Below are 144,179 nucleotides of genomic sequence, written 5' to 3'. Positions count from 1 at the left end.
AAATTTCATGAAAATCGGCTGAACGGTCCAGGCACTATGCGCGTCACAGAGATCCAAACATCCTCCAGACATCCAGACATCCTCCTGACATCCAGACAGAGAGTTTTCAGCTTTATTATTAGTAAAGATGAAGGTATCTTCAAAGATATGTTCATTTTTAAATGAAAATTGACACTATTTTTTAGCATAACTATTAACATTATTAACATAATATTATCTTACTGATAAACATTGTCACAAAACATAATTTCATAAAATGTTAGCGTAAGAATGCAGATAAGTAAAATATGGCTTTACTAGCGCATAATGGCAAATACGGTTCTTCTTGTATTTTAAGGATATTAATTTTTAAAACGAAACTAATAAATACACGGTTTAATTTTTCACAGTTATTGCATACTCCAAATTCATATGAATAACTAAGTTTCGTCAATACTTTTTTAGGAGAATAGAAGTTGCATTTTGTTTTCCACTTTAAATCCAGAAGTTAATGACGTCATTTGTACAGCATCATGATTTTTGTTTGGCTTAGCTACTAACTGAGAGACTCAGTGTACGCTATTTTTACTGGTCAGAGTTTTACACAAAACTAAACCGTTATTTGCCTTTTTTTCTCTAAATTACAAAATTCACTCAGAAAAATTTAACTTTTTTTTTAATAGAAATTCATTCCATTTATGTTTATTAAGTTTTTAGAAGTTGTACAATCTGTTCAAACGGTCAGGATGTTTAAGCATAAATATATTTTATATATTGATTATTTAAAAAATAATCATTATACAGGGTGTTCCGTTTTAACTTGCAAAACCTTTATTTTTGCAACCGTTAGTCCTAGATGTATACTTCCAGTTGCAAAAATGTTCAAAATCAGATGCAGGGTTAAGATATTAAAAGTTTGAAGCAAAAATAAAAATGAGTAAAAAAATACGAACTTTAACTTTTTATACGGGCCCAAGGTCCCTTAATTAATGTTTAGAGAAATAATCTCCATTGAAAACTATTACTAACACAAAAAACTTGACATTTGTGCGGCCAAAACTCAAGGAGATATTCCAGTTCAATGTTTTAAGGGACCTTACAGAAGATGAGATTGGAACTTATCGCTCTTTCAGAAGAATGACAGGTCGTCAAAGTAAGGAAAATAAGGTGTTTATGTTTCTCATTGCTATTCAAAAATAAATACGAATGCTGTACCGTGATACACAAATTTTAAACACTTGTTAACCACTATATTTTCCCCCAAAAATTGTTATTGACGGCCAGTGAAAAGTGGTGTAAATCACAAAACGCTGCGTTTTGTATCTCGGTGAATATTGGTCGTACTAATCCCTTATCACGAGCTTTCTCGTAGCATCTACAGGGTGTTCCGTTTTAACATGTAAGGGCTTTATTTTTACAACCGTTTTCCCTAGATATATACTTTCAATTGCAAAAATGTTCAAAATCAGATACTGAATTAAGATATTGAAATTTTGAAGCAAAAATTAAAACGAATCAAAAAATACAAAATTTAACTTTTTATACAGGCCCTAGGTTTCTTAACGTATAGTTAGAGAAATAATCGCAATTGAAAATTATTTTTAACACAAAAAATTTAACATTTGTGCGACCAAAACTCACGGAGATATTCCATTTTAAAGTTTTAAGGGACCATACAAAAGATGAGATTAGAACTTATCACTCTTTTAGAAGAACAACAGGTCGTCAAAGCAAGAAAAACAAGGTATTTATATTTTTCATTGCTATTCAAAAACAAATGCAAATGATATGCCGTGATACGCAAAAACACACTACAAAACCTCGAGAAATTTGAAAAACCACTCTCCATGCACACATGTCATTTTAAACACTTGTTAAACCACTATATTTTGCCACAAAGGTGTTATTGACGGCGAGTGAAAAGTGGTGTAAATCACAAAACGCAGCGTTTTATATCTCGGTGAATATTGGTCGTACTAATTTCAAACTTTTTGTGTTGGAATTGTTTTTCAATGGAGATTATTTTCCTAAGTATAAGTTAGGAGACCTGGGGCCCGTATAAAAATTTAAATGATGTATTTTTTGACTCATTTTTATTTTCATTTCAAACTTTCAATATCTTAACTCTGCATCTGATTTTGAACGTTTTTGCAACTGGAAGTATACATCTAGGACTAACGGTTGCGAAAATAAATGTCTTCCAGGTTAAAACGGAACACCTGTATAAAAACATGTTATGTAGTTATATTGCTTCTGAAGCAAACTTTTTTGGTTTTCTAAAGTTACACTTTATCATTCCGCAGCGATGATTACAGTTATCATACTGCAAGCAATTTAGTAGAGGGTGGCCTAAAGCGGGTAGGTTAACGAAGAACGATCGAAAATTGTAGTTTTTGGTTTTTTATCGAAAAAAAATTGGTTTTATTTCCTAGCAGGGATCGTAAACTTTGAAATAAAAAGTGATTTTTGCATTATTTCGAACCCAATAATTATTTATTTTCAGATATTACAAATACTTGAAAACCCGCTTTGCCCTACCAGGGGGCCTAAAGCGGGTAAGCCGTTCGGTTAACGCGAGTTAAGCTTAACTAGTTGTGATTTGGTACATTTGACAGTCAAATATAAAGTAATAAATGATTAAATCATCAGAATACCTAACTGCCATTATAAAAATTTTAGTAAAAAAGTTAGATTTTCAATTTAAATTGGATAAGAAGATGTCAGCAAATTTTTTAAAAATATATAAAGAAATAATTCATTAATTTAATAGACTAACTAATTGACATCATAAAAATAACATTTTAAAGTTATACTTATCCTTTTTAAATAGAAAATCTATGTCAGTATATTTTCCAAAAAATATAACAGAAGCGGGTATACCCGCTTTACCCGAAGGCATGTTTTTTATTTCAATAATTAGAATCTTAAATTAAAAATAAAACAAAACAAAAATAAAACAAACAGATTGGCCATCGTAGTTTATAGGTGGATAATGTAAGAAAAATGTAATATTATTCAAAATTAAAAAAAAAAAAAAAAACTTTTCTTCGCTGGGATAGATTGAAACTTGAGGGTATTCGGATGAACACGACATACGTATGCATCGCCGCTTTCTCATCATGCGGCGGCATAGAAATACCTACCCGCTTTGGGCGATTTGCCTGCTTTGGGCCACCCTCCCATACATATATGAATAGGAAATCCATTTCAAACCGTGCAGTCAAATACGTTTTTTCTGAGTTATGTTATTTGACAGCGCATCCTAGGTTTTAATAAGACCCACAAAGAATTATGGTTCTGATGTGGTTCTTAACTGTGATAATTTCATAACAAATTATTTTAGTGCCTTACCGGCTGTTTGGTATAAGTCCGAGATTCGGCTTACTCAACTAATTCGCTGATCGCTTGGTATTTGGCCAGATTCTAATTACGTCTTCAAACAACACGTAAACGGTTTCAAAAATTAAGTATTAACGTGTCAAGGAATGAAATACTTTAAAATCATTAAACATATGTTCAAACGATGATTAATACATAACGAATAGTATTTTTGATCCAACGTTTTTTAAAATTCAGGAACAAAATCAAAAGTGTTGTTAAAAATGTGTTTGATTCATTTCAAAGTGCAACTCCACAATTTCCGATTGAGTGCAAAAAATACAGAATTTAATACATTTGCAATGAATAACTGTTGGGTTCATAAAAAGTGCATAACTCAAACAAGCTGATGTCTAAGATATAGTGTTCCACGTGAGTGCTTTTAAATATTTAGCAACGAAAGTTTAGATTTTGCCTGATAGAGACTAGTACCAAGTGGAAATGTTTCTCTGGGGACCAGTTGAAACTTCTTTTATGGGAAAAAGGAATCATGCTCCCAGCATCAAAAAGAATCTGCGCAAGAGCAATTTCCTTTTTATAGTCCATAAGAGAAGAAGAAATACTTTCGTATGATGATAACGAAGAAAAATGAATTTCAAAGTTTTATATTCTAATGCACGTAAGCTGGAAAAAATTCCTTTGACGGGAAGTTGGGACCCCCAACCGCCTTTTTAATCATTTAAAATATGGTAGAACGGTTCTCTTGTTAGGGGGTTCTTTTCGGATTAGAACGTTTATTTGAAAGACTGCTAGAAAAATGCATTTATTAACAGTAATCTCATAAATAACGATATCTGAAGATTATTTCTCTCCCTATATATATATATATATATATATATATATATATATATATATATATATATATATATATATATGTGTGTGTGTGTGTGTGTGTGTGTGTGTGTGTGTGAGAGAGAGAGAGAGAGAGAGAAACACCGTAAAACATTTTTTGTCGCAATCTTGAAGATATTAAGTTCTAAAAAACTGTACTGAAAAGCAATTAATTATTTGTTTGGATTAAAAATGGACATGTTGGAGCAACACTGTAAAAAATTTTTGTGACCACCTTGAAAATATTAAGTGTCCAAAACTATACTAAAAAGTAACTAAATACTTGTGTGGATTAAAAAAGGACATATTGTCAGTAGATGGCATGGGATGTAGTTAAAAGTTAGAAACAACTCTGGAAACACCAAATGCTAAAATCATCTCTTTTAATGGTTATAAATAACGATGATGCTGGTGTGACAAACGATCATTAGCTTTGAACTAATGTATAATTTGCATTTTGAAAGTGTTAGGTTAATTTAAGAGCTGACGTGAAATATCGTTTTTATGATCATTTAAAATTACTCTACTGGAAAACTAACTGTTATATTAATTTTAAGTATAATGTTCTGAACCTTTAATTTGTATATGACTGAGCCTGCGTTTTGTTTTCATAACATACTGAATTAAATTATAATGGTAAAATTAAAATAGAGGAAATGCGTCAACCTCGGTGCATTTTATTATTGAGCAATCACGATTGCTTATTGTTCTCATTTGACTGTTTTTGGCGTCTTTTGATTTTTCCCACCGCCACCCTCCGCACCATCACCGTCGATGGGCTCCTCACAATGCTGCTCCTATAGCGACAGCCGTCTCCAGGTTGCATCCATGTCCTACACGCACGCGCATACATACACAACTACACACACGCGCGCGCACACACACACACACACATACACACACGCATACATACAGACACCCACACATACACACACAAAAACATACACACACATACACACAACTACCCACACATTCATGCCTGCACACAGACACAAACACATATACCTACACACACAACTACCCACACACTTATGCCAGCACACAGACACAAACACACATGCCTACACACATGTACACATAACCCCTACACACAAACACATACCCCCACTCACAAACACATACCCCCACACACAAACACACACGCCAACATACACACTCGTGATTGCGAAACACATAATTTGAATTCAAGATGTCAAAAATCAAATTAATTTTTTTTATTTTTTTGCTCGCTTTTCATACTCTTAATTTGCTCGCCTACTGTATGCGTTGTGTGTAAGTAAATAGCTTAAACAAACTGAACATTAAATTTTTAACTGTTTTCCTTTAGAACCATTTTCAATATGTAATGTATCTTCGTTCGTATTTTACTTATCTACCAGATTTCTGCGAAAAAAGAAAAAAAAAAAAAAAAAGGAAAAGCAATAAGACAATTGAAGCAGTGAGAAGCAAAGGGATGTAAGTGGACATTGTCAAGTTTTGAGTAAAACGTGTTTAAAGAGGCGGTCCTAGGTAAGCTTTCATTGAAAACAGTTTTCTACGTCATGCTGTATAGCAGCATCAACATAGGCTACAAGTACTATCTTCTGTCCCCAAGACAAAGGAGAAGTACACTTGCCATTTGTACTGGCTATCTCCAAATTTTCATTTTTGGAACTTAAATCTATTTGCTTCTCACTGCTTCAATTGTTTTCTTTGATAATCCGCTTTAAATAATCTTCTTTCATTAATTATCTTTTAAAATCATGATAACAACTCTTGCGTGCGGTTATAGTAGGTTACGAATACGATTATCTTGGATTTCCCATCTACTGAGTATTAAAATAATTTATACATTTTTACTTTCTTCTATATCCAATGTATAGAAGAAAGAATTGGATTCGTGCAAATTTTCGAATTTCGAATTTTGACGGATTCGAACGTTTTGAGGTGTGCTGAGTCCATTTCGACCATTTTTGGAAAATGTATGTCTGTCTCTGTGTGTGTGTGTCCGTGTATGTGTGTGTTTCCGTCTCCGTGTGTGTATGTCCGTGTCCGTGTGTGTGTGAGACAAGTTTTTTGTGGCCGCTCTACAGCAAAAACTACCGCATGAAACCGAACGAAATTCGGTAAATTTGGCCCCTATGTGAACTTGTGCCCATTGGTTTTTGGCACGAGTTCCTCCAAGGGGGGTGGAGCAATGGGACGTTTTTTTGGGTGTTGCGTGACTGCTATTCTCCAGGAAGTAACTAGCAGAATCAAGCAAAATTTGTTGCCCCTAACAGGTACAGGTGTTGATTCAATTTTGGTGTCAATAGCTCAAATGGGGGGTGAGCTATAGAACGTTTTTTGTCGTCAATTGTGACTGCTGTATCTCAAGAAATAATGAACGTAATCAAACAAAAATTTATCGAGAAGTAGTCCTTAGAGGGTATATGAAATGATTCTATTTTGGCGTCAGCAACTCAAAAGGGGGTGGCGCAATCGAACGTTCTTTTTTTCCCATTGTGAGTGCCATATCTGAAAAAGTAATGCTAAGTTCAGGAGGGATCAGAATTATGAGAAAGACATAGAAGAAAGTTTTGTGATGGCCACAACATACTAGGTAATTGCGTTTCTAAATTTTACCAAAAATTGTGCCCTAGTAATGCATCTGATAGTGAATTTTTGTAATGCAATTCATTGTCAATTTTTCTTGACACTTAAATGCCATTCATTAATTATTTTGGACATTTTGACTCCCCTCCCCATCCCCCATGTAAGGGTACGTAAGATTTTTCAAACCCCTCCACCCTATTCTTACGTAAGATTCCATTTCGTCTTCAAAATAATAAAATAGGTAGGAGGACTTATTCTCTGCTTTAGGGTAAGAGATTTAGGGTACTAACTGCCCTGGTAGGTGCTGTTACATAGCATGATTTAGAAAACATAGATCAATGAATGCCTACCTAGGATCTGAACTGTAAAATCGTTAAAACGTTCACTTACATCATTTTTATTTGAATAAAAAAACGTGACTGATGTTACGCAAAAGAGACATTGAGAAAAGTGACTTATATATAATTTGAAATTCTCTTCAAACTATTAACGTAAAATCTAAACAGATCCCCCCCCCTTAAAATAGGGATTTTAGACTTTATGAAAACACTTTGTTTTATTAAAAAAACTTAAAAACTGAAAATATAAAAATTATTTAACACCCGTGGCTGATAATGCAAAGATTTTGTGACTGATGTTACATTTACAATAAATTGCTGCGATTATAAATTATTTCTGCTTAAAAATAAATTTAGCATATGTTTTGTATAAAACTGTAAAATTTTATTTAAATTAAAAGCAAAGTACATTTATAAAGTTTTAAAAGTTATATTTTTGGTGTATTTCATAAAATAAAATGGTCGCTTGCATTTACTACACATCTAGTGCGTTTAATATTTAATTCCTTTCTCATGTGAATAATAAATTTCATCCGCATTGACAGGCTATTTCCAATGTTTTACTGCTTGAATCTTAACAGTTACTAAATACTCCTAGTTTTCAATTTCAATGCATCTAACTTCTCGCGATACAATTGTTTTGTCATATTCTTCAAGAACCCCAGTTGCAGTCAACAATCTTGGAACATGTTCTGCCGGAAGTGATACCCTCCTTTACTGTAAAAAATGAGTTGTGGCTAAACACCTGCTACAACTTCTGAATTATATAAAAAAAGTTTTACTCAAATATAACTCTTTATAACATGACTGTGTGTGTGTGTGTGTGCAAGTCGGATGGTGATAGCTCTGAATTTTGCATGAAGCTGTGATATTTAGAAATATTTCTGTATCGATGATGTAGCACTTTTATTCAAAAGTAATACATGAAGAAATAAGAGTACCTGTTTGTCAAATTTCATATTGTAAAATTTTTTACAGCTGAAGTGTTCCTTTGTGAAGATATAACAAAGAGCGCCCTTTGAAGGACTAACAAATTTTACCAAGGTTTCATTATTTTAAAGAGGAGTAATGCACCTAAAAATTTAAACTTGGGACTTCAGTACTTTAAATTCGTTCTCCTCTTGTTTTACTTCTTCACCTAATTTCTCTTCTTAGTTAAATTCTGAACTAACTTTGGTAATTATGCTAGGATTTTTAAAATTATTTAATTTATTTTTTATCATCCGCTGTTTTATCTTCTACTTTGTTTTACTTTTTGAAATTTTCATGTTTTCTTTTATTTCTTAATTTATCTTGACTCCTTTTTTGCCTTTCTGCAGCAGTCAATGCCTTTTATGCAATTTGTTTGAGGTTTATTAACGAAAAGAGAAATTTGACAGATGTTACTGTGACTGATGTTATATATTTAAAATAAGTTTTAAATAATTAAATTGAACTATTTCTAAATATTTAAGGGTTAAAAATTAATATTAAAGTTATCATCATAAATGAAGAGGATAGGACTTTTTATAAGCTTTGGTTTGTTTTGTTTAAGCAGTGCAAACTTTTATACAAATTTGTGACTGATGTTACATTAGAGAGAGTATGAGGCCTAGTTTAAAAACAATTGTTACAAGACAATTATAACAGTTTAAAGTTTCTTTGTTAGTCTAATTTCTTCCCAAGTAAACTAAATTTCAATAAAAAATAAGATTGTAGACATAACAATTAATTTCCTAAGTGCAAAAAAAAAAAAAAAAACTTTTAGAACCGCTTATAAAACGACACATGGGCACTGAGTAGGGTTGTCAAAATTTGCCTATAAAACTTACAAAAGTGTTTACAACTTTTTTCGCATAGTTTTGTAAAAATAGTAGTCTTTTTTGTCTCATATGAAAGAAAAAAAAATATTGATGCAGTGAAGTTTTTTTTTACTGTGATGTCCCTAGTTTCATGGACATACGTTTTTTTTTTTTTTTTTTTGGCGAAAAAAAAAAAAAACTTTTCCATTCACTTGTGTGCAAGCATCTACTTGCAAAGTTACATCTATTTTTTTTAATCCTTTTATTTCCGTCGTAGGGTATGTTAATCTTGATGCCAATACAACAAAGTAATAATGAACAATATTTGTTTAGGCAAGTATTTGACTTAATAACAACAGAAATATACCGAAAAGATTCGTGAATTGGGTTTATAAGATAAAAAGACTTAGGGCCCTCAGTGTGCTCTGACGCTGAAAATTGATTGTGTTTCACATAATAAACTTTATCTTCACTAATAATAAAGCTGAAAGTCTGTAAGTCTGGATCTCTGTCTGTTACGCGCATAGTGCCTAGACAATTCGGCCGATTTTCATGAAATTGGGCATAAATTGAGTTCGTAGCATAGAGGTAAGCACTTCGAAGCGATTTTTTGAAAATTAGATTTTGTTTTCCTTTCTATTCCAATTTTAAGAACATTTTATCGTGCAAATTATCATAACATGAAAGTGCAAGTTACCACAACTTAGACAAGCAAATTACTATAACAGGGGCGAGCAAATGAACGTAGCAAATTGGTGAACATTTCATCATCTATTATTTGTAAATGTACAGTAAACCAAATGACCTTTAAATTTTCTATACTACGGGCAAAGCCGTTTGGGTACCACTATTTTGAAATAATGATGATAATCATTTTACGTTACCGAAAACGGTTGTGATGTAGCATGTTTGTCTTTATGTGTTTTAAACACTTAGAGACAATCAGTCTTAAACAGATAATGTTACGAAAAAGGCCTTTTTTTAAAAAAATAAGCAGCAATTTGACCACGCATTTACCGTGACCGCCCCGTAAAATGCGTGTTTTGTATGTGTTATTGGAAAGAAGCTTCAGGTATCATAAAATTTTCCACCGTAAGACTTGAAGTCGATACATCATGGTAAGAATTAACTGGATTTGCAGAGTGGTTATAAAATAACATGAGGCGTTTAGAGCCCTCTAGTGAATGAAGTACTGGACGAAACATTGCCGAATGTCGTGAGCGCACATAGTAGATAATGGGATTTCGATTTCTGAAATAAAATGAAATAGTTCTAACAATCGCCACCAGTGGATATTTTGGCGCTGCAAGAGTGTATTATTGTGAATATTGAAATATTTAATTTTAAAAAGAGGCTGTATGCATCAATTTTTTCAAGGAAAAAAATCTGTGTGTGAGTGTGTGTGTGTGTGTGTGTGTGAATGTGTGTTTTTTTTTTTTTTTTTTTTGAGCAATCACGATTGCTTATTGTTCTCATTTGACTATTTTTGATGTTCCGTGCCTTTTTCAGCTTGGACCACGGGCCGCTGCAGCACCACCGCCCACCCTCCTCTGCATGTGGCGCGGCGCGGCTGCTCCGGTCCTGAGCTATCCGCTTCTCCTGGTCGGAGGCGTCCATGTCCTACACACACGCACGCTCACACACTCACACACATACACGCCTACGTGCATACACACAAGTCTACGCACACATACAAGCCTACACACACATAACTATGCACACGTAACCGCCCAGGAGGAGAGGCAGTCTTGGGTGGGGGGGGGGGGGACAGGAGCTGTTTCTAGAAACAATAACTCCAGTGAGTAGGGTCCTGCCTCAGTTCGTGATTGCGAAAAACATAATTTGAATTCAAAATTTCAGAATTCAAATTATTATTATTATTATTATTATTATTATTATTATTATTTTTTTTTTTTTTTTTTTTACGAATGAGGTTTCATATGATCATATGATCGACTTAGAATTGGTTTAAGAAAAAACTTCTGAGTGTCACCTCGAAGAAAATTGTGGTGCGGTTTACCGAATACAATGCAATAATTTGCATAAACGCGTTCCATGTAACAATCATCGATAGAAAAATGAGTCATATTTTGTCCCGTTGGCATTTAATCCTTCAATATCCTCAGTAATACACTTTTTCAGCTCTATAATTTACCCTGGTGGCGGTTTTAGGAACTGTTCTATTGTATTTCAGAAATTTTAATCCTATGGTCGACGATGCGCCCATGAAATTTGGCAATGTTTCGTCCGGTACTTCACACGCTATAAGACTCTAAATACGTCAAGTTTTTTTATAACCACCCTGTATATTATTTCGAAGATTCATATAATACTGTCTCGATTTAGTACGAAATACGGTTACGATTCAATACGGTACATATTATCATGATTTATGTTATGTACATAAGGAGTTACTTTTAGAAATAAATAAAATACTTATTGATATGAATAAAAAAAGTCTTGTAGAACATGATTTAGATATAGCACCTGCATTTAGATAATACGTTGAATTTTAAAATTAAAACAAAAACGAAGCCGTATACCAAATAAAAATATAGTAAACAACAAATATATTTTGTTAGTTTCACACCAAATGTTTTTTGGAAAACCAAATGTTTTCCAAAACAAAAAAAAAAAAAAACAAATGTATTTTTAGAAAAACTATATTGGCTAGGCGTTAAATTTTTTTTTTTTTTTGTTTTGTTTTTCTTGTATATTTAAAAAAAAACTGTACTGAAATGCTTTTGATACTAAATGTCTCATTCTATCTTATAATGCAAAAATTTATTTACAGTGGATTGAAGATTTTAAATAAAGGGAGAAAGTTATTTTTCTAAACTTGAGTTAGCTAACAAAGTTTAAGTGATGTGTGAAGTAGAAGAATGAAAATCTTTTCAAATTTTACTACAGTTGTAACAAATGTGGTGCTTCTGAAGAAGTATATTTCAGACGCATGTGTGTCAAAGTGTCTGAATGCTTAAAGAGAAATGAAGAAAGATTGTCACTTCAGCATCTGAATGCGAGCCAAAAGAATTGTCATGAGAACAAAAATTTACGTTTTGTTTTTAAAAGTATGGTTTTTTTGAAACATAAACCTTTATTTTGTGCCTGTTAATACCATGCATTTTTCACACATTTTGATTTTAAATTTGCTTGTCTTCAGTGAATAAGAACAGTTTCGTATTTATGTTAATCATATCTTCTTGCCTTTTCATAGTGAAAATGTATTTGGGTAACGTTGAATTAATTAATACTTAAGTTTTGAAAAATATGCAAATATATATTTTTAAATTTACGAGTATATAACTATTATATTAAACGAGCTGATGTGTGCATCACATGACTTCCTTTTACTCCAATTTAATGTCATTTCCCCATTGCTGGCAATTTTAATGTGATTCAATAGTTTACTCTCTAAATATCGCCAACAGTGGCCAAATTGAAACAGATTTAAGAAAAAGAAAAAAAAAAAAAAAAACGACAAATTTGTCACCAATTTGACGACAAAACTTGGCGATCAAAAGACTGGCAATAGACTGAAAAGCGACCAAAAGCGACCGGCGACCAAAAGACTGGCGGCCAAGTGTACGCCAAATTATACACCAATTGAGTTTACATCGAAATTAACAATGGTTTCCCCCCTTGGGGGGATGGGTCTTTTGCCCCAAAAAGGGGCAAAAGACCCATTTAGAAACCGCTGAATGCAAACAAAAGCAGAGGTGCACAAATAGACTCTATTAGGAGTCTACGTACCGAATTTCAACTTCCTAGGACTTACCGCCGTTCTTGAGTTATGCGACATATATACGCACATACGCACATGTGGTCGAGTCGAAAAAAAAAACTGATTAATCATTCGGGGGTGAGTAAAATTGAAATTAGGGTCGATATTTGATTGAAAATTTTTTCGCGAATACAATACTTCCTGTTTTGTAAAATGAAGTAAAAAACAGAACACTAAAAACTAATAATAAAATCTCGATAATAGTGAAGTAGTTTTGCAAAATTGAGATTTTTGTTTGTCCCAAAATCCATACAGGAACGTTTTACTTTCCTTAAAACTTACATAACAGCATGTACTATTCGACTAAGCAATAGAAAGGTTCATTGATAAATATATCAGAAATTATTGAACTTTTTTTCAAGGCAAAGAGTAAACAAATCGATATCACTCAACCAAATTCTATTTTGTAATCCAAAAAAAGAAAAGTTCACTGTGCATTCAACATCATCATACGTTCATAAGTAGTGGTATGAACAATAACGTTATTTTCTTGTAGTCATCTAAGAATAAAACACTTTTTTGATGTTTTTGAATTTTACTGGAACACTAAGAGTACCAGTGAATAACAAACTACAAGTAGTAACTTTAAGTTAATAGTATTCACTTGCAGTCAACAAATCAATATCAGTACCCCAAATCTTATTTTATAATTGAAAAGAGAAAATTTCACTATACATTCAAAATTATCATACATTCATAAGTAGTGGCATGGATAATAACGTTCTTTTCGTGTAGTCATCTAAGAATGAAATATTTTTTCGATGTTTTCAAATTTTATTGGAATACTAAGAGTACCACTGAATAATAAACTGCAAATTGCTATTTAGGTAAATAATATTCACTTGCAAAGTTTTGTAACTCATTTGTTAAGAGGTGAAACATTAAGATTGAAGTCTGCAGTCCGGCGGAATAATACATTTTGTTCATTTGACTGTCTTGTGAGTCGAGTGAGCGGAACATCTCATTCAGTCCATTGAGTACAGCGCTGAAATTAAGTTTAAACTCAATTTTTGAGTAAATTATGGAGAAATAAAATAATTATGGTAAAATGATGAAGTGTAATTAAGTAATAATCGTCTGTTAAGAAAAGCAGGAACCAAGGAGTTGATTAACAGACCAGATGAACTCTTTTCCAGCCTGTCGCATCTAGTATTGAAGGAAAGTACCAGAAAAATGAGCCCGTAATGAGACATAACCACATATTGACCTTTGAAAGACTCGTTATACTCGGTTGATTAAGAATAGTTCTGTTGGGATGAACTCTGCTGCGCAATAAATTGCGGTATCACGACCATGTGAGATAATCGAATTTAATGCCTTTTCCTCTGGAAAATTCTTTCTTATTGGAGATGCAAAATACGTAAGGAATGGTAGTTAAGGAATTATCCAATTAACGTAGTGGCAAAATGCTTCCAATTATCTGAATGTTTATTAAGGAGGTCTGGGACACATTTTGAAAAAAAAAAAAAAAGTTTAAAGTTTTGAAATTTTTTGCACTGATTCACCATCTTTTCAATAAGCAAAATTATAACATAATTATATAAAAAAATTGTATTTAATGGTTTTTTTTAATAGGGTTGTTTTAAACCGCTAAAACTCAAAATATTCTTGGTCAATTTTCAATTTTTTTTCCAAAAAATTATGTTCAAATATCTAAGCTTTAATTTTTATTCGGCCATTTAATAAATATCAATTCAATAAAAAAATAGACAATATTTGAAGAAAAATTTTGAAAAATTCGGAGATACTTTTTTAAAAAAATCATATATTTTGAAGTAAACGTTTCTTTCAAATTCTCTGAATAAAAATTAAAGTAAACTGAAAAAGATATACGCCAAATTTTAATGCTTTATCTTTATCAGGGGGCCTCGGTGGCCGTGTGGTTTCGCCAACTGCTTTCTAAGCAGAGAGGCGCGGGTTCGATTCCCGCCTGTATCCCTGGATGTTCTTTCATTCCTATCTAATGCACATCTTTCATGTGTATTGTTCTGGAAATAAAACATGGAAAAAGATTGTGGATTATTAGAGGTAAAAGCTTCTCCTCTGAGAATAGCTATGTTCCCCAATGTGTGTGTTATCATAAATCAAATCAAATCTTTATCAGTTCTTGACTTATCAGAGTTTGAATGCAAAAGATCGGGAAAAATTGCATCATGGAGAAAAACGTGTTAAAAGTTTTAAAGTTAAACGTTCGTGAAAATTGCAACACCAAGAAGGAATTATGCAAAGGAACTGAAATTCACAGGAAATGTATAGCAGGGTAAGATATGCAAATGATTAGAATTACACAGACGTCGCGCATGCGTGGACCGAGAAAAGTCCTCTGAACTGCGGCGTAGAGTCTGCATATAAAGGATTGTAAAGGTTTTTAGACATCAGTGTATGATCTTCTGCCGATGGTAGACGTTTCTCTAGTGCTCAATATGCCTCGTCCAAAAGGCAGAGCATTATACAAACGAGTAACGGAGTTTGAATGGAGCTGCATGATCGGCATGCGTGAAGATGAACTTACGCATATAGAAACCCGTGCCGGCACAGGGCGTAATGCCTCAACTGTGATGCGTATTTGTAAAAGATGGACAGAGGACGATGAAATTAGCCGAAGGGCTCGCACCAGCCCACGCAACTGAACGACACCTCATTCGCTTAGCTGTGATGGATTGCATAGCGTCCTCTAGAACGCTATGACAGCGTTGGAGTATGGCTACAAGTGTCACATTTTCTGTATCCGCGGTTCGTCGACGTCTGCTGCGCAAGGGCGTGCATGCCAGGAGTCCCCTATAGAGGATCCCCTTCACCCTCAACCATCGCTGCTTCCGGCTTTAATGGACCCACCACCACTTCCAATGGCTTGTAGACTAGCAACAGGTTGTCTTCTCGGATGAGTCCAGATTTAATCTGCAGTATAACGATGGACGTGTACGCGTCAAAAGTTACACATGAAAACGTGACCTCCCAGAGTGAGTAATCTGACGTTATATCGGCATAACACCAGGCGCCATGGTTTGAAGCGTTATTAAATATCAAGGACAGTCCCATCTACTCCGAGTTACGGGCACCCTCAATAGCGAACGCTACTAGGTACTACCCTTTCTTCAGAGCATTCCTGGTGCAATGTTTCAGCCGGACAATGCACGTCCACATGTCGCACGTAACGTACAAGTGTTCTTCTGTGCTCGGCAGCTTACGCTACTATCTTGGCCTGGCCGTTCTCCGGATATGACGCCCATCAAGCATGTCTCGGATTGCGTTGGTCGGAGACTCGCTCATGTGTCTCTTCCGGCAGTGGGTACGGATGAACTTTGGCTTTAGATGGAAGCCATATGGGATGTTATTTCCAATCGTGACTTTCAGCACCTCTATGTTTCGATGCCAAAACGTGTATAGGCTCTCACACCTGCGCGGGGTAGCTGCATTCGATATTAATTTATGCCTGTTACTTTCAGTCCATTGATCTGTAATTTTGATCGTTTATTCGTAGCACTATGAGCACTGTGTTCAATAAATTTTATTCCTCTCCAATAAGTCCTTCATGTTGCTGCAATTTTCGCAAACATGAAAGTATAATACTATTAAATGCATGCAGCAAAAAAAAAAAAAAAAAAAAAAAATACATATTTTGTTCCAATTAAGATAGAAACAAGATTCAAACATCCTTTTAAGCAGAAAAAAACTTAATTGTTTTTTCATATGATAAACAAATTGCAAAATTTGATGATTTTGTGTCCCTGACCTCCTTAACGTTTCGGAAAAAGTGTTCCATTATTGGTCTACAAATCTGTAAAATTAGTATCACGTTCCATGGTTAATGCGACATTGAGAATGGTTAACTTCGAGAATCTGTAAAGTTTGATCGAACCAATTTCAGAAAGATTGCGTGACACGAATTTTGTCTAAAGTCTAAAAAAAAATATTACAATGAAAAATGTTTTGACGAAACTTCCTACGACCATATAAATTTCCAACTTTTTAGCACATTTTGAAAGTTCTTTTGAAGTGGAGAGATACAAATACTTGAAACAGAAATAGGAAAATTACAATGAAAGTTCATTCGGCAAATCTACCTACAAGTATATACATTTCTAAATTAATTTTAAATTTTAGAAAGTTCTTTATTTTGCATTTTTAAGCAATATAAAATTTTCATCTTTTTTATAACTGTATCTTAAATAAGTTGAAAATTTGTAAAATGAAGTAAATATATGTAGTTATGCAGAGCATTTAAAAAAAATAAGACAAAAGTAAGCCAAACAGCCGCCGTGGGCGGCTGCTTTTATAGAGAGGGTAATGGCACAAAAAGGCGAATCAGCTGATCGCCGCAGACGGCTAGTTTACAATATATGTAATAGTAGTTCTTTAATATTTTGCAAAGTAGTGCATATAATTTCGTTTCAAATATCAGTTAAAATAAATAAAAAAAGTAAAAGAAAATATAAAAACGTTTTACGCACAAAACTTGCAAAGTAATCAGAAATGTGTGATGTAACATTGTTAGATTTTTGTTTTTTCACAAACGTGTTCATTTAGTTCTTCTTAGTTAATACATTCTCATCTTACTAAGATAATTCGGAGTTTATTAGGTTTATCACAATTAATCGGTTTTATTTCTCTATTGTTTTTAATTGTCCTCCTCTGTGTTCTAAATTCTTCTTTCTTTTCTCATTTTTATGCTTAGCAATTTTACGCTGGATATTAATAATTTATAACCTTTTACGGCACAGTAGAAAATGTTTATTTTTTAATTGGAAGGTTTTATTTTATTTTATATACTATCTGATATTTTACAGAGTTGCACATAAAAAAAGTACGACTTAACTCCCGGATTTAAGATACACAAACCAAAAATATTACGCACGTGATTCAAAATCATTTTAATTATGATTGTAACTGCTAAAATCTATATCAATTTTAATAAATAAACTTTTCTGTTTTATAGAAGTTAAATTTCTATCTGTGATCCTACATTAAATTATTGTTTCTTGGAAAATCGAATTCTCATATTAATGACGTGAATGGATAAAGTGAAACAGGTTTTAACTAGAGCACATTTATCAGAAATAAAGGACATTAAAGGAGTTTCTTCCACCTGTGTTTGTGCTTTTTAGCTCAAAATAAAGAATAACACGTTCTCTGAAGACATATTTTACAAGATAATAATTGTACTTGAAGCTTAAAATAAAGTTAAATTCCATATTAAACTCGTACTAAACAAAGTGCAGCTGCGAGTTTTTCAATGGGGTCGTTTCCAAAATTTTAAAAGTATTTTTTTCCGAAAGAGCATGCTTCAAAACATAGGATATGACCATTTTTTAAATAATTTATTTAAGTTTAATATTTAAAAAAAATTACTTAAACCGGTGCGCTTTCATTGTTTACACTTCTGTCGTGTGACATCACAAATGATGAAATGCCATTCAATGTTGCCATTCAGAGAACAAAATATTTGATTCGCATCTTTACTTACGTGTATTGGCAACGATATGGTTGATAGCAAGCGTAGAGCGCAATTGTAATTCGCTGCTTGATTATCATAACGTGGAAACGTAGTAGAAAGATGCGCCAAATTGCATCATTTGTGACGTCATAAAGACCACGCCTTGTTTGAAAAATCGGACATTTAAAAAAATTAATTTAAAAAAAAACTGTTGGGAAAATCAAAGTATTTTCCGGATCCAAGTAATTTTTTTTGCTTATTCTATCCATTTCAATGACTAAAAGTAGTACTTTTGACTGAAGGAAACCACCTCATTATAATGTTCTTTAAGATTGATGTGCTCTTCAAATGCTTCGCTGCGCTTCATTTTTTAAACTGAATAAAATTGATATTATCCTCTCCCACTGTGACACGAAACATGAAACTGTCACTGTGCTATTTTTTAGGATCAACACGGAAATTTTGTGTCTTAAAATTTCCGCAGTTAAATGGAAACAAGTGTAATTAAAGTTTATTAAAATTTAAGATACGAACCAAAACCAAAAGAAAAAGAAAAAGAGAAAATGATTTAAAAATGTAGTCAAAAAGAAAATAAAGAAAACATATACCATAAGAATGATGAATAACTAAATAACGCTGTAAAAATATTACGAAATACGTAAATACCGGAGGAGTGAAAAAATAGGGCATTTTTATTTTCTTTTGGAAATTGGTTACTTTTCTGTCCTTTTGGATATTATCCGAATCTGAGATTTAATTCAAATGGCATTGCTTTTTTTATCAACCTAGATACCACTTTATTTAAAGAAAGCCCAATATCTCAAGGTGTCTAGAATGACAACGTACAGGTATTTGTCACAATAATGGAAACACTCTGTGACAAGTGTGTTGGGAATCGATACTATGTCGTAAATGTTCTGTTGATAAAGGTGCTTTCTGACTAATCACTCGCACTGGAAAATAGGGTGGGCCTAATTTTTATTTATTTATTTTTTTTTTTTTTTGAAATCTATTTTTGGCTAAAGCGCAAAAGTTGCGTAGTGAGCTAGTTAGCACTCACAAAAAATTTCTTGGGTATTAAAAAATATCTAGCCGGCCTTATTTGGCACTGAAAAATAGACAAAAAAAAAAAAAAAAAGAGAAAAATGAATTTTTGTCAAAAAATATTTTTTAAATTAATTTCTAAAAATTTTGCTGGAATGCAACGAAAATGTTATATAATGAGCCAATTCAAGCCCATAAAATGTTTTATTGATTTTAATGAGCACTTAACCGCACCTTTCTGACATCAAAAATTGCAGAAAAATGAAAAAATATGGGATTTTTTAAAAAATTATTTTTCGGAATTAATTCAGAGACTTATTACTTATATAGCAATATTGATCATAGTAATTATTATCACGCAATGGTTATATACATTTTCTGGAATTATGTATAGAAAGAATAAAATTTTGAAAAAAATCTACATATTTGATTGATAATACCTCATGCATAATGAATATTATTTTTTCGAATAATATTGTCTCTTGTTATCAAATGATGGAAGTTCTTTATTAGCTTAAAGTTTGGCACGAGTATATCCATCTCGTGCAGTTTCACCACAAACTTTTATTGAAGCTTCGGTTAGTTTCACACAACGTTCCACAGCCTGCGTGTGACAAGGAAAATTCTCATAAGTTAACTTTGTAGGCTGTTCTTTGCACATTTCTTTTAAGTCTTGGTCTCTTAGATGCACTGTAATAGGTGGATCTGTTACAACACAGTTTGCCCAATAAACTAAATCAACATAATCAACGGCTTCAAAACTGTTTAGGACGCTTAAACACCATCCGAACTTTTCGTCTTCTCATTTCTAGAGTTGAGAATGCGCCTAACTGTTAATTCTCAAATGTATTTTCTAGAGTCAAGCATTGTCAACAGTAGCTGTTCGGGATGAGCGAAATATACATTAATTGAGAAAACTTTGAAAATTATCTGCTTAGCGTTGTTTGGAATCTGCCTTTCAAGAGAAATCATTTTCCAAAAATGTTGGGCACCATACTGGCAGTTCGGTTTCATTTTTATTTCAAACCTCATTGGAGCATAAACGAGCATTACATTCTTTACAAGCAGTGTAAGATTTTCTGATGGACTTGGAGTGTCTATATACAAGCGTAACAAGCGGTTTGCAGTTGTCAGCCATCATGCATGACTGAGTTTGCCTGGACTACTGTCATCCACGTTAGAAGGGCAACTACCATCTTTTACGGCAAGACAGATTCGATACAAATACTGTTTTTCAGTACTTACATTTTTTATATCTTCCACATCCAAAGCTAGAAGATTGCAGTCAATTTTATCAAATTTGACCACTGGATTTTTTTCAATCTCTAAGAAGTTGTCCGATAGCTCCAGAATATGATTGTGGTCCCTTTGTGCAACCGTTCATTTCCAGAATAAGATGCCTCAATGGCAACTCATTAGTATGCAGCAGACATATGTTCCAGTGTTAAGGTCTTTTGAGATACTGTCGAGCCCGCTTATTAGAATATCGGTTAAAAGAATATCCCGCTTAATATAATACATTTTCAATGTACCAAACCAATGTTATGTGTTATTTTGATCCCGGTTAATGGAATATCCCGCGTATTAGAATATTTTTTCGTGGCAAAATGGCTATTTCACTAAGCGGTTTCGACTGTATGTCTAAAAAAAAGAAATTACTCCACCTTTCCATCCCGTATTTGCATTTGTTCCGTCGCATCCAATAACCGACAAGTTGAGCAAGCTCATATTATACTTTTTTACAAAGCCTATAATACCTCGCGAAATTTCTTCTGCACTTTCACCAGCTGTTAGCGATACATGACCGACGTACTTGCTACCTTGTTCTTCTATCAGTGCTACATGTGCTTCAGATGCTAATTTGTGATGGCCAGATGTCCTTTGAGGGGTGTCATCTTACCGGCCGTCAATTGGGTCAGTTTAAAGGACTTCAGAGGATTTGCATTTCTTTAATACTTTAGGACTCTATTTGTCAAACATATCTAAAATAGTAGTAAAATAATCTTAGGAATAATAAAAGTAGTTGGGCGCCGTTTATTAACCGGGAGAAACAAATGGAATCGCAGATTAAAAATTAGCATCTTGTATAACTACTTTTATTTGAGTGTGTGTGTGCATTTTTTTAAATTGGCGGACAAATGTCGCATAAAATTGATTGAATTTTCAATGTATATTCTAAGTAACGCATTACGTAACATTTCAGTATTCGTACTTATTTCGAAACTGCTTTTTAAACGACTGTTGTTATTTTTTTTTTTTCATTTTCTCCATGTTTCATTCTTAAAGAGGCGTAGCTAAATATTCTACTAAATGTATAAAAGTCTTTGAGGTATTCAGCTGATTCACTGACTGATATTTCTACTGTTTTCTTGAACTGGTTCCAAATTTATTCATTTTTTGGAAACTCCTCCCCCCCCCCTTTTTCTGAAAAGAAGTACATTTTTGCCCTTTTTTTTCAATTTTTCAAGGCCAAATAGGGCCGGCTAAATATTTAACAAATTTAGCAAAGTTTTTTGAGGGTGATAATAGACACATATAGCAACTTTTCCACACTATCCAAAAACAGATTTCCAAAAAAGGTTTTTTCGGCCCACCCTACTGGTAAATTCAGATAGTGATTGAGTTTTGTGGTCATTTTTGCTGCTATTGTTCACTTTTTATACGTTGCAATCCGCTTCAATACCCGACGGTTTCCTTCACTGAACTTATCTTTCCGCCCACTATTTTACTTTGATGGAGCTTGTCTTACCGCGCTGTGTGTATACAGTCATGACTTTAGATACTGTACCTCTAGAAAAGCCAAAAAGTTGAGATTATTTCAATTACACTTGCTCCAGCTAGACGCGCTCCAACAATTTGGCCTCTTTTAAAATTTGAGAGATCCAACATTTCACGCGCTTGAAAAAAATCCAAGCCTTCCAGAACTTCAATTAAGCCACCATATGCTACCAGAATGTATACATCTTTATTATTATTACTAATAATAAAGCTCAAAGTCTCTTTGTCTGGCGGATGTCTGTAGGATGTCTGGATCTCTTTGACGCGCATAGAGCCTAGACCGTTCGGCCGATTTTCATGAAATTTGGCACAAAGTTAGTTTGTACCATGGGTGTGTGCACCTTTAAGCGATTTTTCGAAAATTCGATGTGATTCTTTTTTTATTCCAATTTTAAGAACAAAAATATCATAAGATGGACGAGTAAATTACAAAATTATCATAACGTGGAACCGTAACATGGGCACAAGCCAATTGGCGAGATACAAAATTATCATAACGTGGAACTGTAACATGGGTACAAGATAACTGGCGAGAAAATTCACCATACATTATTTGTAAATATACAGGCGAACCAAAAAGACCTTTTAATTTTTCTATTACGGGCAAAGCCGTGCGGGTACCACTAGTTGCTATTTATAAAAAAAAAAAAAAAAAAAAAAACAGATATCTAGTTTTATTCTTTATTACTAGCGAAGCACATTCAAAAATGTCACTTTTATTCACAGGTGTTTCCATTATTTTGATAACTACCTGTAGGTGTTTTTTCACTAACAAGCAAGTATTCACATACTTGCTTGTATAATTAAATACTGTAACCATTTACACCTTAGTACGGAAAACTAATTTAGGATGAAGCTAAAAGAATGCATTCAATCGCCCGAAAAATCTTTTGTAATTGCCTATTCCGGATTCAATTATCTTTTGCTGGTGTTTAGTCCGATAACGTCTGATTCCGGGACATGTTTAATTTACATATGTCACTTCCACACAGAAAGAGAGAACGGTGTAATTATAAAATTACATTTTCCAAGAACTGTTGATCTGAGTGTTAGAAAGCATTGTAGCGGATGTTTCTATTGAAATTGTGAAATGTGGATACATATTAACTGAATGCTCAGTCCAAGAATAAGATTCCTGTTTAATTATGTATGTTGTCTTTAGGGTTGAAAATTTTGTTCCGATTTTTAGTATGTTTATCGAATCAAAACAAACTTAGCGAAGTATTATGATTGCATATTCGCTCTTTCAATTGCTCTGCCAAATTGAAAAATTGAGATCAGCAGTTTAAAGTCAAAAGATTAAAGTGATAGTTTTGTTGTTATGCAAAATTTTTGCCAAGATACTTTTTTTTTTGTAGCCATAAGTTTATTAGCGGAATTTAAATACTGTATATGTTAGCTACGGTTTGGTACTTTGGAGCTATTTTATTGTGCAATTATGATTATGCATTTAAACTGACTTGCTATATATCTGTTGTGGACCAAAATAAAAAGATTTTTCTTCCTTTGATTTAACTGAAATTTGAAATTAAAAATAACTTGGTTTCATTGTTTTCTACTTCATTTTACAAAAAAGACCGAAAAAATTACAATGTCTTTGGTATGGGCACTCTGCTCCCAGTTCCAACCCTTCTAAATCCCCGTTCTTGGCCTCCAGTGGCTCACTAACCAGTCAGCCATGAATAAATATTTTGGAGGCTTTGACATTAGAAACATTGGCAGTCCGAAAGAAATTGTTTTAAACAATCAAATGTACTCTAGCAGATTTCAATAGATTAAGTCGATAATACTGATTCGAAATGCATTCTAAAGATTGATTAAGTGATTAATGTTGGAACTACGATATTTTTGCGTATGATTTTTTTTTTTTTTCCGGCGATATTGTCGCACTATCAACTTTGTGTACGGAGGCACTTTGGACGCAACATTTTACGACTGGTTAACCGGTGGTCAAGTTAAAAGTTTATTTAAGTTTCGTTTTGTGCTTCTGTCTAAGTTTCGTTTTTGTGCAAATCAGGGTTTCTTAACCTTTTTAATCTCGTAGCCTAGGCCCCGGCTCATAAAATAGCAACATAAATGATAATACATTTTGATGTTAAACCAACACAGTAAGGTGGAGCAGAAAACACGAAGTTCAAAGGGCTGGAATGGTTGGGTCCGGAACGGAAATGCTGCTTATCCATGCCACTTTGAAACATTTTGCATTTTGTTGTGTCGGAACATACGAGGGCAAATCAAAAAGTCTTTGTGCCTATTTTTTATTCGCCAAAAGCAGGTACATACAGGTATTTACTAATATACGTAGTATACTACAAACCTTACATTATTTCTCCACACAGTCACTACACCGGTTCAGAAATAAGTCCCATCGCAGCGCTGAATTAGAGATTCCCCGCGGTAGAATTCTTCCGGCTGCCTGTCGAACCATCGTCAGACCGCGTTCTTGGCTTCTTCGTCACATGTGAATTTCCCTCTGTTAGAAACTTCTTCAATGCAGCGAAACACAGTGTTTTGTTTAATACAAGCTAGCTGGACAAAAGTCAAGCTCAGAACTCATCATTTCATCACACAAAATCAAAGTGTTCCTAAATTCACATGATTTAATTGTTTAAGATGGATATAATTTATACAGATAAGTCCTTTTTTCCCTAATTTAATTACTCTATCTGATAATTAAACAATTTAAATTTTTTTGAAGATAAACGAAAGAGTTTTTGCTCATTTAAAACCTTTCAAGTGATGGTAATGATTTTACCCGTTTGTACCCGGGCCAAATTTTCTGTATATGATAGCTGCACTTTTCCCATTATTATTAAGGCGTATTATAGTCAGCACACTCTAGTACAACACATTTTTCCCCTTCTAGAATATTTTCTTTCGAGTAGGGACTTTTTTAAAGAATTATTGAAGCACCCAAATTTTCGGTAAAAAGAAAATATGTTGTACTCGAGTGTGCTGACTATAATACGTCTTATTATTAATGGGAAAGCTGTAGCTACTATTTACAGAAAATTTAGCACGGGTACAAATTGTTACAAGTCATTGCCATCATTTGAAAGTTTTGAAACAGGCAAAAAATTCGTCGTTCATCTTTTATAAATTTTTTGATATTGTTTAACTATCAGATAGATTAATTAAATTAGGGAAAAAAGCACTTACTCGTATAGAAAATATCCATCTTGAACAATAAAATCATATGAAATTAGGAACACTTTAATTTTGTGCCATGAAATGATGACTTCAACTCAACTAATTTATTTAATTACAAACGGATACGTACCTTTGACTCTTATTACTCACGTGACGGAAGGGAGTTAGACATAAACAAATAACTAAGAATCATGTTTTGGTTCATTGTTTGCATTATCCCAATACCAAAGTTTAGAATTTCGAATATGACTTTTGTTCACCTAGCTAGTACTAAGCGAAACACTGTGCGATAACGTGCAAATCACTAGGGCAGGTCTGGACTGTAGGTGCCCATGTGAATTGCTATGAGCTTTTGTCCGTTGTTCCATACAAAACGAATAACACTTCTTTGCTCAGAAGTTGTGGACGTCTGAAGAACAGCCGTCATCTTAAATGACTTATAGCAGCTCCGCTCTTCCGAACAAAAAGCAGATACGGCTGGTACGGTTCAAGGAACTGTCACTGTATATGTGGAATGTATATGTTTGCTTTGAATTCACAGCCATATTTTGGCTAAAGAAAAATAGGTGCAAATACTTTTTAATTTGCCCTCGTATTTATTTTAATTTTCTTTTTGTAAATTATTCAACTTAACAATATTATTTCTTTTGGTTAGGCTCCCGTCCCAATTTTTAAGGATATTACGTCCCTAGGGGCGCTCCCCACATCCCGAAAATCGCTAAAGTAGCGAATCGATTGACCTGAATTTCTCAAAGACACATTGATAAACTTAATAATCGGTTCATAACTTAGAGGAATTCAAAACGTGTTTATCGAAAAAAAAAAATGCTGTAAAAATACCTTTTCAAGAAAACTGTATGTCATGCAATTAAATATTTCAATTTGAAAAAAAAAAGGTAAAATATAACATATTTTGAAGTTCATCAACTGTGAGAGAAAATTTTAAAAATTAGCAAATAAAGCTTTTCGTGTACAAAAAAGATAACAACAAAGGCACATGAACAAATTCTGAAATTCAACTGCAAAAACAAAATTTTCGTTCAAAAATTCAGTAAATATTTAAAACATTTATCTAAAAATATTTTCTTAAAGTCAGAAAACATTCCTGGCGACGTTATTTTTTTTTTTTTTTTTTTTTTTTTTTACAAATGTAAAATTTTAGCAATAAGAATATTTAATACGTAATGGTAAATTATATCATTTGCCTTATTCTATACGCTTTATGTTTTCTAAAAACATATAAAAACTCGAAAAAGTAATGCTTTGACCCAAAGCATAACCGATATTTTTCTGAGCTAAATTAGAAAAAAAATGTGTGTAATGTAAATAAATCTTTCTCTTTAGAGAAACTGTCATGATGAAAAATGTTCGCCGTTCTCTTTCCGTTTTCATTCAAAATTAGGAATTGCGACGTAGAAAAAAGATAATTTGCTTAATAGGCTTTTTTTTAATGTATGCATAATTTACGCTACGCAAGTTAGATTTTTTTCCCCGTCTAACTGTAGGAAAGTTTCATCTGTTTTTCCTCTTTAACAGATGAATATGAAAGCTACACGGAGGATTTATGCAGCAATTTTGCTAAAATATCTTCATTTTGAAAAAGTAATGCCCAGATTACTTGTTAAACCCACGAACATCTTAAATCACATTTTCGCCAAAAAATATGATGCAAGACGTTTGTGGAAGAATTTAATACAACTCATTTTCTGAATCTCGACTTGCGTTTGCCAGTTAAATGTTTAAAATGTTGTGTGTTTATTTTTTTAAAAATCACAGTTTCTGAAAAGCCCTTGACACATTTTAAAAATTAATAGAAAAGCAGCAAATTTTCGCATGAGTATGCGGTTTGTGCTGCTATAATACTTCAAAGGCTCAAGAATTTTTTTATGACGTCCTAAAAATGGGAAGGGAAAAAAGAAAACGAAAAGAGTAAATACAGGCACCCTCGTATAACACGGTTAACTAGTTCCGTGTAGTATCAAAACCGTGTTATAGGGTCTTTCCATAGAAATGTCAACCTCAATCTCAGAAATTTTTTTTACACAAAGCCCTAATTGTGACCTATCTTTTGATTCAGCATACTTTCTAGTACATAAATCCAGTAACAGTTTGCAAAAATTTCATTCGGTGGCTGAACAATTTTTTATGACATCCTAAAAAATGGGAAGGGAAAAAAAGAAAACGAAAAGATTAAATACAGGCGTCTTTCGTATAACACGGTTAACTAGTTCCGTGTAGTATCAAAACCGTGTTATAGGGTCTTTCCATAGAAATGTCAACCTCAACCTCAGAAATTTTTTGTACACAAAGCCCTAATTATGACCTATATTTTCATTCAGCATACTTTCTAGTACATAAATCCAGTAACAGTTTGCACAAATTTAATTCGGTGGCTGAAGAATTTTTTATGACATCCTAAAAAATGGGAAGGGAAAAAAAGAAAACGAAAAGATTAAATACAGGCGTCTTTCTTATAACACGGTTAACTAGTTCCGTGTAGTATCAAAACCGTGTTATAGGGTCATTCCATAGAAATGTCAACCTCAACCTCAGAATTTTTTTTACACAAAGCCCTAATTGTGATCTATATTTTCATTCAGCATACTTTATAGTACATAAATCCAGTAACAGTTTGCAAAAATTTTATTTGGTGGCTGAAGAATTTTTTATGACATCCTAAGAAATGGGAAGGGAAAAAAGAAAACGAAAAGATCAAATACAGGCGTCTTTCATATAACACAGTTAACATAGAAATGTCAACCTCAACCTCAGAATTTTTTTTTTTACACAAAGCCCTAATTGTGACCTGTATTTTCATTCAGCATACTTTCTAGTACATAAATCCAGTAACAGTTTCCAAAAATTTCATTCGGTTTTTTTCTTCTGGCTCTAAGCATGCGAGGTTGTAGAAAAGGCTTAGCATAAGCAAAAAACATGCATCTAAGTTTTCTTGTGTAATGTAAAAAGTTTTGCAACTTTTTAAAGGAACTATGTTTATTCTAAAACATTAAGTGTTGGCCCAATAAAATTGACTGTTCTTTTTGCATACATTGTAAGATAAATATTTTAATTAGTTTGATTATTTCACTGAAAATATTTACTTTGCGTTAGTCAGGCAAATGCACTAATTTTCTGCTTAAAAACTAAACCAGATGCTTGGACCAAACAGCACTTTTTATTTTCTTACATCTGCGTCATATCTACTTAAAAAATGCAAGATATTTATATTGGTATCAGTAGATAAAAAATAATTAGTGTGACTGACGTAACATTTGAGCTGTGACTAACGTAACAGTTTGCATTTGACTAACGTAACATTTTAAAAATGACTGCTAATATTTAAAACTTATTTAATTTAATGTACATTTTCATGAAACATTTTGAATAAGTAGGCATTCTATATTAGTTAAAAATATTTAGGGTGAAAAATACCAGTAATATTACATTGTAGACCTTCTGTCTTCCTAGAAAAATATTTTTTTAAAATATCTTTAAAAAGATACTTCCAATTTAAAGAATTATTATTAAAAAAAAGGTGAATAAAGCAAAATGAGTACTCTTTTGAATGTGCATTTAACGCAGGAATCCAAGATAAAGGATTAAGAAAATAGAAAGACACTCTTAACAAAGGAGAACTTCTCTATTTTTTAGAAAATACATCTCCACCTATTATTAAAAAGGAGTAAAGGCAGCTCGTTGGAAAATATTTGAAGATGTTACATGATACAGTAGTGACAATAAAAGCTGCAGCAGCATATCTCAGAAAATGCATAATCATTTAGAAATTTTAAAACTTGCGGTGATATCTGGAAATAAAATGCATTCTGCAAAAATGTTGGAATATTTTTTTTTCAATATTACATTTTAATTCAGGATGCACAACACTATTCGTTTGAGGAATCAGTAAACCTTAAAAAATAATATGACGTTGAAAAGTACTACGGAGTTTCTTATGACGATAACTAGTATATCGGCAGAATACTAGACTTTGGTATATCTATCAACTTGTATAAAGTTAACTTTTTAAAAGAGAGACATTTAAGATTTAATTAGACAAAAAATGATGTTATTCAGTTATTAAAAGTAGCTTTTTTTTCGCACATTAAAATTGAGTTAATTGAACTTAATCCTTCATTCAAATTCCTACACTAACATAGAAAAAAAATAAAGAAGGAACCATAATGCAACATAAACGAGCAGATGTGTGCATCACATTACTTCCTTTTACTCCAATTTAATGTCATTTAGCCATTATTGGCAATTTTAATGTGATTCAATAGTTTACTCTCTAAATATCACCAACAGTGTCCAAATTGAAACCAAATTTTAAAAAAAATCGCAAAATTTGTCGCCAAGTTGGCGACAAAACTTGGCGACCAAAAGACTGGTGATATATTGCTAAGTGTCTGCAAAATTATAACACCACTTGAGTTTGCATCGAAATAACCAATGATTTCCCTCCAAAAAGGTGCAAAAGACCCCTTTAGAAACACCCGAATGCAACGAAAAAAAAAAAGAGGTGCACAACTAGACTCCACTTGGCGTCTACGTACCAAATTTGAACTTTCTAGGACATACCGTTCTCGAGTTATGCGACATACATATGCACATCCTCACATCCGCACATACATACATACGTACATACAGACGTCACGAACAAACTCGTTGTAATTAACTCGGCAATCTTCAAAATGGATATTTCGCGTGTCTATACGTTCTTAGGCACTTATCCACGTGTGGTCGAGTCGGGGGAAAAAAAAAAAAAAAAAAAAAAAAAAAGCCTCAACATTCATTTGGTGGTGAGCAAAATAAAAATTAAGGTCGATTTTTGAGTGATAATTTTTTCGCGAATACAATACTTCCTTTCTTACTATAAAAGGAAGCAAAAAGGTTGATAAAAGTGTAAAAGTAATATAAGAGCAAGAGATTAATTACAAAGAATTTTTTTATTTGCATTCATTGCTTGTTATTCGATGGTTACGTTAGTCATACACGTTTTTTTTTTTTTTTTTTAAATAGACTTTTTACATCTTACAAATATATTGGCCAATTTTAAATGCCTTCGTAGCTTTCAGAAAAATGTGCCTCGTAACAAAAACATTGTTTCTCAGGGTTGCAAAAATGTTACGTTAGTCACGATGCCTTTTTTGGGGGAAAAAATACCTGCCAGCGCTTATTTTGCTTCAAATTATTGGTAGAAATGAAAAATAGTCACCTTGTACAGTTTAAATCTGCATATTAAACAAAAAAAAATATTTTTGCTCCCGGTGTAAGTAAAAAGAGTAAGAAAATCAGCTGCGAATGTTACGTTAGTCACTATGTAATGACCTTATACGAGACTTTTTTTAAAAATATCTTTTTTAACTTATTTTTTACCCCAATAAATCATGTACATAGTAAAAATCATGTCAATATGTATCGTTTTGTATCGAAACAGTTGTACGAAACTTAAAATGTGAAACAAGAGATGTGTACCCTGTTATATAAAACCAAATTTCATTAAAAAAAGTAAAAACTTATTAGAGTTATTATCAAACATTAACAGAATGTAGTAAACAAAAATGAAATTCTACTTTTTTTTTTTTTGGAACAGAACTCTATCAAAACCACGAAGAAAAAATTCAAGTTTCGTACTGTGTAATATCGAAACTGTGTTGTACATGTATCGTGGTATACGAGGGATACCTGTACAGATAACCACTGTATCGTCATACTGAGACAACAAGTATCATGTGAGGTGTTTTATCATTTTATTAAAGACAAAGCAAACGTTTCATTACCAGAGTTCAATGTTTGCACCGCGTACTGCTCAAACCACATCTAAGCGGTTGCTCAAATCAATCCCATGTCCCCAAACGGTACACACATTGAACTCTAGAAACGAAAGGTATTGTTTTCTGTTTAATAAAATCAGTAAACAACCTTACGTGACGTTTCTTTTTCACACAGGGACGATAGTCCTACTACTAAGGTAGACGAACACCCCAAATATTTTTTTCTTCAATATTCATTGCACCTGTCTAAAACTTTATACGATTATTAAATACTAGTGGTACCCGCACGGCTTTGCCCGTAATAGAAAAATTAAAAGGTCTTTTGGTTAGCCTGTATATTTACAAATAATGTATGTTGAGTTTTCTCGCCAATTTGCTTGTGCTCATGCTACGGTTCCACGTTATGATAATTTGATAATTTACTCGTCCATCTTATGATAATTTTGTTCTTAAAATTGGAATAGAAAAAGAAACACAACGAATTTTCGAAAAATCGCTTTGAGGTGCACACTCCCATGCTACAAACTAACTTTGTACCAAATTTCATGAAAATCGGCCGAGCGGTCTATGCGCTATGCGCGTCACAGAGATCCTACAGACAGCCACACGTCCTCCGGACATCCAGACAGAGACACTTTCTGCTTTATTTATTAGTAAAGATAAAGATGACACAAACAACACATATTTTGACACATTTTGACTACTTATTTGTTGAAAAAAAATCTCTATGGTTTTTTTTCAAATTAAAAAATCCATATTTTTAAACAAAAAACTACTATTTCCTTAACACACACTTCCAAGTGCATTCACTTTTTCATAATTAAAAAAAAAAATTGTGTCGATCTCTTCGTTGGATACCAGAGAGTGATATGATCCTCCAAAATGGATATCAGTAACTAAAAATAGGTTTTATGGGTAAACGTTTGAAAAATTCCTCCGAAAAACGTGCTTTTTGCCCCCTACGTATACTTGATAATTATTTCAAAACCACGTATTGCATGCACTTTATTTTTGCGAGGTTTATATCACAGTAATATGTAAAATTACCAATTTGCAAAGTTTCAAATCTTTAGAGTTTATACTTTTTTCGCAAGAGCTGTTGGCGTAAATAAAAACTTTGAAAACGTGGTTATGAGAAAATCGAGAAAGAAAAACAGTTTCAGTTATAAGCAGTGCATTTGAGTTTAGTCAATTTCTTCTAGTTTTCTGAATAATTCATCGATTTAAAAAACAATTGCGGATTTAGAAAGAAGAACACTGGGGTTTTCTAAGTTTCTCAAAGTCTCAAAATCGATTTTTTTTCGAAAACTAGAGTGTTCGCCTATTACACTTTTTTATTTTTTCTTATTTTCTTTTTCTATTTTCCCTCTTTATTCATTCATTTAGTTTTTACGAAACTGTCATACAAATATTAACACTGTCATTAATAATTCTTGAACCTAAGATGCAGTAGCATGGTGCAAACCGCATATTCATTCGACGAATTTTTGCTTTTCCGTGAATTTTTAAAATGCGTCAAGGATTTTTCGGATACCCTAAAAATGTATAAATGTGTTTTTCAAATGGTTAAATAAAAAAGATCAGACTTTGTTGACAAATCTTTACTAATAATAAAGCTGAAAGTCTCTGTCTGTCAGGATCTCTGTGACGCGCATAGCGCCTATACCGTTCGGCCGATTTTCATGAAATTTGGCACAAAGTTAGTTTGCAGCATGGGGGTGTGCACCTCGAAGCGATTTTTTGAAAATTCGATGTGGCTCTTTTTCTATTCCAATTTCAAGAACAAAATTATCATAAGACGGACGTGTAAGTTACGAAATTATCATAACGTGGATCCGTAACATGGGCACAAGCCAATTGGCGAGATACGAAATTATCATAACGTGGCACCGTAACATGGGCACAAGCCAATTGGCGAGATACGAAATTATCATAACGTGGAACTGTAACACGGGTACAAGCCAACTGGCGAGGAAATTCACCATACACTGTTTGTAAATGTACTGGTGAACCAAAAGACCTTTCAATTTTTCTATTACGGGGGCTGTGCGGGTACCACTAGTTACTAATAATAATGCTGAAAGTCTCTCTGTCTGTCAGGATCTCTGTGACGCGCATAGCGCCTAGACCATTCGGCCAATTTTCATGAAATTTGGCAAAAAGTTAGTATGTAGCATGGGGATGTGCACGTCGAAGCGATTTTTTGAAAATTCGTTGTGGTTCTTTTTCTATTCCAATTTTAAGAACAAAATTATCATGAGATGGACGAGTAAGTTACGAAATTATCATAACGTGGAACCGTAACATGAGCACAAGGCAATTGGCGAGAAAAATTCACCATACATTATTTTTAAATATACAGGAGAACCAAAAGACCTTTTAATTTTTCTATTACGGGCAAAGCCGTGCGAGTACCACTAGTTATATAATATATTCAGTGGCGTAACTACGGGAGGAGTGGAGGGGGCAGTCCGCCCCGGTTGTCACTCGTCTGGGAGCGACAACCCAAGTGCAATTTCAATTTTTTTGCAAAATATGAAGCTGAAATGCATTTTTAAGACTGCAAATTTGAAAAAATTTCTGGGAGAAATCCCCAGATCCCGCTGTATCCCACCCCACATCATAGAGTGAATTATATTCTCAGGATTAGGTTTATACTGTCAATACTTACACCTAGTAGTAACTTCCTCCTTGTACCTAAGCTGAACCCCATTATCCTTCCCAATGTTTAAAATAATTAAGAAGGTCATTTCATACACTCCCTTACTTTTTTGACCTCTCGACGGCATGTACACATGCGTCTAGGGCAAGTTATATAAAAAGAGTTCACAGTTATACTATAGGGGGTTTGCTATATATAGGGTATATGTGGAAATTTTCTCCTCCTGCTTTCTTCTCGAGTGAAAGCGGAGTTTTTACCCAGAATGACCATTACGCGAAACAAGTCTGTCTACCAGCATCTAAGAATGCTGGGTAAAAACCGCTTTCTCTGGTACAATGGGAAACCTCGCATTACATGGAAACGGGGAACTTTTCAATCGTTTTTTTGCGGAGCCAGAGCGGGGATTTACCAGGTCGAAACGTGTGTTGTGAACGCAGCTGATGTGACTCTGGTATGGTCTGGTATGGTGGTCAGCAAAGCCGTCTGCCAATACGAAGGTCCCGTGATTGAACCTGCTGCTCGCATGTTGCGTTTTTTAACTCTTGTTTAATATACCTGAAAATTTTACAGTAAAATAGGATTTTACGGTAAACATTTCTGCACACATGGATGCCAGTAACTCTTACCGTAAAATTTAGAGATTTTTTTTCTTAATAGTGATAAATATGCTTAAAAACAAAATAATAGTAATAGATTTAAAACGTGTCTGCAATAATTGATTGCAGAAGCTTTATTTTGTCAAATTAATTCAAATGTATCAATTATTTTAATTTTTTAAACATGAACTCATAAATCGATTAGTATTTTGATTAAAAATACGTTTAAGTTAAGTAAAATGGAAACAAGATTAGTTTTTTTCATTATTCAAAGATGAGTTAAATGAAAAAAAGTGTTAAGTCCTCACTCTGAGTCCCGTACAACAAAATTTGTCAAAAGTTTTCCACTTTAGCAAAACAAAATCGCATCAACATATATTTATCGTCGAAAATCACTTAATGCTACTAATTTACTTAAAAAGGGTACGTTTTACTTAGAAAATCCTAAAATCCTAAAGAAATCCCAAAGGTCAAGAAATCCTAAAATTATAAAACTGATTGGAAAAACCGTCATCAGTGAAGCTAGACAAGTTATGTAATACATATTTTCCAATTTCTGATGAGTGACTAGGACTTATTGTATCAATTCATTGAAGTGTTTCGTTCAAGAGAGTTTCTAATTGAGAAATAAAAATAGTCTTAACAAAGACTTTACTTTCAGCTAAATTCTAACCGTTCTCGAAAGCAAAGACTAAAAAAAATACGAAATATCGACAAATGAAGCTCAAAAAATTGATGGAATTCCTTGGGAAATGCTACACCAGGTTTTACAGCTTCTGGAACATTCCCAATCAATCTTGATGTTAGTTCAAAACATTTCTTAACTATATCTGACTTAATTAAAGTAGCTACTCCTGACAATCCTCTTGAAAATGCTGCAACTCCAGACAAACATCCACTAGTAAGGAAACCCCTACAAAGATTCATGAGAAATCTTATCCAATCCCAAAACTATCGACAGTAAAGTGAAAACAAGTGGCTATATGCGGAATGTTGGAAAAATTATTATTAAAAAAAAAAAAAAAAAAAAAAAAAAAAAACTGGATTAAATGTTTTTTATGCCAAAAATGGCTGCATGAGTCATGTACAATGAGCTGTAATAATTGTGGCAGGAAAATTATCCACAAAAAGATCAAAAACAAGAAATAATAACATGGATGGCATCTCTCCCACACTATATGGGAGAGATGGCCCGTTGTCAACTTACAATTTTTATTCTTTGTTTATTTTTTTATTTAAGGCTAAAGCTCATTAATGGTTATTTTAATACTTAATAGTAGTGTAACTTTAAAATAAACCATAAAGGGTTGATTTATTTTTTTTTTAATTTTTATTTTTAATGTTTTATCTAATTTCTACACAAAGTATGGCAGCTCTCCTACTTTTACCTTAATAAAAACATCTCATCTAAAGTTTTGCTGCTTCTAGATCCTCTGAATTAGTTAACTATATTTTTATTTACTCAATCTCGAAAAAGGTCCGACCCCCCAGTAATAGACACCGATAAATCTGATGATGAATAAGTAATAGACAAAATTATCTTTTTCTTCTCAAAATGTGCGAAAGTTCCTTAATTTTTAGAACTAAAGCCTTATTAAATTCAAATGAACCTGAAATACCAGCTGACCTTGTGACGGCTGTTTATAACCTTCCACTTTTGCCTTGCAAATACCAACTGGGTCATAAAATTCACTATGATAACACTAGATGTCTGCACCGTACTCATGGGCTACAGTAACATCAGTTTTACCTGCCTTAAAGGCTTATTATTTATTATCCAAACTAATGACTGTCTGTTACTGATAAGATATATTTTTTTGCAAAAAGTTCACTTGGTGATTTAATTTACAGAAATAGTTTACTTGTCTTACGAATTCAATTGGTTCAAAGCAATTCCCCTAAAAGTTATGAATGAAATCAGTTTAAAACAATGGTTTGTATTCAGTAATAGAAGTCCCTTCGAAATAATAATTTAAACGAGCTGATGTGTGTACCACATGACTTCCTTTTACTCCAATTTAATGTCATTTCCCCATTACTGGCAATTTTAATGTGATTCAATAGTTTACTCTCTAAATATCACCAACAGTGGCTAAATTGAACTTGGCGACAAAACTTGACGACCAAAACACTGGCGATATATCGCCAAGTGTCCACCAAATCATAACACCGTTTGAGTTTACATCGAAATACCCCCAAAAAGGGGCAAACGATCCCTTTAGAAACACCCGAATGCAACCAAAAGGGGAGTACACAACTGAGCTATGCGACATATACGCACATACCTACATACGTACATACAGACGTCGAGAGAAAAATCGTTGTAATTAACTCGGGAATCGTCAAAATGGATATTTCGCCTGTCTATACGTTCTTAGGCATTTATCCACGTGTGGTCGAGTCGAAAAAAAAAAAAAAAAAAACTCAATATTCATTCGGGGGTGAGCAAAATGGAAATTAAGGTCGATTTTTGAGTGAAAATTTTTTTGCGAAAAAAATACTTCCCTTTTTGTAAAAGGAAGTGAAAATGACTAACTAAATTAACAAAAAACAGAAAGTAGATGCCTCATGATTAAGATAAAGACCTAATAAAGACGCTATATTTATAACAGCGTAGGATGTTGTGTTTGGCACGCATATTAACATAAACGTGATATACTGATGTAGTTTTTGGTGACATTGTTACCTTTTGTCACGATTTTTGATATATTAATTCGGAAAAAATGTTTTAGGTGAATTCCAGGAAAAAGGCGAACTGACACTTGAATTTTAAAACTTAATATTCTGTCACTTGCAATATACCACTCTCTTCAGAAATAAATGAACTTTTTGAATCTTAACCTGTTTTTCCCAAACAGTTTAATGAGTTCTAGAAAATCAAGGGCGAAATCAAGTTTTTTCTTGGCATTTTTACAGAGCAAAAAATCTTACTGTAATTTCAATAAACTTGTTATCAGCATATAATATTTAGGTTAACTTTTATCTTTTGAATGTCTAGTTAAACCTTTTGGTAAGCAATTTAAAAATTCTTTTTTTTTTCAACCATGAAATGGCTCCATTACTAAGGTGACAATTCGATGTCCTTCCGTTACCAAAATACTACATTTCAGTTAGTTCACCAAGAACCTATTGGATATAGAAACTAAAAATTGTTTAAGCAAAGCAGAATTACACCCCTCGTCAAGGAGGCATAGTTATAATTTTAATGGATATTTAATTTATATGGTTTTTAACGGTAAGGGAAGGACAAAACAATACGGTAACGGAAGGACAATTAACTATAAGCTGATACAGGGTAAAATTTTAGAATGCTAGTATAAAACGAACTATTGTTTAAAGTTAGTAGTCACATTTAAAACATATATAAGTAATATTTGTACACATATTATGTGTCTTTTATTTATAAAATAAACTTTTATTTAATTTAAAAAAATGCTTCGTGATTGTATTTTTTTTTCTTCTATATCTAATACATAGAAGAAAGTATTGGATTCGTGCAAATTTTCGAATTTCGAATTTTGACGGATTCGAACGTTTTGAGGTGTGCTGAGTCCATTTCGACTATTTTTGGAAAATGTCTGTCTGTCTGTGTGTGTGTATGTATGTGTGTGTATGTGTGTGTGTATGTGTGTGTGTGTCACGTCTGTGAGTGACCAGTTTTTTGTGACCGCTCTACAGCAAAAACTACCGCATGAAATCGAACGAAATTTGGTACACATATGTGCCCCTATGTGAACTTGTGCCCATTGGTTTTTGGCGCGAATTCCTCCAAGGGGGGGTGGAGCAATGGGACGTTTTTTGAGTTACGCGTGCTTGCTATTCCTCAGGAAGTAACTGGCGGAATCAGACAAAATTTGGTCCATATGTTGCCATTAACAGGAACAGGTGCTGATTTAATTTTGGTGTCAATAACTCAAACGGCGGTTGAGCTATAGAACGTTTTTTGTCGTCAATTGTGACTGCTGTATCTCAAGAAATAATGAACAGAATGAAAGAAAAATTTATCAGCAAGTAGTCCTTAGTGGGTATAAGAGCTGATTTTATTTTGGTGTCAACAGCTAAAAAGGGGGTAGCGCAATCGCCCGTTCTTTTTTTCCATTGTGAAATCCCTATCTCAAGAAGTAATGCTACGTTCTGGTTGAAATTTGGAATATATGTGAATCCATATGTAAACAGGCTTTGGTTCAATTTTGACGCCAATCGCTCCAAGAGGTGTTGATTTTTTTTTTTTTGAATAAAAATAGCTTTATTAATGCAACAATAAGAAAGATAAATCGTAATAGATTGTCGTCTGCGTATTTCTCGTGATTTTAATTGAATGGAAATGATCGGAAATAATATCTCAATGATTTAAAATTTTTAACTGTTGCCATCTTATGTTTGTTAACAAATAAAATATTTGTAATTAATTCAAGCAAGGCTTTTAAAATAACTTTCAATTTTCGCTCTTTGCTTTGCTTTTGCAATAATTCAGACATTGGGATGGTAGTCAAGTTTTTGAATGTGTAATTTTGTTTTTGTTGGGAATATTGCTTCCTCGTCAAGCATGGGGAGGGATCAGAAAAAAAAAAAATATAGAAGAAAGTTTCGTGATGGCCACAACATACTAGTTTTTATTGTATGCGATGAACACAAACAGCAAAACAAATTAGCTAGCGCAGACTTAACGTTTTCATCTTCTGTCTTAGCATCCATACCAAACCAAGATAATAACAATTTGTGGGCGGAATGTTGCAAAAGTTATTATCTAACGAAAAAGAAAAAAAAAAGTACTTACTGCATTAAATGTTCCTTATGCCAAAAATTGCTGCATGAGTCATGTAAAATGTACGCTCCGCATTGTAATAATTCTGGTCGAAAAATAATCCGCAAAAAGATCAAAAAAAAAAAAAAAAAGGTGGGGCGGGGGGGAATAGTAGCATATGCATGGCATATCTCCCATATTGTATGGCGTCTCTCCCACACGATATGGGAAAGATGGCATGCTGTCAACTTACAATTTTTATTTTATTTTCTAAATTTAAGTCTAAAGCTCGTTAATGGTAATTTTAATAATTAATAATAAAGTTTTTTAAATTAAAAAACACAAAGGGTTGATTCATGTTGTGTTTTTAATTTTTCATCTATTTTCTACAAAAAGTGTGGCGTCTTCCCCACTTTTACCCTACAATGTCTGTTTTCTAAAAAAAAAAAACAACTATTTAATTGTTTAGATTTAAATGTTTGGCAGTTTTTTAAATGTTAGTAATTTCATTGTTTTTCAGTGCATATATTTTTTTTTATAATATATGCTGTGTTAAGATAGAATATAAAGCTTCTTAATTATATTTCATTCCACAATACTAGAATCAGAAGAAGTCCAATGATCGAAAAAAGTTAAAATATATATACAAGCTATATATTTGGATTTATTAATTCTTGTAGGAATTGGTAATAGGCACATATATAGATCAGTTAGATCAGTGATGTCCAACCTTCGGCCAGCGGGGCAAATGTAGCCTGCAAAGCTGATCCCTGTGACCCATTGTTATATGTTAAGTATATAAATCGAAAACTATATGCTAGAAACTTCCGAAACAAACCAATCACCGCATTAAAAACGATTTCTGAAAGTTCAGAACCAAATACTCTGAAATGGGTTTATGAGAAACAGATGTAAGCTTCCTATACAAGCAATAAACATACAGTTATGATCACAACAATTCTAGGTTTGTAATTGTCATTTCTTTTCCGCATGTTTCTCATGTTAGCTAAGCATATTGATGTGATATTGAAATGTATGGCAGGTGTAAAAATAGGTTAGGCACCACTGGGTTATATTAATGAAAATAGATATACAGATTAAGTTGATGGTAATTTGATTGAGGGGACCAAATGAGGTCGTGCCACGTAGGTGAGGGTGTCCCAAAGTGGGTAGATTAACGAAGAATGCTCGAAAGTTGTAATTATTGGATTTTTATCGTTACGATTTCGGTTTTTTTCCCATCAGGATTCTTGAACTTCAAAATAAAAATTGATTTTTTTTGTTATTTCTCAAACTCAATATTTATTTATTATCAAACACTACAAACACTTGAAAAACCCGCTTTGCTTTACCAGGGGTCCTAAAGTGGTACAGAGGAATTAAATTCACCAATGGTGGTAAAAATAAAGTCATAAAAACAGAATAAAATCGAATTTTTGAAAAATTGCTTCGAGGTGCTCTCTCCTATGTTAAGAATTAATTTTGTGCCAAATTTCATGAGATCAAGGTGCTATGCGCGTAACACAGATTAGGGCATTCAAATATCCAGAGACACAGATTTTCAGCTTTATTATTAGTAAAGATAAAGATGACTATCGGCAGATGAACACACCAATTTTGCATAAAGTAAAGTGAGGTTAAAATTGACTTTTGATACTATAAATACAAATTTAAAAATTGTCTTACACCACTTATGCCCTCAAGGGCTCATTTGATGGACACATATATCGAATCTGTAATTATAAATTGAGCACTCAGGGTGTTCCAGAAGATATGGCCAAACTAAATTTGCAGCAAAAAATGGTTAAGTTCAAATTTATATATATATAAAAGGAAAATGTTCATGATTGACAAACAGTAGAGACTGATGACAAATATATAATTTTTAAATAGAAAATTAACGAAGATGAAATTTAAAAAGTAAATAAGTAAAACTGATAATAATTTTGTATCAAAGGTTAGAACTATTTTTAAATAAAAAGTCAGAAGTTCAAGTTTAAAAAAAAATTAAGTGGCAAAGAAATATAGTTATGAACACTAATGCAAAAGTTTTAGTATTATTGAATTGAAGAAGATTGTTAATAGAAATTGGTGCATTAGTTTTTGTTAAAAAGCTAAAAAGATCAATGAATTGGAAGTGCCTATAAAGAGTCGCATGGTCTAGGTTAAAAAAAAAAGAAAAGAAAAAGAAAAAAAAAAGAAAAAAGTGGAAATGGGAAAGATATAGTTATAAAATCGGACCAATGAAAAAATTGTAGTTCTAATGTGTTAAATATGATTGTTAATAAAAAAGATGCATCATTCGAAACATGAAATGGTTGGTAAAAAGTTCAATGAATCGCCCACGCCCACATGCAATAGAAAATCGTAAATTTTAAACAACATCAGGCAAAAAGTGCTTGAAAAGTTAACAAATAGTTATTTATTTTGATCAAAAAGAAGGAAAATCGACGATTAAAAAGAAATGAAAATAGTTTGAACAACGAAACATGATATAAAAGTTCAATTAATCTATGTAAGATCAACTTTTGATAAGCCAGTAAAAAATAAAATATCTTACCGTTTGGAGTCTTCTTTCCGTGCGTATAGCATGAAGAACCACTGCATTCCCAATGAAAGTTAACAGACTTAGCAAACAAAGAACTGCCGCAATTGGTACTCCAATAATTGGATTTTCTATAAGTAAACCATCCAAAGATTCTTCTCTTTCGTCGCTAATGTTATGTTTTTCATCAAAACTTGTGATTACTTCCATATCTGGAGTCATTAATAAGTAGATTTTATTCGTGGGAACAGTTGCCATGCTTTTAATTTGAGTGTTCAATACAAATTTTCCAAAATATGTTCGTTCAGTTCAAAATATTTTTTCTTTTATCATGAAATACGCCGATACTTTCTGCGGTAAAAAAATAAATTATTCACTCTTGAAAAAAAAAAAAAAAACAAAAACACACAAACAAAAGGAATTTCGTTCTATATTTTATGGAATATTAAATCCATTAAGGATGCCTACTTGTTCTTGATTTATACATTTCTTTCACCTAATGAAGTGTATTCAAGCTCAAATGAAACGAAGTGAAATTTCAAATGCTATTTGTAAAAAATTCATATACTTAATACTTTTATAAGTGTATGCAATAAACTTGGTTAAAAATAGGTATCAGATCACACATTTTAAAAAATAACTTGAAGGAATTATTATTTTTGTTCATCAGAAAAAAAGTGTAATGAATCAGATTTTTCTTTAATCGTTGACATGCTGTGATACATTTTGAAACTTTATCATTTTTTGTTGTTCAATGTATTAGTAATTTTGTTGAAGGTTCGTGACTTTTTTCTATGATACCTGAGTCAAAATACTTCAGAGAAAAATTACGCAATGATTCACCAAACTGAAACTTCCACACTCCGAAAAGTTCAATCCACACTCCAGCAAAATCTTTTTACTCGAGTCCTTGCTCCCGGACCTTTTGAGTTCTGGCCTGACTGCCGGAGCGGTGCTTTGACGGCTGAGAGAGAAACCTTGTCCGCAGGGGGGAGCTGTAGTCTCGACTCCCACTCTTCCGTGCCCGCAACAAGCTCTTTCTCTCCAAAGTTTTAATCTGAAGTTTTCCGCCTCATGCTTCAGCGAGAAACTCATCAGCTGAACACGCGAAAAGCTTTGGAATGATACTATTTAAAACTTCTTCAGTTTGGAACGGATGAAATTCTTTTCTCTACAAATCTTTTAAAAGTGAAGCCGAAATCAAGTTTTCACTGATTGGTTTTCTAAATTTTTGAAAGTTAGTATTTCATTTGAAGTAAGCTATGAAGTGTATCTATTAAATTATTCCACTGGTTATAGTCTCCCATTTTATTCGGTTGATAAGAATTCACCTCAAGAGTGATGTTAGACATGATTTTACGAAACTCATTTTTCGCAGACTACTCGAATTTTGCCTGAAAGTCCAACTTTTTATAATGCACGTTTTAGTGGATATGATCCAGAATAAGGCCGTGAAATACTAGATTAGAAGGGTTCTCCTATTAAAATAATCAGGTTTCTTATATCAATTGCATATAATTTGCTATATTTAAGCAACTGATGTTTGCCTCAGCTTTTTTTTTGCCCCAATGGAATTTGGAGCTAAAAATAATGATCTGAAGTTTTCTGCTTCCTGCTTCGAGGGAAAAAATCATCAGTTGATCACGTGAAGAGCTTTGGAATGATTGTATTTAAAACTTCTTCAGTTTGGAACGGATGAAATTCTTTTCAGTACAAACCTTTAAAAATAAACTAGAAATCAAGCCTTCACTGATTAGTTTTCAAAATTTTTAAATGTTTGTTCGATAATGTTTCATTTGAAGATATAAAGTGTTGCCATACAGCGTCGCCACTGTCATTCACTGGATCCATTTGACAAAAATAAGTGCGACGTTGCACGTGATTTTATAAAAAATAAAATAAAATTCTCGCAGACTACACCAATTTTGCATCAAAATCCTATTCTTTATAGAATATTTACTAAATGATAGCATCCCGAATGAGGTCGTGAAACATTTAATTACAAAGGTTTTAATGTTCCGTTTTAACCTGCAGGACCTCTATTTTCGCATCCGTTAGTCCTAGCTTCATACTTACAAGTGTAAAAATGTTCAAAATCAGATGCCGAGTTAAGATATTGAAAGTTTGAAGTGTAAAAAAAAAATCAACAAATACAAAATGCAACTTTTTATTCGAACCTTAGGTCCACTTATAAATGTTAGGGAAATAAATCTCCATTGAAAAATACTTCCGTTACAAAAAAGTTTCACATTAGTACGACCCACTTTCACCGCATTAGCGTTATAGATTACTGTACGATACATAGTGTTACAAATTATGTAAATAGTAATTATTGTAGTAACGTAATCTGTAAATAGTTTCCCGTAATGAATATACAGCCCCTATACATTCGGCTGAAGTATACGATGCCCCTATTTCTTTTTTTTCATTGATAAAATTTGATAACGGTCTACGCATTTCGAGAAGCGTTTCGAATCTTGTGGAATATTTGAGAGCTCTCTTTTCGGTGTGTATAAAAGCCGTTACGCTGGATAAAAAGTTTAGTTTCGATTGAGAATTTGTACTGAGAGTGTATTAGCTCTGTTTATTGCGAGGCATTTCGCTGTGTTTTCGTATTTGAAAGTAAATACGTGTGTAACCGTTGAGTTTACGGTGTTGAGTGATACTTGTTTAATTGCTGATGAATAATTTAGCAGTTGTTGACGATCTTTCCTGTACATAGTGTAAATAAATTCTCTGTGTCTTTAATCAAGAACTGTGTCGTCCTTTCAAGAAAGTTGGAAGTCGCGCCGGATCCGTTACAATAGCGATGATTTTTATAAATCAGTACTCACAATGCAATTGTACAAGGTATTGTCAACTGTCTAGCATAAGGAAAAACAATTTTGCCATCCTTTACACGCTCAAGCAATTTTCGACTCTTTTTTTCTCTCGTAAATTTTAACTCATTTACAACACAGATTATATATTTTAAACTTAACAATTTTTTGCTATCAACTATTTCCCTAAATTATCACCATCCGCTAATAGTATATCTCTTAAGGAAATAACTTTTCATTTTGCAGACGTAGCTTTTTTTTTTTTTTTTTTTGAATAATAACTAAAAGTTTATAATTTAAGTAATACTGGGACCAAATTTATTTAATTGTGTAACAAAAAGAAGCTTTTCTTAAACTTCTTGAACTTGTTTAAAATTACAGGAAAGTTATTAAAACAAATTGTTTTAAAATCCTTAAACTTTTCAAGACTTGATTTTTATTCCCGACACGTTTAAGACTATTTAATATTAAATAACTAAACTTGAGCCAGTGTACTTTAAAAAGAACTCATTTCACAAAATTTAAAAAGAAACTAACAGGAAAATGTCAATTTCAAGTACTGATGTGCAAGTACTCTTTTAACAGTAATACCTAGACATTTTTTTAAAAGGGGAATCCTAAAATTAATGTTTTCCAAAACGCACGACAGCTGTTTTTGTGTGTTACTTACCAAATCCCATGGAAAAAAAAAACACTATTCTTAAGATTATTTTTCTTCCTTTTCAAATCTCACGTCCATAAGTAAAAAAAGAAAATATTTTAGACTTTCGTTTTGGCAGAAGAAATGGAACTTTTCAGACAGGAAGATGAGCTCATAAATTTTTACCGAATGTTTCTCTGAACCTCCCTCAACTGTAATCTTCCTCTTACACAAAACTAAATCTTTGCACTTTTATTTTAAACATTGACTTTTTCTGCGCAACTAAATAACATTTTTAACGCATTTATTTGAAATTTTTTTTAGAAAGTTATATAACTACTTTTTTAGAGAATAGAAATGCTACACCAAAATAATTGATACAGTTTGACCACGGATGATATGGAATTGGAAAACATCCAGTTAAGACGAGTCTATTTGAATGAGGGGGAAATGTAAAAAAAAAATGATGCGCGTGTTCCGCTCATTTGAATGTGATTCTGCTCTTAATTTAGAGCCCAACATACATTTGCAAAAGCTGACGCCCCTGAAAACTAATACTGTCCAACCACGGATTGTATGGAATTTTCCAACGTCCAGATAAGAGGAATCTATGTGAATAAGGGGGGAAAGTAAAAATTTGATGCACGTATTCCGTTCATTTGAATGAGACTCTGCTTCTGCAAAAGCTGACATCAGTAAAAAATTATAGATTCGTCTCTTTCCGGCTGTAAAACGGATGTTTGACTTTCCATACAATCCGTGGTCAGACAGTAGATATGTCCATTTCCGTCTTATAAACCAAGCATTTGCCTCTCTCTCTCTCTCTCTCTCTCTTTTTTTTTTTTTTTTTTTGGCGGACGGGACAAAATGAAGTTTTCCATGCAATAGTAAAAAGGAAGTGATTTGATGTGAAAAAAATGTATCATGTAGGGAGGGGGATGCGAGGCAAAGTAAAATGGCTAAGATAACTTACTTTTTTCAAAATGAACAATTACAAAATTTGTTCTGAAAATTACGGAACATAAAGAAAGAACAATATACTTTACTGTATAACTTGCATTGAAACACTATTTTTTGACAGTAAATTTGTACCTCCAAAAAAAGGTGGAATTTTTTAATTTCTTTCTTCACAGAGCCAAGTAAAAAAATAAAATATTTTTTCGAATGAAATATTTTCTATTCGATTATTAAAGATATGTTTGGCCAAAAGAAGGAGTAAATAAAAGAAAGAATGAGTAGTTGAAAAGGAAATGAAACAATCTATATATATAAAAATGAATGTTTGTCTGTATGTCATCCATGAACTCAAAAACTACCCGGCAGATTTGGCTGAAACTTTCACCGTTTGTTATTTTTGGTACTGGGAATGTTTATAGACCAGTTCGAAAAAAATCCGATCGATAGTTCCTTTTTTATTCCAATTTAAGTCACAATCCATTGGATAAATACGAATAAAATTATAGGCTGCAGAAATTAATTCGCGTGAAAGATCTCATTAATAAGAAGTTAGCTGTTGCCATTTTTCTTGAGTTGGAACAAATAAATTCTTTCTTTATTGTTTTATGGCTTTTCATGCAACGGGGGGATTTAAAACTTTTTCTATTTGATATTTTTAGCGATTGATTGATGTTGCAAACTGAGTGAGTACAAAATTTGAGTATAGTCACGGCTTCACTTGATACCTGGACCGATTATTAGGAAAATTGCTATATATATATATGTATTTTTCCACGGAGAAGGTGCGTAATATGCTCATTGAAGCCACTAGCCACCAGGTGGCATTGCAGAGTAGCAACTTCTGCCCCGTTCAACCGATTGTCATGAAAATCAGTATAATGATGTATTTTTTTGTTGGCGTAGCAACGCGCGTCGGGTACAGCTAGTAATTGATAAAATAGAGTTAATATTAGTAATATTAGTTAATATTAGTGATATTATTAAGTTAATAGATGCAAAACAATAAATGATTTAGTAAAAGAGTGAATGAATAAGAAAATAAGTGAAAAAATAAATGAATAAGAAAATTATTAAATGAAGGAATGTAAATGAAAGAATTAATGAATAAATAAATAAGTGAATTGATAAAATATTGAATACATAAATGAAATGAATTACTTCACTTTGCCCCATCCACTTTAGCAGGCACTTGATTAACTCTACAAAGCATTTATAATACAAATAAGCTTAATATTAAACAAATAAACACTTCACTGCATTAATAGGTCTCAATTATTATTTTAAATTTTAATAACAAGAACTTAATGATTTAATAACAACAAAAATACTTTTTGACTTTCAACAAAATATTACAATACGAGTATCATATTTCAAAAATTGCTTGTATTATTATATTCTTTGATCTTCAGAGGTATTTTTTTGCTAGACTGGAATAGACTACACGTGTTACTACATGGTGAAATTATTACCAGATAGGTGGCGCTAAAAGCAGAGTAAACAGTTCACCATTTTCCTTTTCCCTGCTATTTCACTTTGCCCCACATTCCTCTATATAAGCAAAGCGTATTTTGGATTTGCGATTTTTCAATATAAATGCTGAAACATGACAAATTGTAAATTAAAAGTTAGGTTTCGTTGCACCTTTTTAGCAGATATTTGTTTTTATTTCTGCTTGGCTCATCTTTGGCATATTTTTGTAATCGGCTGTGCTTTGCCAGTTCATTCTCAGAGAAATACGTGTATGATTTTTGTTTATATTACCACATTAAATATTCTACTGGAAATAAACTTATGTTGTACATAAAAATGCCAAAAATGCTAAATGTTTTTAGGGTTACAATGTGCATTATCGTGCAGTTTATTGTTTTTGCTTGCCAATCAATTTGGCGTCTCCATTTAACTTTGCCCCACATTCCCCTACTTGAAGCCAATTTTATAGAGTAATAATATGAAGGACATTTAATGTACAAGATGCTTAAAGGTCAACCTTCCCTGACAATAATATTATATATCCGGTTCTGAAACTCTGCCACACCGCTGTTAAGCGATTACCTCACTTCTGATGGACAATTTCACGTCTTTCAGTGAATCAAAGGGATTGATATAAATTATGATTCCCTGAAGATTCTGATTCTGATAACACCGTGACCTTTTGCAGATGCAGTGGTGAGAAGTAAGGATTTTCCGCACCACAATGCACCAGTTTTTCTAGCGCAAGCAGTTTCAGAACTGGTTTTACAACACTTTAGTCCGGAACGGAAGTTATTTTGAGCACCATTTTTATTGAGTGTCATTCATGTCTCAATCAGATAAAAAAAATTTATATTTCAGTTTCTTGCGTGTTGTCATTTTCCCTAAACTATTGCTTGCTGTTTTTGTACACCCCTATAAATTAATTTAGAATGAATATTTTTGAAAATTAGCTTGATAAGGCATGAGCATTCCTAGCCATACAGAATAAAGTAGCTAGACTTACAGAGTCGTCCAGAAACAGCGTACTTCTCGCTCCCCCCCTCCAGTTGGTCAAATAAATTGACAAAGCTTACACTATTAAGTAAGTCATTAAATAAGAAACGTATGGGTTGAAAGAACAATTTGTCATAAGCAGTAATATTGAGAGTAACTACAATGAAAACTTTGCATTAAAATTTTCTCTATGACAAACAAAGAGTTCATTTAGTTAGAATATACAGTGATGGTAAAAAAAAAATTGCATCACCCGCGCCGCAAAGGAGAGGAATATCATCCCGACTGCATTCAACACACAGTCAAGCATCCCGTATCCCAGATGATTTGGGGATGTATTTCTGATCAAGGAGTCGGTGGGTTTCACTTTGTGCAAAGGAACAGTAAACGCTCAGGTGTATATTGGCATTTTGGAGGAGAAATTACTTTCTACTATCCGGGATCACTTTACTTAGTTCCAAACGTCATTTTTCAGGATGATTCTGCTCTATGACATAGGGCAAAACTGGTAAGTAACAAGTTAAAAATCTTTATGCTGCCATTAGACTTAAATTGACAAAGGGTTAAGTAATTTTTTTTCTCTAAACTCAAACGTATATTCAGAAATGGAAAAAATGAGCATGGCGTCAGCAGTTTGCCTTGGCCAGGAAACAGACCAGATCTACGTAAACAATTATCGGATCCCTGCTGTTAAATGTTTATTTCATAAATTTTGCTGAATTTCCCATACAGTCATTGTTAATCGGTCGACCAAAACTTCTCACATAATCCCATTGTTGTGAAAACGCGAGGGTGATGCAATTTTTTTTAAAACCAGCACTGTACCTTTAACGGTCTTTAAAACAATTATGTAAAATTCTGCCATGCATTTGATCTTGTTTGTTCATTTGTTCATCAGACCATTATACGATCTGTCACATTTCTTTAAATCACTTGTACGCCTTCGATAAAGGTTCTCTACATAAGTTGATGATAAACTGTTGCCTTCAACTGAAAGTTGAAGGCAAACTGCTATTTAAAAAAAAAAAAAAAAAAAAACGCACAAATAAACGATTTGCAAAATTTTAACGCAGTGTCATCATAGCGAGCATTCCATCTTAGTTCTTAAAAACTGAGTGTTGCCGCTCAAGGACAGTTTTAACAAATAAATAATAATATGACCTTATAATGCAGTCGTATTTCTTGCAGCAAACGTGTATAGTGGAAACAACGGAAAATTAAGTGACCTTTTTTGATCGAAATAAATTAATTTAATAAGGCATTTATGTACAGTATTCATATCATTGATAAATACGCAGTATCTTGACAAAGCTGAATTATTTTAATTTATTCAATCATTGTACAACATACTTAGAAACCAATGTAAGATATTAGCTGTTTTATCATCTGTAGAATGAAAGGATTTCCCCCAAAATACTTTGCTTTCGTCTCGTACTGGATCGACTTGTCTTTTTCTTTTCTTTTCCCTTCTCACCAGAGTTTTTCGAACAAAGTCATTAAGTATTGATTGATAGGGGTGAAAATTTTGCCAACTTTGAGCAATCTTTAACTCACTACTCTGACTTTGGTATTGATTTACCTTGACGAAAGATCAATTGCATATGACAGCATGTCAATAAAGCACTAGCATCATTAGTACGATACGTCACGATAAATGCGCTTTAACCAGTCTCATTTTATTTTACCACGTTTAATACTATAAAAGAAATGTGTTAAAATAAAATACTTTGCACAGTGCATCGGACTGTGCAAATTTTCAATTTTATATTACCAACTGATCTCTCTTCAAACATCGGATAATTCTTTAAGTTCAGTCAACCCTTTAATACTATGTACTTAATTAAATCCTCTGAGCATGTAATAGGCTCCCTTTAGCGAAAGAAAAATTTCTCTAGGTATTAAGTCAAGAAAGTGGTATATTAAGTAGAAGTTTTCATGATATAAAGATGCTAATTTAGAAACTTAACTAAAGTTTATTAAACACACATTCTTTAAAATTAATTATTGAATTTTCATATATAAGAAAGCAAAATATGGTTTATTTATGCAATTACTTTGCTGTTTTAAAAATGGTTAGGAACAAACTACCGTGTAAGCATTTAAGATAAAATTGCAAACGATTTTTAAACGTTTTTTTTTTTTTTTGAAAATTATTTACGACAAGAAATATGGCGGAAAAAAACATCCTCTTATATATAATAGCAAATGATCGAGTAACGCTCCTGACGTCATCAACAATGAAACTCGCGCTGCGACATGATAATTTAATTATGTGTTTTGGTAATGTTTAACAAGCAGGGAAAGGCTTTATTGTGACAATGCTTAACTAGATCCGGTAACTTAACTCTTTTACTGGTAAGACTATCATTTCAGGCGAATGAAGAAATTAAAAAGTAGTCAACAATGAATGTTATCTACTGGAGTTTAGGGTTCATCCACTGGAGCTAGGCTTAAATTTTCAACCATCAAAATATCACCAAGCAGGCAATTGCTTCGTTCAAATGTGGAAGCCATTTTCACCCGTCATATCCTGACGGGAGCTTTTCTAACTAGAAAAAGTAACTAAATAAAAATAAATAAATTTAATTCTGAATATGCAAGTATGATTGAGTAGCAGCAATAAAGCAATTTATTTACCTATCTCTAAATTTTTAAATAACATTTTGTTAAAACGTTTTTCCTTTAAATTAATGAATTTTTTTTCACAAAAGAAAAAAAAAACTGCTTAACGCATGCCATACTATTTTTTTTAAATTTAGAGATATTTAGTAACAAACTGAAATGAAAACATTTAAGATAAAATTACAAACAGTTTCAAATTTTTTCTCGCCTATTATTTGCATGAAAAATGTGCGAAAAAAGAGGAAAAATAAAAAAATACAAAATAACGAAATACAATTTCTGGAAGAATTTGCAATTATAATTCAGTAGGAGCAACAAATGTAATTAATTTATTTTTCTGTAATAGGAGGTTAAATAGTTTCTCCTATTAAGCTGTAAAAGATTTTCTTGTAAATTGTAGACTCTTTAATTAAAGAAACTTAATACTTCTTTTCTTCGAAATGATTTATATCTTCAAAAGAAAGGCTGAGAAACGAAGTAAAATCTTTTGTTTTTGTCTGAAATTGTTATTATGAAATAAATGAGAGAAGTTAGAATAAAAAGAAATTGTTTAAGTGTTAATGTTCTAATTTCTTTTTTAGCAGTAGTTGTAGAAATTCTCGTAAAGTAATCACCATTAGCAGTAATTTAATTACATAAAGTGGATTGTAATTCTAAGAAGCCTGGTAATGTTAAAACAAAAACGAAGTCTTGAAGAAAGAACGACGTAAAGTGTCATTGCACTGTTGAAAAAATACCTGAAATTCTACGGTAATAGTTACTGCCATCCAGTAAATTTTACTGTAAAATCATACATGACTGTAAAAGTTTATGGTAGAATAAACGAGACTAAAAAAACTCAAAATGCAAGCATGAGGTTGCGATCTTGAGTCTTTCGAATTGGCAGGTGACTTTTCTGCACGCCAATCAAGTCGGGATACATCGAATGAGAGGAAATATGGTGTTATGTGCTTCACACTGTAAGTCACGTGGTGTATCAGTTGGTGCTGCAATCATTCATTTCTTTCGGTACAATTTGCTGTAATTTTTTTCTGTACTGTAAGCACTTCACTTTACAGTAATATTTACCATAAAAATTTGTTGAACTTTGAACAGTTGTTTGACTTTAAAAATGCAACACCTAAAAGGTATGGTTAGAAATTGATGAACATTTTCGGGTAGAAGCGTGTCACTGAGTTATGCAAACGTTGTGAATACGTACACGTGAAGTCGGATATAAAAGAAAGAACTTGTAGAATGGATAAAATTCGTGTCGTTATTTCTGCACGACGAATCAAGGAAGTCTCGGAGAATACGTGTAATAGGAGAGAATGCCAGGTCGTCGTCAACGGAGGCATTTCTACGAGACAGACGATTTTACGAGGGGTATGGTGATCAGGCTGAGAAGGGCAGGTTGGTCCTTTCGTCAAGTCACAGCTGATGCCAACATGGATGCGTCCATGGTGCATTGGCTGAGGCGAAGGTGGTTGGAGCAAGGAGTTGTGGTAAGTTTAAGGGGTGCAGGTGCAGCCAGAGTGACGTCAGCACGAGTGGATCGACGGATTCACTGACAAGCGGTGGCAACACTGCAAGCCACGTGTACCTCCATTCTTATGCATGTGCAAGACACCCTGGATGTTCCTATATCGACCAGAACCATTTCTCGTCGATTGTTTGTAAGTGGCCTACATTCAAGGCGTCCGTTAAGAAGATTGCCATTGACCACACAGTAAAGACGTCAACGCTTGGAGTGCTGCAGTGCTAGAGTGACTTGGATGACGGAATGGTGGAATGTCGTGTTCTCAGATAAGTCATGCTTCTGTTTTTCCATTGACAGTCGCCGCATACGAGTGTAGCGTCGACGTGGAGACGGGTCTCATCCGGCAGCAATTGCAGAGCGCCCCTCCGCTCGACAACGCGTCATCATGGTTTGAGGCGCCATTGCGTATGATACCGCGTTACCTCTAGTTCGTATTCAGGGCACTATGACGGCCAGATGATACGTGCAGAATGTGCTGCTGCCGCTGGCAATCCCTTAACTTCAGGGATGACGAGGGCATTTTTTTAGCAGGATAACGCCTGATCACAAAGTGCTTGCATCTCCCAAGATCCGTGGTAGCCCGATCGGTAGAGTGTCGGATTCGGGGCCGGAGGGTCCTGAGTTCGAACCTCGATGGTCGAAGATCCACCGTCGTCATTAAAGGGGACTGGGCGACGTTAAATATGCTCGTGGTCTCTATGCCCTCCAAGTGAAACGATACCTCTGGGGGTGCTAGCACCAGGTAGCTATTAGCTCCTGGACTAGTTTTAAATTCGCATTAACTGTTCGATCCGGTGATGGTGCTGCCATCTATCGGTATATAAAATAATGGAGGCAAGGCACTTAGTATGCAGTCCTCGACATAAATACAGTTGTAGTCAGTTGTGACTCTGAATAGATCAATCGAACACGTGTGGGATGTGATTGTAAGTCGTTCACAAATCCTGTCCCTGTCTCATTCATAGGACGAACATCGGTAAATGGTTGACAGGGAACGGAGAGCCGTCCCTCTGGAAACCATTCGCACTCATATTGGCTCTGTACCTAGACGTGTTTCTTCGTCCATCTCAGTTCGCGGTGATCCTACTTCCTACTGAGTCGAGCTGTTCTCATTCTGTAATCTGAATATCGATTCGAAATAAAGATCACTTTTTGTTCCTTGCTGTCTGTCTTTTGGTCAACGTTCATCCTTTCCGAACCTCTGATTCTTGGTGTTGCATTCTCAATGTGGAGCTTTGTATATCAGTTTTGAATTTAGAATGCAGCACTATTCAAGAAAAAAATTTTCGTGAGTGCAGTAAACTTTTATAGCTTTTTTTTTTTTTTATCAAGCTATAGATTTGAAGCCATCTTCGCCACACATATTGGAAAGTGGCAACACATTGATGTACCTAACGAGAAATTGGACTCTCACACGTAAGTGAAACAAAAAAAAAAAAAAAAAAAAGGTTGATTGTCAGCTCATATGATTATATTCAGAATATCCCCAGTCTTGTTTTAATTGGGAAAGTTGAAGTAGTATTTTGTAAGTGAATAAACATAGTTTTAGTGCTGGGAAAATACTACTATTAGAGATAAATATAATTTATTACGATTTAGAATACGAGCACTTGGGCATCGATCATAAATTACGGAAGTACATTTGTAAAAAAAGAAAGAAATGTTCAAAACTATAAAATAATGAAATGCAAAAGAAAAAGAAGCCATTCATTACCAGTAAAGAAAAACGTATAAAACGTTTACTGATAATTTTAACACAATTTTTATACATGAAATACACCGCCAGTTCAGTCATTCTAGCCGAGGACTGCAGTTTTGTGCTTACTACCTGCCCACGCTAGAAGAGCTCAGCTACTTTTTTCTTGTACACATATTTTTTGTGGATTATATGTTGTCCATTTATAAAATTGCTCAATTGTTAACAAAAAATATGGGTACGGTTGTCGTTGTAGTAATGAAAACCAATTGTTTCCAAGTTTGTAGTAACACAATATGTATAAAGTTTTTTTAATAAGAAATGTTTTTAATTTAAAAAAAAGTTCTTTCATCGTTCACTAAACTAGTTCTTGAAAACAAATTTAAAAAACAAAACAAACAAACAAAAAAGAAAGAAAGGTAAAAAAAAAAAAAAAAACGGCGTGTATTTTTATATTTTAGCATGCATTTTTTGTATGCAGTTAAATCAAAAAAAAAAAAAAAACGTCGCATTAGAAAACTTGATACTTTAGGAAACTCAAGTACGTCTATTAGCAGGGTTGGCTTTTTGCCGGCAGAAACTGGTTTTTGCCCTGCCAGTGGCAGAAACTGGTTATAACTGGTAAAAACCGGCAGAAACTGGTAGAAACTGGCAAAAACTAGAAAACGTTTTTAATAGCTCTAGTAATTACTTAATCACAGGCAATTAAGTACAATAAAAAATATAACTCCATTTCGTCATTGCAAAAACTTAATATAATAGTTATTTAATAATTAGTGTAAAAATATGTTAAATAACAAGACTGACTTTTCCAAAGCAAAGTAAAATTTATCATAGTTGAAATTGCTATGTGTTAGAAATTTTAGCCTTGTAATGTTGTAAGTTGCAAATTTTTCAGTTTATTGTTTATAATTATTTTGTTTGCATTTAATATAAAGTGTAATATATATATCAAATATTTAAATAAATACAGATTTGTTTTATTTCATTAAACTCTAAAATTCAAGAACTTGTCATTTTGCACTTAATATAACTGAATAAAGCTATTCTCAAAGAGCTTAATCAAGCAGTTACTGATAATCATTTACTCGCCTATATGCTCCATCCGAAGTATTTGGGAGAAATTTATCATGTAATCAAGAAGAAAGTGCCTGAACTTTACTCACAAATATTAACCCTGATTATGTACCTTATACCATTGCTTTACAAAACAAATCGGCCCCTTTTCCCAAAACTTATTTTTCCAATCACGTTGTAACAACTACTCCAAATACCGCATGGTGGTCCAGTTTGAAAAAATGTGCTACAGATGAAAGTTTTGAGAATCTTGCTTGTTCTTTGAGGATAATGCCAGCTAGTTATGTTGGGATTGAAAGAATCTTCTCAAATTTCTCCTTTGTGCACAACAAATTGGGAAATTGGTTAGGTTTAGAAACAGCATCAAAACTTCTTTTTTTGTTACAGGCTGCTGCAGTGTGAAAACAATGTAAAATTTGATTTTGAATGGTGATAGTGTTGTAAATAAATTGTATTTGGGTTAATATTTAATTACTTTTCTTATACATTTTCTATTGTATGTCAGGAATTGCATTTATGGCATTTTTTGAATTTCTGCCAGTTTCTGCCATAAATGTGGCAGAAAGGGGTTTTTGCCATGCCGGTTTTAACCGGTTTCTACCAGTGGTTTTTACCGCCTCGGCAGAAACCTGCCAACCCTGTCTATTAGACAAAACTGCTGTCGTTTTGCTTGCTTTTTTTGTGTCTTTAGAAGTATACATTTCAATATAGAATTTCAGAAAAAGGTTCCCTTTTCATAAATTCATATGTAGAAGCATGTTTTTTAATACAATGTTTCTGATTCTACCATATGATATAGTTTCAAGTGAGATCACAAATGGTAGTATAACTTTACTTCTTTCTATACAATTTACTTATTTATTTACAATTTTTTGATACATATGAACGGATTCTGCTTCATTTTGAATATTGACTGTAATACTTTCTTCGAAGAGTAACACATTTAAACGTTTTGATCATTTCGCCAGTATGAGCTTTTTTTAGTTTTTGACTTATTTTAAACTCGTTTAAATTTTTGCATGCATTTATTTCCTGTATTTCTTTTCGCATGAATATCTATTTAAAGAAACGTAAATGTTACATTTGAGTAAAACACTAACAAAAATTTTTAATCATTATAATAAAATCAACATGTGTTTGTGTATGTAGGAGAGAGCGGATTATGTAGGAGAATTTTTTTTTTTTTTTTTGGCCTTTTGTTCTATGACTTAATAATTTAAATATATTGGTTCACCCACTTAGCTCATGTAGTAGCTATTAATGTCACCAAAATTTTAAATCTTTTTTAACCATATATAAGAAAATAATAAACGTTACAGTATCTGTCGACGTGCCCCATGACGGAGAATGATTGACACATGCGTGAGATATAAAACACACACACACACACACACACACAGAATCAACTTTCTCAACATTACTTGCACTTAAATAAAATGCAAGGTCATCTCTTTCAAGTTTCGTCTTTATGTAAAAAAACTAAACTTTTGATTTATTACAGATTTTTTTCTCTTTTCTACGCAATTGATTTAAATCCAGTGGATTTGAATCAAAGAACCCAAACTGCGGATATAATTTCAGTACACTATCCTAAGTTAGCAGACATTAGGAAAAGAGCATAATAGCACTGTCTCAACGCGTCTCCTTCCCCTCCCATTCAGAGAATCTATTATTTTAAGCCTAACATAACTACAGAAACATGATTATGTCTTCTATGAAAAATAGCCTGATCTTTCAGAAATATAAGAACATAAGTTCAGTTTAGATTAATATCATATTTTAAATGTAAAGCACTATTTTATGTAAAATTTAATTACCGAGCTTCAAGTTATAAATACCTATTTGCCCCAAAAGATTAAAGACCCAGAGTCCTGAAAAAAGCATGGATAATAGTTTTACTTAAGACACACCAGATGAATGTGGCAGAATTCTTTGCCTTTTATCATATAACTACCAACATGACTGTTTAAACATGACCCGTGTTCTAACATTCCCCGCTCTCCTTTATACCGCATTGATCAAAGATTATTCAGTTACATTAATACTTAGCAAGATTTTGAAGCGGGTGAAAACCGGGAAAAGTGAAATATTTAAGATGACTGAGCTTTTCCAAAATGAACAAATTGGAAATTAATTTCGGAAATTACAGCAGGGGAGAGTTGGGCACAGTGAGAAAAAAAAAATTAAAATCTAGAAATGTGGAAACTTTGATTCTATAGAAAATCTTAATTAATATTTAAAATGCTAATAACAATAACTTTAATCTTTCATAATAACAAAGATAATTTTTTACTTGCAACGAAATATTATAAGCTGAGTATCAATATTTGAAAATTATAACATGCTTAATTTTTTTTTCCACTGACTGGACTAGACTAAATGTGTTACTACATAGTTAAAATGTTACCAGATAGGTGGCGCTAAAAGCAAAGTAAATATTTCACCATTTCACTTTTTTCCCTTTGCCCCACATTCCCCGACGCATCAAATGATTTCTTAAATCCTTATATATTATTTCTGTAGCCTGTTTTTCGTTTCTACGCGAGATTTTCCTCAATTCTTGATCGAGTTCTTTGACTTACACCTCATTTTAAAGCTTATCGTGCACGCTACTGACGAAAAATAGACCCACGGTCAAAAAATTGTTTTTTTCTGTCAAAAAAACATGTTTTAAAGAACCAGAATGAGGTTTTCGATTAAATTTATAACTTTAACTTGCACTGTGACCGACAGAGCTGAATAGCTTGATCGGCAGAGCGTTCGCCTGGAGAATGAGAGTTCGGGCCCATGTCCGGACAATCTGCATCAAAACATTAGAAAAATATCGCGCATTACATGAACAACGAATAGCAAATATGCGAAAATAGAATAGATGAGATGGAAACGCTCCTTGCTGTTATGAAAACTTGATGCAACTTGGAGCTAAATTGATTCTTAATTATAAGGATTTTATTTTTTAAAGCTTTGGCTCCGATAAGAAAATTAAAGCATAGTGTAAGCGAAAATAAGTATCAGGTTTAAGATTTCAGACTACAATGGAATTGTTTTTTGTTCAGAAAAAAATAATAAATTTTATATTGAAATACAGATTCTTCTAATGAGTTTTTGACTCTTAGTACAAATAAAAAAATTACTAACTCAATATGAAAGGTAAAATATATATTTTTTCTTCTTTTTGCAAAAAAACAAATAGCCTGTCACATTTTTACCACATTCGAAAATTTACGCTTAAAAAAGAACTTAGTTCAAATTATTTTGTACTTTAACCGTGCTGTTAAATGATGAACACGTGCTGCTATCTTAGCCATAACTGTTCAAACAGCCAGCAATAACAAAAACCAGAAATAGTAAAAAATTAAAAAAAAAAAAATAAAAACACTTCTTCAATATCTTATCTTATATATTATTTCTGTGGATTATTTTTTTTTTGTCAGTATGCAAGATCTTTCTTATCTCTTGAAGAAATCCCTCCCCCCCCCCCCTTCATTTTAAAACTTATCAGCCAGGCTAATGACGAAAAATAGACTTACGGTCTAAAAATCAAGTTTTCGGAAACGCCCCTTGCTGTTGCAAAACCTTGATGCAGCCTGTAGTTCTTATGCATTTTTTTTTTTTAAAGCAAAGTTCTAATACAATTTCCCAATTTTTTGCGGCGCTTTCGGCAAGAATTTTTTTAAAAATAAAGTTTAAAAGCACTGGACTTAGTTGTTCGGTTAAATTGAAAAGTTTTTTTTCCCCGGCAGAGCGTTCGGCTATAAACTATCTGAATTTCGGACAAGCCCAGGCTGTTCGACATAACAGCAAATTTAGATTACTATTACGCATTACATGTACTCATAACATACAACAGATAACACACGTAATAAAATAACTGCAGTGGGAATGCTACTTGGTGTTTCGACTCCTTTATGCAGGCTACAGTTATCATTCAGATAAGTTGACTGTTAATCGAAGGGTGTTCTTCCCTTTTTTTTTAAGCTTTGAAGCCGTCCAGACAACGAAGTATAATGTAAGCATAAAAAACTTATTAGATTTACCTCAAGGGAATCCTTTTTGTGCAGAAAAACATTTTCATCGTATGCTGAAATGTAGATTTTTCTAATAGCAGTGTTCGACCTTTTGTACAAATGAAAAAATACTACGCCAAATTGAAACTGCGAGTTTCACTCAATAAACCTTTAATTATTTATTCGACAACGATATAACACATTAAAATTACTATCAACTTCATTAGTAAGAAATCATTTTCTACTACTCTGCTTTCGGCTAAAAAATAAAAAAAAAATAAAAAAAAAACATTTTGTCTACGTTCGAAAAATTACATTTAAAAAACGAATTCAGTTCAACTGGTTTTGGTTTTGAATTTTATGTACTCTATTAAAAGAAAAACATGTGCGAGCATTTAAACCGTAACGGTTAAAGCAGCCTGCTTTGGGAAATTGTTCAATATTTAAAAATAAAAACACTTATTTTCAATCGTATTACATCTCTAGAATGTTTTTTTCAATCGCTACGTGAGATCTTACTCAATTCTTTAATCAAATTCTATGTTTTACGAATAATTTTAAATCGTATCATGCTGGCTAATTACAAAATATAGAGGCATGATCTTTTTTTTCCCCCGGCAAAAAGCTTTTTTTGCTGTTTTTTATTACGCATTCCTTCAATGAATAGCATTCGAAAAGTAAGGCGAAATTGCTAGGTTTGTTGGAGTGTCGTGCTGTTAATCAGAATGGCGCCAGTTCGAATTCGTGCCAATAAATATCTCTTTAATGTTTCTTTTTTTTCCGTCAGATGCTCACATGGGCAGGACTGTATTTGCCACAACCTGTTTTTTCACATGCAAAATTACTGCTTTTTCACGAGTATTTTGGCCACACTTTTAATGATATTTATGTTTGCATTGAAAATACGTACAACCAAAAGGTGAGCGATGATCAAATTATCACAGCGTTGTATTTAACGAGGTTTTGTTACTGATGTCTTCAAATTACATGCCTTCTCTAGTGCGTTTACTTTTTTCCGTTTACTTTTTTCGGTTCTTCTTCATAATGTTCTTTCTTTGAAATTTTTAAAGAGCAAAATGCCTTATGAAACGATTCGAAGCCCAGCGCGGAGTTCCGCACGGGTCGTCTAGTGATTCATTATTATACGCTAGATCCGACAAATCCCGGGCAGCAGGACACGCGGACAGTAAAAAAAGAAACCCGGGTGACTAGTTCTTTCAGAGCGAGAGAGAAGAAATCCAACAAGAATTTTAACTTCTAATCAAGCGAAGTTTCACAATTTCTCGTTTCTTAAAAACTCCAAGTATAAAGTGTTCATTTACGGGTAAAATAATAATGATATTTACAAACATTTCGATTTTCACTGGCTAACACTGTCTTCCTTTTTAAAAAAAATCTTAAAAAACGTATTATTAGTGGCGACATAACTGCAAACTGTTGCGAAAAAATCAAATAAAATGGCATTTTGAGTGTTAATTCAAAATTAAAGAATTTAGCTTTTTTTTCCACCATAAGTTTAGAAAATTTTTGATTTAGAAGAAAACAGAAAACATGGTGCCTACATAGTATATGCAGAGAGAATGTAGTTTATCTATATCTTTAAAACATTCCAAACTGAGAAGGAATATTTACTTTGACGTTTTAAAAAATGATAGTACTAATAGTCATAACAATAGTTATAATAACAACTAATATTACTATTTTCAATAATTGCAGTTTTAGAAGAAATGTGTCTTTAAAATCAATGAATGTAAAGACATTTTTTCTGTTTCAGTTTTCGCTTCAAAACAGTTTAAAGTTTCCAAAAAAAAAAAAAAAATATGATACCAATTTTAACTTAGAGATTATATTTTTGAAAAAAATGATCATTTTTTTTCGATTCACATACATACATTTTGTCTGGCTCTTAATTTTCCTGTTGTAAATTATAGCAGAAAATGCTTCAAAACAGTTTAAGGGGGTACATGACACAAAAATCGTCAAATTTCGCATTTATCATTTAAAAAACCTCTTCGTTTTTTTTTCTGCTTAAGAGGGCGTTGAATCTTGTTTATATCTTAATTAGACCACAAGTTGTATTTTTTTTTTTTTTTTGCATGCATTTAGCTAATATTATATTTAACTTTAAAAGTTTAAACGCGTTTTTCTCCATGATGCATTTTTTCCCGATTTTTTGCATTCAAACTCTTATAAGTCAAGAACTGATAAAGATAATAAAATTTGGAGCATATCTTTTTCAAACAGTTAACTTTAATTTTTATTCGGCAAATTCAAAAAGAACATTTTCTGCAAAAAATTATGATTAAAAAAAAAGGTATGTTCGAGTTTCTCGAAGTTTTTCTTCAAATATTTTCTATTTTTTATTAAATTAATATTTTTTAACTCTCCGAATAAAAATTAAAGCTCAGATATTAGTGTATATTTTTTTGAAAAAAAAAAAACAGTTGACGAAGAATATTTTAAATTTTAGGATTTAAAGCAACCCCATTAAAAAAATAAATAAATAAAAAATAAATTTAAATAAAAATAATAACATTTTCGTTATGATTTTGCAAAAAAAATTCACAACTCCATACATTTTAATATTTTTTTTTCAAAATGTGTCCCGGGACCCCTTAAAGTTTTTAACACAAAAAATGAAACCAGTTTTCCCTTACAATTCAAGAATCAACCCAAGAAAATACTCAGGAAGCTTAACTGAACATCTGGCATACCGAGCATTACTCACGGAATGGTAGTTATTACTTCATGGTTACGAAACTAAGCGAATGTTTTGGTGAGCGCATTCCGAGAAACCAAGTAACGATCTCAGAAAGAATTTTCCCCACTCAGCACATTCCTTTTAAGCAAAATTCCGTTCATAATGACCAACTTTAGACACATTCATTTCTGACCGTTTATTAAGACGAAGTAAATTTAAATAGCAGCAGTTTGAAGATACGTGCTTAGCAGAGCAACTTTGCAAATGTGTTTGTAGAACGTTTTTTACTTCCTTTTACATAGTGTTACGAGTCCAACCACTTCAAGAAATTCTTTAATGACGACACAGTTCTTGAGAAAACACAGGAGATTTATTAACACAAAGATGTACAAGAAATATCCTTAGCAGCTGCTAAATTAACCATAGCAATTAGACAAATATCAATTAACACCGTAAACTCAACGGTCCCACGCGAATTCACATCTAAATACGCAAAAACACAGCGCAAAGGCTAATACACACTTCCAGCGGAACGCTGAAAACAAGACTCCACAGTTAGAAAACAAAAAGACTCCCCCATTCACAAGACGCCCGGCGGTTTATACCGAGCGAAGAAATATCTAGAAAATTCTACAAAGTTCTACAAATTTCTCATATTTTCTTTTTATTCCATTACCAAATCTTATCGTTCAGAAATTAGGGGACTGCATACTTCATTCGAATGTAAGGGGGGGGGGTTGTATAATCCTTAGAAGGAACTCTTTACAGGTTAAGTTACTGCAATAATTTTAGACGAAGAATAATGGAATAAACGCCAAATTTAGCCAGATTACAACAAAATAATCATATAAATAATTACTATTTTCAGAATTTGTAACATTGCCCTCTTCCCAAGGACTGCACGTTTCGGGCAGTACAATCCCCAGAAAGAATGCTAAACATTTGTGAATCACAAGTTCAGAAAAGCACACATTAAATAATAACCAATAAGACACAGAACACACAATAATAATAAGAAATATTACTAAACATTAAAAGCAAAAATTATCTACAACTTGTATGTTATCAACCATGGTTGTTTACGTAATACTCATGAATTAGGGCTAACCAATCATAATGTACAACCCTAGGTTTTGCGTTAGGTGATTTTTGGATCCTCACTACGATGTCATTCAGTCGGTTAAGGACTTTGTACGGTCCATCCCAATGCGACTGCAATTTGGGTAAAAAACCTTTCCTATCGGATGGGATTCCATAACCAAACCTTGTCACCTTCATGGAATTCATGTCCAGTGGATCTTGTGTCATATCGGGTTTTCATCTTCTCCGCCGCGATGTTGATTCTCTCTCGTGCGACGTTATGAACGTCTTCCAACCGGGCCTGGAGATCCTGGATGTACTCCTCAGGCGATGAAGGCGCATCCGGAGGACGACCGAAGACGAGATCACAAGGTAGCCCAAGCTCTCGTCCGAAGAGCATCTGAGATGGGGCATATCCGGTAGTCTCGTGGACAGCACTGCGGTAGGCCAGCAGGAACAATGGTAGCTTCTTGTCCCAATCCTGTTGATTTCTGGATACCATAAGCGAGAGATTATTCAGGATTGTGCGGTTAAATCTCTCCACCATGCCGTCCGATTGTGGGTGTAGTGGTGTTGTCCTAGTTTCCTCAATTCCGAAAATTTGACATAGGCCCTTAAACACAGCAGAGATGAAATTCCTCCCTTGATCGGAATGAATCTGCAAAGGTGTTCCATTTCTCGAGATCCAATGTTGGACTAGAGTCTCTGCTACGGTGGTAGCTTCTTGATCTGGAATGGGATACGCTTCGGGCCATTTGGTGAAATAGTCGATGGGAACAAGAACGTATTTGTTCCCATCAGCAGTTCTTGGTAGAGGACCCAGGATGTCGATCCCAATTCGTTCGAAAGGAGCTCCAACGTTGTACAGATGTAGCTTCCCTCTGCTTCTTTTCTTCGGTCCCTTACGAGCAGCACAGGCGTCACAAGAATGGCGCCACTTCTCCACGTAATCCTTCGCCTTGCTCCAGAAGAAGCGCTCTCGAACTTTATTGAGGGTTTTCAAGACACCAAAAGGTCCTCCAGTCGCACTACTATGTATTTCTTTCAGAACATCTGAAATCCTTGATCGGGGAAGTAGTAACTGTCACCTAGATGTTTTGCCGTCGTCAGATTCCCATTTTCGATGTAGCACGCCGTTCCGTAAATGGAGCGAGTTCCATAAAGCCCAGTATCTTTTTGTTGCAGGGCTGAAGATGGAAACGTCCTGCCAGCTAGGTCGCCGACTGTCACGCTCCATGAACTCCAAAATTGGTTTTATGTCGGGGTCTTCAAGTTGATCTTTTCGAACTTGGTCGTCACTCCATGGATCCGGTTCTGATGATGTTGGAGTCACTGTCACCTGATAGGCAGTAGGGCTAGTTGTTCCATACTGTTTCTCGATTCGGGAACAATAATTGCAGTTCTCAGGACAGGGTCTCTTTGATAAAGCGTCTGCATTACCGTGAGACAACCCTTTTCGGTGCTTGATCTCCATGTCATATTCCTGGAGCCGCTGTATCCATCTGGCTATCTGGCCTTCTGGATTCTTGAAGTTCAAAAGCCAAGTTAACGAGGCATGATCTGTCCGAAGCAGAAACTTTCGGCCGTAGAGGTAATGATGGAAGTGTTCTACAACTTTCACTATGGCCAGTAACTCCTTTCTGGTGACGCAGTATTTCGCTCCGACTTTGATAAGCATTTGCTCCAGTTAGCGATGACATGTTCATTGCCGTCAATTTCTTGGGATGAAACAGCTCTGATGCCCTCGTGGCTCGCATCAGTGTCGAGGATGAAGGATTTTCCCGACTGAGGATATGTGAGAATAGGCGTTGATGTTAAAGCCTCCTTCAGCCGTAGAAATGCATCTTCGCATTCTTTGGACTATTCAAACTTTTGCTTGCTCTCCGTCAGCTTATGCAAAGGTCGTGCAATGTTGGAAAAACCCTTCACAAACTTCCTGTAGTACGTGCAGAGCCCCAGGAAACTTCGCAGCTGATGGATGTTTTTGCGACGACTCCAACTCTTGACCGCAGATACCTTTTCTGGATCGGTTTGTACACGCTCAGAAGAGATAATGTGACCAAGGTAGTTAGTTTACTTCGCGGCGGAACAAGTTACATTTGGACGGGCTTAACTTTAGATTGGCTTCCTTAAGCTTTTGCAGCACCTTCCTAAGATTTGCCAGATGTTCTTCGAAACTGCGTCCCACGATGATGATATCGTCTAAGTAGACCAGACAGGATTCGAAGGAAAGTCCTCTTAACACTGTCTCCATAAGACGCTCGAATGTAGCTGGTGCACTGCAGAGGCCGAAGGGCATCACTTTAAACTGCCATAAGCCTTGTCCAGTTGTAAACGCTGTCTTCTCTCGGTCATCAGGGTGTATCTCAACCTGCCAGTAGCCGCTCTTCTAGTCCAGGGTCGAAAACCACTTGTGTCCGGAAAGAGTGTCCAAGGTGTCGTCTATCCGTGGAAGAGGGTAACTGTCTTTCTTGGTGATTTCATTCAGCCGTCGGTAATCGACACAAAATCTGGTGGAGCCATCTTTTTTTCGGACCAAGACGATGGGAGCGGCCTAAGGACTGGATGAGGGTTCGATTACATCATTCTTCTTCATATCTTTCAGGAGGGTCTCAACCTCTTCCTTCTTGGCGAAAGGTAGTCGTCTTGGATGCTGTTTAATAGGGGGGTGTTCTCCAGTGTAAATCCTATGCGCGTTAATTTCGTACGGCCAGCATCCTCCGATGTAGATGAAAACAGATGCTTGAAGTCGTCCACCAATTGTTCCGCAGCAGTTCTTTGATCTTTCGATGATGGTGCACTCCCAATTAACTTCGATGTCAAGGACTCAGAAGACACAGTCTCGGGGGGATTGATTCTTCTAATGATGCAGTTTACTGGAGTACAAGTTGCTAACACTTCACCTTTCCGGATATTCCTTGGCCTTTCACTCACGTTGGCGACTCTCACAGGAATTACGTCCTTAGAAAGGTCCACAAGCGTAGATGCTACCAGCACTCCTTTTAGGTTATTGTTTAGGTTAGGGTATTCAATGAGGCCGAATCTAAAGCTGTTGTTTTCTCCAATGGAGCCAGGTATCAATGATTCCGACCTTGAGGGAATCGATAAATCTGTTTGGGCTATTATTTGATGAACGGACTTTACATCACTTTCTGCGAGGAAAACGGCTATGTCTTCTCTCGTCGAGTGCAGCTCATTAGTCCTGAAGTCGAGGTTGAAGTCATACTTCTTTAAAAAGTCCAATCCGAGAATGAAGGGGTCCGTGATATCAGCCACGAATGCCGTATGATGGTAATTGGCATTTCCAAACACAATTTCTAAGTTTACTTTACCTTCAATCTCGATCTTCTCACCTGTCACAGTTTGGAGGGTAACGCAGGCCGCGTCCATAGAATGTTGAGTCCAAATTGACGAGCCACATCTGTTCTAATGATTGTAACATTGGCTCCAGTGTCAATAATCAGTTCGCAGGGAAACCCGTTTACATATGCGTAAATGAAAAGTCCATTACTGCCGCTACTAGAAGAGGAAATCTGCAGAGCTCTGGTGGTGGTGATTTCCTTCCCTCGCGTAGCTTGGCGAGCCGGACAACTGCTTCGCAGGTGCCCTTCACTACCGCATTTCCAGCACTTCTGCTCTTGTTTCTTTTGAGCTGTTATGCTGTTCAGATGTCTTGCCAAGTCACCGAGTTGTCTCTCAAGTTCAGCGAAGTGGGACGACCTGGAATCAGACTCATCAGCTTCCTGAGTCCGGATTAGATGGCGATCCACACGGGTTGCTTCTTGGGCGGCCTCGTATCTCATCGCATGCACCGAAGCGGATTTCAGGTCGTTTACATTCGCCATCCGGAGGGCTTTCTGGATTTCAGGCATGTTCGTTGCGGTCTGTTTCTTGGGATAAAACAGCTCCGATGCCCTAGTGGCTCGCATCAGTACCGAGGATGAAAAATTTTCCAACCTGAGGATATGAGAGGATAGGCGTTGATGTTAAAGCCTCCTTCAGTCGTAGAAATTCATCTTCGCATCACTTGGACCATTCAAACTTTTGCTTGCTCACCGTCAGCTTATGCAAAGGTCGTGCAATGTTTGAAAAACCCTTCACAAACTTCCTGTAGTACGTGAAGAGCCCCAGGAAACTTCGCAGCTGATGGACGTTTTCGAGACGACTCTAACTCTTGACCGCAGATATCTTTTCTGGATCGGTTTGTACACCCTCAAAAGAGATGATGTCACTTCTCGGTGGAAGAAATTGCATTTGGAGAGGCTTAACTTCAGATTAGCTTCCTTAAGCTTTTGCAGCACCTTCCTAAGGTTATCCAGATATTCCTTGAAACTGCGTCCCACGATGATGATATCGTCTAAGTAGACCAGACAGGAATTATATTTGTATGGATAGAAAAGTTATTAATTTTTTTTGCACGGTAAAAATAAATCCAATTTTGCCGACGGGGCACGTTTACGCATTTTCTTTAAGGCAGGCTTTTTTTGCTCTGTACTGTTTTAAACCTTTAGTATTTTCAGGTTATTTAATTTTGAAAATAGCCATTCATTTTAAATTAAGTAAAAGATTCGTATCTTATAGCTTACAATTATAGAGTAATGTCTTCATGCTTGTTCAGCTTTAACTTAAAACACTATTCAGCCTCTGATACATTGTCTTTATTTTAAAATTGGGTACGGCTAAAATTGGTACATTACGTTTAGGAACCACGAAAGGAAAAAAAGGATGATTCTAACTGATACTCCGATTATAGAAGCCCTCAGACAAGAGCAATTAGAAGCTACAAAGAAAAGAAACAAAATGGGTAGTACAAAACAAAAAGGAGAAATTACTTTAAAATTTACAAGTTTCTATTTAAGCACCGAAACCTGGGACAGGGAAAAGTTGGTACACTCTGTAAAAAAGAAATTAATGAACGATTCTGTTTACGAAGTAGAGAATTGCGCTTGCATCTATTGTTTGAAAGCGCACAACCAATCGAAAAAAGGACAAGACAGGGTAAGATTCTTAGATGTCAAAACGCACTCCCAAGACAAGTATGCGAAAAGAAATACTTTATTTTTGTTAGTAAGATCTAACAGTGATGAAGAAGATGACTAAATAATTTCTGTTTTTAATTAGCAATAAGTCCTATGATTTTAGTTTAGCCTATACAATGATCTTTAATTAATTATTTGTGATTTTCTTATTTTAAAAGGGTTTTAAGATAAATACAATTTTTAAATTTGGTTGAATATCTATTTTATTTACTATTTAATATCATTTTTAATAAGCGTGAACGTACCCGCTCGATGCGTAAACTTGTCCCGTGTTCGGGGCAAGTTTAGTAAATTATTTTAAATGCTGATTACAAATTAATAAATTAATCTATGTTAGTCCATAAGGAAATCAATTTACTCCCCGTTACCTAGTTTTTTCTTCATACAGAAATTTTGATGACACAGCACCTCAGAAAAAAATTGTGTTCCTAGGGGGATTTCTGAGAAAGGATGCTTAATAATGTGTGTGGTATAAAACCACTGAATTTCCAACTCAGCAACACGAAAGATGACCTCGTTAAAAGGGATAATTGCATGTTATGAAAACCAGATATCTTGTTTTGCTATGAAACTACTGCAACTAAAATTTATTACACCGAATCTCTTAATCCAGGCGGAGCATATATATATATATATATATGTATTGTGGTTTCTTATCCAGATTTGTAGTTAAAAGTATGAACCCTCAGAAAGAAGCTTTATAAATTTCAGCAAAGCAGCAAATATTCATGTTGTTAGTCAACGAATCGTTAAGGAAATGAAGAAAAAAATGCGTACTGTAATGTCGAGTTTTTTATTTTATTTTATGTTATTTATTTATTTATTTTTTCGCCTGTGATTTAAAAACCTATGTTGCTATTTAAAATTACAAATTTGTCTAATATTTACCTTTAATTTAGATAAACATATGTTAGGTAAATACAAAAGCATAAAATCACCGAATTATCTATTCTAACCATAAAGTTTCTTCCATTTATGAAATTGAAGACCTATATGTCAAAATGTAAGCGACACCAATTTAAAACTCAGTATTCAATTTTAAATTAAATATTTAACATTAAAATGTTAATTAAAAGAAAAAAATGTATAAAATCCTTTTAACAATTAAGAAGAGAAGAAACTTCTTCAAATGGTGTACTGTTTTCACCTTGACGATACACGTTCTTATCTGACTTAATTAAAAAAACTTGACCATGAATGAAACCATGCTTCTTAAGAACGGAAAATTACTTAGTGAGTTTTCCTAAAATATCAAACCTAACCGATCAATTGACATCGGGTCATTCCATTAAAAATCAACTAATTTTCAGAAGTTTTCGTGCCACACCATTTTTTGGTTTATAAATTTCCTAAGTAATAAGCACCAATATTCTGTACCCCTGTTTTTTTTTAGAAAAATTTTATTCTTGAGATATAGGTTTTTGTTTTTTTTTTTTTTTTTGTTCCGCTGATGAGTGAAATTCGGCAATTTTGGTCCTTTTTCTAAAAGCTCTAGTAAATTTATTTAAATTAGTAGGAAGACCAAAATCAGCTTATTGTAAAGGTAAAAGAAAGAACTTTTATTTGTGCATAAAAAGAGATGATTTAAGTTATTTCGAGCCTAAAAAGCCGATGAGGGACTTACAGCAGAATTTTTTTTTTTCTGTTATAGTTAGTTATGCATACTAGATGCACAGAAAAAAATAGGTTGGTAATAGTTGTCCTTTATGATATAAAAATTGCTTAAACTTAAGAAGATATGAAAAATGAGTTTCCCCCCCCCCCCGAAAAAAACGGGGTGTTTTTTAGGTGATAAAAATGATATGCTCGGGTAAGAAGTCATTACATTGACCTTTAAAACGAAACTCCCCATCACCAAAATTCTCTCTCAAATCAGTCTGTCTTGCATTTAGGGGGTTTTGCTATAATGCCAATGATGTATTAGATACAAGAAATCTGATTTACTCTTACGACAGAGTGCTTTTTTTTTTCAATCAGTCATGTTTGCATTACCTTTAAATTCATTCGTGTGCGTGTGTGGGATCTTGTTCCATAAAAAAAAAAATGTAAAAGCAATTTCTTGTTACTAATATTTGCTACTCTAAGATCAACGGCAAAATGTTTTTAATAAACCACATATTGCTTTAATAAAAATATCAGAGCAGCGTAAATTACAAAATGACAGTGCGAGTTTATATTAATTTATGCTTCAGAGAAAAGTTTGTTATGGACTATAAAATAATTGAAATTTCAATACGATCAGTTAAACATTGTGTTTAACATCACTTACCTCATTAAACAATTTAAATAACTATGTAATTAAAATAAAAAAAAAGCGAAAAAGATTGTTTTAAACCAGCTAAGAAGTTTTATCAAACTTAAAAATGTTTTTTAACGAAAGCCCAAAATCATTTTTGTTTTCTTGCTATAAATGCTTTTTATAATACTACTACCCCATTCTACTACTTTCTAATACTTCTACTCGAGTATAAAATCTTCAGTTTTCTTTTCGAAAAACTCCAGCACTTTAAATAAATGGTTCCTTACTTTTATTCGATTCTTGTTCGTGCAATAAAATATTCTAAGTTCCGCAAAGTAAAGTTGAGTGAAGCAATTGCACAAGATCATTTACATAAGAATGTCTGACATTTTTAGTGTAAATGCAATCGATAACGTAAACCAAAACCGTGTTTGAAAAACTCGTATTACCAACGAATAATATGAAGTTTATGCAACACAAATTCGAAAGAAATGTTGTGAGGGATGAAAGAGCCTTTTGCGTATGTATATATATATATATATATATATATATATATATATATATATATATATATATATATATATATATATATATATATATATATATATATATATATATATATATATATATATATATATATATATATATATATATATATATATATATATATATATATATATTACAATTTATCTATACATATATATTAGGGTGTCCCAAGATATAATGGCGAAAAAAAAAATTGTGAAATCGAATACGCATACCCTCCAAATTTTTTCCATTTCACCTCAGAAACATGAGAAAAAAGTTTTATTGCGATAAAATAACGGGAACCCGTGCCGACTTGAGGTCAAAGTTGGACCTGAAATCCTGTACGGCGACTACAGTAGAAAGATTGCTAACTATATAACTCCTTACTACACGCGACATCAGTTTATTTAAAGCAGATATTTACAACAATATTAGACTACAAGAAACATTACTGTACATATTTTTATTTCAATGTTTGCTTTTTGCAGTCAGGATAGAGCTTCCGGTGCTCTTGAACAGCAACGTAACACAAATTGTTTTTGTTCCTCATCAGCTGTTAGCAAACCATGAAAGTCCTGCATCATTTTTACCGCTCTTTCAGCTACATCGTTTTCTGCTGTAAGCATTGGGACCGTCTTTTTCCCATCAAGGAATGAAATATTATTGACCATACCATAAAAGCTGGATGAATTTTTGTAGAGCCGCTTTTGAGATAATTGGGTCCACATTTTCTTACACTTTTTTCAAAAAGCATAAATCTTTGTTGTGTTCTTTGACTGCCAAAATGCATTGAAACCATGGTTTCACGTATATTGTCACTACAAACATGCAGACATCAAACAATGCTTCATTTTCCTTCGTATCTAATTTTAGTTGTGAACTAAATAGTAATAGTTTTAGGGAGTAAATCGCTCGAGTCATCCATCAAGCTTGGTGCATGGCTCTCGGCGATCTTATTTTAAATTCGTTTTCTGTATCTCCACCTAAAAATATGACAGGCAGTTCTATCAACTCTTGATAGTCATCCCTGACCGTAATATTAGTAAGTTCAGCACGGTAAAAGTCAAGTAAATTTTCCAAGTTAAGGTACAGTTCGGAACAACTCCGCAGCTTCTCCATAGCAGTGTATTTTAATGGGATAGATCAGTTCATATATATGATGGCGGCAAGCAAAGGAAAGCATTTCTCTATCAAATTTTTTCTCAAGAATAGCGCAATAACCACTTTAAGAACCTGTTTTGAAAGATGTAGTATCACAACAGAGAGTTTTGAACTTTGTCATCGAGAATCCAATCTAAAACTGCCTTCCAAACAGCCTTTGTTTGTTCTTTTCCTGTAAAATTATCCAGTTTAGATTTAGAAATGAGTTTTTCGTCACATCCATATGAAATAACTATAGATAAGCGATCTTTTTTTGATTTTTGAGCACTCAAACCATGCAACAGTTTCATATCCCAAGGTAAATTTACTACATACGGTCCCTCGTACTGAAAACCAATTTTTATTCTTTCCTCGTGCTCGTTCCGCTTTTAGGTTCGTATTCTTTGAATTGAAGATTTAGCTATGGGAAATTCATCAATGTTACACCCAAGTGCGTCAAAAGTAGCTTCAAGAATAAACACATAATCTCATATACTTGGTCACCTGTCCCATGCAGCAACTAACTTAGGAGTAATAAAATCGCTCCTCATTACATATTTACTTGTTCCAGGTTCTGATAAACTTGTTCCAGGTACTGATTTATATGGTTCAGGGAAATCTTCTGAATTAATATTTTCACTAGAGCTCGAAAAGGAATCTTCTTGTACAGGTTCATACAATTCCGAGGATGTTGAAGCAGAATCGTATTTCATGCGCCTGTTTTCTTCTTCGACAGCTCAAAGTCGAGTCCTTTCCTCTTTTGACGGCCAGTTTTTTATTCACTCCACCTTAAAGTGACCACGTTGGCCGGGATCTCTTTGGTAGTTGCAAGAAAATCCATCTTCCTCTATTTTAATTAATAGAGGAAGCATGTGCAATATTGAATAAATTGTTTAAATTATTCTCAAATTCTTGTTGACGCTGCCTTAATACTCTTGCAGAGTTTCTTTGCATTTTTCGTTAAGTCTCTACAAATTTGATACAGGTTTTTAAGTTTATTCACACAATTTGGCAACGATTTGGGGGGAATGCGTGCCTTTTCCTAAAAGATGATGCATTCCCGAATAGCGAGATTTGCACTTTCGCTGATAATTGAATTTACTTCTCGAATGTTATAAAAAAAAACAGACAGAACTTGTTCGTTAGAGGGAAGTTTTAAGCCCGTAATTTGGTGTTTTACGACTCCTATTAAAAATATCTCTTTCTTCGAACTATGCGATTCCACTGCAATGTTTCGTTCCCTATAAAAGGACTAGATTGCGCTCGCTGACCGGAATGTATTCGTACTGACACGTTTGACGGTTTGCAAATTGCCACGGATAAGCCGTCCCCTCCCCCGCTAACATATGTTTTTCTGTTTTCATTTGTTTTCTGTGCACTATTTACAGTTTTTTTGAGCTTCGCAAAGTATCGCGTCACCATAGCGTTCGCTTACTTATGAATACACGTGCTATTTACACGTTTAGGCCTTTAGGCGCAAGTCGGCACGGGTTACCTTGCTTCAAATTGCATGAAACTTTTTTTACAACGGTTTTGTTATAAAAGGAAAAAAATAATAGGGTATGCGTTTTGAAAAAACGACTTTCATTTTTTTGGGACACCCTAATATATATGTATAAATTATCAAATTATCTTAATTATATATTTTATGTATCTTATTGTCTCGTAGAATAACTACTTTAATCATTATCTCTATTTCAGAGTGAAAACAAATGCTTCAAGAAAAGTATTAATAAGGAATATGACCAAAACAAGGCAATTTTTACAAAATGATTTCTTATCTAATAATTATTTCGAAAATATGTCTTTAAAAAAAATTTGGCTTTTTAACTTAAGCATTTTCTTTTACATACAGTTAATTTTGTTTCATAAATTTAAATAAAAGGCTATTTCATGCTGTCTTCGCAAACGTTATCGATCTCTTTTCGTGTTTAGAATGAAAATGTTTTAAGTCCGACAAACATAGTGTTAAGTTATTAAAGTACTTGTAAAAACATTCGACAGCACTTTTGGTTTGAGGACTATTTTCGTGTGCTTCTATATAGTGGGCAATATATTTTGGTATTATTTTGCGTAGCTCTTACTCATATTAGGGGATGTATAGAGGAACCTTTATCTATAATAAAATAAATATGCAATTTTTGGACTTATGCCACAATCCTTCTAACTGGTCCACTTACATGAAATATAAGCAGCATTAAGCATAAAGCACTTAGAAGAAGAAAATATGAAACTTATTATTTCGTTTCGAAAATTTAGAAAGAAGAAAAAAAAGAAGAAAAAAAAAAGAAAAGCTTTTCCTCTCTGTTTAACTAAAATGAGAAAGTCCTACAACATTTCACCAACTATGCCATGATATAAATCAAATTAAACGCAGCGTCGTTAAATTAAGTTACGTCGCTCTTGCTGAAATAATGTATTAGAAGTTGAAAGAAAAAAAAATTGGTCCTACTTCAAACTTTTATTATTTCTAAAGAGAAATATCATCATTTAATGGGAGGTTTTATGAAAAGGCAAGGAAAACATATATCGTTTTCTAAACCATTAACCATTTAGTATGCATTTTTGTTTTCTTTTTTAATCAATGCATTACGAAAACTACAGATTTTGAGAAACATTGGCCTAAACATTTTTTAAAGTAAAACCTATGCATTATTTTTAGTAAAGATTGCTAACGTAATGCAAACTAATACATTATCATAAATTGTATTCTCTTTAATAGGTCGAAAAACTAAAAGTGATAAAATTTGGAATTTAAGAATTAATATGTTTTTTTTTTTACTTTTGTTTTTTTTTTCGAGCAATGAATTAAATAAAGCAAATTACATAGGAACATACTGACCATGTAATACAATAAACAAGGTAAATTAAACTTTATATTTCTACATCACTCGCATCCTATTTACTTCTCAGACGTTTTGAATTTCAATTTAACGTGTCAAAAGGAAAACTGCTCCCCTCCATTAAAAAAAAATAAAAATAAAAAATAAAATTAAAAAAAAAGAAAAAACTTTGGGGCTATGTTCGAAACTCAAAATAATTTATTTACATAAAAATGAATGTTTTTTGAATGCTTGAATTTGTTTATAGCTGTTAAGTTTTTTCTCCTTGTATTTACAAGGTATTGTTTTAAGTACTAAATGTTTAAGGAAAATATTTAAATACACTAAACTATCGTAAGAATTTGATATTGAGCGCGTCCTTATCTTGGGTAGATTGAAAACGGGTGGAAAGTTTTGTGACGATAATTTCTTAGCTGCGTTTTCAATACTTCAGCAAACATAGCTAGACTAATCGCCTATAATGAATAATCCTTTCGGTTTTGAATAAGTTTTCTCAAGAATAAGTGAACATTGATAAAATCAGACTTGATCTTATTGCATGCATACAATAGATTCAGAGATTGTTAAAAATGTGCTTATTTTTGCGTGAATACACAAGTCACCATTTGGCCGGAGATAAGTCAAAACAGCAAGCGAATAACAAGCACTTCGTTTCGCTATCCAAATATAGTAGGTTCATCCCTGTCTGGAATCATAAGCCTTTAACAGTAAAAATCTCTCTCAAAAACGCTGAGATTAACGTCCCACTGGTATTACTTGCATATAAGTCTTCCTTACCTACGGCTATGTACTACTGAATCTTGTACGTACTTGATAGCACATAATGAGCTAGATTCGTACGAAGTCTGCGAACTTCTTCTTATTGAGCTAAATTTTAGTCTTATCAACAGTAAGGGTCTGTGCTGTTTCGAGGTCAGTTTGACTATTACAAATTAATGATCATAAGCAAGGATAAAACTGTAATCTTTGAAAGCCGCAACGAGGTATTTGGTACTTGGTTAGAGAAATTTTGACTTTATGCAAAAAAAAAAAAAAAAATCCTCAGTTAAAGTTTTAGTCACATTCAGTTGAACTCGGTTGATACGAAATGCCATAAAGCCACAGATTTGTTCGTATTAGCCGTTATTCGTAGCAACCGTGATCAAATGATACTGTGGAAGAATAAAGCAATCTTTTCTTATATGCAAAAGTAATCAATCATTCGTATTATTGTTGATACCATTGTAACCTAACCATTTGAGCATTCAGAAAAATTTAACCTATTTCTTCAAATTGAATGTTTTTGGAGAAAATTGAAAAAGGAGATGACAGTCAACAATTGCGAGACAGGTTTTATTTCACAATGGAAATTTTATTTCGTACTTTTATCTCGAAACAAATTGAAATGTCTACGGGTAAAGAAGCGTATGGGATTTATTCTCTATGTAAAAGATGGGCCTTCTACAACCTCATAAAGGGTAAATAATTGCTAAAAAATATAATTACAATATTCATTACGAACATTTTCAGGGAAGAGGTCAAAAGCTTTCATTCGTCATAGCCAAAACTTCCAATTCAATGCAAGTATTATGAGTGAAGTTAAAATTTAATTAAATAGCAAATCAAACTTGGCGAACAAAATGTTCCTTTTAGCCGTGGTTATGTATTAAACGTATTAAAATTAAGAGAATAGGGTGGTTTCCTTCAGTCAAAAAAACTACTTTTAGTCATTGAAATGAATAGAATGAGCAAAAAAAAAAAAAAAAAAGGACCCAGAAAATACTTTCATTTTCTCAACAGTTTTTTTTAAATTAATTTTTTTTAAATGTCCGATTTTTCAAACAAGGCGTGTCTTTATGACGTCACAAAAGATGCACTTTGCCGCATCTGTCTACTACGTTTCCACGTTATGAAAATCAAGTCGCGAATTCAAATTGCGCTCTACGCTTGCTACCAACCATATTGTTGCCAATGCAAGTGAGTAAAGATGCGAATTAAATATTTTGGACAGCAAATGGCAACACAGAATGGCATTTCATCATTTGTGATGTCATCGGTAGAAGCGTTAAACGATGAAAGAGCACCGATTTAAGTAATTTTTTAAAATATTAAACTTAAAGAAATTATTGAAAAAATGGTCAGATTCTATGTTTTTAAGCATGCTATTTCCGAAAAAAAAAATACTTTTAAAATTTTGGAAACGACCCCATTCAACAACATTTGTTTTAATGCTGGATAACTTAGTTTTAAGAATAGGGCTTCTAAAAGGAAAAAAGTAAAGAGTTCAATGATCAAGCAAATTGTAATAAAAACCTATATGGATACAAAATATAGGATAGTGCATTTTGTACACGAAAATATGTCAAGACCGAAAATGCATTTTTATTTCAAAATGCGATTACTAATTGTTCTGTATATTTTTGCATCACTTTATGGCATAATCTTCTCATTTTGCTTGGAATTGTAACCGAACTTAGTAAAATAAAGTTGCCGTGAAAAGTTCCTTAAGCGCACAAAAAGATTCTTAATCCTTACTATTACCAACTTTTTTTCCTGCTCTTTCTTTTTCTTTACAATGTAACACCAATGGAAAAACCGTGAAAAAATGCTCTTAAGATAAACAACTTTTGGAGTAAAGCAAGAGGAAAATAAGGCGATGGAGGAAAATATTTCTGTTTTGAAATAGCTATCCCCAGGCGTTTTGCAAGTTGGATAACATCAAAATGGAAAACTTAGGTATTTTACAAGTGTACTAAGAAATTCAGAGATAGTATTATCAAAGAAAGAAACGTTAAGGGAAAAAGTTTTTTTTCATAACCCAGAAAATTGATTCACTTTTAACATGTTGCTCATATATTTCAGCTAATAAAAAATAATATACTTCCCATAAAACAATAAAAATTATATAAAAATATGTATGTTTATGAATGTAAATATGTATGTTTGTGTTTTATGTTAATAGGAATACGTACACACACACACACACACACAATGTAGGGTAGGGTGGCCCAAAGCGGGTAGGCACTCGTATGCCACCGTATGGTGTGCAAGCTGCGATGTATGAGTGCTTTGTGTTTACCCCAGACCCACGAGTTTCAGTCAGTCACAGAGAAGCAGCAGTGAAGCGGAATGGCGTAACTAGGCTAAAAAAATGATACATCGCTAAAAAAAAAACTTGTTTTTTGTTTTGTAACAAGTTTTGTAACTTGTTGTCAGTCGAAGACCAGTTAATTTTTTTAAATATCAATATTATTACGTTATTCTGACACCATCCACCTAAAAACTACGATGGCCATTTCGTTTTTTTCCCCCTTTTTTAAATTTAAGGTTATAATTATTGAAATAAAAACGTGTCTTCGGGCAAAGCGGGTATAAGATTCAATCATACATTTGTTTATAATTTCTTGACACATGTGCTGACTTAGATTTCTATTTCAATAGGAAAAGTATAACTTAAAAAAGTTATTTTTCAAAGTCAGTTTTTTTTTAAAAGTCAGAACCTATTGACCAAAGACATTTCCACTACTGCTGATCTTAATAAATGGTGCGGAAAAACAAAAAGATATGAGGCAAAAGAGTGTAAGATGTCGAAAAATTGAGATACTTCCAATTGTCGTACCGGTTGCAGTTGTAGAAAACTAGTTAGATCTGGAGATTGATAACAGAAATGAAGAACCCATGCAAACCTATTCTCAATCTGAAAAAGAATTGTCAAAAATGAAGTTTTCTTGAATACCGACTAGTCGACAACCGCACGAATGTGAAACACAAGATTAACACTGGTGATCACATGCTTATTAAACGGAGAGCTTACCGTATATCACAGACCGAACGAAGCATCATTTGTGAAGAAATTCACAAAATGCTTTATAAAAGCATCGTTTAGGCCTTTTAAAAGTTCATGGTCGTCATCTGTGGTACTTGTAAAAAAAAAAAAAAAAGCATATTCAAGCTGGTTCTTTTGTGTAGATTTTCGTAAGTTGAGTAACTTCACTAAGAAAGACGTCTATCCGCTGCCTCGTATAGATGATAGGACTCGACCGATGGCAGTTTTTGGCCGATGGGCCGATGCCGATTGTTGGCCGATAGTTCAAAGACGGTCGATGGCTGATGGCAGATTATTTTCTGTTTCAAATGGCCGATGGCCGATGCCGATGGCAGATGGAAAACCTAACTGAAGAAGACCAAAATATAGGTTTCAAACATTTTTTAAGGAACGAACAGTACGTTGTAGAAACCGATCGCAAATAATATTAAAAAAAAATGAATGGATAAATTAATTTGATAGCTAAGGCCTCTGACAAATCACAGCAAAGTAGAGAAAAATACATGGGCCGCAGAAATATTTTTATAACAGAAGAAAAATTAAAGAGAAAGAGAGAGATTTAAAGGATTGTAATGAAAAGTCACACCATTACACTAGAAGTAAGAAATAACGACGTCAAAAAGGTCGTTATAAAGATATTTATTTATCTCATTACACTAGTAGTTTAAAGCTCAAAGGTAAAAACGGAAGTAAAACGAAACTTTAACTAGGGAGGTGTTGTATTTCAATAAATAAAGATATACGGATGGAAATCTAGAATATTACTATGGAAACATATAACTTTCAAATGTTTTTGGAAAAGAAAACTTTAGGAAGTTTTCCCTCAAAATTTTTATTGAAAACAAATAAAAATAGGGCCGCAGCCAAGGAGGCGCTTTGAACTCAATCCTTACCTTAGTGGCCCCAATCAAGGCCTGAATTAAAATTTTTGGGACTTCAGTTTTGAAAAATTGCAGTGGTTGAATACTTAAGCCCCACTCCTTCCTCTGAAGTTACCATCGATGACCTGCAATCGCGTTTTCAAGACTACAACTTAGGAAAAATCCCCATATAGCCCTCTCTACGTAACACTTCCAAAAATCGTCTAAAATTGCCTTTTTGGAACTTCAATTTCTAAAAACTGGCATAGTAGAGTCTCTGAACTCCTTTTCGCCTAACGCCAACCAAAAGATGGCCTACAATCAAGTTTACGCCTTCAGTTTAAAAAAAAATCGAGGAGTGTCCCCAAATTCACCTTTCAACCTCATCAAAGTTCTTCTAAAATTATTTAGGGGTTCATAACATCGCTGGATACCGTCTAAAATTGGGCTTTGAAGCTTCTATTTCGAAAGATTTGCTACGCGAGAGTCATATTGAACAGAATCCCTTCCTTTAACGTTACCAAAAAAGCTTATAATCGCCTTTTTAAAACTTCTTTTTTGAAAAACTTCCTGCGGAGGGAGAGCTCTACTGATATCATCAATGATCTTCTAAAACCGCATTTTTAGAACTTCAATTTCCGAAAATTGCTCCGCAAGAGTCCCAGAACCCCATTGTTTTGCTTTTGCTTCCAAACCTGGGGCCTACAAACATATTTTTAAGACTTCAATTTTGGAGGGTTTTCGGGGAAGGGCTTATTTCTTAACCTCTCCCACCACCGAAGGTCTTCTTAACCTTCTTTTAAGGACTTCATTTTTTTTTAAATTTCTGATGAAGGCTCCCTTAGCTCCCTCCTCCCTAACATCATCAAATATTGCCTAAAATTGTAAATTTCGAATTTTCTTATCGAAAAATTTCCGCAGCAAAGTGCCTAAATCTCCCTTCTCCTAACACTTCCAAAGATAGTTTGCAATCGTGTTTTAAAGACAAACTGGGTATTAAATTATAATAATAGTAATTAATAAAAGGTTCAAATAAACTTTCACTGATAAATATCTCTATAACATTCATTACTGCACAAAAAACAATTCTAAAACACACTATAACACAACAGCTGTAAAAACAAGTGCAGAGCTTTTTTAGCAGTACACTGAACGTGAATTATACTTACTGAGTATGCTTAAAGCTGTTAAACATCATTAATAGCGGATAATTGTTTTTTGGTTTAATGAGTAAGAGTTATCTAAGAGATACAACGGGCTTGAAATAATAAAAGCGTTTATGTAAATGTTTTCACATTTTACGTATTAAGATTCCCTAATCAAATTTCTTGATTTCACCTTCTTTAGTCGCTGACTTTTATATTTGTGGAGAAATGATTTTCTTCATTAGCTCATGGCGATATAATCGGGGGGGGGGGGGGCGGAGTTAAATGTAAGGGTTGAGAAAATTTACTTTTTTTTTTCATTTTTCATTCCTAAAAAAATTTAAGAAAAACAAAATATGGGGAGAGTAAAATTACAGCGTGCAACCATTTTTCTAAGGTGAAAAGCTTATAGAATTATAAATAAGGATTTCACTGAAAAAACTAGTCTTTTGAAGCCTTAGACGCGATAAATAAAAATAATTACTTTTTAAGGAAAATTTCCACCCTATTCTTATGATTGAGCTTTTGCTGCAGTTTAATCTTCAAGCAAGGGCCACATTATGCGCTAGAATCTGCGAGTATTTATTTGTTTAGTGTTGAGTTAAAAGAGGTAAGCTAAAATGACGAAAATATATAATTTTTAAGTTTTTTGTTCGGTAAAAAAAATTTCGGAAATTTTCTCCCGCGACATTGGTTAATCCCCCAAATTTGAGCCTTATATTTTGCTCTAAATTGTTCAAGTAACATGCTAACACATACTGTAATTATTTTAATTTAAGAGCAGAAAATTCTTAAACTATCATCAAAGTGAGTGTTTGATAAGTGTTTGCAATGGTTTGAAAATTTCGGAAGTGATCCAAAACTCGGCCCATTTCTGAAACTCAAAACTGGTGTTGGTTCCGTTGCTGTTCGATTTCGGGCCTTATTCTGTACGTACTTTTAATTATGTAGTAAAAAATAGATAAATAAAGGTTAGATTAAAATAAAATAATTTGCATTTTTGACCTCTTGAATTCAACTTATGTTTTTCGCAATCACGAATGTGTGTGTGTGTATGTAGGCATGTGTGTTTATGTGTGTGTGGGGGTATATGTGTTTTTGTGTAGGGGGTATGTGTATGTGTGTGTAGGCATGTGTGTTTGTCTGTGTGCAGGTATGAGTGTGTGAGTAGTTGTGTGTATGAGTGTTTGTGTGTGGTGGGGAATATGTACGTGTGTGTAGGCATATGTGTTTGTGTCTGTGTGCAGGCATGAGTGTGATGAGTGTGTGGGTAGTTGTGTGTAGGTGTGTGTGTAAGTGTAGGTGTCTGTATGTATGTGTAGGTGTCTGTACGTATGTGTAGGTGTCTGTATGTGTGCGTGTGTGTGTATGTATATGTTTGAGTGTGTGTATGTGTTTCTGTGTATGTGTGTAGGTGTATGTATTTGTGTATGCGCGTGTGTGTAGCATATGGATGAAACCTGGAGACGGTTTTCGCTATAGGAGCAGCATCGTGAAGAGCCGGTCGACGGTGATGCTGCAGAGGGTGCTGGCGGGAAAATAAAATGATAGCACATCAAAACAGTCAAGTGAGAACAATAAGCAATCGTGATTGCTCAAAAAAATTCCGAAAAACATCGGCCATACATCGGCATTTAAATGTTTTTCAAGGCCGATGGGGCGATGTTTTCTCCTAGTAAGCATCAGTCACCGATGCAGATGGCTAAATTTTTGAACCATCGGTGCCAATTCATCGGCCTGGCCGATGCATTGGTCGAGTGCTTATAGATGATACACTGAACTGCCTGAAGGGTGTGAGGTTTTTCACGTCCATGAAGCAGATCGTAAAGAGATGGCCTTCATTGCATTTGTTGCCATTATTTTTATCATATCTATTTCAATTTTCAATGTAAGCGAATTAGTTCAAATGTAAAACCTGCATTTTAATGCATTTAATTGAAATATGATGTTCTCAAACTGGGTGCCGTATAAATCAACGAGGGATGCCGCGAAGTTTCCATGTTATCAATATATATTTAAGGTGGGTATTCAAAATAAGGTCACATACACCAAAAAAGTCATCCCCTCATTGATGTAGCATAGTAAACATTTGCTAGATCGTGACTTCATCGTCATCAGAAATATTAACTGATGATAAGGTGTTACCAACAAGCAGTTTGTAATTACCAGGTAACAGAAACAAACAGAAACCAGGTAGCAAAAGTTATTGCAGAAGATTGATGTTAAAATTACCTGCCCTTATTTCAAGTGTAAGTTTTGTTTCTACTTGGATCACTGTAGGTTACTAGTATGAAAAAAGTTATTTATTGTTCTTGAAGCAAAATTTACGTTCCTCAAAAGGGTAAACCGTCTTTCTTTGTTAATACTGCAGAAAAGTATAATTAACAGGCTGATTTGTGCATCACATGACTTTCTTTTACTTCAATTTAACGTCATTTCCCCATTATTGGAAATTTTAATGTGATTAAATTGTTTACTCTCTTAATATCACCAACAATGGCCAAATTGAAACCAAATTTTTATTTAAAAAAAAGAAAAAAAATCGCCAAATTTGTTGCCAAGTTGGCGACAAAACTTGGGGACAAAAAGACTGGCAATACATCGCCAAGTGTCCGACAAATCATAACACAACTGGAGTTCACTTCGAAATTAACAATGATTTCCCCCTAAAAAGGGGCACAAGACCCCATTAGGAACATCCGAATGCAAACAAAAGGGAAGGTGCACAACTAGACCTCACTAGGAGCCTACGTACTAAATTTCAACTTTCTAGGACACGCCGTTTTTGAGTTATGGAAGATACATACACACATATACACATACGCACATACATACGAGTAGGGTACTAATGGGGGTTCTGCGCCAAGAGGCGGTGGCGGTGGTAACACCGCCTCCCACTCCCCCTCTGACCTTGGGGTTGCGCCTCCTCCGCCTCCCACTCCCCCTCCGACCTTGGGGATGACCTTGGGCTGCCCCTCCACCCCCTGCCGACCCCCCTCCACCTCATCCCGACCTTGGGGTTGACCTTGGGGTTGCGCCTCGAACTTGAAGAAGATGACGGGGTTTTCCCGAGATTTCGCTCTTCCTCGCTTTTGCTCTTCCTCGCTTCCGCTCGGATACGTTTTCGCACCATGAAAGGTTACGAAGGTTTTTCGCGCGTTTTTTTAGTTTCGGTTTTCGGTTGGCAACACTTGTTGTCATGACAACCAGAGTTTTTAGTTTTCGGTTGGCAACACTTGTTGCTATGCTTTAACTTATGCGGTGTTTAACGTTCATGGCGCCATCTATTGAGAGGTTGATTTTTATTTTTTTTATTTCTACGAATTTAATTATTTTTACAGAGTGTCGCGGCCGAGAATCGAACACGCGCTCACCAAAAAGCATTGACGCCTTAATTGACGCGCGCATGCCAATAAAGCCACCAATGCGTTCAATCTAGTAGAAGTTAAAATGAAACTCAATATAATTTTCACGTGAGGTAAATGTACATGGCACCATCTGTTGAGACTTTGAGTATTTTTTTCTGGACTTTGAATAATTTCGACGAATGGTTGTCAAGACAACCAAAGTTTCGCGAATTTAATTATTTTTTGAATATTTTTCGCGAATTTGATTATTTCAATGCTTTATGAACTTGGATTATTTTTCATGAATTTGATTATTCATTTTAGAGTTCGAATATTTTTTACATTCAGGTCTTAGACTAATTCGACGTCTTTCGTTCTTTTGATTATTTTCGAGCGTTTTCAAACTTTAAATAGTTTTCACAAAACTTTTTTTTTTTCATAGTACCAATCAGCTTTAATATTCAATAAGATTTATACATTTTCATGAGTTATGTTTTAATCGCGTTATTAATCGTTTACACTGTCATTTTATTATTTTCATGCATTTATTATACTTGTAAAAATAAATCCCAACTCTGTTATATTTATCATTCTTTCGGTGATTCTTTTTTTTTTTTCGGACTTTGAATAATTTCGACGAATGGTTGTCAAGACAACCAAAGTTTCGCGAATTTAATTATTTTTATTTTTACAGAGTGAAATAGGATCTTTAAGATTGAAAATAAACTTTTGTTTTAAGTTGATGGTCCCACCAACCAGCCCGGTGTATCAAATACACCCCATCAACTTTTTTTTTTTTTTTTCATCAGCCGATGCATACCAATGCAGCTAATTTGGAATATGTCAAATCATTTCCTGAAATAAAATTTTTCTTAAATAAAATTTCCTGAAATAAAATTTTCTCAAAAAAAAAAAAAAAAAAAATCAAAGAAGGGCTCTAGAAGTGCTAAAAATCACAAGTCCCTTTAAAATGTGCTGAAATGAAATGCAACTTTTTACGATTCCCCTTCCGAAAATAAACATTGATTGTTCCCCTCCTTTTGAAACGTTAGTCTTTCTCCGTATGCTATGCGTCAACGAATTCACGCATCAGTGAACACGCGAAAACCACAAATGGTCAAAGGGGAGGAAGATAAGAACTTCTCTCTCTCTCTCTTTCACACATACACACAATGGAAGGAAAACATTTCTCAAATGATTTCATTCTAGCGTTTCTTCTAAGTCTTTAAATAGTTTTATTCATATAATATTTTTTCTCAAACTATTATTTAAAAAAAAAAAAAAATGTATAAAATAAATTGTCATAGTTGAAAATACATACAAATAAAAACAGAGAAATTGAACCAAATACATTAATTTTAACATACACATTACTAATAATAATGAAAGTACTTACAGATAGGTGTTTAGACTTTTAAAATATTTAAAATCAATTTCTTGTATCATACTATCATATATCCAAACCGATTGTGAAATTTTACTTGCAAGTTCATTTAAATTAACAGTTAGAAAAATATAATTTTCGCTGCATAGATATTTCGAATGAAAGTTTTGCGACATACACTCATGTTTCCCCGATTGCGATTGATACAATATTTTACATCTCGCACAGCGATAGTTTTCGTTCAGACAATCATGCATACTGCTCAACATACGCTTATGAATTTTACTATGTTCGTTAATCACTTTTTTCGGTTTAAATTCATCACGATAAACACGAATCATATCTTGTAAAATCGTTGAAAACATTATTTCGAGTAATTTTTCCATAATCATGCAAAAACTATTCACTAAGCACTTCGCAGATTCACTATGAAGTACGAATTTTTCATTGTTGAATATAACATTCGATTCAGAGATATCAACATGATACATTGTACATTGTCCTGCTACATTAAATACAATTATTTCATTGTATGCAACAAAACTGCAGTCTTTATACACAAGATTAAAACTGCACATTTTTCCCATGAAGTCGACGAAAGCGTGAGGTGAGAAATTAATTTTTTTTCCATTACTGCAATCTTCAATCATCATTACTATACTTCCATTTGGTTTAACCACAACATATAGAAAGGTTCCCAATTGTAAATCATAAGCTTTTATCTTTCTCTCAGCAAATCGTGGAAGGGTACCTTTTAGATTTGCATCAACCCAGTCATCGGAAGGAAGAATGGGAGTCAACCCCATGGGAGGTCTTTCGTTCATATTGAGAATCTGATGGGGTTCGTTTTCTTCGATCAAGCTTGTTGATGGTGCGGGGGGTTTCTCCAACGTTGGAAGTTCAATTTGTTCGGTAGGAGTACACTTCTCGTCCACAGCATTCACAATGTTTAATTCACAACTTTCAAAAACAGATTGAGATGCGGTGTATCGACTCGGAACTTTTTTTCGTAGAGGAGAGCTGTCCGATGCAATTACCGGTTCAGGATGATTGAAGAGAGGGAAATCATCCACATCTCGAATCGCAAAACGTTTTGAAATTGGACTTGTCATGATATTAGCCTCACTCAATGCGAACATCAAAATCGTCAATGTTCAATCCTAAGCGATTTAAACCTCTTTGCATGGCAACTTACAACGTGCAAATGAGGCAATTCTAATCAGGTCGACTCATACGAAAGGTTGAAGATCACATGATCGAATATAGATTAATCATCACACGCGTTGATAATGATTACCCTTCGGTCAGTGATGATTAAGCACCGGACGGACACAGTCTGAAAACACAGGATGGTGAATCAGCTGATTAAGCATTGATAAGATGTCATTGCTATGTCCCTTCCTCTGGGCACGTGAGGTCGATGATTAACTATCTTGTGATTATCAATCAGAGCGATTACAGCGCCACGACTGGAAGTGAGGTTGTTATCTTGATAAAATTTTCATTCTCGCTCAGATTTTTATGTGTGGTGTTCAGTTGCTCGGTGCTCTCTCCCTCTCTTCAAGAATGGATTACTTACTAAGTGCGAATGGTTTGAATGTTCTAGTTAAAGAACAATTCTACACTCGTGAAGTCGCCAACAACATATTCGATGAACTATTGAAATTGCCGTTCCAGACTATCAATGTGATCGTCCATGGGAGACACTATACCCCAAAACGCAAAAGTTATGCGTTTGGAAATGATGGATTGGATTACCAATACTCTGGCACCTCAAATCCTGCACACGAATGGACTCCGGTGATGTTACGAATAAAAGAAGATGTGGAAGCTGCGACTGGACAATCGTACAACTACGCGTTATTGAACTATTTTCCCGATGGGACCGCGACATTGGGCTCGCATAAAGACGGTCCCTCCAACGGTGTTGCTTGTGTGAGTCTGGGTGCATCCAGAACGCTATCCTTTGAAAGACGTGGATTTCTACCTCAAGAATTAGTGTGTCACCATGGGAGTATGTACGTGATGTTACCGCCTACTAATGAACTATTTACACACGGAATCAAGCCCGACAGAAGTGTGACTTTACCGAGAATTAGCATTACATTTCGAAACATAGTGACTGACGCAAACCCGCCTACAGCGAAACGAATGAGAATGGATGATGATGCCTCCCTCTTCAGTCAACCGGAAATTTCGACAAGCGCGTTACTTCAAGAAAGCGATGCGACAATGAACTTTGCTTCGCCTCATGCCTCAGTGGATCCCTCCCCCGTCGTTTCACCGTTTAGCGAAGAAAGTTCTACGTTCCCCCAGAACGATTGGCTGGAAAAGTTCCTTTTGAGCTCCCTTCAGCGTTTTGAAGAGAAAAAGATTAACATTAGAAGCTTGCCGACTGATTTGAACATTAGTGTGTGCCTACGACAAAATGGAAAAATCGTGATCCAGTTGGAAAATACTGTTTCAGGTGCTGAAGTGAATTTTCAACCACAGAGTTGGTTATATTTTTTAACAAAAATGTGGGACTTTAATTCCCACTACGCGACTAGTAACTTTATCGTTAGTACACAAGCTATTGTTATTACTCGTGAAAAGCAGTGCGAAGTGCATCAGTTAGAAGAAGTCGACGGTAAAATGTGTATACAAAAACCTCCCGTTTTATTACGAGACGATGTAAGAAAAATTTTGAAAGAAGAAGATGACGGTATTCTAGGAGAGATCCTCCGTGTAATGTTCACTATATTTCGCGAAATGCTTTGTACTGAACAAAAAAAGATTCAAGCTCCAATGATTGATGAAGTTGAAGCGAAAGAACTTGTACACGATTACTTCATTGAAGAAATGCGGCGAACTGTATTAAAAAACTTTGAATGTGCCGGCTGTAAAATGGATCATCCCTCACAAAGAAGACATGAATGTATGTCGTTAACATCCAAGGACAAATACACTCTATTATGTGAAAATGAAAATATTTTCACTACTATGAACTTTGTCGAACTTTGCGATAGCATTTCCGAAAAAATATGTTTAAGTGAGACTCAAATTGCAATGTTTACAGTGGATTATTTGAAGGAGCGAACGGCTGATCTGTAAGTAGTTTTTGTATATACTATTTTTATTTGTTCAATAAATGTATTATTCCATTTAACTGCTTTTATTGTTTTCATTTGCATGCATCGAAAATAATAACGAGACAGAATTAATGAACTAAAATATTTTATTGATACATAGTATCCCATACAAAATCGGGCTGTCTTTTCGCCCTTTTCTTTCTAGGTGTATCGAGAGACATATTGACAGCTTTAGGTACAAAAGTTGGAGTCACATCTGTTAAATACTTATTTTTCACAAAATGTTTGGGTACATTGATTTCATTCAATATGTGTAAAAATTCATCTTTCCATGGTACATGAATATTTTTTCGATTGCTGAAAATTAAATTCATCAGGTCAGCAATATTACTATTCGGAATGTTTTGTTTTTTATAAATAATTTGTCCTTTTTCATTCCATGATAAAAGATCGGAATGTTTCTTCAGGAGATCCAACAGATTTCTTGCTTGATGCAGGTAATTCTTTGCAACACTTTTCAGTATCGTAGGTTCATAATTTTCAGTTTTTGTTATTTTTCTTTCTTCTTCTTCTTTTTCAATAACTTTATTTTCTTGAGGTTGGGTCCATCTTGGGTTGAATTCTGTCATGTTCAACTTCCTTTGTAGCAATTCTGTATATTTCAATAACTTTTCATGATCCGCTAACTTGCTCTGTAAAATCTTTAACATTTCACGATCCAATTCACTCAACTGATTGGAAGTGACTGTATGTTTCAGAAATATTTCTTCTGGAACTAGGGAATATTTCTTAGCGTGCTCCATTTCCAAGAATAGTTGATAGTACGCTTACAGCTGCAGGAATGAGGAAATTCAAAAATCCACCTTTTTGAACAACCAGCTTCCGCTTTTTTGACAATGCTAATTTGCGATTTGCTAATTTGCGCAAAGTTGTCTTGTGCTTTGACAAGTTCTTCTTTTGATGTTTCGATAGAGGAATATTTCCTTTCAGTGTATTGAGACAGCACTCGCAAATTGTTTTGATACAATTCAAATGAATTTTTTGCAATAGCACTTTTTGAAGTTTTGCTGGACAGATTTGCAGAAGGTGCAGCTCGTTCAGTTGTTGCTTGGTAATTGTCATGATGACAAATGAATGTTATTATTTATATCCTTTCACTTTATACTATTTTTCTCTGATATATGTACTGTGTTTGATTGGGTAAAATATTTGTGCGCAGGCGCATTTCCTCTGATGTATCATTTTTCAAATCGATTAACAGATATGAAAATTTCTCCTTCGTCGCATCCTCATACACTTCTTGAAAAAATTTTAAATGTCTTGGAAAAATTTGTTTTCCTAAATGAGTCACTTGACTCAAATCTCTCCTATTTTTGAAAAGAAGAATATAATGTGCGTTTAAAGTAATTTCACGCATTTCTTTTCCTTTGTGGAAAAAGTTTTGTGTGATGAAAATTACAGATATATTCATATGATGACTTCCACGCGTGAACAATTTAGTCATGACTTCATTTTTACCGCAAGAATGTATTAAATCATCAATTATGTAAACCGTATAATTCCCTAAATACTCTCGGTAATTTGAAGGAAATCCTTCCACAAACGTCACATCTGGGATCGTATCATATAATTCTTGATAGATTCCATAGAACCATACAATTTTGTCGGGGACAATTGAAAACATCTCACGTTTATGTTTGATGAGATCGGCAACGAAAAATGATTTTCCCGAAGAAGTTGGTCCGGCTGCGACCATCGTAAAAGGAACCTCCAACTTTGGAAACTCCATGGCGAATGAGAGACAGACAAAGAAAATATTCGTTTAAAAATATTTATTGATTAAAATTTGGAAATACATGAAAACGTTTCGCAATAAAATTGTATACAATCTTATCATTACAAACATGTGAATCTATAAAAGAAGACAATATATTTTTCAAGGAATGTCCACGACATTTTGAATACAAATAATAAATACAATATTGACCACATACTGCCATGACATTACTTTGCAATGTCATGGGATTAAAGTTTACATTTGAAAATTGTGATACAAAATCATCCATGTGTCCTTTGAAAAAAGAAGGCGGATTTCCATAAGAATCGAAAAATTCCAATTGTTTTCCGTCGACATAAAAAGCCACCCAATGGCTTCCGGCTTCCGTCGAAGTATCCACGTTTGCAATAAAACAGGTGGGGGTTGTATCGATGACAATGTCCTCCAGATGATCACTAGGAAACACACCCAGAAAATATTTTTTGGTAATTGAGTCACTTTGTAGAATATTCTGTATTTGATTCGAATCCATTTTTTTTTTTTTTAATTTGCAAAATCACACAGCACGTGACGAGCTTTTGTAATTTCAATCACGTTTTGAAATTCGGCGTAGATCAATAACGAGAGCGTTTCTTCAATTGCAGTGCTAAATTTAATTTCAACTCTCAAATTTCCTTGATGTTGTAAATTTAAATGAGGACCGTTGCATAAGTCTGCTGAGAGATCAAAATTGTAAAGTGTCGTACCTCGTGCGAATTGTTCACGAGACAAATAGATGCCTTTATCACTATTAAACCCATCAAACAAACTGTGATAAGCACGAATGTAATTATTATTTTTTAAATCCAATTCCATAGGTTTACTTGGTACGGGCTGACCGTCAACGTAAATAGAGATGAAATTCACATCATGATGTGAAAATAGGAAAGGATTTTTTGAATAATGCCCGTTCATAGCGGCATTTTCGACGCAGGCAATCACGACTCTTTTCGGCATCACGCCTAAAAATACATTATCTTGCATGAAGGAAAAACTTCCTTTTGAAATAGAATAAGTTTTACATAAAACTCTGTCGATGGGATACTTGGCAGAACTTTTTTCCAAAGCTTTTGCATGACCGAGTGAAACTCCAGGACTCACTTGGACTTTTCGTATAAATAATGACGCATGTTCTAATACCACTTTGTATGCAGCATCCACTTTTGACGATAGAAGACAAAACGCTGCATTGCTTCGAGTCATTTTAATTTTAATATCGACCAAATTCAGTAAAAGACGGTTCTGATTAAACAAGTCGCAATGTAATTGTCCGATCATATCAAATGTTTTACTGTGTTTACTGAGCTCATATCTTGATTTCAATCCGGATCCAGCGTTCGCAGTCGTGGGGTCGATTTCTTCAGGTTGTTCATCTTTGTAAAACAGCTCACAGGTAAGTTGACTTTTCTTAGCATCTTCTCCATAATTTAGCAGAGTTTCAATGTATGCACGATACGGGTAAGTGTTGCTTGCAGATGAAATATTTCGTTCATTCAAACTGATGTCGATTTGTGAGAACAGAGAATGGAGAAATAAGTTGGTTGGCACTACAACTTCTTCGACTTCCGATCCATCGGGCTTGGAGGTTTTCGGTGATATGGGGGATCCATCCGCTTTGACGATTTTCGCTTTCACGTAAATGTAGGATGCGTTGAGATCTGTATATTCCACACCGCTTCCAGATATTGAAAATTCGAGAGGCGATCCGTCTCGAATGCTTGCGATGGGATGATATTCGACAAATTGTCCTTTTTCAATAGCAGCTTGAGTGGGAGGCAGTGTGAATAAGTCCAGTTCTGATTTCACACACACAGGTGAATCACGATGAATGAGAGAAGACATTTTTTTTTAAGAGAAAATATCGTGATGTGCTTTCACTCTCTTGGTTTTGCGAACACTGACTTGTTTCTTGCAAAGTTTGCGCTTTTTATTCCTTCTGCCGGAGCCGATCATGGTCTTTAATTTAACTGCAGCTTTATCCGTCAAGTTTTTGCCGGCTTCCTTCAAACGTCGTTTAGCAGCCACTTTCAGATTTTCACCACGTGACACGTCGTTGAATACATCAACACCGCTGTTCAAAATTTGTTTACCGACCGCTTTTGCACCCGACTTGAAAAGTGGGACTGCAGCCCTGAAGAAAGATTTAAAGAGACCGCCGAAACCATAGCCTCTTTGATAGGGTGCACCTTGATAATAATTAAGTCCATTTCCAGATTGATGAGTGTAGTAATCCTCGAAGGATTTTTGACAGCATTGATATGGAATATACATCATGAGAGGAATTTCTGACGAAAGTGAAGTTTCACGTACGACCTTCCACGCTCGAATGGCACTAACATTCCTGTGTTGGTTCTTATAACGATTTCGATAGTGTCAATAATTTTTCGACTCACGGGCAAATAGTGAGGTCTTTCATATTCCACGCTGACCATTTCTCCGTCGGAACCGCTGACTTTAATTGTTCGCAGGAGCGGAGCATACACATCGCCTATGATTTGAGGTTCGATTATATCCGTATAAACCATTAGCACTCTGAAATGTGCATTAGGATCTGCAATCTGTGGACTGAACACTGTCTGTTCCACATTTTTATCGCTATCACCCCCTATAACCATTGGGGGAAATCCTAACATCTGCGATAATCCTTCATGAAAGACAACGCGTGCATTGTTTTTCACTTTAACTCGCACACGTTTCGTCACATGATTGTAATTGAAGGAAATCTTATTATCATGATCGGGTATGTTGATTGCCTTCAAAATGTCAGATACATTTTCGTAACATCCGGGTGGAATATTTCTTCCTAATTCTTTTCCATCACCTAAATCAAATCCAATTAAATTATTCTCTCGATTCACATTATACCAAGTATGTGGATAGATAACTTCTACCTGTGCACAATCCCAATTTCCAGTCAATTCGATTGGGGTCGGTAAGCGTGTAATAAAATGAGATATTTTATTATCCGGGAAATAGTTTAATGAGCTGTCGCTGGGCAAAGTCACATAGAACGAGCCCATCTTGCAGAGTGACCAAATGATATCGTGTCACAAGTATTTATAGGTTGGATAAATGAGAGGCCGGAATCCATCGATTAAATTTTTCAGGATACCCGCGAAATTTCACAAAATATTCAACTTGATTTTCCTTTTTTCTCTTTCGTAATATTTTTTCGACAGTATAATCTTCTTTCAGTTTGACTTTTTGTAATTCTTGAGGATAAAAAGTTCCTTGGATGGGTTCACCCATTAAATCTTTCACGCGGTACACGGGAATAGCTCTTTTGACACATTCGGTGACGATAAATAATTCCTCCGTCCAATTCGTCTCGTATCCTTTTTCAAAAGTGAGCTTTTGTTTAGAAATACGAACGACATCACCCACGTTGTAAACACATGGTTTCCTTTCCGCATCTTGATTATCTCCGTAGATCGCGAAATACACTTGTCCTTCATTATTCGCATTCACTTCCACAGGTGCTCTCTTGATGGTGGAATGGTAAGTAGTATTATAACTCTTTATCAAATCGTCTAATACGTCAATATAGTTGTAAGTATTTCGACTTGTGAAATATTTCCACATTTTCGTCTTCAAAGTACGATTGAATCTTTCCACTACCGAAGCCTTCGTTGCATTAAAAGTTGTGAAGAACTTGACTTGATTGTCTCGTAGAAACTTTTGAAATAGTGCATTTTTAAATTCACCACCTTGATCCGTTTGGAGTAACTTGGGTTTTCTCTCTGTAAAAATAGATTGGAAAGCGTCGACAATCTCTCGGCCCTGCTTCGTTTTTAAAGGCTTTGCCCATGCATATTTTGAAAAAATATCGATACATGTTAATATATACCGATAACCACGATTATGTTTCTGTAAACTTCCTAAATCGGCGAGGTCTGCTTGCCATTGGAAATCTTTATGATGAACGAATACGCGATTCGTCGGGAATTTCTTTCTCACAGGTTTGTGCAGAGTGTACGCATCGACTCCCGCTAGATAATTCTGAATGTCTTTCTTGCTTTCTTCTCCTTCCAAAGCACGAAATAATGCATTGACACCGCCAAAACTTGCTTCTTGAGCCGGTTCCAGGTAAGCCTTCTTCATTGCAGCAGGAAAAATGATTATTCGACACGTTGAAATGAATCATCCTCGGAATGTAATGAGTGAATTAGAGGTATCATTTGGTTTAAGTAGAAAATCAACAGCAAAATCCGATTTCCCTGTCAGAATATAAATGATGCCCATGACGCAACATAAACTCAGATAAAGGACCGTAATCCATACAACCTCTTCAATAGGATGCATGTTTAAGAATAAAATAGAAATACATGAGCTATCATCAATTATAATGGCGGGTGCATCTAAAAACGACATAGTCCAATATGTTTGTAAAAACACTGGAAATAGCTCTGTACAACTTTATGGAGATGGTATGACAAAAAGTATCACACATTCTTATGACAACAATTGTGACGTTTTGCCATACCCTAAACAGGTTGCCACTCGAAAACCATCATATAAGGTTACAAAGAAAAAAAATAACAAAGTCCAAAAACGCGGGAAAAATCTTCAAAGTCTCAACAGATGGCACCATGTGCATTTACCTCATGTGAAAATTAGATTGGGATGACAATTAGTGTACTCATATGTAGGTCTTCGTAGCCGAGTGGTTAGCGCGTGTGCTCAATATCCCTCGACTACGAAGACCTTTTGGTGGACGCGTGTTCGATTCCCAACTTCAACACTCTGTAAAAATAAAAATAATTAAATTCGTAGAAATAAAAAAAAAAATAAAAATCAGCCTCTCAATAGATGGCGCCACGAACGTTCTTAAAAGTTGCCATCCAAAAACTTACCTTCTACACAGTGTTGCTATTCCCTAAAACAAAGTCCAGCATGTTTGTAAATAAATAAAAAAAACGCGCGAAAATATTCAAAAACGCGGGAAAAACCCCGTAACCTTCTAGGAGTCCTCGCGGCGGCCCTGGGAGGCGGCTATCAGGAGGAAGATCAACCCAAGGTCAGAGGGGGAGTGGGAGGCGGAGGAGGCGCAACCCCAAGGTCAGAGGGGGGAGTGGGAGGCGGTGTTACCACCGCCACCGCCTCTTGGCGCAGAACCCCCATTAGTACCCTACTCATACGTGCATACGGACGTCACGAGAAATTTCGTTGTTATTAACTCGCGGGTCGTCATTATGGATATTTCGTGTGGCTGTACGTTCCTAGGCATATATCCACGTGTGATCGAGTCGAAAAAAAACTTAACATTCATTTGGGGGTGAGAAAAATGGAAATTAAGGCCGATTTTTGAGTGAAATGTTTTTCGCGAATACAATACTTCCTTATTTGAAAAAGGAAGTAAAAATTAAATTCTCACTTGTTTAATTTTTTTCTTAGTTTTTATGAGTCATCTAGTGAGCATGTGCAAATGCTGAATCCAATCAGAAATGAGGGAGATATTAGTTTATCCTGTTTCAGGGGAGTTGAAAAAGTAGGACGTAACAGGGGACGTGAAGTCTCAGAGACCATTCTATTTGCAATTTTTTAAAAAATCGTGTAATTATGATATATTTCTCTAATTTCCCATAAATGTTTTTTTTAACTTTTATTAGCAATGGGAAAAAATATTTTTGAATTTTTAATTGAAATATACCTTTTCCGAGGAAATTTTGCTAGAGTCTTAAGATTTTTCGAGAAAATCATATTAAGTAGTAAATAACTGTACTCGTAATAAAAATGAAACTATTATTTATTAATGATTTTATTTTAGTTCTTTAATATATACAGAACATTTTAGTACCAGAAAATCGGTTATATCACGTTACGGGAAATTTTTGACAGCCCTTTAATTGTTAGTATTTCGCGTTGTATTTTGAGGAACAATTCAGCCTTCATTGTCCCTAGAACATCATTGCGTAACAATTGTGAACCTTTCAAACAATTCTCAACCTCATCTGGAATGTTTTGCATCTCTTCCACATAACGCGGATAAGATTAAATGAACCTATGTCCGCGGTTTCTAACGTTAAGAGCCATGTCTACTACTGCGGAAAATTGTTACACTGAAGGGCAGTTTCGGTCTCACAAACCGCTTCTAAGAATGCAATAAAATTTAAACCAGATGCCCTTGCCTAAAGATACTGATAAGCAAGGGGGGTGTTCAAGGTCACATAACAAATGATCATACAAAAACATAACAAAAAACCATTCAATCGGACTGAAAATGAAATAGGGGTGATCGGATGAACTTTTCAGCGGATTGTGAGACCGAACCTCCCCTGTTAAGAGATGAACTTCAGGGTGGTCCTATTTGGTGAACTTACCTTATATACAATAGAGATGAACTGGTATGTCGTCAGAAAGTTCTCTAATTCTTTAAAGAGTGTGACGAGTCCAAAGAGTTTGAGAACCCCTGAGCTAAGTCTTTGTACTATAACGAAGCACTTACGTTAGCATTAAGATAAAACATATCACATAAATCATTTTATACACTTTAGTTGAGTTTTTACAATTTAAAAACATTTGATTTTCAAAAAAAAAAAAAACAGCCATGTTCATTATTGAAAGGGAAAATTTCTCACTGAGAACTAAAATGGAGGGACTAATAAAAAATAATATCTGTTTTTATTTATTTCCAAGTTTTACCCGCACGGCTTTGTCCGTAATAGGAAAATTAAAAGGTCTTTTGTTACAGTTCCACGTTATGATAATTTCGTATCTCGCCAATTAGCTTGTGACCATGTTACGGTTCCACCTTGTGATAATTTCGTAATTTACTCGTCCATCTTATGATAATTTTGCTCTTAAAATTGGAATAGAAAAAGAACCATATCGAATTTTCAAAAAATCGCTTCGAAGTGCACACCCCCATGCTACAAACTAACGTTTTGCCAAATTTCATGAAAATCGGCCGAACGGTCTAGGCACTATGCGCGTCACAGAGATCCAGACATCCTCCGGACATCCAGACAGAGAGACTTTCAGCTTTATTATTAGTAAAGATTTATTTATTTATTTTTGCAATTATCGCTATCAATTCGGATACATCATAGTTTATTCTAGGTTAAAGTTGAAATTTTTCGCTTTTATTTTGGAAGTTAGCTCATTATTAGAGACAGGGTATGATATATTTGATCATGGAGAGAAATCTTGCTGTTTTACTTGAGAAAAATAATGGCACGAGGGCTTAAATAAAAACTATTTAAACTATTTCATCTACTCAAATCAAGTTAAAAGTGTAATCAAAATATAATCTTTATATTTATCACTGTACACCTTAATATTTCTGGTTTCATGTTACATTAAATCTCAAAGTTCCACATACTGCAGGTAATAGGGTACTATTACGATGAGACGAAAATTGATTATGATAATATGGCGAGAGTAAGCTCATTTTTCAAGTGACAAATCATGCTAATTAAGGTTAACTAGAGGCAGTAGTATAGCAAAATTTAAATAAATCTGAAAGGATGCCATGGAGATAAAATTACGCAGTAAATTTGTTTACAAATATAAGCATCAGAAAGGTTTATGTGACAATTTCGTTTTCTTCTTCTTCTTCATCAGCACAACAGCCTGGTGCAGGCCAAGGCTTTCTCCGTCTGCTTCCTCCAGGCGGTACGACACGTTGCCAGGTTTCTCCACCTGTTCACTCCCAAAATTTTAAGGTCCTTCTCAACACTATCCAGCCACCTTGTTGCTGGTCTTCCCCTTCTCCTTGTTCCCTTAATCTTCGAAAAAGTTAGCTTTTTAATCGGATCCAGATCTGCACGCCTAAATACGTGCCCCAGCCATCTGATTCTATTGGCTTTAATTACTCTTAAGATGTTGGGTTGTCTGTATTTACGGTATACTTCAAAGTTATATAAACTTCTCCAAGCGTCATTTTCTTTTACTGCTTCAAAAATTGCCCGAAGGATCTTTCTTTTAAAAATGAGAAGTCTGTTTTCCTCTGTTTTATTAATTGCCCATGTCTCACTACCGTATAAAATGATCGGTCTTATGAGGGTTTTGTATAGGTTTATTTTTGTATTAATGGAAAGGAGCTTAGATTTTAATTGGCTCTTTAAGCCAAAGTAGCATCTATTTGCCATCAAAATTCGATAAAAGTGTCATCAAAATATAATCTTTATATTTATTACTGTACACACCTTAATATTTCTGGTTTACTGTTTCATTAAAGCTCAGAATTCCACACACTGCAGGTAATAGGGTACTATTACGATGAGACGAAAATTGATTATGATAATATGGCGAGAGTAAGCTCATTCTTCAAGTGACAAATCATGCTAATTAAGGTTAACTAGAAGCAGTAGTATAGCAAAATTTAAATAAATCTGAAAGGATGCCATGGAGATGAAATTACGCAGTAAATTTGTTTAAAAATATAAACATCAGAAAGGTTTATGTGACAATTTCGTTTTAGTTTTTTGAAAAGTTAGGTAATTGCTAGAGGAGAGAGCCTCTTGCCTCCTATTGCTGATAAACACCCTTGAATTGCTACTTTGTATTATTTTTACTGTCTATCTTTATCACAGTCACAGAAAGAATTTATTTATTTTTTTGTACGTAAGCATACATGTTTCCATTCCACTCCCCCCCCCAAAAAAAAAACAATAATTTACAGAAAAGAAAAACACTTTGAAAATCATACCTTAAACGGAGGAAAACATCGAAAACCTAGAATAAAAAATCCAAAAATATACAATTATATGCCTTTCAAGGTTTAGCCTTGTAATTATTTTGTTAATTTAATTAAAAATTGATTTTACTAAAACAGTTATTTATTTTTGTTTTGTATTGAGGAATGAATGAAGAACAGATAATTTATCTAAAGTAGTATTTCTTAAACCAATGTATATAATCAAATTATTTCGGCCTATGATTTGCAAACGATAAGGTGAAATCCGTTTCATACCATTCAGTGAGCTAGATAAGATCTCAGCTCAACTGTTACTAATTATTAGAAAGGTAATCAGGAAAGTTCCAGAATTGTTGAAGTCCCTTCTCTGTGTTTATGACTGATGACTGATTTGCATTTGGAGTATGGTTTAGAAATTAACTATAACGGAGAGAAAGGAATAAATTATATATTATTAGACTATTATACTAAGAGAGATGATTTCTACTAATATTGCGCTTCAGTTTTCAAAGTTGTTGTTGGTTTCGGCCTTTCTCTATTGCTTTGTTTGAATATTGATAATACATTTTTACCTATATAATACCCTTAGTCTTTTCATCTTTTCAAGAATATTTTATAAAAGTTAAATTTAAAACATTACGTTTTAAGCAATGCAAAAGTAAAACACAATAGGATCATGTATTTATGAAATAAGCATGCATGAAAAACTATAAATTTTAAGAGAACATTTGGTAAATATTGCCGAAAGCAATGCACTATTTATCCTTATATATTATTTCTGTAGCCTGTTTTTTGTTCCTACGCGAGATCTTGCTCAATTCCTGATCGATTTCTGTCATTTACCCCTTCATTTTAAAGCTTATCTTGCAGGCTTTAACGTGGTTTTGTTGCTGATGTCTTTAAATTGCATACCTTTTTTTGTGTGTTTATACTTTTTTTCCGTTTACTTTAATCCGTTAACTTTTTTCGATTCTTCTTCATAATGTTCTTTCTTTGAAATTTTTAAAGAGCGAAATGCCACATGAAACGATTCGAAGCACTGTGCGGAGTTCCGCACGGGTCGACTTGTTAGCATCAAAAGTAGAAAAAAAAAAGCAAGTAAACAAAGTTTTCTTTATTAGACAAAGTTGCAAACCCTCACAAAAATGTCTTTCCCAAAAACTATATTTATTGTTAACATAATTTGTTGAATTTCTAGTAAAAATTTGTTAATTTTGTTAAATTTGTTAAAATTCTTTTATTTGTTTACCATTTAAGCAGCAGCACTTATACATACATCTAAATGCCATTATATACACACAAAGTATTTAAGGAAAAAAATGGATGCCATATTGGATCTTTGAAGCAAAGCTAAAGTCAACCATAAACCATAAATATCCACTACGCTAATATCTGTTAATCAATTATCAGGTTTCTTGATTCCAAGTACCAGTTTGTAATACAATTTACAGACTACGGGACGCAGGAGTAGACATTGTGCATTCCTCAGAACAAAAAAGAGAATTCAGGCAATTACGAATATCAAACCTAAAGTTATTTCAGCCATGTGCTGTGTCAAGCCTAAAGGCAGCTACATTTGTTCTTTTTCGGCTGGAAGAATATGTAACATAATGTCTTTACACTAACATTTTGGGTCTCATTTAGAATTAATGTTTCATATTGGATCTCTAGTTTTTTTTCTTTGCAAGTCGTGATATTAAAGTGAGAGGAATTTCTTTATTAGATGTAAGTTTAATCCAACTTCCTTTCAAGGCAACTTCTACAACTGTGTAGAATTAAAGAATTTTAGGGCATTTACGCTTTTTTATGTATACCGAGAAAGATTTTTTAACATTATCTGTCAAACGTATTATGACACATATAATTTAGTTGCTGGTTTTTGTTTTTAAGCAATTATTTCAAAATAAAGCATAAGTGGTATACTCAAAAAAAAAAAAAAAAAAAAAATCGTCAAATATTTTCAAAATCATAACACAAATGCATTAACACATTTTACAAACAGTCAAATTTTAGAACAATACCGAAAACAAAATTTCTTGACGGGAAAAGAATGTTTAAGTTTCTAAATGTTTAAAAACAAAGCGGAAAACACCAAGTTTACACAACACGCAAACCTTAGTATAATAATTCTGTAAGTAGTAATTATTTTTGTGATTAATTTGTCGTAATCTAGCTAAATTTGGCGTTTATTAAATTATCTTTCATCTAAAATTATTGTAGTAACGTAACCTGTAAATAGTTTCTTGTAATGAAAATACAGCCCCCGGACATGCGGCTGAAGTATACGGTCCCCTCATTTCTGAATGATAAAATTTGTGAATGGAAAGAAATAAAATAACGGTCTACGATTTTCTGGAATCTTTTGGAATATTGTGGAAACTTTTCGATGTCTATAAAAGGCCGTTACGCATGATAAAAAGTTAGTCTCGAGTTAGTTTTTGTTTGTGAATCGTTGTAGCGGTACGCTGGAGAGCATTTATTGCTCTGTTTTGTGAAACCTTTTGAGCTGTATTTTTGCGTATTTGAATGTAAATACGTGTGTAACCGTTGAGTTTACGGTGTTGATTGATATTTGCTTAATTGCTGATGATTAATTTAGCAGTTGTTAACGATCTTTCCTGTACATAGTGTAAATAAAGCTCCTGTGTTTTTCTCAAGAACTGTGTCGTCCTTTCAAGAAAGTTGAAGCTGCGCCAGAACCTTTAACAATATTTTAAAATAAGAAATAACAACGCTAAAAAGCCCAATTGCTGATTACTTCAGAGACGCGTTTCGGCGTAACAAGGAACGCATTTTCAAAGCCAAAAGAAATGAGCTTACGGATGAAAAAACATTCTTAAAAGCCAAGAGTCAGATAACAAAGTAGCTTAAAAATTGAAAATAGCGGATTAAACAAACATCAATGAAAAATTATAAACCAATAAAGAACCAACAGGAATGCAAACAAAGAGCCAGAGCGTACTCACACGTACTATGCAAGAGTAAGAAAGAATTCGATTAGACGAAGATTAAGCCACAAAGTTAAAACAAAAAAAGACAATGTCAATAACCGGGAACCGCAAGAAAAGAAAAGAGCGGAATGAAAGGAAAAACATCGGGAAAAAGGAAAATAAAGATAAATAGAAGAAAAGGGGGAAATATCAACCGCATTACAAAAACAAGCAAAGCAAGATAGATACTAATAAATAAAAAAATAAAAGTATGCAAAATAGAAAAAAAATGGATGGGGAAAAGGACAATATTATAGATGCTCAGCTAATAAAACATCTTACTTTGACCTAGATGTTCGGCAAGCTATGACTTCCATTTACAGTATAGAATATAGGTAGTAAATACTGCACGTATGCACAGCACTTGCTAGTGCGCTTAGCGAAAAAAGCTAACTTTCTATTTGATTAACTAAAAGCTTTTTTTCTTTAAAAAGTAGTTGTTTTTCCTCTCATTTTTAACATGCGTGTAGTAATTGATTAAAATAGACTTTTTTTCGAACAAATCTAACTATCCGAATTCTTGATTATTCGAACGGGGTCTAGTCTCAAATTGATTCGGATAATTTGAGTTCTACTGCACTAATACTGATTTTTTTAAAGACCGTTGAATGGCAAAGACTTTCTCTGTCTTTTAACGAAAGGTTTTACCGCTGGAACACATATGAGGCAAAATACAAAGGGATGTAAATGGACATTTTTAAGTTCTGAATTTAAAGTTTCGGTCCTATGAAAGCTTTCACTGATTTTTTTTTTAAATTACGCTGTATAGCAGCACACTGTAAAAACGATTCAGAAACGTTCCTGGAAAATTTTTTGGCAGCTGATGTGCCCAATTTCAATCAGTAACATATCTTACAAAAACCAGGAACGTTTTCCTATAAAAGTCAGTAACCTTTCTGAAATATTGGAAAATCGCCCTTGTAAAAGCCAGTAGTTGTGAACCTTCTAGAAAAGTGAAACAGGTTTTATGTATTTGATTAGAACCTTCCTAATTTCCCAAGAAAGCTCCAGAAGCATTAGAGCAACCATGGCCAAAGCTACGCGAAAATTGCAAGCAAGAACCAAGCAAATTCCTTGCCTGCAATTCCTGCCTCGCAAAGCTGCAGCTATCCAGTGACTTACTTGCCCCCATTGGGAGTTAAGTCAATCTGGACGGGCCGTAATCAAATTGAAGCCGATTCACTTAATAAACACGCTCAGTCAATCTTTAAACTGGTAGCAAAAAATATTTTTCACACCAGTGAAAAGTCTGCATTCGTGCATCTTTTAGCAATTCAGGAAACTTTTTTGCGAAGATACTTGATTTTGCGGGGAAATAAGTGAAAACCTCTAAAATCCCGAAACATTCCACGGAAATAGCCAGTAACGTTTCGGAATTTTTTTACAGTTCACCTATCAGAGCTACTATTACTATCTCTTGCCCCAAAACAGAGGAGTGGTTCATCTACCATTTGTGTACTACTAATCTCTATTTTTTTTTTAAATTTAAACACTTACATCTCTTTGCTTCTCACTCCTTATATGCAACTGATATGAAATCTTATGTTACGTCAACAAACTGATAACGGTTCATCAAAGCAGAAAACATTGAGAATGCATACAAACAAAACAAGATTTTCCCGAGAGGAAACATTTCTTTCTCGCCTCGGTAAGCGAAAACGACTTATTTATTGAAGGGGGACAAATACTTTGCTTTAAACTTTTCTTTTTTTCTAACACAGTGAACAGTTGTGTTTAACCGTGTGGCTACCTGTGATACCTATGGGATCGCAGGTAGTCATGGTTTACCAAGTAGGGATCCATAAGTGACTGAAAGAAACTACACAAATATAAAATATAGGAAAAATATTTTCAGAAACAAAAGGACACTATGTCGAAAATGAAAGAGAATATATATTTCTTTACTATTAAAGCATATATTGTTTTACAAACAAAGATTCATAATATTTTTCAGTTTCTAGATGTAAAACAGTTTCTTATTCAGTATAATTACACTCCTCCTAGAAACACGAAAAACTTTAGTTTATTAGTTGAGTGAGGTAAATGCAAGAGTAAACTCTCTCAAATCACTCACTCGAACTAAAAATGAAAAGAAAAGAAAAAAAAAAAAAAACTTCCAGCTATATAGGGGAGAGTAGCCCAAAGCGGGTAGGCATTCGTATTCCGCCACATGGTGTGCAATCGACAATTCATACGTTTGTCGTATTTACCCGAAAACCCCCGAGTTTCAGTCAGTTCCAGCGAAACAGTGGTAAAGCAGCATGGAGTGACCAGGCTTAAAAGATTTATGTATATATATATATATATATATATATATATATATATATATATATATATATATATTCTATTAATCTATAAATTCTAAAAATAACTGAAGGCATGTAACTCTTGATTAGTCGAAGACCAGCTTTTTTTTTAATTGTGAATAATATTAGATTTTTCTGACCCCATCCACTTATAAGCTATAATGGTCATACTTTTTTTTTAAATTTAAGGTTATAATTACTGAAATAGAGAAAACATGCTTTCGGGCAAAGCGGGTATACTCATTTTTTTATATTTTGATGGCATTTGTACTGACTTAGATTTTCTATTTAAATGGGATAAGTGTAACTCAAAAAACGTATTTTTAGGGATGGCAATGAGCTAGTCTATTGTGTTAATCAGTTATTTCTTTATGTTTTATAAACAAAGGTGCTGAATTATACTTATCCAATTTAAATTTATAATGTAATATAATATTTTTTTTAATGACAGTAAGCTAGTTGATTGATTTAATCATTTATTACTTCGTATTTGACTGACAAATGTACAAAACCACAGTTAGTTAACCTCACCCGCTTTACCCGAGCGGCTCACCCGCTTCAGGATCCCTCTTAGGGCAAAACGGGTTTTTCAAGTGTTTGCAATGTTTGATAATAAATAAATATTGGATTTAAATAATGCAAAAATCGCTTTTTATTTCGAAGTTCAGGACCCTTTCTGGGAAGCAAAACCAAAATTGTTGCGATAAAATCCAAAAACTTCAAGTATCGATTATTCTTCGTTAACCTAACCACTATGGGCTACACTTCCCTATAATTAACAAGAAGTTCTGTCTAGAACTAAACAAGTCTACTTTCCCGTATACCAATATTGACTTTCTAGTATCTGATCAATATTCTGACAATGTGCGGGTAAAGGGCAGAAACTGCAAATTTTTATTTTTCTTTTTTTTTTTTTTTTTTTGCATTTTTCTCATCTGTTGTACGTTATCTTTATTGTACTAGCTCGCTTATTTCGTTTCCGCTGAAAAAAAGGCGCGAAAAGACGTCTAATTCCAACATTTCCATATTGTTAGTATTGAATCCAAAACGCGTTTCTTCAAATATCTCGAAAACTCATTTCTGCTGATACTGCCGTTTACCTGCACACGGCAGTATTCTCAAAATCAGCTAAAATTGCAAATTATTTCAATTATAATTTTATTAATATCTTAAGCTGAATTGTAGGAGTAAAATATGTCTCGCTCATCGAAAGACTTATGTGCGTAAAAAATAAATAAATAAACAAATAAAATAGTAGCACCATTTAAACAAAGCAGCTAATACACTTTTTTCCATTAATAAAAACTTTAACCGCTTTCAAAGAGAGAAAAAAAAAATTAAATTAAAAGTTCATAAAAATAAATACATCATATAAAAAAAAGGAAATAGTTTATTTTTTTACTGCCCCCCCCCCCAAATGAAAATGAATTAATGCACCTTAAGAAATAAAAAAAAACAATAAAATGTCAACATAAGAAATAATTTTCATTGTAAAAAAAAAAAAAAAAAATCGTCTGCGCATATTTTTATGTAAAAACATAAAGGACTCCGAATTTCTCCTCTAAAAATGAATACATAGATTGCAACTTCAGAGTGAAAATAAAAACAAACCATATTAATAAAAAAAATTATTTCACAGTAAAAACCATGCTTGCGGAGTCGAAGTCAGAGTCAATCTGATTTTGGGACATACGAGTTAGATTCGAGAGCCGAAAGTTTTATTCAAATACTCGGAGTTGGAATCGGTCATTTTCCCTAAAAGTCCGCAAGTCTGCCAATGTTTGCGGAGTCGGAGTTGGACTTATTTTTTGATACAGGAGTCGGAGGATTTCCAAGAATCGGAGTCTGTCATTTTTCCTCCGTGTATGAGTTTTTGCCAAAGTTCTGAAGTCAGGGTTGAAGTCGGGGAGTCGGAAGTCCGTCTAATTTTTGGGCACAGGAGTCAGAGTCGGAGTCGTAAGTAGATCGACGAGAGCTTTTTCCAACGAAATTTGTTTGAAGTAAATCTGCCTTTAAGTTTGTGTAATCTATATCGACTTCCAGTTTTCCTTAGGCGCGAATATTAAGAGATTTGAAGTGTTCAGAATTGAACGGAAAGTCGTTCAAATCCAAAAGATATTTTCGATACATGTTCTTCATCAAAAGCTTTTTCCTACAAAGTTTGATTGAAGTCACTTCACGTCTAAGTTCAAGATTTATTTTTGCCTTGAATTTCCCTGTAGGCGCTTATGTTAAGTTTTTTTTAGCAGTTCAAAATTGAACGAAAAATTGATCAAATCAAAAAGTGAAATATGGGAATAAGGTTTCTCCGTCGACATCTTTTGTAAAAAAAAAAAAAAAATGCTTGAATTGGACTATTCACTCAAAAGTTATTAGGGGGCAGACCCTCCTCCTCCTACGCATCCCAGAGTGATTTTGCTACATAAATTGCTAATATTAATACAGTTATTTATATTATAGTAAGTAATGCTAGGATTCCTCCCCACCATTCACAAGGTAAACTCTGCCCAAAGCTAAATATTGCAATTATTTCTTTGCTTCATTGAAGACGAAAACGAATACACTAATTTATTACTATTTCTTTAAAAATTCTCAAAACAAATTTCGCACAAAAACTTAGAGATTGCGATGAGCTATTGAATAGCTTCTATTTTGGGAAAAAATAAGGGGGGGGGGAGGATTTCTCTTTGAAGTAAAAAAAAATCATCGCCAGTAAAACGTGGCACTGATTAAATATTGGCTTAAGCAGAAATACTTTATTTGGACGTTGACCCGGTATGGTTTTTTTTACAAAAATAAATCAAAATCTTTGTCTTACAATACTTTAGCCTAAAGAATGAAATATGGGAATATTCTATGAGGAGAAACTAATGTAACAGTTAATTAAATGTGTTAAAGCTTTTAAGCTTCTTTAAACTCAATTTGTTTTTATAAGCATTTTACTGCAGAGTTTTCTTATCAAGTTCTAAGAAACGGATTTTCAATTTTCTGAGACAAAAATCAAATGCGTAAGAAAGAAAAAACAATTTTCTGCCAAATATTTACAGCATGAGTGTGTTAAACCTTTTTTTTTTCCTTTTTTCTATAACTTGTCGCAGTTTCTCAAAAATTGTTCATTTTCTTCAATGTGTTAAAATAAAAGCTTTTTTTACTGTCTAATGAAGCATATAAAAAGATTTTTTATCGTCATTTTTGGCTAAAATGTAGGTTGTTGAAATTTTGTTCCGGTTTTAAATTCATTCAATGCCTTAATTGGATTAAAAAAAAAACATTTAAAGTGAAGAAAAATTGTTTCACAATCTGTTGTTTAAAGTTTATTAAAGAAATCACTAAAAAATCTTCACCGTCACATTAAAACTGATGACGACATAGATAACCCTTATTCAATCAACCATAACTCAACAATAAGATATATCCGGGAACATTCGAGGACCAACAACTTGTATTAAGTTAAACCAACAGTGATTCTTGAATTTTCCCCAGAGATGACACGGTACGGTCATTCTTGGAATGACTAAAACTGTGAAAGAATCACCCTTCAAATAGTTTGATGACGACATAGATAACCCTTATTCAATCACCATAACTCAACAATAAGATATATCCGGGAACATTCGAGGACCAACAACTTGTATTAAGTTAAACCAACAGTGATTTTTGAACTTCCCCCAGAAATGGCACGGTACGGTCATTCTTGGAATGACTAAAACTGTGAAAAAATCACCCTTCAAATAATTTCCACAAACCTATACTTATGAGTGTTGCTTTCGCAGAAAAGAACCGACAGAAGATAATGCTAAGAAACAACATCCCTGCTGCTAGTTGTTTCGGAAACGACTATACAACTTTGAAACGACATAACAGCGAATTAGTGACACACGAAAGGGTGAAATAACTAGTAAGTTGCTGCTACTGCGTTTTTAAGATTTTCTAGTTTTTTAACGAAGTTAAACGGAACATGTTCATTATACTGTCTTTAAATTCCAAAACATTGATTGTTTTTCCAATAATAAACTCCTTAATAATTAGAATTATCAATATTTTACATTACTATTAATAATGTCCTTTTAAAATGGCAAAGGAAATGTTTGTTCATGCTAATATCCAGCTAGTTCTTTTAATTCGTTTTCTAATGATCTTATACAGAGAAAACTGCAAAGCAAAACAAAATTACCTTTGTTCATACATTCCATTTGATATACGAAAATTTTTGAACAAGATTTTTATAAACATAAAAATACTGGTCAAACCTCAATATTTAAGGGAAAAATGTTCCAAATTACCATGACTAATTTTTTGCAATTTATGATACTGTGAACTGATGAGTTCGAAATCCATCCTTTCCTGGGTTCTACCAAATGAAAGCATTAGTTTTCAGACTGATCTATTAAATTATTACTGGCATTGATTTTATTTTTAACTAGTTCATAATTTAATAAAGATGTAACTAAAATTACGACGGTGCATTGTTTTTTATTTAAATTAATGTCCTTTCAAGATTGCAATAGATATGTCAGCTCATACAAAGATCCAGCTGTTTCTCTTAATTAGTTTTCTTATGATTGTACATAAACAACAGCGACTTTTTCTTTGTTGATACATTCCATTTAACATCCGAATATTTAGAGGTTTTTATGAACATAAAAACACTGCTAACCGTGTTAGGGCGTGACCTCCGAGATGTTTCTCTTTGAGAAAGGGAGGATCCTTCAAAAAAGGATCGCGGAGGCCCCGGTTAGGGTTTAAAATCATATTCAATCTAAATAATGGAAAAAATAATGTGAATAGACGTTAGTCAATGGTGTTTGTTGAAGATCTTAATAAGTAATGTATGTGACAAAAAATGTCACAATACAAATACTACTTCGCAAAAAGGGCGAATGCTGATTTTAAAGAAAAGTCACAATGTTGTTTTAAATCAAAACTCTTCCCATGTCAATATTGCCAAATACTACTACAGATTCTCCAAAGTAATGTTCTGCGTAGAAACTATGCGTGATTGCGTGAGAAGTCAAGCATAAAAACAGTATTTTTCCCTTCACTTCAACCGAAAATGTCAATAATGCTAAGTTCAAAAATATTGCATGTTATCTTTTATTTGACAGCGTATATTTTACGAAAGAAAAATGCATTTATGCATCTGTAAGTGTATGAAATGAACGAATAACTTAAGAGCCATTGTCTGTAAGAATCAGGCAGTTTAAAGCATTTGTGATTGTTGACATTTTTAATTTCTTTTGTTTTCACATATGTTGTTCCTTATCATAAATGTAATGTAAATCCGAAATTTGAGCTTTGTCTGACTCACCATTTTTGAGAAAACAATTTTTTTTGTTTAGGGGGCGTGGCACATTTTTGCCGGTTTTTCAAATTTGCAGATTTTAATGTGCTTGTTGCTTGAAGCGCCCTTATAATGACATGGATTTTTTAATTCCATATTACTATATGGTCTTGTTAGATATTGTTACAGCTGTCAAATCGGTGACACTACGAGGGCGACGCCCACAAACTCCGTTTAAAAATGACCGAAAATGAATTTTTTTCTATATTCAAGGCCAATTTTCTCAAAGCGCCTTCATGATGACACCAACATTTTTAGATCATTTTCTAGCCACACTTACATACATCAAAAATATGTATCAAAATCGGTGTCACTATAAGGGCACCAGCAGATATTGGAACTTTTATTCAATAAATTTCACAAAAACACAAATATTTAGAATCTAATTACAACTGTCGCCCTCATAGCAGATATCTGATACTACATTAGGTTGATAACCAACATGTTTGTCTAACATTTGCACACAAAAAATCGGTGTCATTCCTATTATTTTTGGAAATATAATCGTTCCAAGTTAGTACGTTACGGCGTTTTTTTTTATATTTATTTATTTAATATTTTCACACCCAGATTTTTTTTGTACATATTTATTTTTAATTTAATACAAAGAAGTGTACCTTATAATATAAACAGCTTTGGGCAGCAAGAGAGTCTTTTTCTTGAATAGAAAATGCCCGTTTTGATATAGGTACCAGGTGGATCTATTGTGCATAACATGTCTAGACTATTATACCAATACACGTCTTGTTTTTTCCGGCCAAACAAATTTATTTATTCCAATTGTTCTTGACATGCATTTGACATAAACTTGCAAATGGTCAACTTCTACTCTTTTTCTGGGATACCATGTTTCCCCATGCTTTAGTGCTACAAAATTAGCAGTTTTCAATAAGAGATGACCGTCTTTCTGAAATTGGTTTGATTTGATTCTTAATGCTTTCTTCGTTTTGGTCTACGTTATCCTCAAATTCAGTTTCAGATTCTGAATGTTCGCTTTCTTCAATATTCTCATTTGATGTATTGAGAAGGCATTCGTTTTTTGTTTCTTCCATCGAAAAAAAAGGATAGGATTTGTTTCATAGTACAATACTCTGAAGCAACGAACAGTTTTTTCCCCTTTACGAACTGCATTTCTCATCTAGTGTGCAACTTGACAGGGATGTTGTTTTTTCCCAGTATTTTCACCAATCGTAAATTGTTCTCATAAATACTCCTTCTGCTTTGAAGTGAACTTGAACTGAGCTCGTAAAGATAGGGACCATCCAATTTCATTAAATTGAACTTTTGGCAATGCAGGGGTATTTATTAGTTGAAAATTTGAAGCATTTATATAAGACGTTTGTAAGAGCTTCTCTCTATACATCTTTCGTATAAAATCCATTTGCAAGTTGAGGTCAAATGTATGTCGAGAACAATTGGAATAAATAGATTTATTTGGCCGAAAAAACAAGATGAGTATTGGTATGATAATCTAGACATATTATGCACAATACATCTGCCTGTACCTATATCAAAACGGGCATTTTCTGTTCAAGAAAAAGACGCTCTTACATCCCAAAGCTGTTTATGTTAAAAGATACACATTTTTGTATTAAATTAAAAATAAATATGTTCAAAAAAACTATCTGGGGGTGAAAAGATTAAATAAATAAATATAAAAAAACGCCATAACGTACTAACTTCGAACGATTATATTTCCAAAAATAATAGGAGTGGCACCGATTTTTTTTGTGCAAATGTTAGACAAACATGTTGGTTATCAACCTAATTTAGTATCAGATCTCTGCTATGAGGGCGACAGTTGTAGTTAGATTTTAAATATTTGTGTTTTTGTGAAATTTATCGAATAAAAGTTCCTATATCTTCTGGCGCCCTTATAGTGACACCGATTTTGATACATCTTTTTGATGTATGTAAGTGTGGCTAGAAAATGATCTAAAAATGTTGGTGTCATCATGAAGGCGCTTTGAGAAAATTGGCCTTGAATATAGAAAAAAATTCATTTTCGGTCATTTTTAAACGGAGTTCGTGGCCATCGCCCTCGTAGTGACACCGATTTGACAGCTGTAATAGTATCTAAGAAGACCATATAATAGTATAGAATTTAAAAATCCATGTCATTATTGGGGCGCTTAAAGCAACAAGAACTTTAAAATCTGCAAATTTGAAAAACACGCAAAAATGTGCCACGCCCCCTAAATTAAAAAAATTAATTTCTCAAAAACGGTAAGGCAGACAAAGCTCATATTTTGCACAAACATTACATTCATGATAAGGAACAACATTTGCAAAAATAAAGAAAATTAAAAATGTCAACAATCACAACCTGCCTGATCCTTACAGACAATGGCTCTTAAGATGTGTTTGGGTGAAGGAATTTAACAGTATGTCGTTTTCGTTGCAACAATGTATTACGTTTTGAATTTTTGTGACGTCTTTCGCCAGCAAATAACATTTCTGCACGTCAATAATAGCTAATAAGTATTTTTACTTCCTTTTACAAAAAGGAAGTATTGTATTCGCGAAAAAAATTTCATTAAAAAATTTGCCTTAATTTCCAATTTTCTCACCCCCGAATGAATGCTGAGTTCTTTTTTCAACTCGATCACACGAGAATATATGCCTAGGAACATACAGGCCCCCGAAATATCCATTTTGACGACCCCCGCATTAACTACAACGAATTTTCTCGTGACGTCCGTATGTACGTATGCGCGTATCTGTGTATGTATCTCGCAGAACTCAAAAACGGTATGTCCTAGAAAGTTGAAATTTGGTACGTAGACTCCTAGTTGTGCACCTTCCCTTTTGGTTGCATTCGGATGTTCTTAAAGGGGTCTTTTGTCCCTTTTGGAAGGGGGGGAATCATTGTTAATTTCAATGTAAACTCAAGTGGTGTAATGTCAAGTGGTGATATTTTGTCGGACACTTGGCAATATATCGCCAATTTTTGTCGCCAACTTGGCGACAAACTTGGCAATGATTTTTCTTTTCTTTTTTTTAATTTGGTTTCAATTTGGCCACCGTTGGTGATATTTAGAGAGTAAACAATTGAATCACATCAAAATTGCCAATAATGGGGAAATGACATTAAATTGGAGTAAAAGGAAGTCATGTGATGCACACTTCAGTTCGTTTTTCTGCAACTTTATCGTTCAGTATAATTTTGTTTTTTAAAATGTTTTCACAAAAAAAAATGCAAGTAGTTTGCCTACGGATGATAATGAATTTGCAAACGTCCAATTAAGACGAGTCCATCTGAATGAGGGGGGAAAGTAAAAATTTCATGGACTTGCTTTGTTGATTTCAAGAGGATTCTACTTAATTTACAGGCTAACATACATCTGTATTAGCTGGCATCTATAAAAACTAATAGATGCGACCATTTCTTCCTCCAAACTGGATGTTTGCTTTCCCTTCTCAACGGTGGTCAGACTGTGGTTATTACAAAAGTGGGAGCACTTCTGATGGTTATACTTTTGTCTAAACCACTTTTAAATAAAATATGTAGGATCCCTTAACCACTTCAAAACTAAACATCTTAATTAAATGAAAAGTTACGCATTCTCTGCAAAAGCTGTTAAACTTCATATATTCTTAAAATAAATCTATTCAGAAGTATCTGTTATTATGAAGGAATAATTGTTAAATTTTTACTGATTTGTTTCTTTAAGAATTTTGGAGAAACATAATATACAAAGAAATGAAAACAAAAAAATTCTCCGAGACAAAATTTCAGTATTAAGCAAAGTAAAATACATCAAATAAAGTAAGAACAATTAGTACACCATGCTCAAAAAAAAAAAAAAAAAAAAAAAAAAACTATAATTTTATAACCACATACTATGAAAAATAAAATTATATTTTCCCTTGGAAATATATCTCCGTTTTAACTATTACCAATCGAAAAGAAACAGTTTAAAAGCTGCAGCATTTCATTCCAAAAGAATATTTGCTTTTTTCGTTAATGTTGGCGAGAAAAAATAATGAATGATAACACCGGTCTACAGAATTCTGATCATTAAAAAGCGGTTGTACGGTAAATGGCTGTTTTACTATTAGGTGCGCTGATTTCAAATATGACATCCATTTTTCTAAATCACGTAAGGATTTTTCGCAAAACGGGCTTTAATATGTAAGTCAAAAAAGCATATTTTGCATACTCAGGGAGAAAGAAGGTCTTTTAAAAACATCTGTAACATTATGAATAAAAAACTACTAATTTATGCTTCAGACAATGGGAAATGAGAAACTGAATAGTTATATTAGTTTATGTAGAAATTTGAATAGCTACCATTGTTTAAATATATCTGGGATTAATGTGTATCTTAAATGCTTAGTTTTCCTTTTTTAAACAGAAAAGACTTTGTCAAAAGTCATGAAACAGTCAGTTTTATGGCTTTTGACTAACTTTTTAACCCTCTACTCAAGGATGACACTTCATGTGAACCCCTGTTAACAGAAATGGCGAGACGCTGCAACATTGTAGATTTTTGAGAAATTTCGCAGACGGTTTTTTTTTTTTTGGTTGGAGCAGGGAAAAAACCTAAATATCTTGAAAAAAAGTTTCAGTTAAAAGTTCAGTTTATAATTATTTTATAGTATTTTCTGGGGTAAAACCCACTGGTAGCGTATACTTGTATTAATATCTTATTTCTCAGCCTTTCTCCGGATAGATTTATACACTGAATACTTTATGATGCAAACTATTTTTTTATCTTTTATCTGCTCTCAGATAGCTGAAAAATTTCTGATACAGGGTGTTGAGCCCATGACATCGTGGTCGCCATTTTTTACACCAAATTTACATAATACAATCTCTTCACAAAATAATTTACATTTCTTTTTTAAAGCTTCTTCAGAACGAATTCTCCACAAGTACAGGGCTAGCTTAAAATAATATCTCGGTTTTAAAAATTTCTATTTCATAAACTTTTACACTTAGCACTTTAAATAATACATAAAAATAAAGATAAACTGAAAGTTTTTTTCACTCTTAAATGCTCGATGTGTGTGCCTTTAGTAACGCGCCCCCATCTATAACATACATTTTGAAGTGCTTCACTGTCAATTTTTTGTAGTGATACACATGCGATCTGTACATACTTGCAATTTTGAAGTCAATGGTAGTGTATAAACAGTGTTTGGCGAAACCTCATTAAGAAAATCCCATGGGGTTAGGTTTGAGAACTGTGGGGAACGTGGAGGGGGGAGGGTAAAGTACCCCCCCCCCCACAGAGGCCTTTATTTTAACATTGTTGCCAACCCTAATATAGAAGTAAAACACGTGTAAGGACTGTTGGGACCAAAAACCCTTTCGGAATTAATTTCTGGCTGCGATAGTACGGAACGTGCACGTTTAAGTAGTTATTTACGTTCAAAAACATTTCAGTTTATCTTTATTTTATGTATTATTATAGTGGTAAGTGTTATAGTTTATAAAATGTAAATTTTTAAAACTTATATATTCTGTTATGCTAACCCTAAATAAAAAAAAAGAAGTCGTGTGACCTCACCCAAGACTTTGCTACCATTTAGTTTATTTGAAAGGATAAAACTTTAAATATGAAAACCATGAAATTATGTGCCCTCATTTGCCTCTACTGATATAACATCTTAATTAAAAATATGCTGCTCTGAGCAGAATCATTTCAATCAAAGATCAAAGTGCAACTGAGTTGAGAGCAGAAGGGTAAAATGGCGGGTGGGAACAGAAAAATCAGTGAGTCGTCATTTCCAGTCATTCTTGACTCTAATGAAAGTTCTCTTCTGATAACTACTGAAATTTAATGAGGATTTTTAATGTTTATATGCCCAGTTTCGCCGACATTTAAAATTCCTTCCCCGATTACATGTGCCAAAATATAATAAAACTGAAAAACAGGGGGGGGGGGACTTACGGGTCGGCAAAACGGGGGGACACACCATTTTTTACATATTCGCTCAACAACCTAGAGCGATATTTAAGATTAGCGCGCGCGGCACCCACACGGCTTTTCCTGTAGTAGAAAATTAAAACGTCATTTGGTTCGACTGTATGTTTACAAATAACCTGAACTCAAAATCAAAAGAAATGAATTTTGTTTCTCTTGTGGTTTAAATATTGTTCTATTTTCTTTATATAAATATTGTAGCTTAAATATTGTTCTATTTTCTTTAGATAAAACTTGTATATTTCGTTTTTAAAAGGTTCAATGTTTGTATTTCATGTCATGCTGATATTCTAGACTTTCAGTAACCCAATTGCTTGTTTTGTGAGATGTCGAGGACTAGTGCTGCTTTTTTAGGTAAATTTTGCCAGCAGCACTCACGAAACATCTCATGGTTTTTCCCTACCCTTGGGAGTAACCCCTGATGAGGTCCCAGGGTATTTTGGGATTTTTTCATTTTTTCCTTCTTTTAAAAGAATTTTTCGTTCTTGTTCAATCATATATATATATATATATATATATAGTGGACATTTGATTGGTGTATTTATTTGTAGGAAATACTTGCATTTCTTTAAAAAAGAACTTGGTGCCCAGTAGCAAAAGAGTGGTCAGCAAAGACGAAAGATGATTAGCCTATGAGATGTCTTTTCCTGATTCGAAGGAGATAAGTCAAACATAAATCCCCTCTGTTCGAAAAATCCATTAAACCATTCCTATAAAAGTATTTATTAAAAAGGAAAATCCGAATCATTTTGTCTTCCAGTGCAAATATCCTTAATGTCAAATTATTGTTTTTTATTTTTTTTATTTTAAGAAGTAATGACAAATCTTGGCATGTGCTTCTTTAGTGAAATAACTATAATTAGTACCTGTTCTTAGGAGATTAAAACAATTTATTGCTGATTTTTAAGCATTCTTTTTATCGTTTTTAATGTACTCTCAATTTATCGTTTTTTACTTTACTGTCGTTAGACAACAATCTCCAGGTAAATCAATTTTAATTTAATCCCCATATGTATCTGTTATCTTCATAGTCTAGTCATCCTTCAAAAGAGAAGCTTCAAGTTGATTTTAAAGATGAAATCTCTCTTTTTTTTTCATATTTCATACCCTCTTAAATATTATTTTATACGTTAATGAATATGTTTACATGCACAAACGCATACGTATTATCAGTATCATGCATGTCTTACTCTCTACATATTTTGTAATCGGTTTTCAGAGCTTTTTCGTGAAACTTTCCGTTAAAAAAATATCTGCACAGAATTTCTCTGATATGTTTACAATATTCAACGCAACCCTTGTTTTAAAATCTATACGCATCAAGCTAGAAAAACTATTTAATTTCATTTTATCATGCAAACTATGTTCAAAATAATAATGATTCAGTACCTTAATTCTTCAATAGGTTTGTTTCTCAATAGATAAATAGTTTAATCTATTTACTCTTTGAAAGTTTATTTGTTTCAAGAAATACTGAATACAAATTATAATTATTACAAACAATGTGTTTCATTTTTATCCTTCCTCTTTTTAATTTTTAACAATTAATAAATTAACACAATTAATAATTACAAAAAGTAATTGAAAACATCGAAAAATTAACTTCGCCATAATTTGTAGCACATATTTTTAATTAGTGATAATAAAGTTTTGGAACGCATTAAAGTTGATTATAAAATTTTTAAAACTTTTAATTTAATATTAAAATACTAGGCTTACAAAAAACCCAAATGAAATACAAAAGTTCGAAGAACAAAATTCATTTAGCCTTTTTTTTAAAAATAAAGAGGTTTTTTTTTATACGTTTTAAAACTTCAGAATTCAAGAAAAAATGTCCCTTTGGTATCAGTTTGGAATTGCGAACAATTCTTCATTTTGTATCTTTGATCGCATAGCAGTTGGAAATGTTAGACATTCTTATGCAAATGAACGTGTTCTTTTACTTTTTCAGAACTAGAGTTTCGGAGTTCTTATTGAATGCAATATAATCAAGTGAAAGTAAGCTACCGTTTCTTCGAAGAAATCTTATTCTCCCCAGTAGCAGTATCGATTTTATTTTTCATCGAAAAACTTAGAAACATTTTAACGACATTTAGTGAACAAAGAAGCGTAGTTTTTCTCGAAGAAATGTGGAAATTACCTTCTACATCGAGTCCGTTAAAGTGCCTAAATACGCGATGATGGTTACTGATGACGATTTTTTTTTAATGACACTTTTGATGTGCTATCATTTTATTTTCCCGCCAGCAACCTCTGCAGCATCACCGTCGACCGGCCGCCTCACGATGCTGCTCCTATAGCGAAAGCCGTCTCCAGGTTGCGTCCATGTCCTACACACACGCGCATACATTTGACATTTGACACCCTCAGAGACCACCCGCACCTACCAATTACTTGGTTTATCGGTTTTAAATGCTCAGATAAATCTGAGCAAGTGGGTCTCTGAGGAACTTTATTTAATTACATAAAAATACAGGAAAAATACATTGTTATCTGTTACAATTTTGATTTGCTTTTGACAAAAATTTTGGTAATTTAACATTATTATATGTAATAAAGTAGACAAAACCAATGCATAAAAGCTTACAATGATAAATTAAACATAAACCACATTAGAGAGTTGTTGCGTTACAGATGATAACGTGTTAAAGTGTAGAAAAAACTCTGAATTTAAACGGTATTAACTATTGAAGAAAGAAAAAATATGTGTATTAATCAACGCCTTGAAACATGAAGCCTTCATTTGACAATAGACTGAAAATTGAGTTAAGTTTGATGCGGGTATGATGTTGTGAACAGGCAATTAATATGTTTTTATTGAGTGAAAGACTATGATTACGTCTGATATGCAAATGCGATGTTAGTGGACAGAAAAAAATGTAATGTTCCGGAGAACCTAATTCGCCGCAAGAGCAATTAGCAGAATCAGAAAGGTTAAATCTGTGAAGATATTGTGGGAATGGTCCATGGCCAGAAAAGAAAATTGTCTCAAACCTACTTTTAATGCGGGGAGAAAAACGAACGGTGGGGAAGAATTCGAAGACTCTTCGTCCAGTATCCGCTTCATTCCACCTAAATTGCCAGTCATCTAATGTTTGTTTTTTAATGTATGAAATTAGTGAAGATTTTGGAAGAGGAATAGATGAAGAAGGAAACTGCGGGTCGTCAACTGCAGTTCTTGCTAAGCGATCAGCCAGATCGTTGCCGACGTCCCCAGAATGCCCTTTTACCCAATGAATTGAGACAGAAGAATTACCTAATAATGACTGTTGAATATCAGATACTGATTTATTCCGTTGAAGAGGATTTTTAATTGCTAAGAGAGAAGACTGACTATCCGAAAAAATTTGAATGGAATCAGCGTTAAGTGAATCCGAGAACTTTAATGCTTGATGAATAGCAAATAATTCAGCTTGAAAAATACTATTATCGGGATGAAGTCGGATACTCCAAGACGATGAAAGAGTTTCGCCCTCAAAATAAGCATATGCTGATGCTGTACCGGTGGAAGTGCGAGAGCCATCTGTGTATAAGCGATGAAAGGAAAGATTTGTAGAATTGGAATTTATTGAGATTGGATATTCTTTAATTTGTAAATGTGAATTGGAAAACCATTTAGGTGCAGGAGTTTCAAAATCTGAAGGTGAATAAGTAGTTCCATCTAGAATAATCTCTGCTGATTCTATTCCTATTTTCCAAATCCATACTTTTTCCCTTACTGTTAGTTCTATTGGAGGAATACCAGTCAAGGTTTGCAAAGCGGTGTGCGAGCAAGTTCTGTATGCTCCGGTTATAGTGAGAAGTGCCCTGCGTTGAAGAGTTAGTAATTGCTTTTCTAATTTAACTGGTAAACATCTACCCCACAATCCTGCTGCATAAAGTATTGTACTTTCAAAAATTTGAGTGTAAATCAGTCTTCTTTCTGCCATTCGAATCCCCCAGTTTCTACCTGCTAGGCGTTGCAGACAGCTTTGCTTATAGAAAGTTTTGTGCTTAATCCAATCTATGTGGGCATTCCACGTTAGATATTGATTAAAATGTAGGCCAAGATACTTTAAAACTTTTGTTCGTTTAATAAACTTGTCACCCAGACGTAAAATGGGGGGACGAACCAGATTGCGAGGAACTTTAAAAGGAAGAGCCATAGTTTTGCTTTCGGAAGCTTTGAGATTATGTTCTAAGAGCCAATTATGGAAGATTTTGAGAGAAAAATTGGCATTAGCTTGAAGAAGTTCCCTAGTGCGTCCGTAGACTAAAAGGAGAAAGTCATCAGCGAAGGCTTGCACCTTAGTGTGTTCCGGCCATGGAGCTGATAACAGCGAGGCTGCCACTAAATTCCAAAGCTCGGGACCGCTACAAGAACCCTGTGGACAACCTTTTGTTTGTGGAATTTTAAGAAAACCATTTGTGGAATTTATGAAAATGAACCTATTTGAGAGAAAGCTAGAAAAAAGATTATAAATTGATGATTCACAGTTAGTTTGAAGCAGATAGAATAAAATTTTGGTCCAGGGCAGGTTGTCGAATGCTGATACAATATCAACTGATATTGCAACCATTAATTCCCCGGAACGAATACCATTTTGAATGTTAGAGTAAAAATTAGCTAAAGCATGTTCAGTGGATCTTCTTGGTACAAAACCATACTGATCTGGATGATGATATCCGTTAAGGGTTAAATAACTTTGGAGCCGAAAAAGCATGACTTTCTCCAAGATTTTCGAGATAGTGGGTAATAGTATAATAGGGCGAAAAGAAGAGAATTCTCTTGGGTCTTTTCCATCTTTAAGGAATAAAATGAGTACGCCTTCTTTGAATAAAGTTGGAAAATGACCTAGAGTATAACAGGTGTTGAATAAATTGCTAATAAAATATGGAAAAGTCTCATGAAAGGTAGTCCAAATAATTCCGTCAAGTCCATCTTTACCCGGCGCTTTCTTTTTGGGAATAATTTTAAATGCATAATCAATTTCTTGTATTGTGAAGGGAGTTGATAATCCATGTGAAATATTTCTGTGATTATTTATTGGGATAGCTGAAGAATCTTGAGAGGCTGGATAAAAATGATTTAAAAGATCTTGAAGAAAAGAGTTTTCTGTCTCATATTGAGGGAATCTTTCTTGCATCTGAACAGGAGTAAAATATTTGCCGAAAGCTATTTTGTATGGTTTCCCAAAAGATTTATTGCTGTTTGTGCAGAAATTTTGCCAAGATTTTCTTTTGGAAAGACGGATTTCTTTTTTATATTTTGCTAATATTTTTTTATAAATATTTTTATAGTAAATGAGCATATTTGGGTCATTGCAGTGTTGAAATCTTCTTCTTGCTGCTCTAGTTTGATTTTTTAGTTGAGAAAGGCCTTCGTGCCACCATGTTGCTGGACTTGCGATTGTAAAATATTTCTTTTTAAAAGAGTCATTTGCACATTCTTGTATTATTTGTACTAAAGTAGATACGTAACTATCAAGTTCAGTGGTATTCTGAATTGTTGGTAAGATTGGAATTATTGGTGGTATTTTTTGTTTTAAGCATCTTCTAAATTTAGCTGTGTTGTATGAAGTTTTATACCTAATGAAGCGAGATTTTGAAAAAGCAGCTTGGATTTCAACTATTATATATTTATGATCACTTAGAAAAATTTCTTGACTTATTGACCATAAGATAGGGAGGCGAAAGTTTCTTCCGAACGTTAAATCAGGCCAACCTTTTCCATGTGGAGTCTCAAAAGTCGGAGGAAAATTTCTATTGTTGAATATGTCCAAGTTATGGGTTGCTATGAAATCTAATAATAATTCACCTCTTGATTCGTTATGTGGATACCCCCAAGATCTTGATCTAGCATTAAAGTCACCTGAAAGAATTAAAGGTGTTGGAGAAGATGAAGTTAAGAAATCATCAAGTTCAATCAGAAGTTCTTCAAGAGGTTCCGAAGGAGAGCAATAAGCGGAAATTAAAATTATAGTAGAGTTATTTAGTTAAATTTTTGCTGAAACAAAATCGTAAGAAACAAATGTTACATACGGAGTAATTTGATTAGTTGCAAAGACAATCGCTGCCCTGCCACTATTGGAAAGAATACTTCCCCAAGATAATGGGATACCCGAAATTTTTGAATTGTGCAAATATGGCTCTTGGACCAGAAAAATATCAATTTTTTCTTCATTTGCGAACATAGTTAAATTGGAAGTAGGTGCATATGCTCTTTGTAAATTGATTTGAACCAATTTAATTGATGTTTGAGTTGTAGTGTTAAGAAGCGTTGAAGGAGCATGAGAAAATGATGAAAAATCTCTAAAAGTCAAAGGGTTAGAGGAACAATTTGATATCTCACTAGACATAGCAAATATTTTTACGATAGAGAACAACAGCCCTTTGGTAACAAGGGCAATCAGTGGAAGAAGGTGGGTGTTCAATATTGTTATTAGTTTTGTTCCTCTTATTATAAATATGGCAGTTAATACAGCTAGCGTTGTGTGAATCACAATCGTTTACATTATGGGATTCTGAGCAAAAACCACAGTATATGCCCTCTAAAAAGCATTTTGAGGCAATATGGCCATAACCTTGGCACTTGTAACAACGTTTTATTCCAATAAATTCTTTTAAAGAATGAACTCTCGACGAAATGTTGATTTTTGGAGATGACATTATAATATTAAATGCTTGAGGAGTGACTTCTAAGACCCAATTCTCCCTATTTCTTTTTCCACTAAGTTTAAATGAGAATTGAAAATCATCTTCCGTTTCTAGACCATAAGTACGCGAAAAGGCTAAGGCAATTTCCTCCCATTCAGAATCTTTGGACAAATCATAAATGATTATTTTAGGTTTGCGTTTTGATGGAATACGTACTGTAATTTCTTGAGAAAGTTTTGGATGTTCCACGATTTTTTGCTTTAGAAAATTCAAATCACGAATCGACGGAACATCAATGGCAAGTCCTCCTTTACCAATAAACCTGACTCGATTGATAGAAATTCCATCTTTTGAGGGGTTGTAGCTAGATTCTAAAGTATTTCTCAAATCAGTAGATCGTGGGTTTTGTTTCGTACTCGCAGGATATAATAGCAGTGTGTGTTCTTCTACGTGAGTTACTTGTGCGTAGCTTGGCTTTTGCATCGGGACTGTAATATCGTGATTCAGATTAGAATGCACATTAGTGTGTTCAAGTATAGGGAAATCAGTTTTAGAACGTGGGAATGATCTTGGATCTTGATTCCCTTCTGGTTCTGTTTGCACTGAAACTGGAGAGTTCAACAGAGGTTCGATATTATCATTCATTCCTACTCGAGACTTTTCTTGTTCATGAAGCCTTTTTTCTATTAATTCAACAACTAAGAGGGATGTTTTCTGTAGCTCTTGGCTCATAAAAAACCTATTTCTCCGGTCTTTTCCAGTTATTAATTCTCTTAGAAACTGGATTAAATCGTCGTTAGGACTATCGGACGACAGATAATTCTCAGTAGGACGGCAATCTTTGTGAAAGTATTCTGAAAATGGACCAATCAAATCGTTAGCATTCTGTGATTCCAGGACCTCTATCACTTGGTCTGATGAAGTAATTGACGAAAAGCTAGTATTTCTAAGATTATACCTCTTTGTTGGAGTATTCATAATTTTAGCTTTGCCATTCACTTTTCCCAAAGATTGTGGTACTGATTCAATATCTGAAATAACTTGCCCTGGATCAAGAGGAGTTTTGACGCGATTATTTTCATCCATTATTAGCACTAGTTATTATAAATCGAGTATAAATTGTGCTATTTACTTTTTAAGCCTAATATCAAATAACAGTTATTTATTATTATTGTTTTTTGAAATATTGTTGTAAAATAAAATGGCAGCGAAAATTAGTCATAACACTTAGCACTGGTCACGTGGTATTAAAAGTAATAACTATGCCAAGTAAAATATTTTAACAATGTAACTGGTTCAGAAATTGGCGTTTGAAATACCGAGAGCTAAATCACTCTAGACTTATTATAAAGCAACAGTATCGCCAACAATATGGCGTTCTAAAGATATTTAAATTGAAGTTCAAAACCAAATGCTGAGTTTTTAACGGAGAAACAAGTTCAATAAATGAATATATATATATTTTTACTCCTTTACTCCGTGAGGGTCCAAGAGCATTGAAGGCGATGATCGGGAATCACTGAAAGGAGAAATGCATCTTGAGATGAAATCAGTGATGGCGCAATCGTTTACCAAAGTTGACAACATTTCTTTTTGATGTAAGATGTTTCCCGATTTCCCTTGGTTTGTCCAGTAATTCTTCGTATCTTCAAAAAGCTACAGTTCAGGCTCCCTTTAATGCAATTCGTTTGATGATTTGCTGAAAAGAGACGATTATATGGCTTCTTTGATGCTCCAATGCTTATGAAGCGACACTGCTATGTCCTTTCCGTATTGATAAATTAGCAAAAATCTAGAACTTGAATTGGTTAATTGAGCTAGGCATATGAACACTCAAATTAAAGCTCTAATTAAGCACTTTAAGAGGAAAAAAGAACCAGCTCTCTAGTTGGATTATTTCCGGCTTTGTGGCAAAATGAAGTCGGAGCAATACATTGAGCGTCCAACACATACGGATTCAAAATGGCGTCCCACACGCGCATACATACACGCACGTACAAACAAACACATACACACACATACATATACCTACACACATTCACAAACACATACACACACGCATACGTACAGACACCTGCACATACACACACACCTACACACATGTACCCACACACTCATGCCTGCACACAGACACAAACACATATGCCTACACACACGTACGAATTCCCCACTCCCCACACACAAACACTCATACACACAACTACCTACACACTCATTCCTGCACACAGAAATAAACACACATGCCTACACACGCATACACATACCCCGTACACACAAACACACATACCCCCACACACACATAAACACACACGCATACATACACACACACACTCGTGATTGCGAAAAACATAGTTTGAATTCCAGACGACAAAATTCAAATTAATTTTTAATTTTTTTTAAAATTATTTTTTATTTTAAGAAAGTAGAAATATTAATGATATTTCAAATTTTGCCATGATAGAAACATACAATATTCAAAATTGTTTCAATAAGTTACAAAAAATCAACATAGTACAGTGGTCGCCACTGATATGAATAACGTTTGTTCTGAACAGTGTGACTCCATAAAGCGGCTGATTCAATAAAGCGGCTAGTTCAATAAAACTGGATTTTATTCTGTTTTTAACAATTTGATTTATTAAAGCGATTGATTCAATTGACCACTGATTTAAGTTACCGGCGTCCACTGTGAAACCTCTACAGACCATCTCACTTTTTTGACATCCTCCCAAAATTGGTCGAAATTTCTTACATAGAACGTTCATAATACTTTTCCAACAGATATTAACCACTCTTCATTGACAGCCTCTATACGATGTATGTTGACAACTGAAAAACGTGTGGACTGTTGTTGACTACAATAATTTATTTTGTGTAACTTGGCCATTTTCTCCCGGCATTTTTTTAGTACACATTGGAATCACGTTTGGAATAGTATAATTCTGAAAAAAATGCTCCAGTTGCCGGAATGAGAGCTTAAATGTGTTCTGAATAAGCTTATTAAAATGGAAGTGTACTGAAATGTTTTCCGAATCTGCTCCGAATGTGTCCCGGTCAGAATATTTGCTATATTTTGGCCTTAGAACACATTTCAGAATAAAGTGTGAACCAATTGTACACACTTGTGAAATCATCACTTTCTTTCGCACAGGTACAATTTGAAAAGCCTCCATTATTGACCAGTATATAGAATCTCTCAATATGATAGTATTAGAAATTTCGTGCATGGTAGCTGTAGGCTGGTGTCACATATGCTGCCTCTGTATGTTGAACAGTTAATGAGAATCCGTTAAGCAGTCAACTGACGGAGTTCAATGTCTATTGCTGTTTAATTGCCTGAATATGTGTAGAGTTTTTCAAGATATACTAAAACAAATCCCCCCCCCATATTTGTAAAATACTTTTAAAATAATTGAAACAATACAAAAAAAGCGCTTTAAGTTATGAGAATATTTTTAACGATGTAAATTCGAGGCAGTGAGAAGCAAAGCGATGTAAGCGACAAAATTTAAAGTTTGGTACAAATGTAGGTGAACATCCCCTCCTCTGTCTTGGGGCAAAATACATAACCCTGGTAGGCTCTGTTATTTATTTATTTATTTATTTATTTATTAAAAGCATTGCACACTACAGAAAGAATCCAGTTACAGTGGCAACAATATAAAAAAATATATTAAAACAAACTATACATTTAAAATATTAAAACATGAAGACTTAAAATTGTAAAATGACAAGTTAAAAATATCTAAATCATGACAATAAATGTTAAAAAGTTTGTAAAATTTAAAAAGTCAAAAATTATCAACATAGTTCCGTCTGGTCCAAGTAGGACTCCTAAGAGTCCTACTTGGGACAGCAAGTTGCATCGAATCGACGATATCTGAGCAGTCAATTAAATTATGTAGAACCTTGTAGAAAAAAAGAAGACACAAAAGGATATGAAGAATATGTAGTAAGGTTATACAGCATGATTTAGAAAAATATTTTGAATGAAGGCCTACCGAGCTCCGCAACTTTAAACGCGTTTTACTCATAACGAAAATGCTGAACCTGTTAAAAATTCATGAAACTTTTACGGTAAATATAACTGTAAAATGGAGTGTTTGCAGACGAAAAAGAAAATTACAGTTAATTGTACCGAAAAATACAAACAATTGCAGATCCAATTATACACCTCGTGATCAACAGTGCGAAGCACATAACACCATATTTCTCCTTAATCGGTGCGTCCCATTTTGTATGGTGGTCAGCACAGTCGCCTGCCAATACGAAGGTCCCGATTTCGATCCTGCTGCACGTGTTTTGCATTTTATAACTCTCGTTTATTCTATTGTGACATTTCAGAGTAAAATAGGATTTTACGGTAAAAGTTAGTGGCAACATGGATGCCAGTTAACTTTTACCTTAAAATTTCAGGATTTTTTTTTAATAGTGCACTTACGTACCTTTGCTTCTCACTGCTTCAATTAATTAAATGTCTTCGATTAATTTTCCAGAGAAACATTATAAAGGACATCTCTTGACGTTCTTTCAATATTTTACTCTCAGAAATTTACAAAACATACTGTCTCAGAAATATAGGGATAAACATTTATGAGAAATAAATAAATATAAACGAACAAAAATTGCTTAGAGACCTCTATCTTAAATGTGAATGGACAAGGAAATGGAAAGGACTGATGTTAATCATTCATGGGAAATACGTATCGGACATAATGTATTTACCATGGAGCATTAGATGAACAAAGATCATTTTCCTTCAAAGGATGCTTGGATATCCCAGATTCAGGCTCCTATAACAAAAACACTTTCGATGTGCTCCATTATGTCTTGAAATCAATGTTTCGAAGCTGTCACTCATGCGTCGCGCTTGATGATAGGCTTCAAATATCTGTTGTGACGGTATGATAGTTATTACGTCAGTACGTCAAATTATAAGTCCATATCGATTTTAAACTCCTGTTTGTGAAAATTGCAACACCACGAAGGACTTACGGGAGAGAGCTGAAAATTGCCTGAAATGTAAAGTAGGGCGCGATATGCAAATGATTAGAATTGCAGACTGGTAGCGCATGCGTAGGCTGAGTAACCATCCAAAACTTACAATACACACGCATGATCATAAATAACACTCGTCAGAGTTGAATGGTATGAAACAGCGGTTGCAAAAGTGTGCAAAAATATAGGTTAGTCTGGGGTATGGTTAACTCCAATAGACATATAGGCCTTGCAGTGTAATGGTCGATGGGAGGGCAAGTAGCAAGTACCGGTTAATCTTAACCGACAGTTATTGTCCTATGTTCATATGGATAGAAGCAAGAACCCGCCACCTGCCCTGCAATATGCTCGAAATCGACCATTATGGCGTTGGTGCGGACGGTCTGAGTCGGCATTAGGGCTCGACCGATGGCATTTTTTGGCCGATGGGCCGATGCCGATTGTTGGCCGATTGTTCAAAGATGGCCGATGGCCGATTGTTTTCCACCAAATGGCCGATTGCCGATGGCCGATGGCCGATGCCGTCGGCCGATGGCAAAAAAAAAAAAAAAAAAAAAAAAATCAAACAGAAATAAATTGATAAGATTGTCAGGGATTTAAAGTAGAGACGTACCGAGTAGCACTTTTGCCGAGTACCGAGTACTCGGCCTTTCACTACTCGGCCGAGTACCGAGTTACCGAGTACTCGGCCTTTCACTACTCGGCCAAGTTACCAAGTACCAATTATGTTTTAAGAAGAACCACCGACACACATGTGATGAATTTTGAACTTATTGTAATAGTAGTACTTCTTGTCCATATAATATTTTTTAAAACTTAATTCCTGCTGAAATTTAATTACGCATTATATAAACAATTTTGTTTGTGTCAAAAATTTTACAAAAAAATTATTTTTAAAATTAAAAATAAATAAATAAAAGGTATGATTAATCAAGTTGGAATTGAAACAATATACCAATCAATTACCTATAGTTCTAGTCCGCCAAACATAATATAATTTTTAAAAGAAGATGAAACAAATGTGCAGGAACACTGCAGACACGTGTTTCTGCCCCCCCCCCCCCCGTTACAAGGATCGCCTTTTTCAGTGCATAACATGTGAGCTAAAGAATGTAAAGACATTTGACAAAAAAATCCGACTTTTGTCAGATGCCTTTAAACACAAATACAAATACAAAAGTGACGACCAGCAACAGGCTCTGGGCCCAGCTAGACTGGTTCCTAGTCAATTTACAATCCCCAGTGAAGATCAATGGCCCTCTTAAAACTATCTACTCCCTTGCTCATTACCACCTCTTCCGGTAAACTGTTCCAAGGTTCCACTACCCTGCTATAATAATAATTTTTCCTAACATCCATGTTAGCCTGAGATTTTAATAGCTTAAAACAATGACCCCTTGTCCTGTTTTCAGTGCTTAACTTCAGCCCCGTAACATCTTTCATTTTAATAAATTTAAACAACTGAATCATGTCCCCTCGGTCTCTTCTTTGCTCAAGACTGTACATTTTTAACCTTCTAAGCCTGGAATCATAGTCTAAGTGAGAAAGTCCATTTATTAGCCTTGTAGCTCGCCTTTGAACCCTTTCCAATACATTAATGTCTTTCTTAAGATAAGGAGACCAAAACTGAACAGCATACCAAATGAGGTCTTACCAAACTTCTATATAAGGGCAGAAGAACTTCTTTAGATTTGTTTGAAATAGATCTATTGATAAACCCAAGCATCTTATTGGCCTTGTTACTAGCAATGCTGCACTGTTGGCTAAACTTAAAATCCTGACTTATTAAGACCCCCAGATCAGTAACTTTGTCTGCCTGACTAATGACTGAGCCTTGCAAATAATAACTTGTACACTTATTTCCATGTCCTAAATGTAGCACTTGACATTTCCCAACATTAACAGCCATTGTGCATTGAAAAAGGAATTCCTTGTAACGCCAAAACACGTGTCTGCAGTGTTCCTGCACTGTGCTTATAACGTTGTTTTATTTCCTTTAATTTTTTAAGCAAAGGTATTTTTATATTTTTTATAACTAATTTTTCTTTGTAGCAAAAATCCATTTTTAATGTTAATATTTCATATTTTCTATACTTACCATTTTTGCATAATTTTTAAAAAATAAGTTTTATTAACTTTGGGGACATTAAAATAAAGATTTATTCCATTGAAGCATTACAAACTTCATTATTCTCAAAATTTAAATTTGACTTATAATTTTTAATTGTAAATGATTGCAGAATATAATGCTTTCTCTTTTTTTTAATGAATTTTAGTATCTGTCTTGGACAATATTCAATTTTTTGCAACTACTCGGTATTGGCCGAGTACCTGATCAGAATTTGGCCGAGTACCGAGTACTCGGCAAATTGGCCGAGTAGGCCGAGTACCGAGTAGTTACCGAGTACTCGGTACGTCTCTAATTTAAAGGATCATTGATTCATTTCACTTTACTTCCTTTCTACGAATAAAGATTTGTAATCACAAAAAAAAAATCAGATTTTGACCTAAACTTCTATTTTACTATCACCAAATTTATAATTCACAAGTTTTTTCGGCACATCTGTACATACATATGCACCTAAGAACATATAGCTAACCAAATATCCATTTTGAACGCCTCCTCAGTTAATTATCGCAAATTCTCTTGTGATGTCTTCATGCGCGTAAACTTGCGTCACTCAAAAACGTTATGAAATAGTAAATTGAAAACTCATACGTACGTAGTATGATCTAAAAGTTCGAGGTCAAGTTGTATAAAACCTTACCCTGAATAGTTCACATTACCGAAGCATATATCTATCTACAAAATAGTCATCTTGAACGATTATGCACTTCTGCCAACGTTCGTATAGCTTTTAGAAGCACTCCTGGAAGACATTTTTCGCAAATTCCTGTAAGGCCTCTTGCGCTGCTGCTTTAACTTCATCGTGGGGAAGAAGGCGACTTTCATGTTGAGGATACACGGTTCGATTGGTCAATACTCTGGTATGACAAACAAATAACATAACGTTTCGTCGGACTTAGCTGCGCGTGACTTTTACCTGTTCACAGCAAAAAAACATTTGCATAGACGCCACTTTTTCCCGCCAGGAGAAGATGAAGCTGCATCATAGAAGGTAGCGAAAAATGGCTTCCAGGAGTGTTTCCAAAAGTTATATGAACACTGGCAGAAGTACATAGTCCCTCAAGGCAACCTTTTGAAGGTGGATATGCTTCGGTAATGTGAACTATTCTGGGTAAGATTTTATACAGCTTGTCCCCGAACTTTTGCATCGTACTACGTACAATCTGTATAGGGTGTAGTTATGCTTTTCTTGTTTTGACTGCTGTATGATGAAAGAGAAAGAACAATAGCCAAAAAAAGAAGGAAGAAAAACAAAGAGACTGTTTAATAACCAATTGATTTGTTTTATTGGTTTTTTTTTAAATTGAGCATATAACTAAGATTTCAGTAAAGTTGTAATAATGTATGGATTTAGGTACACTAAACATAGTTAAAAAAATTAAATTACGTTGTTTAATCATTCAAAAAAAATTAAGAATAGAACTATGAAACCGTCAACAAATTACGCAATTAAAGTGGAGAGATTGCACGTAGACATTTTTTAGCCATCAAACTAAATAAAAAAAGGTAACAGATCAATTACAATATTAAATCAAAATAGGAATATTTTTATGCTTATTTAAAATTTATGAATAGAAAAGTTTGCATTTTTCATAAAAGCTATAACAGTGACATGCATTTTGCTGAAAAAAAAATAGCCATGAAAAGAGCAAGGTTCTTAAAACGCAGGTACAATAAACAAACTCAATATTTACACCAAGTTAATAACTGAATACATATACTACTTGATCTGATGTTTGCACACATAGTATTGAACAATTTGATTGTTTAATCTTTTATGAAGCTTTACAAACAAGTTCAAATTAAATTTTTCAATTTAACAATAATTTTCTGAAATTTGAAAAATTGCATAATAGAAAATCCTTGAAACTTTTCTATAAAAAACGAAAATAACTTATTTATTGATTTTATATAAATACATAAAAATAGTTACTTACAACAGAAAAAATCAATCGCTGTTAATGATGTAAAAAAGATGGCAATTTACGAAATATAGGTGAAACAAGTATGAGAAATACGCAAAATGACATTTCTTGACCAAAATAAATAATCGCTAAATATTTAAGAAATGCTTGAAACGACGAGGTAGGGTTAGGGGGGTCACCCTCTGATTTTGGAGTAAATCACACTTCGGCCCCAACCTACCCTCATTTTTTTAGTACAGAACAGCTACCACCAACGCCTCGGAAGAGTTTCTGAATCTGCTTCAGCACTTCCGAAAAAAAAAAAAAAGTTCAAAGGTCCCTTTGATTTCCGAATTATGTCACCATTCAAAACGTCTTAAATCAATTTCTTACATTGATGCCCTAAATTTTTTCTAAGCAATAGATAAAGTTTGAAAAAAAAACATCTCCAATTTTATGAATGGTGTTAGTTTTAAACAACTCAGAAATACCACTAAAGTTTAATTTCAGAAATTGAGGGAGTGGGAGGAGGGGCACGCAAGTGTTCTCGGAAATTCAAAAAATAGTCTTAAAAATAGAGTTCAAAATAATCATAAACATTGAGCAGAAAACCCTTTCTAAACTTGCACCCGAGTTTGTTTTGACGTGCAATGGCGGATTTAAAATATAGAAAATGTTGCAATTGCACGAGAGGCCCCATAACCATAGGCAGGGCTGTGGAGTCGGAGTCGTTAGAAAACATGCCGACTCCGACTCTGGGCTTTTTTTTTCCTTTTCACCGACTCTCCTTGCATTTTTTAAAAACTGACTACCAATTGGTTCGATTGCATGTATAAAAAGATACTAATGAGAAAATAAGTGCTATTATGGCAATCAGCTAGTTGACAAAGGCAAAGTGCTTACCGAACTTTCTGTAGCAGTGCCCTATTTTCGTTGAAATTTTATTGATGAAATATAATTTAAAATACATTCAAGAAAATTTTCAGAATTAAAATATTTATATTTTTTAAAAACTCTGAAATATAACTTTGGGTGTCATCTACCAGTTGGGTTTCACCCGGGGCAAACCACCCCCTCTCAAGAACTTGGATTTAGAAAAAAAGCTTTTTTCTTCTCAAGTTACGACTTTCAAAAATTGAAAGCACACGATTTGATCAATATATATTTGTTAAACATTAAAGGGAGACAAATTACAGATTACAATTACAGATAATCCTTTTCAAATTTTTTACATGGGATTTTTAAATCATCTCATTTTATAACTCGTAACTATTGGAAAATTTGATTTTTAAATTAAATTTACAACGCTGTATGCGTCTTGTGTTTGCAATAAAAAACAAAATGCGAAATTTTCATAAAAAGGAATTAATATTTCAATCTCTGTTTAGAGGTTCCCCCCCCCCCTGAAGGGAGAGACGGAATTGGAAAAATACAATTCAAAAAAAATAAAAAAAATCCGGAGTCGGAGTTAGAGTCGGAGTCGGGCATTTCAAAATCCAGGAGTCGGAGTCATTTTCCTTCCGACTCCGCAGCCCTGACCATAGGGCCACCGAAGGAGTTACAAAAATGCGAATGATAAATGTTTTACAACTTCTGTGATCCCCAAAATGTATTTCGACGGGCCCCAAACTTGTAACTCCGCCGAAGCGATACAAAAAAGACTGCATTACTGTGATTCATATTACAAATATCGAAAAATTAAAAATTAGCGTCGGTTCAACGGGAATCTAATAAAATGACACAAAAATCGGTTTCGCCATCTCATATTTCTTTCCATGCAGTGGCGTAGCTACCGTGTTTACCGCCCGGGGCGGTTCCTCAATTTGCCGCCCTTTCGTTGTGAAATAGGTAATACACAAAACTGTCAAACGTGTTTAAATTAAAACTAGAAATTTAATTGAAGAAAAAATAAGACCTTATTATTCTCTAAATACTTTCCAAAGAAAAAAAAAGAGGGGGGGGGATAAGGGCCCACACTTGGAGAAAATTGCTTAATTTAAGTCAAAAACTGAAATTTTAGTAAAATTATTAGAAAGAGCGCGTTGGATTTGCTCCCGATTTTTTTCAGAATTAGTCTCTTTTAGTGTTTCTTTGTTGACGTTAAGAGATCGATGGGCAACGAAAGGAAATTTTACGAAATTTTAAAATGCAGCTTCGGGAATGGTCGGATATTCAATGCGAAAATTTTAAGCTCTGAAATATGCAATTTTTAGGCTATCTTCGGAAACGCAATTGCATGCGTATTCTTACACAGTTGTAGACGTTAGAGGTGAGAGCAGCCCTGAGGTTTTTTACTGAAATGTTCTTTAAATTGAAATCAATTTTAAGGGTATATTTGGTGGTTTGGTTGAAAGAGGAAGGCTCGGGTTCTTTCTTTGGAAATTTTTCGGCACCGAAGTCTCAAAAACAGAATTCTAGGCTGTCTTTGGTGACGTTGAGAAGTTCCCTAATGGCTTAAAAAATGTTGCGAAGCCAAGCAGTTTTCTCCTGAAAAATGTCCGTAATTGACGACCGATTTTGGGCTTTGTTTTATAATGTTAGGAGGAAGAGGGGATAGAGAGGTTTGGCTCTGAAAATCATTCTTAAAGCTGAATATTATTTTAGACTATCTGTCAGAAGGAAGGGTTAGCGAGCTCTCCTACTCACGCAAATTTCTAAGAAAAAAATTTTGGGGCTACCTTTGGGACGTAAGGAAAAGGGGTAAAGTGTTCGTCCATCGGAAATTTTTCAAAATTGAAGTTTTAAAAACACAGTTTAAATCTTTGGAGACGTTAGGTGAGAGGGGGAGGGCGACTAAGATATCTGTTTTGGAAAAATTCCAAAATTGAAGTCCTAAAAACATATTATAGGCTATATTTGATCACTTTAGGAGATCAAGGACAGTCAGGATTCAAATGTTGTTTTTACAAATTGATATTGAAGTATCGAAGCTTTAGAAATGTAATTTTAAGCTAGATGTCGAGACTTTAGAAGAGAGGGTGGGAGTTTTCTCCTGGAAAGTTTTCAGAATTAAAGGCCTAAATATATACTTTTTGGCTGTGTTTGCTACGTTAGAGGAAACGGTAGGGTTTGGCACTCTGCCTAGAAATTTTTTAACATTGAGGTCTAAAAACGTATTTCTAAACTACCTCGGTGATATCAAGAAAAGGGATAAGATATTGAAGCTCTCCCCTGCCTAGAAACATTTTCGCACTGTTCCACAACAGATTGGGAGTGGGAGATGTTCTCAACCGGAATTATTTGAAACTGAATCTTTAAAACGTATTTTAGACTATGTTTGGATAAGTTGAGGGTCCAGCCCAAATGTTGAAAAATGAAATTCACTTGCCTTCCATTAGGAACAGATTAACATGTGATCCAAAATTGTATGATAGATTGTCTACTCTCAAAAGCGAGAAAACGGAAATCCCTTAAACTTCGTTTGAAAAGAGAACTCTTGTAAAGAGTGCTAAATCAAAGCAAATTCTGAAACATATAAAGTGTGATGAACAATAAATTGCTTCGCGTAACATTTTACACCTCCTCCACTTCTCTTACTCTTGTTACTATTTTCCTGAAGGAAAAAAAAGGAAATATTTGTTTCACGAGCAGGCTTTCAAGAAACTCTAAGCTCTAATCCTGTATTAGCTTTTTCTTAAAACAAAAATTGGAAAAGTTCATTGTTTTTGTCTTCCGGAAGTTAACCTCTACAGTCTAAATAACAGATTTTAAAAGAAAAATACACTGTAAAAACGATTCAGAAACGTTCCTTGAAAATAATAGGCAGCTGATGTGCCCAATTTCAACCAGTAACATTTCTTACAAAAACCAGGAACGTTTTCCGATACATGAGAGTAACCTTTCTGAAATGCTGGGAAATATCCCCTGTTAAAGCCAGTCGTGAACCTTCTAAAAAAATTAAATAGGTTTAATGTATTTGATTAGAACCTTCCTGGTTTACCAAGAAAGGTCCAGAAGCATTACCGCGACCATGGCCAAAGCTGCGCGAATAATTGCAAGCAGGAACCAACCATATTTCTCGCCTGCAATTCCTGCCTCGCAAGGCTGCAGCTATCCAGTGACTTATTTGCTCCCATTGGGAGTTCAGTCAATCTGGACGGGCCGTGATCAAATTGAAGCCGATACACCTTATAAACATGCTCAGTCATTCTTTAAACTGGTAGCAAAAATTATCTTTCACACCAGTGAAATGTCTGCATTCGTGCATCTTTTAGCAATTCAGGAAACTTTTTTGCGAAGATACTTGATTTTGCGGGGAAATAGGTGAAAACCTCTGAAATCCCGAAAAGTTAAACGCAGATAACCAGTAACGTTTCGGAATTTTTTTACAGTGTGTAGCGATTCAGGAAACTTTTTTGTGAAGATACTTGTTTTTACGGGGAAATAGGTGAAAACGTGTGAAATCCCGAGACGTTCCACGGAAAATACCAGTAACGTTTCGGAATTTTTTTACAGTGTACTATGCACTTTTCACAATGAACTGAAAAGAGAAAATAACTTTTCTGGGTCAGAATGGAATATTTAAGTATTTCTTTAGTTTTCAATTATTCCAATAAAATGACACCGCAAACGAAGAAAAGAGCGGCTCAAGTTAGGTATAGAATTTCTTATTATTATCGTGCTTTCAATCATAAATTTGAGTGTTGAAACACGCAGAATTTTCTGGGAAAGTTTGGTTTGAAATGACTTGAGCCGCTCTTTTCTTCGTTTGTGGTGTCACTTTCTTGGAATAATTGAAAACTACAGGAATACTTAAACTGCCCATTATGCCCCAGAAAAGTTTTGTCCTTTTGAGTGCTTTAAGAAGATATTTTCTTGCCTGCAGTAATAGATTAAAACCATAATTTCCTTACTTGAAAAATACATTCAATTTTTCCACATCAAAAGGGCCAATTTGCCGCCCCTAGAAAAGTGCCGCCCGGGGCGGACCTTTTCTAGGGGCTACGCCACTGTTTCCATAGTCTCCAATTCGGCAATATATCACCAAATGATCCGCAGTCTGAGACGCTATATTAGTTTTGCATTGAAATAAGTAATTAATAGCCACAAAAAATGAGTAAACAGGCTTTTCAGAACACCCGATCGAAAACAAAGAGTGAAGTGCACAGCTGGAACGTCCACAGACCCCACATACGAAACTTTAACTTTCTACAGATTATCATTTTTGAGTTATGACTTATGACAGATACATACGTACATCCTGCTGCAAGAAACAACGCAATAATTAACTTGTTTGGTACCTGAATGTAGTATTAAAAACTCTTCTAGGGATGACTAAAAATAGAAATTCATACTGAAATTTAAGTAAATAATTTTATGTGAAAACAACAACTCCAATTACTTTGTATTAAAAAGTAAAACAGCAAAGGTCCTTTTTTTTCAAAAACATCGGCCAATTCCATCGGCTTTTCGATGTTTTTTAAGGCCGATGGGCCGATGTTTCCCGCAAGTTAGCATCGGCCGCCGATGCCGATGCATCGGCCAGGCCGATGCATCGGTCGAGTCCTAGTAGGCATCAAGTTGAATGGCTGCACACCCCTTCATGTCGTTGACAGAGGATCTGTGACAGTTGCGAGGTATAGGGATATGGTATTGGAGCCCCATGCTCACCTCTTTAGGGGCGCTGTTATCCCTCAGTTAATTTTAATGGATGTTAACACAAGGCCACATACTGCTCTTCTAATCGGCAAATTTCTGGGAAGCGTGGAAATTCACAGTATGGATTGGCCAAGCATATATCTTGACTCCAATTCTATAGAGCATGTCTGGGACGCTCTCGGGAGGGCAATCGCAACTCGCAACACCCCTACGGGAAACATACATACCCTGAAACAGCGTTGTTAAACGAGTGGAAACAATTGCCCCAGGATACCATAAACTGCTTCAAGTATGGAGTCACACTGCAAGGCATATATGTCTGTTAGAGGGGACCATAACCCCCTACTAACCCATTTTTTTGTTCAATTTTGCAACTGCTTTTAATACTATTCGTCTCTAACGAGTGTTATTTATGATCATGCGTGCGTATTTCAAAATTTTATTTTGTTTCGTTTTGTATTGTATATACATACCAAATTTCATTAAAATCGGTCCAGTAGTTCTGGAGATAGTTGACCAAATTTGAAAATTATCTTAAGTTCTTACACCAGTGTATTTAAACTCTTATCGAAAATTGAAAATGGCAGATGAGTATAAAAAATAATGTCCGCTACGAAAAAAAAAAAAAAAAAAAAACAGCTCATACCTAGAGATGCAAAATTTTGGAAAATTTTAGGGCGGTTGAAAAAAAATCCTTTTATTTATTAATTAACTGCTTTGTTAAAAAATGCGCAATCTGTAATGTGTTCCTTTAATGCAATTATAAATCAGTATTTATTGCCATTCCTGGTTTTTGTCCTACATTTTTACCTTTTTTTAGATGGTGTATTGGAGGAAAGGCGAGAAAAAAGGACAACAGTTTTCAATTCTGTAAAAGTACATTTTTTTTTAACTTTTTTTTTTAAACGTAAAACGAACTGCGTTTTATGTATTTAAGCCATATACAGGCTTAGCTGGTGGTGTTACGCAAAATTTTTTGAATTATTTGACCCTTTCTAGGAAGCAAAACCAAAATTGTTGCTATAATATTCAAAAACTACAATTTTCGATCATTCTTCGTTAACCTAACCACTTTGGGCTACTCTCTTCTATGCTTAACAAGAAGTTCTGTCTAGAACTAAACGAGCCTACTTTCCCGTATACCAATATCGACTTTCTAGTATCTGATCAATATTCTGTCTTGTGCAGGCAAAGGGCAGTAACTGCAAATTTTTATACTTCATTTTTTTCCATTTTTGTCATCTTTGTACGTTATCTTTATTGTACAAGCTCACTTATTTGGTTTCCGCTATAAAAAAAAAGGTGCGAAAAGATGTCTAATTCCAACATTTCCCTATTGTTAGTATTGAATAGAAAACGCGTTTCTTCAAATGTCTCGAAAATTCATTTTTTTGCAGATACTGCCGTTTACCTGCACTCGCAGTATTCTCAAAATTAGCTAAAATCGCAAATTATTTCAAACATAATTTGTTAATATTTTAAGCTGAATTCTAGAAATAAAATATGCCTTGCTCATCGAAAGAATTATGTGCGTAAAAAATAAATAAACAAACAAATAAAGTAGTGAAACCTCCCTTAACGGACACTCCCGAATAACGGACACCTCTAATTAACGGACATTTTTGCAAGTCCCAGTCCCTCAATATAGGCCATTCCATGTAATTCACTCTGAATAACGGACACTCCGAATAACGGACAGTTATTTCACAAAAAATTTCCCTTGCGAATGTAGCACTTTCGGTTTTTTTTTCTTTTCACAGAATATCTTAGTAACTGCTTGCCTTACAAAGCTTTTCATCCTCCACAATTAACCCTCCCCCCCCCCGTCATTTCCTTATCACTGTTTCTTGGAATTAAAAGAGTGGTAATGGGCAGAAACAGGGATTGGGGCTTAAAAGTTGGGGGCAGAAAAAAATAGAAAAAGAACTAAAAGACATGGTACTTTTTGCGAGCAGCAAAAAATGAAAAAGAAAAAAAAAGTCATAATTTTTTTATGGCTAGTTTTGAGAGTATTGAAGCAGATAAGTGAAAACTGATGTCAGTCTAACAATCAACGTACGTTTTCTTAAGATTTTAATGGAATTTTGTACACAATAACTATTCAAATGTTAAGATAAAAAAGGGGAAACTGGGTGCTTTTTCTAACTGGGGCTCTCGGGAGATGCAATCGAGCAGACCGGCGCCGGTAGTAGTCGGCTTTATGGTGCCGTGGTTTCGTTGGGTTGTTCAATTTTTAGACATGACAAAGTTTTGCCCATATTCAAGGTCATATTGCCAACTGTCAATCATGCAATAGAGATACTCCAGATAAAATAAATAAATTAACCATAAAAAGTAGAGAATTTTCGGAAGCACTGAAATACAGTAAAGAATTGAAAAACTTTTTCCTGAGCAAAGGGTACACTGAAAGACTTGCTAAGGTAAATGATTTAAATATTTATATTGAGAAACAGGCTTGTAATGCAAAAAAGAGATGTCAAACTGTTTTAACTGATTACTTTAATTGATTAAATGCTTTTTAAGACAAGTGTGTGCTGTCAGTATACCTTTATTAAGAAAAAACAGATTAATTACTCTTGACGTAAAATGTAGTAAACCTTTCGCAATTGTTTCGATTGTGTTCTACAAAGGAAACAACAGCCCATTTTGAAAAAGGTAAATTAAGTAGTTCCTCCTAATAGCGGACACCTCCAAATAACCGACAAAACTTCTAGTCCCTTGACTGTCCGCTATTCGGAGGTTTCACTGTAGTACCTTTTAAACAAAGCAGCTAATACACTTTTTTTCTATTTAAAAAAACTTTAACCGCTTTCAAAGAGAGAAAAAAAAAACCCTAAAAGTTCATAAAAGTAAATACATCATATAAAAAAAAGGAAATCGGTTGCTTTTTCACTGTTGCCAAAAAAAAAAGAAAATTTATTAATGTACTTTCAAAAAAAAAAAAAAAAAAGTCAACATAAAAAAAAAATTTCGTTGTCAAAATACAAAATAAAAAAAAAATCGTCTGCGCATATTTTTATGTAAAAACATAAAGGACTCCGAATTTCATTGTTTGCAACTTCGGAGTGAAAATTAAAACAAACCATATTAATGAAAATAATTATTTCACACTAAAAACCATGGCTGCGTAGTCGGAGTCAATGTGATTTTGGGTCATACGGGTTAGATTCGAGAGTCGAAAGTTTTTAATTCAAATACTCGGAGTTGAAATCGGTCATTTTCCCTAAAAGTCCGCAAGTCTATCAATGTTTGCGGAGTTGGAGTCGGACTTATTTTTTAATCCAAGAGTCGGAGTCAAATTTCCAAGAATCGGGGTCTGTCATTTTTCCTCCGTGTATAAATTTTTTCCAAAGCTACGAAGTCAGGGTCGAAGTCGGCGAGTCGGAGTACGTCTAATTTTTGGGCACAGGAGTCAGAGTTGGAGTCGTAAGTAGATCGACGAGAACTTTTTCCAACGAAATTTGTTTGAAGTAAATCTGCCTTTAAGTTTGTGTAATCTATATTGACTTCCAGTTTTTCCGTAGACGCGAATGTTAAGAGATTTAAACAGTTCAAAATTGAACGGAAAGTATCACAATTATTTCTTTGCTTCATTGAAGACGAAAGCAAAGACACTAATTTATTAGTGTTTCTTTAAAAATTCTCAAAACAAATTTCGAGCAAAAACAGAGATTGTGATGAGTTATTGAATAGCTTTTATTTCAGAAAAAATGAGAGGAGGGGGGGATGAGGATCTCTCTTTGAAGTAAAAAAAAAATAATCATCGCCAGTAAAACATGGCACTGATTAAATATTGGCTTAAGCAGAAATACTTTATTTGGACTTTGACCCGGTATGGTTTTTTTTTCACAAAAATAAATCAAAATCTTTGTCTTACAACACTTCAGCCTAAAGAATGAAATATATGAATATTCTATAAAGAGAAACTAATGTAGCATTTAATGAAATGTGCTAAAGCTTTTAAGCTTCTTTAAGCTCAATTTTTTTTTATAAGCATATTACTGCAGAGTTTTCCTATCAAGTTCAAAGAAAGGGAATTTCAATTTTCTGAGAGAGAAATCAAATGCGTAAGAAAAAAAAAAAAACAATTTTCTGCCAAATATTTATAGCATGAGTGTGTTAAACTTTTTTTTTTCCTTTTTTCTATAACTTATCCCAGTTTCCCAAAAATTGTTCATTTTTTTAAATGTGTTAAAATAAAAGCTATTTTTTACTGTCTAATGAAACATATCAAAAGATTTTTTATCGTCATTTTTGGCTAAAACGTAGGTTGTTGAAATTTTGTTCCGGTTTTAAATTCCTTTAATGCCTTAATTGGATTTTAAAAAAAACATTTAAAGTGAAGCAAAATTGTTTCACAATCTGTTGTTTAAAGTTTATTAAAGAAAACACTAAAAAATCTTCACCGTCATATTAAAAAAGATAACGACATAGACCCTTATTCAATCATCCATAACTCAATAAGATATATCCAGAAACATTCGAGGACCAACAGATTGTATTAATTTAAACCAACAGTGATTTTTGAACTTCCCCCAGAAATAACACAGTACGGTCATTCTTGGAATGACTAAAACTGTGAAAAAATCACCCTTCAAATAGTTTAATGACGACATAGATAACCCTTATTCAATCATCCATTAACTCAACAATACGATATGTCCGGGAACATTCGAGGACCAACAACTTGTATTAAGTTAAACCGACAGTGTTTTTTAACTTCCCCCCGAAATGTCATGGTACGGTCATTCTTGGAGTGACTAAAACTGAAAACATCACCCTTCAAATTGTTTGATGACGACATAGATAACCCTTTTTCAATCATCCATAACTCAACAATATGATCTATCAGGGAACATTCGAGGACCAACAACTTGTATTAGGTTAAACCAACAGTGATTTTTGAACATCCCCCAGAAATGACACGGTGCGGTCATTCTTGGAATGACTAAAACTGAAAAAAATCACCTTTCAAATAGTTTGATGACGACATAGATAACCCTTATTCAATCATCCATAACTGAACAATAAGATATATCCGGGAACATTCGAGGACCACCAACTTGTATTAAGTTAAACCAACAGTGATTTTTGAACTTACCCCAGAAATGGCACGGTACGGTCATTCTTGGAATGACTAAAACTGTGAAAAAATCACCCTTCAAATAATGTCCACAAACCTATACTTATGAGTGTTGCTTTCGCAGAAAAGAACCGACAGAAGATAATGCTAAGAAACAACATCCCTGCTGCTGGTTGTTTCGGAAACGACTATACAACTTTGAAACGACATAACAGCGAATTAGTGACACACGAAAGGGTGAAATAACTAGTAAGTTGTTGCTACTGCATTTTTAAGATTTCCTAGTTTTTTAACGAAGTTTACATGGAACATGTGTTTATTATACTGTCTTTAAATTCCAAAACAGTGATTATTTTTTCCAATAATAAACTCCTTAATAATTCGACATCAATATTTTACATTTCTAGTAATATTGTCCTTTTAAAATGACAAAGGAAATGTTTGCTCATGCTAATATCCAGCTAGTTCTCTTAATTCGTTTTCTAATGATCTTATACAGAGAAAACTGCAAACAAAACAAAATTTCCTTCGTTCATACATTCTATTTTATGTACGAAAATTTTTGAACAAGATTTTTATAAACATAAAAATACTGGTCAAACCTCAACATTTAGTGGAAAAAATGCTCAAAATTACCATGACTATTTTTTTGCAATTGATAATGATGTTGTGAACCGATGAGTTCGAAATCCATCCTTTCCTGGGTTTTACCAAATGAAAGATATAGTTTTCAGACTCATCAATTAAATTATTACTTGCATTGGTTTTATTTTTAACTTGTTCATAATTTAATAAAGATGTAACTAAAACTACGATGGTTCATTGTTTTTTATTTAAATTAATGTCCTTTCAAAATTGTGATAGATATGTTAGCTCATACCAAGATCCAGATGTTTCTCTTAATTAGTTTTCTTATGATTGTACACACAGAAAACTGCATAAACAAAAGCGACTTTTTCTTTGTTTATACATTCCATTTAACATCCGAAAATGTAGAGGTTTTTATGAACATAAAAACACTGCTAACAATGTTAGGGCGGGGCCTCCGTGATGTTTCTCTTTGAGAAAGGGAGGATCCTTCAAAGAAGGATCGCGCGCGCCCCGGTTAGGGTGTAAAATCATATTCAATCTAAAAAAAAAAAAAAAAATGTGAATAGACGTTAGTCAATGGTGTTTGTTGCCTAATGTATTTGACAAAAAAAAAAGGCCCCAATACAAATATTACTTCGCCAAAAGGGCAAATGCTGATTTTAAAAGAAAGTCACAATGTTGTTTTAAATCATAACTCTTTTATCATGTCAATATTGCCAAATACTACTACAGATTCTCCAAAGTAATGTTCTGCATAGAAACTATGCGTGATTGCGTGAGAAGTCAAGCATAAAAACAGTATTTTCTTCTTCACTTCAACCGAAAATGTCAATAATGCTAAGTTCAAAAATATTGCATGTTATGTTTTATTTGACAGCGTATATTTTACGAAAGAAAAATGCATACATGCATATGTAAGTGTATGAAATGAACGAATGACTTAAGATGATAGGGTGAAGCAATTTAACAGCATGTCGTTTTCTTTGCAACAATGTATTACGTTTTGTATTTTTGTGACGCTTTCGCCAGCCAATGACATTTCTGCACGTTAATAATAGCTAATAAGCATTTTACTTTTTTTAAATTTCAGGCTGCGACAGTGCGGAACGTGCATGTTTAAGTAGTTATTTACGTTCAAAAACATTTCAGTTTATCTTTATTTTTATGTATTATTATAGTGGTAAGTGTTATAGTTTATGAAATATAAATTTTTAAAACTTATATATACTTTTATGCTAATCCTGTATAAAAAAAAAAGTCGCGTAACCTCACCCAAGGCTTTGCTACCATTTAGTTTATTTGAAAGGATAAAACTTTAAATATGAAAACCATGAAATTATGTGCCCTCCTTTGCCTCTACTGATATAACATCTTAATTTAAAATATGCTGCTCTGTGCAGAATCATTTCAATCAAAGATCAAAGTGTAACTGAGTAGGGACAGAAGGGTAAAATGGCGGGTGGGAAGAGAAAAATCAGTGAGTCGTCATTTCCAGTCATTCTTGACTCTAATGAAAGTTCTCTTCTGATGACTACTGAAATTTAATGAGGATTTTTAATGTTTATTCCCAGTTTCGCCGACATTTAAAATTCCTTCCCCGATTACATGTGTCAAAATATACTAAATCAGAAAAACAGGGGGGGGGGGATTTACGGGTCGGCAAAACAGGGGACACACCATTTTTTACATATTCGCTCAAGAACCTAGAGCGATATTTAAGATTAGCGTGCGCGCGGTACCCACACGGCTTTTCCTGTAGTAGGAAATTAAAACGTCATTTGGTTCGACTGTATGTTTACAAATAATGGATGATGAATTTCTCGCCAATATGCTATGCTAA

Source organism: Uloborus diversus, chromosome 5, assembly GCF_026930045.1.
Source record: "Uloborus diversus isolate 005 chromosome 5, Udiv.v.3.1, whole genome shotgun sequence".
Classification (NCBI taxonomy): Eukaryota; Metazoa; Arthropoda; class Arachnida; order Araneae; family Uloboridae; genus Uloborus; species Uloborus diversus.
This window is presented reverse-complemented; position numbering follows the sequence as displayed.